Source organism: Lepidochelys kempii, chromosome 5 (genome assembly GCF_965140265.1).
Source record: "Lepidochelys kempii isolate rLepKem1 chromosome 5, rLepKem1.hap2, whole genome shotgun sequence".
In the NCBI taxonomy this organism is placed as follows: Eukaryota; Metazoa; Chordata; order Testudines; family Cheloniidae; genus Lepidochelys; species Lepidochelys kempii.
The window spans coordinates 16,573,461-16,682,761 of NC_133260.1; the positions used below are offsets into that span (position 1 = coordinate 16,573,461).

General features: G+C 43.3%; 2 protein-coding genes across 4 annotated transcripts; both read left to right on the forward strand.

The window, feature by feature from the left end:
• Positions 1-15,453: 15,453 nt before the first annotated feature.
• Positions 15,454-52,925, forward strand: LOC140911138 (tetraspanin-36-like). The gene is made up of 7 exons (XM_073343531.1): positions 15,454-15,687; positions 36,556-36,747; positions 40,034-40,108; positions 41,684-41,779; positions 42,694-42,846; positions 49,452-49,535; positions 51,402-52,925. The coding sequence occupies exons 1-7, from the start codon at positions 15,628-15,630 to the stop codon at positions 51,486-51,488; spliced, it is 747 nt and encodes a 248-aa protein (XP_073199632.1). The 5' UTR covers positions 15,454-15,627; the 3' UTR covers positions 51,489-52,925.
• A 5,525-nt stretch (positions 52,926-58,450) lies between these two features.
• On the forward strand, positions 58,451-103,696 carry SKA1 (spindle and kinetochore associated complex subunit 1). 3 transcript variants are annotated; one of them, XM_073343532.1, is made up of 7 exons: positions 58,451-58,539; positions 74,530-74,631; positions 78,319-78,443; positions 80,307-80,398; positions 83,319-83,456; positions 96,178-96,347; positions 102,303-103,696. In XM_073343532.1, the coding sequence occupies exons 2-7, from the start codon at positions 74,544-74,546 to the stop codon at positions 102,449-102,451; spliced, it is 762 nt and encodes a 253-aa protein (XP_073199633.1). In that variant the 5' UTR covers positions 58,451-58,539; positions 74,530-74,543; the 3' UTR covers positions 102,452-103,696. The 3 variants fall into 3 exon arrangements, with proteins under 3 accessions (XP_073199633.1, XP_073199635.1, XP_073199634.1); XM_073343534.1 differs by having other exon boundaries at positions 58,456-58,539; positions 74,535-74,631; XM_073343533.1 differs by lacking the exon at positions 58,451-58,539 and adding an exon at positions 72,620-73,014.
• Positions 103,697-109,301: the final 5,605 nt, after the last annotated feature.

The window sequence follows — 109,301 nt, forward strand, 5'->3', positions numbered from 1 at the left end:
AGCTACTATTCTCATCTCTCTCGCTCAAGCATGGAGGGGCACAGGGTAACTAGAGAAAAGGGAATGAAAAGGAAAGGCGGGAGGAATGAATAATCCCAGCAATGTCAAGATGATATGTATTAAATCATAAAGACAATATGATGTGTCCTAATATACATTAGAGCCAAATGTGTTTGGAAGGTATTGTAACACAGTATGGTTTAGCTGGTAGTAATCTCGCCGCTGGGCTAGTGATGTTCAAGTTTCACATTAAGACGTGAGCTCCTATCCAATGCTTTTATTTCAGTGCAGTACTGTGGGGATGCTGTAAATTAGAAATGTCTCGTCAATGAGACATTAACCTGGGTCCTCCTTGCTCACCATCTCTGTGGAGATTACAGATGTCACTTTTAGGAACAAGTAAGGTTTGTGCTTTGGCCAAAATTCCCTCTTACAACGAATCAGAGTTGAATGGCCAAAGTTGTGTGTGAGCTGTTGCAGAAAGTATCACTATGGTTGCTGTCGGGTTTGTCTGCACAGTGTATTAATAGTGTCTGGTGGCTCTGTACAAATACTTTGGATATTTGGTTGTGAAAGATGCTACAGGAAACGAAATTCTATTTTTAGTGAAGTGATGCCCTTTGAAATGCAAGCAAACATACATGAATGCACTGATGAATGCAAATGCTGTGATGTTACAGTTTAGTGTTTTATAAAGACTTCATACTTGTCACTACGCAGAGTCCTTGGGTTATTAGCTAAATACATTATTGCAATAATTTGTCTATTTTAGAAATGAGAATAAAGAAAAATTGCTGAGAAAACACTTATATTTTTACTACTGGGACATAAGTTGATGAATCTGTGAAACCAGACGGGAAACTTAAACTGAAAGAAAAGGAGTACTTGTGGCACCTTAGAGACTAACAAATTTATTTGAGCATAAGCTTTCGTGACCTACAGCTCACTTTATCGGATGCACTGAATGATAGCTGAGGATTTGGCACAGGGAATAGAGGAAAAGTACTTTTTAAAAATTGCTTTTCCCCTTTGCTGAACTATTTAGTTCCTAATAGGCAGCCCTTACTGAGTCATGTCTTCCCTTTCCCTAAACAGGGAAACAATTTATTCCAGTTCCATTTGCTGGACAGCACATAGGTTTTCTGAGTCACCAAACAGTTTTCCTTTTTAGCCCTGAATTTTGAGAAAACCTGACCGTGAAGCTTCCACAGAGCATCCCTGGCTTGATCCTGAGCTCAGATATTCAGACATAAAGTACCAAGAAGCTTGCAAAGGGAGTGTATTTTTATTTTATTTTACAAACAAAATAGTCCAAAGCATCAATTAATACTAGGAATTGAAGGCAAGATTTTTTATTTATTTATTTTAAATATAAGAAACCTTCTCTGAGCTAGCAGAGTATAATATAATTTGACTTTTATTAATATTAAGATTCCCCCCCCTTATACTTCATTATGATAGCTGTTACTGTCAGATCAATTAGCCTCTGTCTACTTTTAGCTCCTTCCTTGGCACCTCTCTAATGTAAAGATCACAGTTTTCTATATGACAGCAAGTACATGGGCTGTCATTTACAACCATGTTTTCTGCCTTTTTGTAGAGCGTTGAAATTTTATATATAAAGAACAAAGACTTTCAGTCTGAATGACTTTCAGTTTAGGTTAAGATAAAAAAAACCCAAAAGTAAAGTCTCTGGGAGAGAGCACTGTGTGGGTCTCATTTGTATGATTTGAACATAACATGAAGTGAGCTGTAGCTCACGAAAGCTCATGCTCAAATAAATTGGTTAGTCTCTAAGGTGCCACAAGTACTCCTTTTCTTTTTGCAAAGACAGACTAACATGGCTGTTACTCTGAAACATGGCTGACAGTGTCGTAGACAAACCTTTTGGAGAATTCAAGGTGCAGTTAACACAGTACCTTAACAATGACATAGCTATGTCCATGTCTAGAATTTGATCTTCAAATATTTCACAAAAGTAAACTTTAGTCTAAAATGTCATTTACCCTGCTCCCTTCCAAACTGGGTTACTAGGTGCCAAAAAAGCCATTATCAAGAAAGAAGGCTATGCTGGTTAAAAAAACCAGCCTGTTTTAGAGGGGAAGTGAAAGCAGTTGTAAAAAATAAAATATAACCAGTAGAAGAAAGGGGAAGTTGATATTAATGAATATAAATCAGATGTTGAAAACTGACAAGGAAAGCGACTCAAGGAGAAATTTGTGGCTATCAGAATTAAGGACAAGAAGGAGTTATTAAAATATATTAGGAACAAAAATAATCCAGACAATAATATTGGTCTGCTACTAGATGGATATGATAGAATTGTCATTAATAGTGCAGGAAAGATAGAAGTGTTCAATAAATATTTCTGTTCGTATTTGGGGAAAAAACAGATGGTACAGTCTCATCATATTGTGATAACATTCTTTCCATTCCACTAGTATCTCTGGAGGATATTAAACAGTAGCTACTAAAATTAGACATTTTAAATCCTCAGATCCAGATAAGTTTTGTCCAAGAGTTTTAAAAGAGCTGGCTGAAGATCTTGATGGACCAATTAATGTTAATTTTCAATAATACTAGGGAGGTTCCAGAAGACTGGAAGAAAACTAATGTGTCAGTGTTTAAAAAAGTAAACTGGATCACATGGGTAATTATAGGCCTGTCAGCCTGAGATGGATCCTGGGTAAGATAATGGAGCAACAGGCATGAGATTTGATTTATAAAGAACTAAAGAAGGGTAGTATAATTAATTCAAATCAACATGTGTTTATGGAAAATAGATTCTGTCAAACTAACTTGATATTTTTATGAGCTTACAAATTTGGTTAATAAAGGTTATACGGTTGCTGTAATAGACTTTTTAAAAGTGTTTGACTTGGTACCACATGACATTGTGACTAAAAAACCTAGAATTATGTAAAATTAACATGACATCTTAAATGGATTAAAAACTGACTAACTAATAGGTCTCTAAATGCAAATGTAAACCAGGAATCGTCATGGAGATGGTCAGTTTCCAGTGGAGCCCTGCAGGGATTGGCTCTTGGCTCTATGCTATTTAACATTTTTGTCAATAACCTGGAAGAAAACCTAAAATCATCACTGATAAAATTTGTAGATTACACACAAATCAGAGGAGTGGTAAATAACACAGAAGACAGGTCACTGATTCAGAGCAATTTGCATTGCTTGGTAAACTGCGCACAAGCAAACAATATGCATTTTAATACATCAAAATATAAATGTATTCATCTGGGAATAAAGAAGGTAGGCCATACTTACAGGATAAGAAACTCTATCCTGGGAAGCAGTGACTCTGAAAAAGATTTGGGGGTTATAGTAGCTAATCACCTGAACATAAGCTCCCAATGTGATGCTATGCCACAAGAACTAATGTGATCCTGGGATGCATAAAAATCTTGAGTAGGCATAGAGAGGTTATTTTACCTCTGTCTTTGGTATTGATGCAACTGCTGCTGGAATACTATGTCCAGTTCTGGTGCCCACAATCCAAGAAGGAGGTTGTTGGGGACACTGGGGCATGGCCACTAGGTAACTCGAGGGGATGGAAGACCACGAGTGTCGATGAAGCCCCCTCACACTAGGCCCAAGTGTCCTTGGCCCCCCCTCCTGCCTGGAGGCACTCGCAGCAGCTCTGCGTACTAGGCCCAAGTGTCCTTGGCCCCCCACGCCTGGAGGCACTCACAGCAGTTATGCTGAAGATCTGCAACAATATGTTGCAGAGTCAGACTGCCTGAAACTAAACAAGGCCAAACAGGGCAGATATGGAAGAAAAATGCTGAATAAAGCAGCTTTATGTGTAAGCAGAGAGAGGGTGGGCTCCACCCTGACATCTGGTGGTGAGGTGTGGCAAGTTGTGGAAAAGAACTTCAGGGGCTGATCTCATTTGCATAGGCACACCCACCCCGCCTAGAATGAGGCCATAACTGCCCAAATCGTCACTTTGGATGCTGTGGGATCCCCAGTGTCTCTGTTATTGGGGCGGGAAGAATAAATTGTTAGTACCCTGATTATGGGAACTGTGCTTGGAACTGTACTTGGCCTTTTTGTTATGATGGAGGACTCACCATCAACTGAGTAGCACTCACTAGGCAAGGGACATGGGTTCCAAAACTCTGTGAATTGAGAGAGACTTGAGACAGGTATTAGTGCCTGGTGGTGTAGGCCCCTTTGTGAGGGCCTGAAGCACCAATTGCACCTCTGTCTCTCTCCACTGTGGAATGTCAGAGCTAATTTTGGGTCTATTAAGAGTTTTGTTACAGGTACTGTGCTGAATTCACTTCAGCCTTATAGTGCACCAGCACTAAGGCTACCACTACTATGAGCTGAAATCACTGAGAGCTGAAATCACTGAGCACTGTGTCAAGTAGTGGGGAGCCGGAAGATCTAGTGTGCAGTGGAGCCGGTCGTGAGACAGCGGTGTGTTCGTGAGACGGCGAGCTGAGCGGAGCCGGTCGTGAGACAGCGGTGTGTTCGTGAGACGGCGAGCTGAGCGGAGCCGGTCGTGAGACAGCGGTGTGTTCGTGAGACGGCGAGCTGAGCGGAGCCGGTCGTGAGACAGCGGTGTGTTCGTGAGACGGCGAGCGGAGCCGGTCGTGAGACGGTGAGCTGTGCAGAGCGGAGCCGGTCGTGGTGGAGCGGAGCAGAGCCCTGTGGGGCAGTCAGCTTCAGGACACGTAAGGTGCCCCTTACCTCTTTCCCCCACACCCAGGCACATTTTAGCCAGATTGGGGAGTAACACTCTGCAGGTGAACTTCTGAACTCCGGGGCTGGACTTTTTTTGGACTTTGGGTGATTTGTGGATTACTGGACTCAAGAGACGTTTGGGTTCTGGGACTCAAGAGCCTGAGGGAAAGGATGTGGCCCAATTTTCTGGGGTGGGTCAGTGTTCATGGTTTGGTTAATGAACACTAGTTGTGGTGTTTCCCCAATTTAATGCTGATGTTGTTTGCCTCATGTTATTAAAGATTCTCTACTACACCAAGACTCTGTGCTTGCGAGAGGGGAAGTATTGCCCCCTTGAGGCGCCCAGGGGGTGTGTAAGATTTTCCCAGGTCACTGGGTGGGGGCTCGAGCCAGTTTTGCATTTGCTTTAATGAGAGGGAACCCCTGTGTACTGAACCCGGCCCTTGCTGCTATCAACTTGGCCTGGCAGAAGGGTTACATATGTATAGTTTAACAAATGATACAAAAAACAAGAGAACTAGCTGGTAACTGGATTGGCTGGCTATATGGATACTTAAGGCAGCTTGCTATTGGATAAGTATGCTGAAGAAAGGATGTATAAAAGTCTGTGTAACTTCCTGCTCTGTGTGCAGGATTTGAGATTCTAATCTCCCTGTACCTTTTTGAAGCTTCAAATAAACTTTTCTGCTTCTCCACCCCGTTGTGATTATTGGGTGAAGCACACCGGGTAGCGAACCAACCCCTGCTGTTGTTTTACCTCTCGGCACTGGGTGCTGGCAACAAGGTTGATAAATTGCAATGGGTTCAGAGAAGAGCCCCAAGAATGATTAAAAGATCAGAAAACATGCCTTATAGTAACAGACTCAAGGAACTCAATTTATTTAGTTTAACAAAGAGAAGTTTAAGGGGTGAAATTATTGCAGTTTATAATTACCTATGTGGGGAACAAATATTTGGTTCTCCAATCTAGCAGAGAAAGCTATAACATGATCCAATGGCTAGAAGTTGAAGCTAGACAAATTCAGACTGGAAATAAGGCATAATTTTTAAATGCTGAGAGTAATTCACCACTGGAATGGTTTACCAAGGGTCGTGGTGGATTCTCCATCACTGACAATTTTTAATATCCAAATGAGATGTTTTTTCTAAAAGATATGGTCTAGGAATTATTTTGAGGAAGTTCTATGGCCTGTGGTGTATAAGAAGTCAGACTAGATGATCACAATGGTACCTTCTGGCTTTAGAATCTATGAATCTGTGGAACAATCCTGTTTACATATTTTCAGTTAACTCTTCTTTTGTACAGCTATACAAATCCATGTAGCACTTTCCTAGATAAAGTTCCAGTAATGTACAACTGAAAAGCTCACACTAGATGCGTCATTTGTGCAATGAAGAGTGTGGTTCTTGGTTTAACAAATAGTAGCAATCCTAGGTACAGCTAATCCAAGTTAGACTTTATTTATAACACGCCAATAGCTCAGAGATGGGCTATTCAGTTTACTGCACTGAATGCAGCACATATGATTACCTGCCATGTGAGCAGGTGGCATATGTGTGCATTCTGCGCAAAGAGGTCATAGTCCTCAGAGACTCAGTATAGGCTCTTGAGACCAGAGTGGCTGAACTGGAAGAGCTAAGGGAGACAGAGAGGTACATAGATGAGATTTTCTGGGATGCAGTAGAGCAGTCCCACCCGCAGCCTGACAGCCGCTGTGCTTTCGGGGAGGATGAAAATCTTGGGGAAGGAGAACATTAAACTAGAGCAGAGGGAAACAATCCTATAGTTGGGACCCTCCTTCCAGATGATATCATGGTATCCTTTCACACTGAGGATATCTCTCCAGGGGAGGGAATCCCAGTTATTAGAAAGAGACAGGTAATAGTAATGGGGAATCTGATCATTAGAAATATAGATAGCTGGGTTTGTGATGACCAGGAGAACAACATGGTGAATTGCCTGCCAAGTGTGAAGGTTGCAAATCTCTTGAAACATCTAGACAGACTTATGTGCAGTGCTGGGGAGGAGACAGTGGTTGTGGTACACTTAGGTACCAGTGACATAGGGAAAGGTAGGTGAGAGGTCCTGGAGACCAAATTTAGGCTGCTAGGTAAGAGATTAAAGTTCAGGACTTCCATGGCAGCATTTTCTGAAATGGTTCCAATGCATGCACAGGGTCCGTAAGACAGGCAGAACTACAGGGTCCCAATGCATGGATGAGATGATGGTGTAGGGAGGAGGAATTTAGGTTATTAGGAACTGGGGAACCTTTTGGAAAAGGAGGAGCCTATACAGGAAGTATGGGCTCCACCTAACCAAAAGGGAACCAGATTGCTGACATGTAAAATTAAAAAGGTCATAGAGGATTTTTTAAACTAAGGACTGGGGGGGAGGGGGGGAAATATGACAGGTGTGGAGGAGCACATGGTTTGGAAAGAGACATTCATTAGGGGTAGATCTATTAACGGGGATTTTCTATATCCTAGTAAAGATGGGGTGATAGAAGTAGACAAAATACAGGTACGAACTGAATACAAACAGTCAAATGAAAAAGAATTCCATCCAATTACATCAAATCAAAGCAGACAACTAAAAAGTGACAAATTGTATAAGTGCTTCTATACAAATGATAGAAGTCTAAATATGAAGATGGGTGAACTACAATACCTAGTATTAAGTGAGGATATTGATATAATCGGCATCACAGAAACTTGTTGGAATGATAATAATCAATGGGACATGGTAATATCAGGGTACAAAATATATAGGAATGACAGAGTAGGTTGTGCTGTTGCGGGAGTGGCACTATATGTGAAAGAAAGCATAGAGTCAAATATACTAAAAATCTTAAATGAATCAAACTGTACCATAGAATCTCTATGGATAGAAATTCCATGCTTGAATAATAAGAGTATAGCAGTAGGAATATGCTACTGACCACCTGACCAGGATGGTGATGTTGATTGTGAAGTGCTCAGGGAAATTAGAAAGGCTATTAAAACAGAAAACTCAACATTAGTGGGGGACTTCAACTATCCCCACATGGACTGGGTACATGTCACCTCAGGATGGGATGTAGAGATAAAGTGTCTAGACACAATTAATGACTGCTTCTTGGAGCAGCTAGTCCTGGAACCCACAAGGAGAACTGGTTGCCAGAGGATGTTGTGAAGGCCAAAAGTATAACTGAGTTCAAAAAAGAATTAAATAAGTTCCTGGACGATAGGTCTATCAATTGCTATTAGTCAGGTCATGTCCCTAAACATTTTGCTGCCAGATGCTGGGACTGGACAACAAGGAATGGGGGGGTCTTGCTGGTAGCCCTGTTCTCTTCTTTCCCTCCGAAGCATCAGGCATTGACTACTGTCAGAAGACAGGAAACTGGGCTAGATGGACTATTGGTCTGGCCCAGTATGGCCATTCTTATGTTCTAAATTACAGGTTGTTTTTTCAAAGTTTCCACCACAGAAAGGATATGGGGTGGCCAACCTGAGCCTGAGAAGGAGTCAGAATTTACCAATGTACTTTGCCAAAGAGCCACAGTAATAGGTCAGCAGCCCCCCATAAGCTCCCCTGGCCCCCAGCACCTCCCACCCACTGGCAGCCCCGCGGATCAGTGCCTTCCCCTCCCTCCCCGGACCTCCCAATCACCTGTTTCGTGGCATCCAGGAGGCTCTGGGGGGGAGGGATAGGAGTGAGGGCACGGCAGGCTTAGGGGAGGGGGGTGGGAAGGGGTGGAGTGGGGGCAGGGCCTCTGGCAGAGCCAGGGGCTGAGCCGTGAGCATCCCCCCAACACATTGGAAAGTTGGCGCCTGTAGCTCCAGCCCTGGAGTCGGTGCCTTTACAAGGAGCCGCAGATTAACTTCTGACGAGCCGCATGTGGCTCCGGAGCCATAGGTTGGCCACCCCTGATATAGGGCATTATTTACTTCAGCGAAATTACACCAGGAATACATTTGGCCCAGTACATTTGGGCTGTGGCTTGTATGTTAAGTTTCAGCCTGAGAATGAATTATAAATCTCTGTTGTATTAATGTCCCTCCCAATTTTCAAATTTGTGTCCAAAACTCTTGACTCACTAGAGCTATTAAAATAAAAGCTTGGAAACTTTTTTTTTTTTTTTAAATAATGGCAAAAGTGTATCTCCCCTCCCCCCTTTTCCTACTCAAATCAGCTGAACTCTTCAAACTTAAAACAGAAGCACACTTTAAGGCAGAGAGCAGACCTGAAAAATTTCAGCCTGAAAGGTGACTAACCAAGTTACAAGCAACTGCAAAAGGGTGTTCAGAATGGAAATGTTTACTGTGCCTCAACAAGAGCTGCCCAATGCACTCCAGATATAATGCAGCTGCAAAAAAAAAAAAAAAATCCCACAAAACTTACATGAGAAAGAAAGCTTTCTAATTTAGAATCCTCAGCACCTGCATAATAGTGAGCCCCCATCCATCCAGCAGGGATTCAATTTGCCCTGGTAGAGAGGGTCTCATGGTGGGCTGCAGAGGGGTAATCACATGTGAAACAGACATGGGGAAGGAAGAATCATGTAAGGGAGGGCTGGAAAGAAGGTAGGCCTTGGGATTAATGTTAAGAATCAATTCAGTAGCCCTAGCACTCCATGTAAACGGTGCAGGGGTGCTGTGGCTGGTTGCTATTTCAGCCATAGACCTTTAGATGAATGACTTGAATATCACCTGCTCTGAATTAAATATAGGGTTGCCAACTTTCTAATTGCACAAGACCAAACACCCTTGCCCTGCCCCCTGTCCCACCCCTTCTCCAAGCCCTTTACCCCCACTCACTCCATCTCCCCTCCCTCCGTCGCTTGCTCTCCCCCACCCTCATTCACTTTCTCATTTTCACCAGGCTGGGGCAGGGGGTTGGGAGGCAGGAGGGGGTGAGGGCTCCAGCTGGGGAGTGCCGGCTCCAGGGTGGGATCAGAAGTGAGGGGTTCAGGGTGCGGGAGGGGGCTCTGGGCTGGGGCAGGAGGTGGGGGTGTGGGAGGAGGTGAGGGCTCTGGGGTGGGGGTTGGGATGAGGGATTTGGGTTGCAGGAGGGGGCTCCAGGCTGGGGACTGGGGCCAAAGGGTTTGTTGTGTGGGAGAGGGCTCCAGGCTGGGGCAGGGGGTGGGGGTGAGGGCTATGGGAATGAGGAGTTTGGGGTGCAGGAGGGGGCTCTGGGCTGGGGCCGAGAGGTTTGGAGTGCAGGGTGGGGGGTGAGGGCTCCGGCCTGGGAAGCAGGCTCTGGGGTGGGGCCAGGGGTGGGGGGTTCGGAGTGTGGGAGGGGGCTTAGGGCTGGGGCAGAGATGCGGGAGGGAGTGAGGGGTGCAGGCTCCAGGTGATGCTTACCTGAGGCAGCTACTGGGAAGCTGCGACATGTCTCTGCCACTCCTAGTTGTATGGGTGGCCAGGGGTCTCTGTGCACTGCTGCTGCCCCCACTGCAGGCACTGCCCCTGCAGCTCCCATTGTCCACAATTGCCAGCCAATAGGAGCTGCAGAGCCGGCATTCGGGGTGGGGGCAGTGCGTGGAGTCCCCATGGTTGCCTCTATGCCTAGGACTCGGAGGGAGCTGCCGGCTGCTTCCTGGGAGCCGGGAAGGGAGCCTACCAGCCCCGCACCAACCGGACTTCTAATGGCCCAGTCAGCTGTGCTGACTGGAGCTGCCAGGGTCCCTTTTTGACCCTTTTTGAAGAGGACACCTGGCAACCCTATTTAAATATGATCTTTGCCTTGTAAAACTACCTTTAGGTTACAGTGATTATATTATTGTAACTTGTATTTTGGCTTGTATTCATGTGTTGACCTGGTGGAAAATTTTCAACTGGAATGTTTTTCCTTTGGAAAATATTGATTCATTGAAACTGAAATGTTCCACAGGAACATGTCAATTTTGATTAAATGTCTTTTAGAAATGTATTTTCTCTTTTATTTTATATTTACATATTTTATAAAATAAAATAAAGATAATGCAAATTAAAATTTAAAAATATAAAATAAAACACAAATGAAACAAAAAATCAAAATTTAAACATTTCAATGGACCTACAATGAATTTTTTTTTTTTCAAAAAAATGTCACAGGAATTTTTGAAATTTGACATTTTTTTTCCAGTTTGGTACACTTCCTTTGGTACACTTCCCCCTTGCAAAAATTATGGAATTTCCCATGAAAGAGAAATTCTGGTTCCCAAACAGCTGTATGAATTTCCTTTCTTTTCCAATATTTCAACCTGCTTCATTTCAAGGAAAAGTGAAATTGTTGCAATGTTTTTTCTTATTAATAAAGTAATCATGACTATATAAATTATGAATAATAATCACTTCAATTGCTATGGCTTCCAGACAGCGACTGGCCTGAGCCAAAACCCAGAATCTGAACAACAATGAACTTTGGAGATATTGGTATCCAGGTCTGAGTTTGGTTGCTTGGGTTTACCCCTACCTGCAGCAAAGAGTTTCTTTTCTGGAATCAGCCTTATTCCTGACCTCATTTCTAGGGTTATTCATGTCTCTTTAATTCTTCTGGAAAAGCTGATTTGCCTAACATGAGAAAGCAGTCAAGTGTAAACTTGGAGGGATCTCTGTGCCTGAAGGGAGCCTGGGATAGGAGTGCTAGGTACCCAGAGGCACATGTCACATTGTTATGGTCAGATTTCGTTATGGACAACATTCAATTCGAAGTAAAATATCCAGGCTTCATTTCTTCAGAAGTTAATTTAAAAGCCATATAGAGAAGAGGTGCCCAATCCAGAGTGTGTATTACATCCAGTGTCATGATGACTGGTGTCGTGGTTGCAGGGCTAGCTGTATCTCTGCCCTTTTCTGGTTTCTCTGAGTGCACCCCCACAGGTGTCGGGCATCATGCCTTTACCTATCTTGGGGTGGAATTTTGCAATCCTCCCACTGTTAGACCAGCCTCTGGGCTACAGTACTCTGTGTATCAACCATGTTTACCCTAACCCAGCAGATCCATGTGAGTTTGAGCATCTGTGATTCTTCCTTTCTTGAATCTGTGACCAGTGATGAACAGAGTGACCAGATGGCTTTCCTAAACCCAGGCACTGTTAATTTTAACAGTAGGACCAAAGCATTTAGAGGAAAAGGATTTAAAAACAACCAACAGTCTGCACACAATGTCTGTCTTACCTAAAGTCTGAGCATCTCCTGATGGTAACCTAGGCAGGCCTAACTTCTTCAGATGTCACAGGAGGTCCCTGTGTCTCAGCCTGGATCGGTCCAGTAACTAGTATCCTCTCTTGAGAGTGTGTGTTATAAACCTGATCGAGTTCTTGTGATCTCCTGTGCTCGCAGGTCTTTTTCTGTTTTGGTATTGTCTCTTAAGTCTCATGTGTTTGCTGAGAAGTGGCTAATCTTGAGCCATTCTTTCCATTCCTGCTTGTTTTTTCTGACAACCCGTATTGAACTAAACGAATATATTTATACAGTAAACATCCCAGTAGCCAGGTTAACATACAGTATTCATACATTTATTACAGAGCAGTGCCAAATCTGTCACAACTGGATGTAACTGATTCTCCATCGCAGTTCACACCGTTGTAGTCCAGCTTCCTGACACCTTGGAGATGTCTGCAACTATACACAAAAAGTTACTGGGTGGACACTGGGTAATCAGCATGATGAGGTAATTTCACCTAGTTACAGTGATGATTAGTGATTCATAATTAACAGATTATAAAGCCACACCACTTTCTGATCATCTACTCTAACCGCCTGAGTAACACAGGCCATTTAAATAATTCCTGTTTGAACTAGACCATATCTTTTAGAAAAAGATCCAGTCTTGATTTAAAAATTGCTATTGATGGAGGATCCACCACAATGTAGTGCAGTGAAAATGTCCTAACAGAAGGCGCTGGATATGGTGAAATATATGCTCTCAAGCAAAGCAATGCTGAAGTCAACTGATATGACAAGGGGAGGCAATCTTAAATTGGAACAGTCCTGGGTGGGGACATCCAAGTCTTTTGTCATGGAAGGGGGCTTCTTAGATGGCGCTGCCTGCAGAAGAGGGCTTCTTTGCTTGACAGTGGCTCCAGCTCAGATTTCTTCACTCTGATCCTAGATAAAATTAATCCTAGGGTACTTAAGGAACTAGCTGAAGCAATCTCAGAACTGTTCGCAATTATCTTCGAGAACTCATGGAGGATGGGGTGAGGTCCCAGAGGACTGGAATAGGGCAAGCATAGTGCCTATCTTTAAAAAAGAACAAAGAGGAACAGGGGAATTACAGACCAGTTATACAACTTCAAATACCTGGAAATATACTGGAACAAATGATTAAACAATCAGTTTGCAAGCACTTAGAGGATAATAAGGTTATTATGAGGAAGAGCCAACAAGGATTTGTGAAGAACAAATCACGCAAAACTAACCTAATTTCCTTTTTTGGCAGGGTTACTGGCCTAGAGGATAGGATGGAGGCAGTAGATGTGCTAAATCTTGATTTCAGAAAGCCTTTTCACAGAGTCCCACGTGACATTCTCATCAGCAAACTAGGGAAATGTGGGCTAAATAAAATTACTATAAGGTGGGCGCACAACTTGTTGAAAGACCATACTCAAAGAGTAGTTATGAATGGTTCACTGTCCAACTGGGAGGGTGGGTGTATCTAGTGGTGTCTTGCAGGAGTCAGTCCTGGGTCTGATTTTTCTTCTTCCTCCTTGTAACAACCTTTTACCTGCTTGAAAACTGTTATCATGTCCCCTCTCAGTCTTCTCTTTTCCAGACTAAACAAACCCAGTTTTTTCAATCTTCCCTCCTGGGTCATGTTTTCTAGACCTTTAATCATTTTTGTCACGCTTCTCTGAACTCTCTCCAAGTTGTCCACATCTTTCCTGAAATGTGGTGCCCAGAACTGGACACAAGACTCCAGAGGAGGCCTAATCAGTGTAGAGTAGAGCAGAAGAATTACTTCTCGTGTCTTGCTTACAAAAGTCCTGCTAATACATCCCAGAATGATGTTTGCTTTTTTTGCAACAGCATTACGCTGTTGACTCATATTTAGCTTGTGGTCCACTATGACCCCTAGATCCCTTTCCGCAGTACTCCTTCCTAGGCAGTCATTGTCATTCTGGGATGTCCAGGCCACCTGGCCAGTGGCTTGGCATGAGCAACTCTAAGGTTGGTAACTATGATAACAACCTTGCAGAACCTGTGTGTGTGTGTGTGTATGAATGAATGTGTGAATAAATATGAAATTGAATGGAATGTTATAGCTATAACTAACTGCTTACTCAAAAAGAAAAGGAGTACTTGTGGCACCTTAGAGACTAACCAATTTATTTGAGCATGAGCTTTCATGAGCTACAGCTCACTTCATAGGATGCATCATCGGATGTTGTAGCTCACGAAAGCTCATGCTCAAATAAATTGGTTAGTCTCTAAGGTGCCACAAGTACTCCATTTCTTTTTGCGAAGACAGACTAACACGGCTGTTACTCTGAAATCTGATAACTGCTTACTATGATTCTTTCTGTATTCACAATAAATGTGGTATCTTGCCTTTTCCCCTTTAAAAAGATCCTGCTGGTTTTTATTTTATTGGTATAACAGTGTGGGGAATCTGATAACAACCTCCAAATATGTTTAAGGGCTCTTATAAAGAGGATTGTGCTCAAGTGTTCTCCATGCCCACTGAAGGTAGAACAAGAAGTAATGGGCTTAATCTGCAGCAAGGGAGATTTAGGTTAGGTGTTAGGAAAAAATTTCTAACGATAAAGGTAGTTAAATTCTGGAATAGGCTTCTGGAGGTTTTTATGAACCGGGTGGACAAACACCTGTCAGGGATGGTCGAGGTTTATGTGGTCGTGCCTCAGTTCAGAGGGCTGAAGACTTTCTTGAAGTCTCTTCCAGCTCTGTGTTTCTGTGGTTCTGTATGGAGAGGGGTTTTTGACTCTATCAAGACTTTGATTGAGGTATCGGAGTGGAATGGGGAGAGGAATGGATGGAGAAGGAAGAAGTGCTATAAAATGAGGCGAGAGAGAATGTGGGGGGGAAAGATGGAAAGAGAAAATGAAGGAGGATAAATTAAGCAAGAACTGAGAGAGAGTGAAAAAAACCTAACAAAGGTGTGAGAAATAAACACAGGGAGGGATGCATAGAGGGAAAAGGCTAAAAGAGGTGGTGTGTCTTTTGCGCTTTACACAACAGAAATAATATTGCTCCCAAATATATCTGGATCCCAAAGAACTGTGGCTGCTACACACAAGCATGCAAGCCCTACTTAATAGATACTGCTACTTTGACTGGTTTCTGGCAACTTGTAAAACATAAAATGCAGTGAGCATCACTCCAGGGATCACAAACTATTTAAAGGGTTATTACCTGTGACAGGGTGACTGGCCCCTTTAAGAGTGCCTCACTCAGGAAGATCACAGACTCAAGAGTGGGTGAAGGACAAGAATCCATATGGCTAGCTGTATGTAAGCAGAGACTTGGCTCAGAGGGAGAGGCTTTCAGGATGGCCTTAAAAGTTCTGTTAGATATGAGCCTTACTTAGTCTTGATCTACTCCTTCAAGTGTGGCAATGCTGGCGAGGATTATGTTGTGGTGGCACTGCTATTAGTGTCTATATGGTAAGCTACTTAGTTGTAGTTGCAGAGCTAGTTTAGCAAGTTTACGGTAATCTGTTTTAGACTGTCAGACTACATACAGTAATAAAGAGGAATAGGGTCCTGATAGGACACTACTGTAAGATGTTGTTTTGCTCTGTACGCTGAGGAGCATGTGACTGGTCCAGCGAGTTGCAAACCATGTGATAGCTGAGCAGGCTCAGACAAGAAGCTGAGAGGTGTGGGAGACAAGCTTACAGAAATCTGACACACACAGACTCTGCTGAATAGGCAGCAGAAGCCACCAGATCTTTCTGCACGCAGCTCGATTGCAAAGCCAGCAGGAAACATGGACTGTGGCGTGATCACCTCCAAGACAGTGCTGCTGCTACTCAGCCTCATCTTTTGGGTAATTTGATAGAAGAACCTCTAGTTTGATAACTTTCCCAGACTGTCCTCTGGCTGGTGCCTCTACTCGCTTCCCGTGACAGTCCTCACCCCTTTCTCTCTTCACTGACCTGATTTAACTGCAGATGTTTTCAGATATTCAGGGACTGATCCTGCAGTTCTTACTCAGGCAAAATTCCCCACTGAAGCTGATGGGGAGATTTGTCTGAGTAGGAACTGTAGGCTTGGGGTCAGTATCTGTACTTCTTTTACTGTAAAGAACTTAGTATGCTACATGCTCTAGAAACAACGTTAATTGTTACGCATTATTACTTCTTATTACTGCCTTGAGAGTGTTAACACTAATATGATCAACTGTCCGTTTTTATTGGGCAAATTAAAGAAAGATCAGAGAGCAATGAGTGACTGTCAGTACAAAGCAGATGTGCCTTAAAGAGGAACTGAAGGGGGATTTGGTATAGAAATGCACATTTAAGTCCATTGATCTACTTTTGTCTCACAGCAAGGAAGCAAACTTGCTAATGTAATTTTGTACACATAACTGTTTTTTTTTCCCAACTAAACTTTTAAAAGTAGTTTTATTAGCGAAACCAAGCGCAAGAGGCTATGTAAGACAATGAAAAATGTTAACTAAAGGCAGGTGGTTTCTGCCTCTGCCCAGAACTGGTCACTTCAGGGTAGTATGCTAGAGATTCCATATCAGAGTTTTCAGTAATGAAGTGAGATTTTATGAAAGACAGAACGTGAGGACACCAGAGAGTTAGGGGGGCAGATCCCCATCTGGTGTAAAGCAGCATAGCTCCAGCTGAATATTGTGTGATATCAGAGACTGGAGGTGAACTGCTAGGTGGGAAGCAGACTTTCCTCCCTGGGATGTTTGCCATAGATAGGGCTTTCTCCAATTAATGCTTGTTGTACTATGGTGTAACTCCATTAGTGTTAGCTACACTCTATTTATTTCAGTGTAGGGGAGATCAGAACTGGGCACAAAGTTTCTTATTCTCTTAAAATCTTTAAATAAGTAATGGGCTTCAGTCTCTGAAAAATGATGTTTGTGGTTCATGACTTTATCTGAACTGTAGCTAACAGTTATTAATCTCTTGCTTTAAATGCTATCACAAAGTTTTTCTTTAAAATTAACTTTTAATTCATGAGAATTTGTAAAATAATTGTTTTTAATAGAAAACAAAATCCTGTGCTCATTTATGAAATTCAGATCAATATAACTGAGTTTTAATTCATTCTAAACTCAAAGAAGAAAGATTTTGATTGATTAGTTTTAAAGAAGAAACATTTAAACGGTGAGGATATTATAATGTTGTACACATTATTTTATCCATTACTTTTGCAAATATATTGGTATCCATGCATGCTAGCCATTTCATTATGCTCTTCTCTGCTGGCTGGAACAAGAACTGATTTCCTGTGCCATAGACGGTATAACGCTAAAAGTTAATGGAGATTACTAGGAGAATTAGACCCAAAGTATACACAGTTCTCAAACCCTGGTCGATGAACTCCTTTCTGGTGATCAGGGAGCCAAGCAATAAACAGAATGGGATGATAGAAGGGAAAGCAGGTCCATGAGAGGATTTCATTCTTATAAAATGGTGAATGGAATGAAATGGCTGGAGAACCCCTGCACCATACTCTACAACCTAGGAAAAGCAGAGAAAAATCTTCATATGCTACTTTATGGTTCCGGCTGCTGCACTTCATTTCTGCTCCAGCAGTGAAGCAGTTCAGATGTGTTAGTGCTGGAAGCACTTTCAAGTAAAAAATGCAAGTTTCACTGTTCATTAGGCATTGATTTTTGGACTCTGCTGAGCCTGGAGTGTGTCTAGCACCCATAGCTGACACAGCTTCTTGTATACATTGATTTTGGGCTTTCTTAATTTACTTTCAATATGAAACTTAGAAGTTTGAGTGTAGCACACTTGATCATTTCATACGAATGAAATTAATTGAATGGTTATTTTCTGGAGACAGGCAGTCCTGAACCAAAAGCCCAGATCTGGACACTCAGTTCAGATCTAGATCCAAATGTTACATCCCAGGCATATTACCAGGTGTTTTTTTGACTTTGTATGGAGAACATTTAGTTCCGGAACCCAAGACAAATGCATGATATTAAGAGGATCCAATTAAGTGTTTAAGTTTCTGAAGTGTGTGAACATGCTCAAATAGAAACAGTGCATTTGGCAGCTTCCTTAGTCTTGCAGCTCCTAAAAGGTTAGTGGACACATATAAATGAACTGTGCAGGTTGCAACATCAAAACCGTTTGACTAAATGGGGGGTTGGCTGAATGAGGGAGCAATGAATCATGCACATTGTGTTAGGGGACATGACCACGTTTTGGTTAACCAGGACTTTCAGCCAACCAGTTAAAGAAACATTTGGTTAACTAGGGTGTGGTTAAATATGCTGTACTTGTGTACAAAGTCCTTGCTGAAGTGGTTTCATAGAGTATTATGATTTAGTTGTATATCTGCTAAGTTTGTGAGTAAAAAATTACTTTGACTTTTAGAACCGTATAGTAGTTTGTCTTTAGCGTTTCTGAAGGTAAAATTGCTGTTAAAAACTGAGAAGTAAAAGTATAGCTGGATTATACAGTTGGTCTCATGGCAGCTGGAGTACTGGACTCCTCTGTGGGTTTATCAGTTTCCAGGGGCACTTCAGACCTCATTTTCCATAAGAATTTTCAGGCTTATAATTTTCTCATCATGTAGAAAGATCTTTGAATAGCTAGAGTACAGATGCCAATGTTTGCCTCACAAACAGTACATGACATCTTTTTGAAAGTATTAGTCAGGAAAATAACAGGTCGGGGAGGGAAATGGTTCAGGTTGTATGAATGTAAGTCAAGAAGACCTTGGTGTAAAATTTGTGACCAGTACCCTCCACACCCTTTTCAGATCCCTTCACTGTTAACAGTGACCAACAAGTCCACATAAAAGCTACAGCTTTCAGTCATGATTCTCTGTTATTTTTAGGGATAAAACTCATGTGAGTGTGACTGCAGTAATATAATTTAATGGCAATAAAGATTCCAGTCAGTATTTTGGGACTTTCCTGCCAAGTGGGAAAGTTTGAGTAATTCAGTAATAGACTGAAAGAAATGAACCGGATAGATCACTTCATTCACAGAAGTGAGCTTTTCAGAAATAAACCCCTTTGTGGTGAGCTGTGCTCAGGGCTTGAAATGTAGCAAAATCAGAAGGAACTCAAGTCCCTTTGTTAAAGTGAAATAATCTGTTGATGAATGTACATTAGGGGAGGACAGAAGAGATGGAGAATTCCCCTTTTTGAATTAACATTCATACCTTCATCGTGATCATCAATGGAAACCAAAGCTTGGATTTCACAGGCCAAAGTGTCCCGCCCCCCAGAGACATGCATGAAACTCCTATTGACTGACTTCAAGTCATCAGCATTTCTAATGTGAAGCACTTTTCTTCCTCTTGGATCCTTCTATGGATATTTCTGTATTGTCAGTAGTGGGATTGGTGTGCAAATATTAGAGAGAGGGCAGCGTTAAGCATGATGTGTGAAAATGGGACTGACACTTTTGAAATATCAAATGTTTACTAAAGTTTTCAGCATGTGCAAGAGAAAGTATCCAGATTGAGACTGTGATCCAACAAGCAGTTCAGCACTTGAAAGAAAGGAGGTCAAGAGCCCCGAAACCTGGTGTCTGGTTTTACAGTCCTGTTTTCATACAGTGCATAAAGTAGGAACCATTGAAGTATGTTAGTTTGCTGTGCAGTTAATTATAATTGCTGTGTGCTGTTTCCTGTTTGAAGCATAGGGAAATGCTGCAGTACTTCATTGTAAGCAGATGGAAATTACCCCTGCTTTGAGAGGAACTACACAATATACGTAGCTCAGATTTTCTCCTTTACTGTGTTTGTCTTTATTGGAACTCAAATAACCACCAGCAGCATAAACTTCAGTCTAATTTTGGCTGTTCTTAGGGTTTCCTTGCAGGTTTCTAGCATGTGAGCTTACAGTGCCGCAGAGAAGCTCTCCATTCCTAGGCACAGTCTTAGAACATGACAACCTGTTGTATTTGGGTAAGAGAGTGGGGTAACTTGGTTAACATGCTAACTTGTTCATGATTACCATTGTATGTATTAGTGACTTCAGCTCCTGCAGGGGAAATGCAGAACCTTGAATTCAGGTTTTGGCAGATAGGTGAAGGAGGAACTGATTTTTCAGCTTTTAGAATATGTTAATTTGCGATAGCTTGGTCTTTACATGTAGCTCTGATAATCATCTAAGAACTCCTACAGGATTTACAAACAGCATTTCAATTTGCCTGTAAGCAATACCTCTCTTGCCCAAGCACTGAAAAACTGCACATCTTACCCAGATTGAAAATGATTGTGGGAAATAATTCAACTTACGCCTACATAATAGAAGCTGCAGCTACAATGCCTTGGTAGGAATTACTGTGTAGAGGTGAACTGAAATGCTGTCTAAAAAATGCAGTAAGCCTTGTATGAGATCCCAGATCATTATCGTAATGCCTGTCTACATGTGACTATTACAAATAAAGAGATCACAGATTAGTTTCTCTTTTACTTACTTACCAAAAATACAGCATTAAGTGACTCCCCTAAAGGAGATGCTGATGTCAAAACACATACTGGTATTGCTACTGTGAAGGGGGAGTTTATTGGGAGTTGTGTGTGCTCAGCACCTCTGAAAAGCAGGTCACTTAGTTAAGGGCCCAACCATAGACTGAAATGTCTAACTTTAGTAGCTTAACATAGTCAGGGGTACTGGAACAATTTGTATAGTGGGGATGCTGAAAGCCATTGAACCAAACTGTAAACTCTGTATATGATGGAAACCACTGCAAGCCAGGGGATGTAGCAGCACCCCTAGAACCGCTAGTTCCAGCACCTATGAACATAGTTTCAAATTTTAAAATGTTTAATCTTAATTCTCTCTGCCTCAGATGCACATTTGTGAACAGAAATGATAATGTTGATCTACTTCACATGGGGTCTGGAGAGGTTCAATGTCTTTAAAACACTTGAGATCTTCTCATGAAAGGTGCTGTAGGAGGGCAAGGTAAATTACTATGACTACATCGGACCTTTGCTCAGCTCTAATTAGGAGTCACTTTATTTAACACAGCACCAGCACATCAGGGGTGAATTATTCTCAATTTTATTCCTAGAGGGTTGCACACTTGACCCTCAAGCTTCTTCTCGGACCACCTGCCTTTTCAACCCATCCCCACAGCCAGACCTCACTCCAACCTGTTCCCACAAAACAGGTGGGCCCCTTGGCTTCCCACTCCGACAAGTTCTCCTCCTCCCACTCTCCCTGCCTTTCTTTGCAGTAGAAATGTTGGACAACATACAGGACTTCCAGTGAAGTGGCCCGTGGCACTCTGTGGGCCTGGTTTTAGTGGAAATCAGGCTTTTCTGGTTTTCTGACTTTTTTCACCAGAACCAATATTGTTACACAGAATATTTGCTGAAATATTCTGGAATTAACTTTTGAAAATCACAGCTGGCCATCCTGTTACAGTGCCCTATGAAAGGCTATGAGAGCATACACTGAGTCACAGATAGTTTTTAGTAATGGTAGGGTGGGGGAGCTTCATTTGTGAACACCTTCCCTGCCCACATGACTAGTTCTGGGAAATGTTAAAATGCCTCAAAACCCTTCTGGCATCTTGACATTACTGAATTTCAAACCAGAGCTGAGAAAGTGCTTTGCATTTTACACTAGATGAATCCAATATATTTCTGCATAGAGGAGCTGAGCTATTTTTGTTAAGAGGATTTGTGTCCGGCATCCCTTTAGGGTCTGACCCTGCATTCTTTGTATACCCCAAAACATCCACCAAAATCCAGAACAGGTTTGGATGTGTGCAGGCTCGACTAAAACTTACTCGAACGCCTCACTCCAAGACACCAGAGAGATTCTGAAAAAAATCCTCCAGAAGAGCTTCAGATTAAAAATTGAGTGAACAGTAAGGACCATGCAGGAGACTTTTGATAATGGCAATTGTATTTGCTTTTGTTAAGTGAGACAGTGTGGTCTGGGGGATGGGTCAAGATATCAGGAGAATGGGTTATTCCCAGTTTAGCCTTGGCTGACTTAGTGTCTGTCTTTCAGCAAATCCTTATTTCTTCATGCCTCTCTTTCTTTCTGTAAGAATGGGGATAAGTGATTTTCCTACATTATTAAAGCCTTTTTGAGATCCTTGGCTGAAAAGCACACTATGTCAAGGTTCCTTCCCCACTCTGAACTCTAGGGTACAGATGTGGGGACCTGCATGAAAGACCCCCTGAGCTTATTCTTATCAGTTTAGGTTAAAAACTTCCCCAAGGTACAAACTTTGCCTTGTCCTTGAACTGTATGCTGCCACCACCGAGCGTTTAAACAAAGAACAGGGAAAGAGACCACTTGGAGACATCTTCCCCCAAAATATCCCCCCAAGCCCTACACCCCCTTTCCTGGGGAGGGCTTGATAAGAATCCTCACCAATTTGTACAGGTGAACACAGACCCAAACCCTTGGATCTTAAGAACAAAGAAAAATCAATCAGGTTCTTAAAAGAAGAATTTTAATTAAAGAAAAGGTAAAAGAATCACCTCTGTAAAATCAGGATGGTAAATACCTTACAGGGTAATCAGATTCAAAACACAGAGAATCCCTCTAGGCAAAACCTTAAGTTACAAAAAGACACAAAAACAGGAATATACATTCCATCCAGCACAGCTTATTTTACCAGCCATTAAACAAAAGGAAATCTAACTCATTTCTAGCTAGATTACTTACTAACTTAACAGGAGTTGTGAGGCTGCATTCCTGATCTGTTCCCGGCAAAGCATCACACAGACAGACCAAACCCTTTGTTCCCCCCCCCCTCCAGATTTGAAAGAATCTTGTCCCCGCATTGGCCATTTGGGGTCAGGTTCCAGTGGGGTTACCTTAGTTTCTTAACCCTTTACAGGAGAAAGGATTTTGCCTCTGGCCAGGAGGGATTTTATAGCCCTGTCTACAGAAAGGTGGTCATCTTTCCCTTTATATTTATGACAGATGTGTAAACTAGTACTAAATGTCGTGATACAAAAAGTACACTTGGTCTCATAGAAATAATCCTAACCAATTACAAGTCCTGCCCTATTCCTGTTGAAGTCAATAGCAGAGGAAACACTACATGCTTAATAAGGGATGCAGTTCTTAAACATAAACATAGAACTATAGAAACTGAAGAGACCTCAAGAAGTCATCTAGTCCAGTGCCCTGCGCTCGGGCAGGACCAAGGAAACATAGACTATCCCTAACAGTTGTTTCTCTAACACATTTTTTAAAACCTTCAGAGATGGGGATTCCACAACTTCCCTTGGAAGCCTATTCCAGTGCATAACTACTCTTATAGTTTTAGAAAGTTTTTCCTAATATCTAACCTAAATCTCCCTTGCTGCAGATTAAGCCCATTACTTCTTGTTCCATTTTCAGAGGACATGGAAAACAATTGATTACTGTCCTCTTTATAACAGCCCTTAACATATTGGAAGACTGTGATCAAGCCCCCCCCCGCAGTCTTCTTTTCTCAAGACTAAACATGCCCAGGTGTTTGGGGGGGTTTTATACCTTTCCCTATAGGTCAGGTTTTCCAAATACTTTCTCATTTTTTTTGTTCTTCTCTGGTCTCTCTCCAGTTTATCCACATTTCTCTTAAAGTGTGGTGCCCAGCATTGGACACAGTACTCGAGCTAAGACCTCCCCAGCTCTGAATAGAGCGGGACAATTAGTTCCCTTGTCTTATATACAACAGTCCTGTTAATATACCCCTGATTGAAATTAGCCTTTTTCACAATTGCATCACATTGTTGACTCATTCAATTTCTGATCTACTATAACCCCCCCAGATCCTTTTCAGAAGTATTACCACCTAGCCAATTATTCCTCATTTTATAGCTGTGCATTTGGTTTTTCCTTCCTGAGTGTAGTACTTTGTACTTGTCTTTATTCAGTTTCATCATATCTATTTCAAACCAGTTCTCCAAGTTGTCAAAGTCATTTTAAATTATTGAAGCCCCTCCCAGTCTAGTGTCATATGGAAATTTTATAAGCATACTTTCCACTCCATTATCTAAGTCATTAATGAAAATATTGAATGGTATCGGACCCAGGACTGACTCCTGTGGGACCCTAGTAGATACGCCCTCCTAGCTGGACAGTGAACCATTGATAACTACTCTTTGAGTATAGTCTTGTGTACCCACCTTATAGTAATTTCATCTAGAACACATTTCCCGAGTTGGTTTATGAGACTGTCATGTGAGACTATGTCAAAAGCCTTCCTAAAATGAAGATATATCACATCTGTTGCTTCCCTTCTATCCACTAGGCCAGTAACACTCTCAAAGAAGGAAATTAGGTTGGTTTGGCATGATTTGTTCTTGACAAATCCATCATGGCTCTCCCTTATAATCCTGTTATCCTCTAGGTGCTTACAAATTGATAGTTTATATTTTATTCCTGTATCTTTCCAGGTATTGACGTTAGGCTGATTAAGTCTATAATTCCCTGGGTCCTCTTTGTTCCTCTTTTAAAAGATAGGTACTATGTTTGCCCTTCTCCAGTCCTTACACATACCAGTAGATCAAAAGAGTAAGAAGAAAATTTGGAGCAGACTGTGGATGGGAATGTGACAAGCTACTTGTGACAGTTGGAGTGATGTTAATTCTTTGCAGTCCTAATTTCAACACTTGCTAATAGAGTTGTCTCCATTAAATAGCCCATTTACCTTTTCAGGGTTAGTACATGAAACACGTGAGAACTTTATCTAAAAATACTATGAATAAAACAGTGATAAAGTTTTTTCCCCCTTTCAGTTGCGCGGTAGCAATGTTCCTTTCATTCATGTCTGCCTGAGATCAAAAAGTGTTTTGTGTACTTTAGGAGCAGGCGAGGTTGGGTAAATGTTCTGTAGGGATATGTAAACTGTTCCTGTGAAACATCTTAAAATCTTGACTAGGAGTGGCCATCTTTAACGAAGGGTGCAATCTTTAACCGCACAAGTGCGGTTGATTGTACTCCATTTTACACATCATTTGAATGTAGAACTCCAGGGTCTGCTCTGTGGCTTAGCAAAGAGGCTGCTAAAGCTAGTGAGGAAATGGTCTGGTGGATAGTTCGCTCTAGTGTAAAGGGCATTGGACTAGGAGTCTAAAGACCTGGATTTTATTGTCGGCTCTGCCATAGATTCACTGTATGGCTCTCAGCAAATCACTTAAACTCAGGGTGAATTTGAGTGCCACTTGCTTTGTTTCAATGCCAGACTTGAGACACCTGGTGGCCTTATTTCTGAAATGGTGAGAATTTACAGCTCCATCTGAAGTAAAAGTTGATGCAGGAGTTCAGTATTTATGAAAATGAGACCTCAGATACCTCAAGTTGGCCATCCAAGAAATGGAAGCTCCCAAAAATCAGTGGGCATTTTCGCACAGTTTGCTCCAGGCTTCTCTGTGCTTTATTTCCTCTATCAATAAAATGAAGTTGATGATACCTTTGTAAAGTTCCACTTGAATCAGGGGCTAGCCTGTCAGTGCTAGGACCAGTCCTGTAGTTCATTGTCTCCTAAGAGGTGTAACAAGACCTCTGAAGCTCTAGCTGCTTCACTTTTAACTTTTGAAAATAGTTAATGGCTTTTAGTGAATTTAGAGCCTAGTGTTTCTAGTCTCAAAACAGGTTTCCAGTGATATGTTCAGGTAAATATCTCTGACACAGAAGTTAGAAAATAATGAAAACACCTGGGTTTGTTCCTGAAAATCAGCCTGGATTTCCCACAACCCTGTGGCCATGACTTGTTGCTTTGGAGGCAGGCAAGGGAAAAGAAAACCAGTCACCTACTGTGCCTGGCCAGTTGTAGAGGGGCATATTTTCCAGGCCAATTGAAACCTGTGCCTTGTTTGCACAGGTCTGAAGAGTCCTTCATGCTTTTGTACAAATAAGCTCAATACGTTTTTTTTTTTTTCAGTTACCTTCCTATTGTACATTTTAAATGAGGGGACCGAGGTTTAATGAAGGTTTCAGCAGTGTTTGATCTTGGTTGGTTATTTGCATGATGTCAAAGGTAAATCTCTGCTGAAACTGCCAGTTGAAAGTCAGGAGTGCTGATTAGGATCCTATAACCCCAAACCAACCATTGCTAAATGTCTGAGCTTAATATCACTCATTCTACACACCCTAATTTCTTTTTTCCCCCATTCAGAAAATTGTGGGGAAACTAAATTTAATTCTTAGCCCTGATGATCCCATCCTGTGGAAAAACAATAGGAAAAGTTAATGAAAAAAGCTGGAGCCATGTGCTTCTGATAGGATTCACAAGGTTTGCAGGCTACGGATCTGCAGAGAAAGCAGAACAAAGCCATGTGCCTCCTGGGCAAACCCCTGGGATGGCCTTCCCCATGCTACTCTCTGAAGCTCCCCTTGCCTTGAAGGTTGCGCTGTCATTAGCTACTCCCTCCACCCTGCAGCTATGCATCACCTGTCTCTCCAAGGGGGTCCAAAGCCATGGCGGGGAGTTAAATCTGCTGTGCTCTAAATGGCCGTAACCCTGCATGTCTGTCTGATTGGCACACTGAAGGCACACAAGCTTGTACTTCCAGCAGGTCAGAACTCAAATTATTTGCAGGGAGTACAGTGGGTCACACCCCATCCTGGAGAACTCTGAGTTCAGCGTTTGGGAAGGAATGCCCAAACGTGTCAAGGACAAGCACTTTATGGCACCATGCCCATTCCAGATGGCAGAATTCAAATTCAAGACAGGAAAAGGGAAAGCAATCTACTGTGTACAAGGAGGATGTACAGCCAAGAATGTGATGGTCCCACAATAGCTATTGGAGGGGGTAACACTGACTCACACAAAGCTACATGATGTGCGGGGAGCTTGTAGCTATCAGGACTGGCATACCTTGGAAGAGGAAAACAGAGAGGTTTATGAAGATATGCCTGCAGACTCTCGGGGAATATGCATAGATGAAAACAATGCCCCAAAAGTGGTGCTACTAAGAAGGAATTGGCAGCTGAAAATTAAGAAACCGGAAGGCATTGTGACACAATAGAATCAGTACTTCGGGCAGCCACAGACTGCAAAGGAAGTGCTTAAGGAAAAAGCTCAAGAAGGTACAGGAAAAAATGGATGGATTTTTAAACATGAGTAAAAAGATGTTAAGGCAGGCAGAAAATCAGAGGAGATTTTTCAAAAGTTCAGAATGTTGGCCTAGCTCTGCTTCCATTGACTCCCGTGGTACAGCTCCCATTGACTTCTATGGGAGCAGAGTTAGGCCATCACTGAAGTTCTGCGAATCCAGTCCTGGGAGTGCAAGCAAAAATCTGGTGGGAAACAGACTAAGGAACAATAAAATGTAGCTGGAGCATGTGTATATTGACAGTACAGCAGCGCACAGACAGAACCAGGCAGACCAGTGCATCCTGCCTTCCGCTGTGGGTCACTGACAGGTGACAAAAAGGAAAACAAGTTGTTTTTGGAGGAAAATGTTGCATGAAACTGCCAACAGCCCAGAAGGCTGTGAGACGTTACGCCCCATATTCTTTATGGAAATATGATTACGATATGAGTATGGTATAACTAAGATATACTTTATGAAATATGGGTCTTGTAAGATATCACTGGAAAGGGGACAGGCTGCATTGCTACAGGCTGGGGACCAACTGGCTAAGTGACAGTTCTGCAGAAAAGGACCTGGGGATTACAGTGGATGAGAAGCTGGATATGAGTCAACAATGTGCGCTTGTTGCCAAGAAGGCTAATGGCATATTGGGCTGCATTAGTAGGAGCATTGTAGGAGCAATTTAGATTGGATATTAGGAAAAACTTTTTCACTAAGAGGGTGGTGAAACACTGGAATGCGTTACCTAGGGTGGTGGTAGAATCTCCTTCCTTAGAGGTTTTTAAGGTCAGGCTTGACAAAGCCCTGGCTGGGATGATTTAACTGGGAATTGGTCCTGCTTCGAGCAGGGGGTTGGACTAGATGACCTTCTGGGGTCCCTTCCAACCCTGATATTCTATGATTCTATGATTGCCAGCAAATCGAGGGACGTGATTATTCCCCTCTATTCAATACTGGTGAGGCCATATCTGGAGTATTGTGTCCAGTCCTGAGGCCTCTTTCAACCCTAGTCTTCTATGATTCTACTGTGTGTATTATGGGTTAGAGAGGGACTCTGGTCATACTGTTTTGGAGGGAGCAGGTAATGGTTCCAATTCATTATTACCCTGCACCTTGTGTGGTCATTTATGCCATATCAGAATGGCAGCGTTTTACCCCCACTTTACAAATGACTGTCTGACTACACCAGGTGTAGGGCACTGGAGAATCAGCCCCAATGAATCAGATTGCACCCTGCCTCACTGATGATCAGTTTAGGAGGATTAGATTACCGTTGCTTCACCCTCTCTTAGCTCCATGTTCTCCACTCCAAGTAGGGGTTTTTTGGTTCTCAAATCATTTACAATCTCTCCTTTCAATCAGACTGATGCAGGTACGGGGTAAGAAAAACAAATCCTTCTGGCTTTAGCTGTGTGAACAATCCAAGCCATTATGGCTGGGGAAGCAGCAATAATCACAGCTTTGTTGTCTCTCAGATCAGCTGTGAAAGAAGTCTTCTGACATAGAGATTTCATTCATCCATCTCTGTAGCTTCTTTTGTGGGAATGCTCATTCAGGGATTTGCTCTTCAAGTTTGAAAGAAGTATGAAGTAATTAGCTGAAGAAATTTTGGAGCCACTGGCAACAATATTTCCAAGCTCATGAATGACAGGAGAGGTCCTGGAAGACTAGAGAAGGGCTAACGTAGTGCCCATCTTTAAAAAGGGGGGAAAAGGAGGAGCCGGGCAACTATAGACCAGTCAGCCTGACTTCAGTATCTGGGAAGCTACTTGAGCAATGTATAAAACATTCAATTTGAAAATACCTGGAGGATGAAGGGGTGATCACTAGCATCCAGCATGGATTTACCAAGAACAAATCATGCCAAACCAGCTTGATTTCCTCCTTCGACAGGGAAACTGATTTGGTGGATGTGGGAATGTGATGGACATAATATTCCTGAACTTCAGCAAGGCTTCTGACACAGTCCCATATGACATTCTGATAAGTAAGCTGGAGGACTCGGTGGAACTACCATTAAGTGGATACATAAATGGTTAAACAACCACAAACAAAGTGTAACTATTAATGGAATGATGTGGACTGGAGGGAGGTCTCAGGTGGGGTTCCACAGAGCTCTGTTCTGGTTCCAGTTTTTTTTAACATCTTTATTAATGACCTGGATGTAGGAGTAGAGAGCGTACTGATAAAATTTTCAGATGACACGAAGCTGGGAAGGGTTTGCAAACATTTTGGAGGATACAGCTAAAATTCAAAGGGATCTTGATAAATTGGAGAACTGGGCTACAGACAACAAAATGAAATTCAGCAAAGACAAATGTAAAGCGTTACACTTAAGGAAGAAAAACTAAATATCTAATACAAATTGGGGGATAACTGGTGTGACAACAGCACTACTGAGAAGGATCTGGGAATTGTGGTGGCTCACAACCTCAACATGAGTCAGCAATGCAACATTATTGCAAAAAAAGCAAATGCAATTTTGGGTTGCATTAACAGAGGCATTGCATGCAAGTCACAGGAGGTGATAGTACCTCTCTAACTTGGCATTGGTTAGACCTCAGCTGGAGTACTCTGTCCAGTTTTGGTCACCAATGTATAGAAAGGATGTAGAGAAACTTGAAAGGATCCAGAGGTGAGCAACAAAGGTGATCAAAGGGATGGAATGCAAGCCATATGAGAAAAGGCGGAAGGAACTGGATATGTTTAGTTTGGAAAAGAGGAGATTAAGGGGGAACATGATAGCGGTCTTCAGACACTTGAAAGGCTGCCATAAGAAAGATGGAGAAAAGTAGTTCTCTCTTGCAACAGAGGGCAGGACAAAAGACAAGGGTTCTAACTGCAGCATAGAAGATTTAGATTAAATCTCAGGAAAAACTGTAAGAACAGTAGGACAATGAAACAGACTGCCTAGGGAGGTTGTGGAAGTTCCTTCACTAGAAGTTTTCAAAGGAGGCTGGATAGCCATCTGGCTTGCATGGTTTAGACACAACAAATCCTGCTTCTTGGCGGGAGGCTAGACTAGATGACCCTTGTGGTTCCTTATGACTCTATGATTCTATGATTCTGTGTTTCACTGGGGAGCCCTAGCAGGCAATCAAGGGAATACAAATCAGACTAGGGAGTTTTTGTGGGGGAGTGTCAGGTTGTCATGTCTTCCAAAATGCAGTCAGCCAGTAATGCCTCTTCAAATAGCTACAATAGCTTTATGTAGATCAGAACAACAATAATAAAAATGAAGTAACAAAATAATCAGTTTGCTCAGTGAGAAGTTCTCTTTTACCAACTACACCCAGCCTCACTTCATTCCTAAGTCTTGTCTAGGCTTGGGATTTCAGCCATCAGTGGTTAGTTGCTGGTGTAACTGCACCACAGTGTGGACAGACGAAGCTGGTATAATTGGAATTTGGACCATTGTGGTTTAACTTTGCTTTCAACCTAGTCACCCTTTTCTCTGGGGCTTCAAAATATTCACTTAATGACTTTAAAACCATGTATTTACCCATTCTTTCATTTTCAAGTGTCACTACACTTCCCATTTTTGCTTGGAAGCAGAACTGCAGAAATTCCATGAGAACAACCCAGCTCCCTGTATTTCCAGCATGACCAGAAGCAAGACGTAGAAGTTCCAGTGTGTGTTTTGAATAGTGGTTTACTTAATGCTACTCACAATAGGATTCATTTTTAGCGCCTCGGGTGGAACAAGTATCTCAAGTACCACTTGCACTGGCCAGACTGTACCTAGAAGATTTCCCTCTTCAGGGCTATCAACTAAGCACCTTTTTTCAATTGACATATACTGATAAATCACAACATACCTCCTTGGACTTTCCCAGAAATACTTAAACACACAATCTCAAGGAGTTTTAGAGAGCAAACAAGCCTCTTTTACCAGTTCCCAGACAAATCAGAAGCCAGCATCCTGTTGCTCTGCAGGCACACCCAGATTTAATTACAGTAAGCTGCAGAGCACAATTTCCCATAGCATTGCACCTTCAGCTTGTTCTGAGTCACTTCTGACTAATAGCAATACACAGCAAGTAAAAAGGAGAGGTACAAGTTACCAGTAACTATGCCAATATCTGTGTTATGCCTCTGACTATGCTCTGCATGAACTGGGATTGGGTGTGTGAGAAGATTTTCAAGAGTGCTCTGCACTGGCCTAGCTTTGCTCCTGTGGAAGTGGATGGGTGGGAGCAGAGAGAGGCCAATTCTGAGCGTGTTTGAAAATCCCAACCTCCATATTTAGAGTCAGACTGAGACAAGTGATTGTGTAGTTAACAAAATGTGCTGCACCTTCTCGCCTGACTCCTGCCTATTGATTAAGGCAGTTCAGAATTAATTAAGTATAATATTAAATTCTGGATTATAATATTGTACGAGAACTATAAAACAGCAAGCACCAAATTCACACACAGTTGTTGTGGTTTTGTATTTTTTAAAGAGAAATTAGGCAGAGGATGAATTAAAATCTTCCATGGGCCACTTTGCTCTGGCCCCCCCAAAATACCCCAGGCCTTTTTGCCCTAATTCACCTTAGCGAGGCTGTCTCAGTATGCTGCTGTTACCAGTGTGGTTTTAGTTTGTCATATCTATTGCTGCAAAACTTATAAGGAAGACAGTGGAAAAGTACAATTTCCCTGAAGGATTTTCAGTTTCTGAATCTTCAATTTTCTTTGCATCCTTTACTTACCTGAAAGTGAATTAGAAAAGCAGAAACTTTGCTAAATCCGACATGTTCAAGAACACACAATGCTGGATACTCTTAAAGGAATTATTTCACTTGAATGACCTACTGCCCGGGTGGCTTTTAACTTTCCTGCACAGTGAGCTCTTGACATCCTTCTCCAATGAAGTCTAGTTCTAGTATAACAATCGGAGAGTGAAGTTTTTCTCTCTCCCTGACTAGGAAAATTGAAATGTAAAATCTGAATTTTTTTAAATAAACCTGAAATTGGATTTTTAAAAAACAACTGGCTAATATACAAGTTTTACATTCAACCTTGACCAGATGTACTGCCAGTGTTTAGGGCCTGATCCAAAGCCTCTTGAAGTCAATGAGAGTATTTACATTGATGTCAGTGGATTTGGGACCAAGCCTTCACTACTTACCCCTCAAAGCCATAAATGTGTAGCACTGGCTTTTTAGACCTTGTGTGTTACCTGATAGTCCTAGAAAACATTAGTCATAAAAATGTATGCTAAAGACTCAAAGCAAACACCAGCCATCAAATTCTGACTCTCTTCACTTCCTCTCTGCAAAATGAGTGCTCTGCTCAGCCTATATTTTATATTAGCCCAAGTGAACCTGCACAATTCCCTTCATGGCTTCCTGTGCAAGTTTCTCACGCCAGGACCACAACTATTCCAAGAAGGGAGAGTAGGTAATTGCCACAAATAGAGCTGGAAGCATGTGCTAGAATTGCAGACATCCTCAATTGACCCTTGATCCTCAAATACTCCCTTGTGGCTTAGCGCACGGAGGGGCTGCAGATCTCAACTCATAGGATTCTGGAGGAACCAGGATGGAACCTGTGGTTCCTCTCCCAGTTCCTTCACCATCATACTATGCGAAGGAACTACCAGAATTCAGCCCCAGTGGAGCAGGGGTCTTGGAATGACATGGGAGCAATGTCTTTAATACACATAAAGAAAAGGAGTACTTGTGGCACCTTAGAGACTAACCAATTCATTTGAGCATAAGCTTTCGTGAGCTACAGCATCCGATGAAGCGAGCTGTAGCTCACGAAAGCTTATGCTCAAATGAATTGGTTAGTCTCTAAGGTGCCACAAGTACTCCTTTTCTTTTTGCGAATACAGACTAACACGGCTGCTACTCTGAAACCTTTAATACACATAAGGTTTAGTTCAACCCCAGTTTAATGACTCAGTGTATCTGATCTCAGTAATGTGTAGGTATGAGCAATGAACTATATAACACCTGAGTTGTGTGGGATGAAAGGAGCTTTAGGTCTAAAATGAATGATGTGCCTTGCACTTGAAAATAAAGGCAGGACATGCAGCAGATATGGGGAAAGGAGGTTAACACATGGTGGAAACTATCAACATGTTTTAATACTAAATATAAAGGACATTACTTTAAATTAATGTCAACTGGCAAACGTAATGGACCATAGGTTGCACAGTCAAATCCAGGTGTTGCCTACATGACATGAACATGGTGGCTTTGATCCAGTGTCCATGCACAGGTGCCAGCAACACAGAAATCATTGGCACCCTATTAGTGGTCTCAGCAGGGAGGCCAATGATTGAATGGAGGCATGAAGAATGAACTCTCACCTTAACCGGAGAGATGGTTTCTCCACATCAATTCTGAGACGTTGACAGGACACTGTGGGGAAGCTTTTGTGTTATGCCCCATGCTATTGCAATCCTTTAGCTAAAGGAGTTCAATCTCCAAGACTGATAATCTGGTATCTTTCATCAGTAATAATATCACATACATTTATTTCATTTATTCTTTACAAACACAACTGTATGTGGACAGATGCACTAATCTGCTTCCTCGTGAAAAGCAAATACCATATTTCACTGGGCTGAGAGTCCGTTGTTCATGTTTGCGAGTGAGGCTTTTAAAGATAGCTGAGCTGTTCTGATGAATGGTTCTTATGTTTACTTTGATGCAGATTTCCTAGGTGGGGATTACTCTCCAGAAGGATTTCTTCAGATGTTTGAAAACTTGCGTGAGCATTGGCTTTTCCCTTTTCAGAAAAAGAATGAAATGATCTGTGAAGCTCCTAGAGATTAAATAATAGAGCAATTCTAGAAGAAAATCATCTTTAAAAACAATGCAGAACTCCATAGTGGCGGTTAAACACCCCCACAGGCTTTCAGAACTCTCCCACAGCGAAGTGCAATATTGGTGGGGGCGTGGAAGGGATCAGATTGTTGTTTCTTAGACAACAGCATCCCTGCGATCGTGATTGTCTCCTTTAAAAGTGAATTCCTCTGAGTGCAATTAAAATGAATGTGTGTCATCAGGAGTAGGGAGTGCGTGGTAACAGCTGAGCTGCTGGTGCACTGTTCAACTTATATGTCACCCCAGCAGAGGCTGCCTTTGACTGGGAGGTTTCAGAGAAGCAGCCGTGTTAGTCTGTATCCGTAAAAAGAAAAGGAGTACTTGTGGCACCTTAGAGACTAACAAATTTATTGCTGTATGCATCCAGTGAAGTGAGCTGTAGCTCATGAAAGCTTATGCTCTAATAAATTTGTTAGCCTCTAAGGTGCCACAAGTCCTCCTTTTCTTTTGACTAGGAGGTGAGTGATCCCTGGGTTTAGGTTGACTATAAGCTCACTACAGGCCCAGGGTTGCTCCCAGTGAAATTAGTAGCAAAGCTCTTGCTGGGACTTCAGTGAGAGCAGCATTAGGCCAAAGGACCCAGTTCTGTGAGGTGATGAGTACTTTGTACAAGGCGCTGAGCACCATCCACTCCCATTGAACTCCGTGGGCCCCGTCCTGTTCCCATTGAGATCCATGGTAAAACTCTCATTGACTTTTATGTGGGCAGCATCATGTCCATTTGAAGTTGTGGGCGCTCAGCACGGTCATGAACAGGCCCAGCCTCTGTGAAGGGCTTTGGAATAATCTGTGATGGTAATGGAATAATGGATGAGCTGTGGTTAAGAATCAGGAAACATTTTTTATTTATTCTAGTTCTTGAGCTCCTCAAGGTATCTACTATTGACTTGAAAGTCACCCTGTCGACATAGGACCCCATCATGCTGAGTATCCACAACCCCCATTGGTATTAATGGATCATACGCCTACAGCATTTCCATGTACATATGGAGGATTGATCTATTCAAAGCAATGGAAGCTGAGAAAGCACAGCACCCTGCGTGACTGGGTCCTAGGTCGATATAGGAGTTCTCAAGAAAATAATAAGTGCCTCGGGGAACTTAAGGTCTAGATTAAATCAGACACATGACAAAGACGACACATGCAATTCTCACGGTGCTTTTTCATAGATAAAAATACAAGAAACCAGCTTGAGAATGGGAGGTGTCCTCTTGGTCATGTTTTTCATTTAATCTAGACCTGAGGCTCCTTGAGGCGCTTGTTAATTACCTGAAAATTGTTCTGTCTGTGTATGCTGTAGTGTTGGGTTTTTCTTTATTTAATATGATAGCTAAACCTCTGGAATGCCTTGAACTCTGATACAACTGAACAATAATGCTGTACCATGAAAATGCTATGACACAGGAGTCATGGACTCACAGGCCCCAGGCTCCCTCGCCTCATCTCACCTTGAGAGGAACCCCCTTCAGTGTGACAGCCCTTCTTGGGAGTCACACTCTCTCTGGGGTTAAGCCCTGTGCTCCAGCAGCTCCTGGAATCGTACCTCTCTGAGCCTTCAGCATGCCTGTCTCTCACCGTGGGTGAGAACCACGTGCTCTGGACTCCCCGGGGCCTCCACACCCAGAGGGAACAATGCAACCCTGATCTCTAGACGGCAGTGACTCTCAGCCAGCATAAAACAGAAGAGTTTGTTGAAGGTCCGAACTCAGCACAGAAAGTTCTCAGGTCCCTCAAGCCTGGCAAGTCTCAGTACAGCCCAACTGGTCCTGACCCAGTCCTGATGGGCTCTGGCTGTTCTTTGTCCCCAGTCCAGAAGCCCTCTCCTTCCAGCCAACTACCCTTTATCACTTCCCCCCTGAACTCCTCCTCTGTCCTTTGTCTTCTTTCCTGGCCTTAACAGATCACTTGGGCCCTCTCTCTTCCGTCCTTTCTGCCCCACTGGTCAGAACAATTTGTATAGTGGGGATGCTGAGAGCCATTGAACCAAACTGTAAACCCTGTGTCTGATGGAAACCACTTCAAGCCAGGAGGTGCTGCAGCACCCCTTGCACCCCTAGTTCCAGCACCTATGGCTGTGGCTGCCTTTCAGCTCACTGGGGCCCTCTCTCCTCAGCTCCTTTGTCCTCCCACTGGCCAGAACTGGTTGGTTGCCAAAATGGGGCAGCCTCTGGATCACTGTGTCCAGGCTGTTGTTCAGGGTCCAGCCTGCTAGGCGAGGTCACACCTGGTCCTCTGCAACAGCAAACACCCTCTTCCACCACCTTGTTAAACCAGCAACACACAGGGAAATCGAGTCACCCACACTCTTCATGCAAACCATTAAGAAAATAAGAAAATCCCCCTCTCCATCACAAGACCACAAACATAGTTAATAAACAAAAACTTTTAGAAATTCTTACATATTTCCGAGATTTAGCAGTTCTACATATCCCAACTAATTTTGCAGGTCCAAGAGAGCTCAGCTGAGGCAAGAAGTTATTATTTATTATTTTATAAATTAGGTTTTTTTAAAATAATACAGACAATTGAAATAGGCGAGTCCCTATGAAAGATACCCTGGACTTTTTGTACTTGTTTATTGTGCTACTCTTCAACAGTCCTCCTGAAAATTAGATCTAATGACTCCAGGGCAAATTCAGCACTGATACAAGCAGGAACAGCTCCCACTAATGATACTAGCTGTTGCATCTGCTGACACCAGAACTGAATTTAATCTATGTGTGAGAGTTTGGTTTAGTTGCTACTTTCAGACCCCTATGTTTTTCCAGGTCTTTTCATTGCATAGTGACTGCAATGAAAAGGCCAATATTTTCTGCATTTATTATCCCAGGAAGACATTTAACAAATAACCCTGGGTATTTTATTTTTGCATTTCAGGGCGCAGCAGCTGGTCTTGGCTACGTTGGGGGATATGTTATTAACACCTACAAGAATTATGACAGCTTTGTGCAGGACAAGTATGCCATGCTGCCAGCAGTGATCATCATTTGTGTTGCTGTAGTGATGTTTATCATTGGGCTGATCGGCTGCTGTGCCACTATCCGGGAGTCACGTGTTGGGCTAGGACTTGTAAGTATTGCGCATTCAGCCATGATCCGTTTCATACAGTGTCCCGAAAGCTGGCTAAATGAGGTGCGGGGCAGAGTCAAGCTCCACTGCAATATATTGGTTCTACTGCAGATGACGCAGCACTTCATTAAGCAGCCTTAGATTGATACTACAATGATGGAACTGTGTAAAACCTAAATAGACTGATAGCCACTTTTCAGGCACAGAAAGAAAACTTGGAACATTATAAGTTGGGGGTGCCCAGAGCAGTGCTGTGTGGAATATAGCTCTTCTATTTCACAAATATTTGGTTTCAGTCCATTTGTTTTGCTTCAGCAAAGCAGCTTTAAAGAACCTAATTTTTGGCCAGGTCTACCCTTAAAACTTACGTTGGTTTATGATATTGGTCAGGGGTGTAATTTTTAGTGACATTTTTACATCAGCAAAATCTTAGCATAGACATTGTTATACCAGCAAGAGTTTGTTTGCCAGTATCACTTATTTTGATTGAAGAACTACTCTGAGCTATACTGACAAAAGCACTCTTTGGGTAGGGTAGGGTAGTAATAGTTTGTCGGGATAACTATACCAGCAAACCTTTCCAGGTGTAGTCTAGATCTTTGTGTTGAGCTTGTAATCAAACCTGTAACCAGGCACGTTTTAGGTGGTTTGCAGTTTCTGTGTAAACAGTTTCCACAAATCTAGTGCAAATTTCTGAAGCTGAGGACCAGTCTGAAGTCATAAATACCTGCTGCATCACTAAAGACCCTTCTGGGATAGAGGGCCCTGCACAATATCAGGGATGAGAGATTGGTTAATTTTGGCCAAAGGCACAAGGAGCAAACCCCCATTCTTGTAAAAAGTGCAATGGGATCCTCATTGTCCATGCAGCACAGAGGAAGACCTTGTGTTTTTTTAAAGGCATCATCAGAGAGATCCTCAGAGTAAATTATGTGGAATTCGGTTCTACTTCAGAAAAAATGAAGGGTTGAAAGAACCCTACTAGGATCTGAACCTCTGGTCTGCATGAGCTTCGAGTATTTAAGTCCTAAGGTATAGGCCACTAACCCAGATGGGTAGCTCAATCTCTGTGACATCACAGTGCAGTGAAACGTCTGTGTCATCCTGCAATATTAATGCATCACAAAGGATTGATATTGTGTATAATATAACAAATCTCAGGCTCATTAAGCCCTCAATAAACTTGGTATGGAAGACATGGGACAGACTCACAGAATTTGGGGATGATAGGCAATTCTGTTATTAGCTTTCAAAACTGGGTCAGCACACAAACTGGTGGCCGTGGTTCTTGGCTGCAGGGAGGGCCCAGGGGTAACCTGTTTCTTGAAGGTGGTCTCTCCTCATTCTTTAGGAGTAGGAATAAATTGAGCCTCATCTTATGACTGACAGTTGTGGTAAAATGGATTGCTTTAGTTCACAATCTTTCCAGATCCCAAAGCACTTTGCAAAGGTGTGTACGTATTGTTGTCCCCATTTTGCAAAGGGGAGCTGGAAATCCAAAGCATTGAAGTGACTTTCCCAAAGTGACACAGCAAATCATTAGCAGAGCCAGGCATAAATGTACGTCTTTTGACCCCCTCAACCCTCAGTTCAATGCCCCGAGTCACGTCGCAAGGGAGGGGATCTGATCATCAAGAAGTGCCAGGTTTCTTTTTTGCACCATGGTTTCTTTATTGAAAAGCTTTTCCTGTATTAGGGAAAAGAAAACTGTCTCAATTTAGGCACATGGGCAGTTCTCGCAGTGAGGTTAGGGAAAATGAGCCATGGTGTAGGATTAGCTTGAAAGGTACACAGAACTGTCTGTACATTTAATGAGGAAATAGTAATGGTTACTTAGCTTTCAGTTCCTCAATAACAAGTACAGCGTTCTTGCAAAACTGACAAGTCTTATATACTAGCATCAGAGGATTTGGCACATTGGATTTAATGAAGCACTCGTCTGATCTTGTGTCTTACCTCTGGCAGTGACCAATGCTTGTTTATTGAGAGGAAGGTAAACTTGTCAGTAGCTACGGGTAGACCAGCCATCCTAACCTGGTCTGTAGCCTTGCTCCTCCTCAGGCCATTGCAAATGGCTCTTTGCATCAGGCTACAGCTGCCTGTGAATAACAAAAAGGTAGTTTCCTGACCCACACTTTATCAGTCAGATCTGCTGTTCTATGGTACAAAACAAACAGCAGCAACACAACTGCTGTGTTTTCTCAGGCAGCTCCGTCTTGTACCTGATAATTGGAAAGGTAGCAGCAGGTCAGCCATTTTCAATTAACTTTACCGCTCTTCTGTCTAAAAGGAGCTTTGCACAGTCAGGACCAGCTCCCCAGCTGGTGTAAATAATCACAGCTCCATTCATTTCAATGGAACAATACCAGTGTTCGCCAGCTGAGGATCTAGCCCTTAGTTTTGAAAATCAAGAACAGTTTGGCACCATCTGCAGGAGGAGCGTGACCTGTGTTGTCAACAGATGTTAACCACAGGCCCCTCCTGGTCCCCTCAAAGGGGGAAAAGTTTTCTTGCATAGTATAACCAGGAATGAATCCTTTGCAGAAAGTATGCCAGACTCCTCTCTCCAAAGTCTTGGGCGGTCAGAGACCAGAATCTTCCCACTAGGGGTGGAGCATGCTTTTTTGAATGAGTACTGAAGACAGTTTAGTTCTGTCTACCCTGTTGGCCAAACTGTTTTCAACTCCAGGAAGAGCCAAGGGCACTGTCACCATCCTCGAGGACCCCCTTGTGCTGTGCATGACGCAACATTTCAGCAACTCTGCCTCTCTCGGCTCTCGTAGCTTTTCTCACAGTTCTCCCTCTGCATGGTTCTTATCAGGCACTTTCCACAGAGGGGGGCTCCAGACCACCTCTCTCCTAGATCTCCCTCTCCCAGCTGCACTGGGCTCCTTCCTTTTATTCCTCCCCGAGCTTAACACATCCTCCAACAGGCTGGGGCTAAGAGAGATGTGAGACACTAGTTAACTCCTTACTGGCCACTGTGAAATTGATGCATCCTTTCACAGTAACCCATGGTTGATAAATGTTCCTAGTGTAAATATACTTTTTGTGGTGTAGTTATTCTTTGAAATAAGTCTTTGAGATCCCATGAAGCCCTGATTATTAACCCATTCAGGTGTTATATTCTGATGCTGTTTCACAGAAATTTCTGGAGCTCTTTCTGTTTGGAGAGACAACACTGGATAATAACACCATGCTTTGCCTGGCTTGTTTAGCACTAAATTTGCATTTTGATTCAAACACTCTGGCCATCCTCCTTACCGTACCTCTCTTCTGATTTCAGTTCCTGGTCATTATCCTGATTATCTTTATTGCAGAAGTGGCAGCTTTTGTTATGGGATTCATTTACAGAGAAAAGGTAAGCTAAAAATTAGTACGTCTATTCTAATACCGAAGAAAAAGAAGGGGTCTCTGGGACAATCAGGGTCCAGACACTTCAGGGTGAGAAATGAGGTTCTGGACCCCAAAGAAAAAGCAGTTGAATCAACTGATTGTATATAACTTTATTGTTCTATAAAAATGTATTAAGTAAGGTATCATATAAAAGCTGGGGACACACTGGTCATGAATATCATTGTGTGATATATGTATGGATGACGTGTAAAGAGTTATGTATGTGTGCTGGAAATATGTTCTTAAAATGTGTTTGGGAGTCATACATTGAGCCTGTCCTAGACAAAGGAATGTGGATTTCCCTGCCTGATTAACATGGTTACAGGCAGAGGACAATGAAAGTACATTTACATATGAGGTAAACAAAGCAAACAAACTAACAAGCAATGGCGGAAGGAGCTTAGTGAACTCACCGGTTGTCAGAGTCTGCATCTTCAGAAGCCCTCCTGGCTCTTGAGGCAGAGACAATGGACTTTGGGTAATATAATGGGAGCAAAAAGAGATTTTGTTTATCCATCACTTACGGGACATGGGATACAGTACCCTCTGGTCCTGTGGAAGGTGGATCCCCTAGCCTGGAGGGCTAGAGATGCTGCTAGCTTGATGTAAGTAAGAAAACTGCTAGGCAAAGATTGTAACTTGCTAAAATTAAGTTTTAGACACTAGAAAGTGTGTTGCGTTTTGTTTTGTTTGTAACCTGTCTCTTTTTCTCTTGCTAATAAACTTATTCTTAGTTTTACTGTAGACCATCTCAGTGCTGTTGTAGTGAAGCAAGTGTGAGTCCTCAACTAAACTGACAGGCTGGTGTGTACCCTGTCCCTTTGGAGGCAGCAAACTTAATTTCTATGAGTGTCACAGTGACAGGGACTAGACACTGCAGAGAGATGTCTCTGGGAGAACTCAGGAACTGGGGTTCACTCATTGTTACCTGCAAAGCAAGGTTTAGATTGGAAGAGTCTTGAGGAATTTGCTGCTGAGGTAAATAGACTGGTGTAGCAGGGAGCTGAGGCAGTTTAAATTCCAGTAAAGCCTCACTCTTGCTGAGGCAGAGAGGTAACACAGTGGCTTACAGCTCTAAGTGTCCTGAGCAGAACGTCACAGTCTCCTTCTGTGAATTTGTTTTCTCCCACCCATCTTCTCACCTCTGATCCTTTATTCTCAATTCTTCAGGATAGAAGGGTGGAGAGTGAGTACAGAATAGGCCAGACACGTGCTGTGTAGAATGAAACCCTAAATAATGTGTGGATTTTTCTGAAAGAAGATGGAGACGGGTAGTACTTAGCTTAGGTATCAGAGCAACCTTCTAATCAGCTTGCTGTCATGAATGTTCACAGAAGAGGGTTCTGAAAGTCAATAAGAGAATTATTTATGTCCAAGAATGCCAGCAGGGTTAAGTGGCACCAGTATTTTACCAAAAGCATTACTTCACTTTTCATTGCACTCAATTTTGCTGGGTCTAGGAATCTTCTAAAATTTCCATTTTAGAAGCTTCTGAGCTGCTGTCCTGATACAGAATATGCACTGTGTTTTCTCATTTCAGGTAAAAACAGATGTGCAAGGCACAATGAACACAGTCTTCCAGAAATATGACGGGACAAGTCCAGAGTCTGGTGTTGTGGATTACTTGCAAGAACAGGTAGGAAAACTTCTGATCTGCTGCTGAGAATGATTTAAAGATATCCCGTAGACATTAAACTATGCATGCAGCCTTTAGGGGGAAATCAGCCTGCTACTTTCTAAAACCTGTTCTGCAAAATGCTCAGCACTGTCGGTCCTTATTCACTTCAGTGGCAATTGAGAGTACTCAGCTCCTTGCAGGTTTGAACCATAGGGCCCTGATCCAAAGTCCATTTAAGTGAACGGACTTAAGAAAGACTACTATTGACTTAAATGGGCTATAGATCAGGCCCTAAATGAGTGTGCTTAAATGGTCGTCCACAGAAATTTCTTCTGCCTTAGGTCCTATGCTGCTACGTTTCACCATAGTATCTGAACTTTCCCTAATGAATAAATATTAGGAATTTTTATTGTACTGTGGAAATTTGGTCTGTTTTATCTACTGGTAGCTTCTTGATGTACTGAGATTTTTGTATAAATCCATCCTCCCTGGTGATTGTAGCCACACAAATAATATTACTAACAAAAGAAAAGGATGTACTTCTGATCTTGTTTGTGTTCTGTCTGTAGTTCATATGCTGATGAAGCAACTTCCCTTTTCCTCCTTCCATTATTTTCAGACTATGTACAGTAGCAGCAGAAGAAAAGTGCTGTAGGGGCCAAAACCTGTGCAGGGCTGAGAGCTCTGTACTCTGATTTCAATGGGACTGGAGGGCACTTGCCTTTAAAAAACAAACAAACAAACCCCACTACTGTAGTGGTCTAATTCACTACACCTTACAACAGTGTGACTGTGCTGTTTTGATGGATTACTTTAGAGTACTGTAATTTTTTTATTAGTCAGCATCTTGCAGAGACTTACCTGCATGACATTCCTAAGAATGGTAGAACTTAGCTCGGTTTGCATTCATTTAGTTACTTGTTGTTTCACAGCTTCGATGTTGTGGAGTAACTAACTACACCGACTGGACAACCACCCAGTGGTTTAATACCACTGGCAATAACAGTGTTCCTCTGAGCTGCTGCAAACAAGATATTAAGAACTGCACAGGACAACTGAATGAGCCACAGGATCTCAATACACAGGTGAGGATAAATTACCCTGAAACTGGAAACTGCCACCATGGGCTGTGATCTCATTAGATTCCTCTGAGCCAGCCAGAGGCTGAAGCTAGCAGAGCAGCTGCAAAAAGCAGTCCAAGCAGGGACTCACAGACATTGAGGATCTCATCAGACTATTTTCTATGGTTTTTAGTCTAAACATTCTTTTTCCTGAGCTGATTGGCTCTTTGCTCCAACCTGTTCTGCCCCCTCCTTTCCTTTGTCTTTCCATTTAGCTAATCCCCTCCTTAGGCCTGGTCTGCACTGCAAAGTTAGGTTGCATTGCCTTGCATTGACCTAGCTGGGCATGTGTCTACACTTAAATTTGTCTCCCACTGATGTAAGCGCCTTGTAACAGCAACTCACTAACACCGCCTCGATGTATTGCGCTCGAAGCAGCACCTATGTTGACCCTAACAGTCTCTAATGGCTGTCCCACAATGTCTAGCACTGACCACTCTGGGCAAAGCTGTGAACTCCACTGCCCAGGGGTCACAGAGACTGGAAGGCCCGTCCTCCTTTAAAGCCCTGCAAATTTTGAAATACCTTTTTCTGATTGTCCAGCTTGGTGAGCACACCTAGCAGCTCTCCACTGCTGTGTGTAACCGTGCTGCTGACCATAGTAGCTACATGCTCTGGCTTGGGGTAGACAGGACGTACTGGGTCTGCTGGGCCTGTGGGGAGAAGAGACTGTGCTTCGGCCCAGCCCTAGAAACGTGGACATCCATGAGCAGATTGCACAGGGGATGCAGGAGAAGGGCTACGACAGGGACCAGCAGCCGAGCTGTGTGAAAGCGAAGGAACTGCATCAGGCATATCAGAAGGCCAAGGAGGCCAACAGCTGAGCTGGTGCTGAGCCGCAGTCCTGCCGCTTTTACAAAGAGCTGCAGGCCATACTTGGTGGAGACACCCCCTCCCTCACCCATGAAGACCACTGTGGATACCTCCGAGGAGCCCAACCACAGACCCCTGCCATGAACAGCGAGGATGAGGAGGATGGGGGGACATATGAGTGAGGGTGTACAGCTAGGCCGCGAGCCAGGACCTCTTTGAAGCCTCACTGCAGTCTACTCAGTCCCAGCAGTCGAGGATGGGCGAGCCCAGTGCGGGAATGGAACCTCGGGTAAGTGTGTAATTGCATTTTCCATTACAATGATGTGATGATGGCACCCCCAACTTAACAGGACACAGCTATTGACTTTAATTAATTTACTCATCCTAGAAGAGGTAGCAGTACGAGACATACCCAGGGTACAATCTAGACTAATGAACAGCTGTGTCGCCCCAGCCCTCTAATGTGGAGTGCCTTTGCTGTTATTGCCTCCACTCCTGGACTGCTCACAAACAGCCTCTTGTAAATTACTCCCAGCTATGTCTGTGTGCGACTTGCAACCTGCTGGCCATACTTGGGCTTTTACCTGCTTGAGTTATACTGCAGGGTGACGCCAGCACGCTCCCAGTGCAGACTTTTCCCCAGAAATGTACGTCTTGTACTGCCCAGTCCTCTCCTGGACAATACAAGCTCATATAAAATCCGTGCATTTTATATGCACAAATCCTGTTATCCCAAATGGAGTTTCCCAAACACTTCAGTTCAAACACACTGCCTTACATAAAACAATAAATCAAGTTTATTAACCACAGAGAGAGAGAGTTTAAGTGAATACAAGTAAGGAGGCAAAAAAGCTAGAAATGGTTACAAGAGAAATAAAGATAAAATGCAACTCATGACTAACATAACAAACTATGTTAAATTCAAAGCAAAGTTTCTCTCATCACATGGTCTCAACAGTTTTACTGTCCGAACTTCTAGGCCAGTACCCCTTTTTCTGTGTAATGGTTGCGTCCTTTGTTCCTTCTGGTGCAGTGAATCAATGGACAGAGAGTGAGAGGAAAAGGAGGAGAGGTGTCTTGGGGGGGTTAGTCCCTCATTTTCACAGTGTTAGTTCTCTCTTCCAGTTGAGTTTCAGGAGACAAAAAGTCTACAATGGAGGATATCTTCTGCTGGTTTTCCCACCTTGTGCTTGATGACTCTCTTTGCTGCTTAAATGAAAATTAAGCACAGCACACATTCTTTCGTTTGAGACAGTCTTGTTTGTCAGCTTCTGTCTGGGCAGCACTGTGGTTTGGAACGTGTGCTAACAACACCATACAGTGGAATCTTATAACTTTGCATACCATGTCGCCACACGTTCTTTATCTGAATATATTGACCAACAAATTGAGTTTTCAAACGATACCTCACAAGGCATACCTTTATACAAAGATTATTACGGTAGTGTGCAAGGGGTGTGTTGGGGATACACACTGTCACAACACAGAGGTAGCATTGTTATCTGCTTTTCATTCCCCTCTAGAGTTAGGCAGTCAGGGCTTGGGGTGCAGTTTGTTTATGTATACAAGGATGTCCCTTGAATCTTCCAGAGATCTCAATGAAACTTACATGGAGATACTCTGCAATCTTCTCCTGAAGGATTCAAGGGATGACAGCCTTGTTTTTTCCTCTGTGGTAGGACACTTTCCCATGCCTGTCAGCAGTACACAGGCTAGCAGCATATGGGCCCAGGTGGCTTTGGGGCAACAGCAGCAACTGTGCTCTTGTCACCCTCAGGAGTGAGATATCAGTTAAAATCTCTACTTCCTGTGGAAAATGGTGCCAGTATTCAGTGTCATATATTCATTTTCATGCAACCAAGCAATTCCTTCCTCATTTCCCTCACCCTCTGGGCCGTTCTCACCATGGCTGGAGCTGTGAGTTGTACCATGAACAAGCACGCCAAAGCAGAAGTGTCAATAAGCCTGTATTGTTTAAAACTTGAAGGAAGCAAGGGAAGGGAGTTTTGAATCTTTACTTTTGCTTTCCCATTGTGACTATACTGACAATGGTTCCTCTGTGTATTTTGTCTGTAGCTGTTGCCGTTGCAGCCTTGAAGAGTTCCCCTTCCACACCTGTGCAATGCCCGAGCAAGATAAGGAGGATAAAGAAGAGGACTCAGGATGACATATTCAATGAGATCCTGCAAGCCTGTGCTGCATCGGACTGTGAGCAGGGGGCCTAGAGGGTGAATGTTGCAGACAGTGTGGAGAAGGAAAGAGCTGACAGTAGAAAGGCCCAGGAGCACCATCAGGAAAAGGAGTGGGAAATGCATGAGGACATAACGGGGCTTCTCCATCAGCAAATACAGATACTTCAGACTCTTGTGAATCTACAGTCGCTCGCCTCCCTTTGCAGTCTGTGGAAAATTCCATTAAACACCTCGATACACCTCCTCGGTACCTCAGCATTCCATGTTGCATCAGGGGCTCCCTCCCCTACCACTCTGCCCCAGGGGACAGTAAGGACAACCACAGCTTCACAGACGCTGACCTGTGAAAGCCACGGTTCCTGTATGTGCAGCTAAAATGGACCTGAATGTTCTTTCCCCTTGTTAAAATTCTGTTCCATTAATTTATTAATTTATTAAGTTTTTAATGTGTTTGTGTTTAAATCACACAGATTTTTCTTTGCCCTGGTTTTGTTTCTCAAAAAATTCTATTCTTTGGAAAGTAATTAATCTTTATTAATTCACAGCATGTCACAAAATCATAGAAATGTAGGGCTGGAAGGGGCCTCGAGAAGTCAAGTCCAGTCTATTGCTCTGTGGCAGGACCAAGTATCACTACTAGACGATCTCTCACAGGTGCTTGTGCAACTTCTTTTTAAATGCTGCAGAGTACCTAATGGTACTGAAACCACCCACTTATGTGTTATTGTACACGTTGACACAACTTATAGAACCAGTGACAAACACAGTGTAATAATCTTAAATGGACAGCAAGCACCTCAAAATTAATAGCTGCATTGACAGTGTTCTATTCATAGATATATGCCAAGCATCACACAATTCCTGACTGGCCCCAAAACAGCAGGGCCAGATAGAGCACAGTACATCACAACGACCTACTGTGGCTTGCTTTTAAAGTGCTCTTTCAAAACCTCCCTGAACCGTATAGCTCCATGTTAAGCTCTTCTAATAGCCCTTGTGTCTGGCTGTTCAAACCCAGCAGACAGCTGCTCCACCTCCATCCCGGCAGCAACATTCCCCACTTTGTTTCACAGATATTATGCAGGACACAGCAGGCAGCTGTAACCATTGGGGTGTTTTTTCACTGAGATCCAATCTTGCAAACAAACCAGCATCCAGCATCCCTTCAATCTACCAAAAGCACATTCAGCAGTCATTCTGCACCTGCTCAGCCAGTATTTGAATCTTTCCTTGGTGCTGTCAAGAAGGCTGGTGTACATCTTCTTGAGCCAAGGAAGCATGGGGTAGGCTGGGCCCCTTAGGATCACTACTGGCATTTCAACATTGCCAATGGTAATCTGCCAGTCAGGAAGGAAAGTTTCTGAACAGTCCTGGGCTCTTAAACATGCAAGCGTCATACACCTTCCCTGACCAGCCAGCAGTGATGTTGATGAAACATCCCTGGTGATCCAGCAACGCTGCATAACCACAGAAAAGTAGCCCTTTCTGTTGATGTACTCTATGGCAAGGTGGGCTGGCGCCAAAATAGGGACATACATGCCGTCTATCGCTCCACCACAGTTTTGGGAACCCCACTGCCGCAAATCCATCCAATGTGTCCTGAACATTGCCTTGAGTCACAGTCCTGTGTAGCAGATGATGAATGGTCCTGCACATTTGCATTACAATGCCTCCCCCCCGCCCCCCCCAGTGGATTTTCCAACTACAAAATTATTTCCCATTGACTGGTAGCAATCCGGTGTTGAAAGTTTCCACAGTGCGATCTCCACTCCACTTCTCTGCTTCTCCACTGTCAGTGCAGCTCTCATTCTAGTGTCTTTGTGCTGGACGGCTGAAGTGAGCTTGGCACACAGATGCAGGAATGTGGTCTTGTGCATCCAAAAGTTCTGCAGCCACTGTTCATCACCGCAAGTCTGCATTATGATGTGATCCCACCAGTCAGTGCTCATGTCTCAGGCCCAGCAGCGGCGCTCCACTGTCGGCAGCTGCTCAGTGAACGCCACCAACAACCTTGAATTGGTTTTTGCTGTGTCTCACAGCAAACTGACCTTGACAAAACCGCTGATTCAGTTCTTCTTGTGGCTCTGAAAATACCGGAGGATCATGCATCCTGTGCTTGCAACACTTACGACAAGAGTCCAGAGCTGTGTGGAGAGTGAGGAAGGCCACGAGGGTTCATGGGATTTTTTAAAAAGGCCTGAAAATTATGGGATATAGATGACTTTTATGGGATGGAGACAGTTAGCTGCTGGGAAGCTGACCCCTTGCTCCTACTCATCCCTGCACAACTCATTTCTGCCCCACTGTGCAATGCCAACATTTCCTAAAAGACTGGATAGTGGTGGGTTGCACACTGGGATACCTGTCCATGGTGCATTGCACTATGAATCTGTATAAGCACTCCTGGTGAGTATGCACAGCGCCAACGAAAGGAACCAAGTATGCATGCGCACAAGCAGTCTACTAACTGCAGCGACTGTATGCTGACGTAACTTGTGTCAACAAAAGCTTGTAGTGTAGACTTGGCCTTACATAACCCCACTGAAAGGATTTCAATAATAAAAGCACTAAAAATCACACAGGGCGACATTTGTAGCCATCACATTGTTCTCACATTTGAACCTCCAAGGCAACTTGTCAGAAGCTCGGACTGGATGACAGGGGATGGATCACTCAGAATTGCCCTGTTCTGTTCACTCCCTCTGAAGCATTCTGGCAGTGGCCACTATTGGAAGACAGGATACTGAGCTAGATGGACCATTGGTCTGACGCAGTATGGCTGTCCTTATGTTCACTCTGTATGTTATATCCCTTTCCCCTACCCTTTATCTGTCTTGACTGTTAAGATTGTAAGCTTTTAGGGGCAGGGACTGTCTCTCATTATGTTTTTACTCTGTCTAGCACAATGGGGCCTCATTCTTGGTTGGCCCTTAGGCACCATCATGATATGAGTAATAATATTTTCATAATCTGTGCCTGATCAGTACTGGATAGGAGACAATCTAGGAAAACCCAGCTGCTGTGGGAAGTGTGTTGGGGATTTGGTAGATGACCCTGCTACCTCACTAGTAAATCAATCCTTCAGCTTGGGAGCATTATCCTACCTACCCTAGATTTTACATCAAATTCTGGAATAAATTATGACATTCATTCAGTATTCATAGGGTTTAATTCAGAAAAAAATTGCACCCATCTTCTCCACTTTGGGACCCCACAAACCGTCATTTTACGTTGTGGACACCACCACAGGCCTCATAGCTCTGTATGTGGCAACTTCCTTTATAGAGTAACTGAATGGAGCCATATAAGACTCATAGAAAGTACAGATGACAGAGTTATTAGCTTGTCGAGTGCATCTCCCGAGCAGTGCAAGAGCAGTAGCTTGTTTCAAGTCCATCAAGACTGCTGCCATTGGCCGCATGGGTCATAGCAGGGCCACACAAGGTCTTGCCCCTGCGAGATTGTGTGCAAAACCTGCCCCATTGTATTGGATTTGATGGTTTGTTCTCAGTTTAATAGTGTAATCAAATGGCAGCTAAATCTTCCTTTTCTACATCTCCACAGGGCTGTGCAGAGAAAGTGGAATATGGGCTACAGGCTGTATTGAGCTATGCTATGCTCGTAATCCTAGGATTTGCCATCATAAAGGTATTTAATTGTAAAGACATACATTTCTTCCCCCACAGAAAATAGTGCCATTTTCCTCTCCTTGGGGCTCTCACTCCCACAATCCCTTAAGTCACTTTGCTGCAGTTGGTTGCTCTTTCCATGGCATTGCATGACATCCCTTTCCAGGGGAGCAAAAGCTGGGTAGATAGGAGGGGAGAGGGATAATACTGCTTCTAATAGCAATTTTCCCAGGGATTTCTGCTTGGAAATTGTTTGGGTCAGAAAGGAGGCTGCAAGAACACACTAACCAAATCCACTGAATTCCCGCTGTATGGTCTTTGAATGGAGGGGCTTTGACAGGCTGAGGGAGATGAAGAGGGAGCATGCCAAGGAGCTGCTGTATCCCTACTTCTAACTTCGTGCCTTGGTTTTGCACCAATTTTCTCTTTTCTGCCTGCATGAACGGATGGGAGGATCCTGCCCAAAACTAGAAAAAGACTTGATGGGACTAAGTGGAAGGCTGAACCGTATTGGTCATTTGCTAAGAGATGCATTATTTATTTATTTATTTTTACTTTTTTTTTTTTTAATGGATGCTATGGCCCAGATGTAGCTTTTTTAAATACAAGATTTTCCATAACTTAAGACCAAATGTCTCCATGGAATTTTTTTTTTAAAGCTAAGGTTTTGTTTTAAAAAACACATAAATAGTCCTTTGTGTGGGAATCTGAGAATGAAATTGACTTTAAATTAAATACAAGCACGAAACTGACTAGCTTGTTTTTATTATTCAAACTGAGAGAAATGGGAAAAAAGAATCAAATTGCATAGAGTAAAAATTAGATTTTTTTAAACCTTTGCATTAAACTTTCCATACTTTTGAAGATTTGATCCCTGAGTTTTAATCTGATAATTTCTCTTCCCCATTGACTAGGGAGGACATGTCAAAATCAATGGCAGCAAAATGTTCTCTTAAAGTATATACATGCTATAAAAGAGTTGTAACAGTTGTTACTATTTAATGCCTGAGTTCTACACTTGGATTAATGTTGGAGCAAGGATCCATCAATGCAGATCTGAATGTAGGAGGAGGGCCTGATTTGGTGATAAAGTTTCCTTTTCCTAGTCCACTGTCAGGGCAAGACTGGCATCCGGAGTATACTTTCTAGCATTTTTTTCTAGTCTCAAATTACTTCAGTGAAGGGGCTTCCACCACTTCCTTCTGATTACTCCACAGTCTGATAAATTTTACCTTCTCATCACTATTATTTATTTGTAATTGACTGTGGTCAGTTCTTCCATCAATCACCACTTCTGCTCTCTTCTAATTGTCGTAGCATATATGGTTTTGTCTTTTATTGGATACCTGTACATGCTTAAACGTATTGCAAATCTACATTCCAAACCCAGTATAGCCATAGTCACAGTAGATGCTGCCTAGGAATTAATGTTTCTGGAGTAAATTTATGGGGAAAACAGTGGGAGAAAATCCAGAGTCCATATCACTATTTAAAAGTGACCTTTAAAGACACCTTTAAACATCAATACATTTATTTTCTCAGTATTATGTTGTTAATAGGGGGGAACGATAGCTCAGTGGTTTGAGCTTTGGCCTGCTAAACCCAGGGTTGTGAGTTCAATCCTTGAGGGGGCCATTTAGGGATCTGGGGCAAAAATTGGGGATTGGTCCTGCTTTGAGCAGGGGTTGGACTAGATGACCTCCAGAGGTCCCTTCCAACCCTGATATTCTATGATTCTATAATATACAATGCACTTGACAAATATGTAGAAGGCAACATCCCCGCCACAGAGAGGTTAAATTTAATTCAAGCATAGATAAAACATACAATAAATTCAACCTCCAAAAGAAACAGTAAAGCTAAAGATCCCTTTTTTCCTTTTCAGTTCTTTGGAATGCTGAGTGTCTGTGTGCTCACATGCAAGAAGGAAGACAATGGCTACCAACCCCTGTACTCAGGGGTATTTGCTTGATAAGAAGATGGAAAGGTCATTTTTCATCGCTTCTTGATGATCAAATGGATTTGTATAGATGCCCCAAATGGACAATGTATTACCCTTTTGTTAAATACTGTATTTTATTTACGTGAGCAGAAAGAACACTGTTAAGATTTGGAAAGGTTTTAAGTGTACCATGTGAAATGACAGCTTCAGTGTGCAGTGTCCCTTGGTAACAACCTGATTTCATGTACCTCGACTTTCTTTAGGGTTGTTTCACACTTGCATGTGTGACATTCCCTAAAACGACAGCAGATGGTGTGATAGACTCCAAAAAGAAACCCTACTTCTTGCAAGTTTTACATTTGTCAGACCTATTTGTAACCTGAAACTTATAGAAGAAATTGTTTTAAACCGTTAAACTGATAATGCAGACATGGTGCATTCTAGACTCTTTTCAATATTTCCAACAAGAAATCACTCCCATGACAAATGTTCAAGCAGCAAAAGAAATCTGTAAACAGAAGGTTTGAATATTCCTGTTTATAAGCATTATTATTCAAGGGTACATTTCACTGTGGCTGGCATGTTTTTTTCTCTCCAATTTGTAACTGGTGTAATTCAGTTTGCTTTAAAGATGAGCATTAATCATATCCTCAGACCAAGACATCCCTGAACTTTGGGCAAATTTAAAATCCAGATCTGAGGTTTGCAACTGTCTCTTTTGTCTACCAATGGGCAGAATCAACCCCTTGGATCTGAGTATCTCCACACTCTGGGGAAGTCTGAATTAGAAGTTTATCACTTAGGCCAAGAAGTTATCACTCTGGTTCTTTTAATTTGAGATCAAGAATTTCTGAGGCAAGGCACTTAATATTTCCCATTTTGATACTAAGTTCTAAAATGCTATCTGTACTGATGTTTTTCTATTTGTCTCTCTGATAATTAATTTTGAAGTCAGTGGGACTATTTACATGAATTGCTGCAGGATTGGTCCCACTGAAAATATGAGTCTTGGGGATATGTTAGAGTTGTCATTTAAAGTGGTGGCCTAATGGAAGTGGCTGCACAGAGGATTTCTTACTGTTAGATTACACATTTTCTTCATGCTTCTCTGGGTGACCAAACAATTTCAAGAACCTATTACATTATGGCAAACAATTCTGTATAGTACTCTTTTTGAGTCATTAGGATTTTTTGTTGTTCTTGTTTTTTTTTGAAGGTCTGCTGAATGTGATCACCTTTTGGGTCACATACAGCAACAAAAATCCCTCTTAACAGTTTTAAATGTCAACCTTGAAATTATTCTGTTCCTTGTGTTTCTTTCCTTTTTAAACCAGGGTGAGGGATTAGTCTGGATGATACAGACTGTTAGAAAAAAAACAGCAGAAATCCTCTTGAGAGAGGCAAGCATTTGCTATAGAAATAGAATAGAGTGTGTTTCTCTAAAGCTATGTCAAAAAGGAGTATGGGCTGAATGTGAGCTTTTAGTCTGTTATCTTTTACTCATGAGATGGAAAGAGGAACTGCTGACTTAAGTATATTCCTGTGTAGATGTGTGTGTTAGGAATGGTGGGGTTTTTTTTGTTTTTTTTTTATTTAAACATTTGGGTATTGTGGGCTTTGTCTTCTGTTAATGCCAAAACAAAAAACCCTTCTGGAATACATTTTAACCAATTAAGAAATGCCACTCATTACTACATTTCATTCCTTCTTAAAAATTATTTAGGCGAAAGATGTAAGCCAGGCCATTCTCAATGAGAGAAAACATTTCCTTTCCAGAAGTACCTGGGCTTGGGCAATGAAAGAGGCAGTCCTGTCTTATGCTCTGCTCAGTGAAAGAAGCCTACTAGTGCCTTGCAAAGCAGTGTTTGTGACTGGCTGGTGTGCGTGTGGATGTGAGAGACTGTGAGTGTGAGACAGGCTGGGGGGGAGAGGATAACAGGCTGTGATGGGGGGTAGTCTGAGGGTAAGAGTGGCAGGATACATGTATTGTGTGCAGGGGCACCTGGCTGGGGCTGCAAGTGTGCTTGGCTGGAGTGTGTGTGTGGGGTGCAGCTGTGTCTGGCTGCGATAGATATAATGTGTGGGTATGAATGGTGGTGTATCTGGCTGGCGGTACAGATGTGCCGGGCTGAGGGAGTAGGGAGTAGTGTGCACTGGTGTGTCTGGCTGAGAGCGGGCTGGGGTTCCTGACAGTGGTGGGAAGGGAATGCTAGGTTCAACCCAGGGGTGGGGGCCCTGCCATGGGGCATCACCTAGGCTCAGCACTCAGGTCCCTGGCCTTATTGGAAATCCTGGAGGTGTGGGCGCAAGCCCAGCCACGTCTAAAGGCCCCTCCCCCAGCCTTGCAGGAGGGACCACCAGACCCAGGAATCAACTGAAAACAGGGGACAACCAATGACTAACAGGGTCAGGAGTGAAGGTCACTTGGGTCCCTGGCAGCAGGCGAGGGGATGCTAGGCTGGCTCAGATACCAGGGCTCAGGCCCAGAGGGCAGTCCTGGACTGGAGTGTGGACAGAACATGGGAGCAACCAGACAGGTTGAGAAGAAAGCCAAGGCTGGTCCAGCGCACACTAACAAAGGGTGGAAGAGCTCCGCAATGCTCTCTCCGGGGAGGGGTGATGGGTGGTGAATGCAGCCCCGAGTGCCAGTGCCAGAAGCCAATGGGAGCTCCGCGGGCTGCACTGTGAACAAGCTGTAAAGGGACTACAGCTGAGGAGGTGGGATAGGGCCAGGCCTCGGGAGCCAATCCGAGAAATAAACTAGCTGAATGGGGTGGTGTCAGAATGACATGGGCCAGTCCAGAAAGGCACCTTAAGGGGGAAGTGAGACCATTTGGGAGCACAAGGGATAGATAAGAGGGTGGGGCCTTAGTAGCAGAAGGAGTTTGCAGGGAACCCTCAGAGACAGCAAGAGGGGTCTTATCCCTGCCAGGCCAGGGACCCTGAGCACAAGTAGTGCCCCCCTCTCTCCCAGGTGTGATGGAGGCAGCCCCATTCTGCCTACACAGAAATCCCCCCCACCAACAGTGAGGGTCTGAGAGGGAATACCTTTAAGGAATTTTTAAAAACTTTAGCATCAGGCTGCTGAAGTGCTTGACAAAACTCCTGGATTATTTCAGGAGCTACCTGCAGTGAAGGCAGGATATCCTTGCTGAAGGTAGTGAATGCATTCAGAACCCCTTTTGAGATTAATTGTTTTTAACGTCACTGTACATTCTGATAAAGCCAATACTGCCTGTGCATCTGCCAGGTCAAAAGAGGGTACATACACAGAGTGTTTCTTGGCATGTGTCCCCCAACATAAGGGGAACTTTAGGTAGCACCCAGCAGCATTGCTAAGCTGAGGCATTTGAAAATCATGGATCAGGCTGCCTCCAGAGTCAGGGACTGGCTTTAAAAACAAAATTGTTTAAAATAAATAAAAATTGGGTGCTTAATTCACCCTTTTTGGGCACCAGCAGTATAATGCCATCTTTAATTGCATGACCCTGTGATATTCCCCCCCTCCCCCACCCCACCCACATCACCCACCTCATTCCAAGCATAGGATAGCTCGTGCTTCCCGAATGAACTGTTAGTCACCATCTTATTATTATGCAATGTGTCCCCCCCGGGCCTTATTTATACTGCACACTGTTCAAACCCTGCTCTGAAGACAGAATAATTCATTTCTTCATGGGCTGATTTATGGTGCTCATGGCTGTAGTATCTAAGGCCATGAGATCGGTGGGAGTTAGGTGCCTATACATTTTTGAGGATCTGGTCCTGAGTGCTTCACAAACATCAGAAAATAAATTTATTAAAGTGAGGGAGCGCTATTATCCACCTTTTACAAATAGGGAGCTCAGGCACAGTGGAATTAAGTTTTTAAAGTATCCCCTTATTTTGGGTACCCTCTTTGAAATGTGCAGAACCTGATTTTCTCAGAATATTGGGCATTCTGTAGCACTTTATGTGCTCCAGGAATATCTTTCAGTGATTCCAGTTGCTACTGTGAATGCTCAGCACTCAAGCAAATCAGGCTTCTGTCTCAAGTTGGGTGCCCAGAAAATGAAGGACACATTTAGTAACTATTTCTGAAAAGTCTGGTTTAAGCTAATTGACTGGCGTCACATAGGAACACTGCAGGTTAGAGCAAACAGAGAACTGTGCATGATGCCTACTGCTCTGAGGTGTCTAAGAATTTGGCGAATGCCAGACACCACCCAGAGGTACTTTGCCTAGATGTGTGCTCACACAAGGGACTGGAAAAAGGCCCCACCTTTGCAAAGAACCATTCCGTCCAGCTTCTGCCTCCTGAACTGATGTATGGCCAACTGGGCCAGTGCTAGGACTTTAGGTGGAGGCTGATGAGGAAGTCTGAGAGAAACCACTCCTCTGCATATGGATCCAGGACTTGGAGCCCCTCTGCTCTCTCCACAGGCCCCTCCTCCCCTAAGCCCAGCCTCAGGGCTTTTGCTCTTGCCCCAGGGTCCTTCTCCTCCGCCTCAACCAATCCAGCTCTCGGGACCCTTCCTCTTCCTCCCCCCCCAAACCCAGCTCCATTAACAGCTCCTGCACCTTCCCCCACTCCAAACCCAGCTCCAGGGATCCCTCCTATTCCTCCCTCCTGCCCCCGCTCGGGAGAGCCTTCCTCTTCCCTCCCCTGGCCCACCAAACCCAGATCCGGGGACCCTTCCAGCTCCTACCCCTCGACCCCACAACCCAGATCCGGGGAGCCTTCCGGCTCCTACCCCTCGACCCCACAACCCAGATCCGGGGAGCCTTCCGGCTCCTACCCCTCGACCCCACAACCCGGATCCGGGGAGCCTTCCGGCTCCTACCCCTCGACCCCACAACCCGGATCCGGGGAGCCTTCCGGCTCCTACCCCTCGACCCCACAACCCGGATCCGGGGAGCCTTCCGGCTCCTACCCCTCGACCCCACAACCCGGATCCGGGGAGCCTGCCGGCTCCTACCCCTCGACCCCACAACCCGGATCCGGGGAGCCTGCCGGCTCCTACCCCTCGACCCCACAACCCGGATCCGGGGAGCCTGCCGGCTCCTACCCCTCGACCCCACAACCCGGATCCGGGGAGCCTGCCGGCTCCTACCCCTCGACCCCACAACCCGGATCCGGGGAGCCTGCCGGCTCCTACCCCTCGACCCCACAACCCGGATCCGGGGAGCCTGCCGGCTCCTACCCCTCGACCCCACAACCCGGATCCGGGGAGCCTGCCGGCTCCTACCCCTCGACCCCACAACCCGGATCCGGGGAGCCTGCCGGCTCCTACCCCTCGACCCCACAACCCGGATCCGGGGAGCCTGCCGGCTCCTACCCCTCGACCCCACAACCCGGATCCGGGGAGCCTGCCGGCTCCTACCCCTCGACCCCACAACCCGGATCCGGGGAGCCTTCCGGCTCCTACCCCTCGACCCCACAACCCGGATCCGGGGAGCCTTCCGGCTCCTACCCCTCGACCCCACAACCCGGATCCGGGGAGCCTTCCGGCTCCTACCCCTCGACCCCACAACCCGGATCCGGGGAGCCTTCCGGCTCCTACCCCTCGACCCCGGATCCGGGGAGCCTTCCGGCTCCTACCCCTCGACCCCACAACCCAGATCCGGGGAGCCTTCCGGCTCCTACCCCTCGACCCCACAACCCAGATCCGGGGAGCCTTCCGGCTCCTACCCCTCGACCCCACAACCCGGATCCGGGGAGCCTTCCGGCTCCTACCCCTCGACCCCACAACCCGGATCCGGGGAGCCTTCCGGCTCCTACCCCTCGACCCCACAACCCGGATCCGGGGAGCCTGCCGGCTCCTACCCCTCGACCCCACAACCCGGATCCGGGGAGCCTTCCGGCTCCTACCCCTCGACCCCACAACCCGGATCCGGGGAGCCTGCCGGCTCCTACCCCTCGACCCCACAACCCGGATCCGGGGAGCCTGCCGGCTCCTACCCCTCGACCCCACAACCCGGATCCGGGGAGCCTTCCGGCTCCTACCCCTCGACCCCACAACCCGGATCCGGGGAGCCTTCCGGCTCCTACCCCTCGACCCCACAACCCGGATCCGGGGAGCCTTCCGGCTCCTACCCCTCGACCCCACAACCCGGATCCGGGGAGCCTTCCGGCTCCTACCCCTCGACCCCACAACCCGGATCCGGGGAGCCTTCCGGCTCCTACCCCTCGACCCCGGAACCCAGATCCGGGGAGCCTTCCCGTTCCTACCCCTCGACCCCACAACCCGGATCCGGGGAGCCTTCCGGCTCCTACCCCTCGACCCCACAACCCGGATCCGGGGAGCCTTCCGGCTCCTACCCCTCGACCCCACAACCCGGATCCGGGGAGCCTTCCGGCTCCTACCCCTCGACCCCACAACCCGGATCCGGGGAGCCTTCCGGCTCCTACCCCTCGACCCCACAACCCGGATCCGGGGAGCCTTCCGGCTCCTACCCCTCGACCCCACAACCCGGATCCGGGGAGCCTGCCGGCTCCTACCCCTCGACCCCACAACCCGGATCCGGGGAGCCTGCCGGCTCCTACCCCTCGACCCCACAACCCAGATCCGGGGAGCCTGCCGGCTCCTACCCCTCGACCCCACAACCCGGATCCGGGGAGCCTTCCGGCTCCTACCCCTCGACCCCACAACCCAGATCCGGGGAGCCTGCCGGCTCCTACCCCTCGACCCCACAACCCAGATCCGGGGACCCTTCCGGCTCCTACCCCTCGACCCCACAACCCAGATCCGGGGAGCCTGCCGGTTCTTGCCCCGCCCCATACCCAGCTTAGGCGACCCTCCCTCTCCCCTAACGGGCTCCTCCTGCCCTTACGACCCACTGGGCACCGACCCGCTTCCCCCGAACTGAAGTCCCCAGACCCGCGGCTCCAGCCCAGCGGATCCCGGCTCTGGGGCAGCTGCCGGGGCGGGCGCAGGCGAGAGCTGCGCATGCTCAGAGTTCCCGCGCATGCCCCTGGAGCCGCTCCTGAAAGGACCGCGGCGGGTCTCTGGACTTCTCGCGCGACCTGCCGCGGCCGAACGCGGGCGGTTTGAACGGCTGCAGCGCGCGGGCGCGCCCCTCTCTCCTGCCGGTTCCCGCGGTGAGTCTGAGGGGACGGGACGGGGTCTTGGGGCACTGTGAGGGGAGAGGCCTTTGGAGATGCGTGGGGCGGGGCGGGGCCTGGTGAGGAGGCAGGGGAAATGGCTGGTCCCCAGCGTGGCTATGGGGAGTGCCTTGGGAGGGGTGAGAGGGGCTGGCGGGGAAGGAGGTGGTCCCCTGCATGGCTGTGGGGGGTGTGAGAGGGGTCTGGTGAGGAGGCGGGGAATGAGGGTGGTCCCCAGTATGGCTGTGGGGGGGAGAAGGAGGGGTGAGGGGCCTGGTGAGGAGGCAGGGGAAGTGGCTGGTTTCCAGTATGGCTATGGGGAATGCCTTGGGGGGGAGGGGTAAAAGAGGCCGGGTGAGGAGGCAGGGAGTGGGGGTGGTGGTCCCCAGCATGGCTATGGGGAGTGCCTTGGGAGGGGTGAGAGGGGCCTGGGGAAGTTGGGGGTTGGACTAGATGACCTTCTGGGGTCCCTTCCAACCCTGATATTCTATGATTCTAAGAGGGTGGGCCCCAGGAGCCTGGCTCTGGGTGGAGGAGCCTGTCTCTACTCTCCGCCTACCTAGGCAAGGGGCACAATACAACGGATCTCTCCCCTCTGCTAGGCACCCACTGTGGTAGCTTGGTACATCCCACCCCTTCTCCTTGTCCTGTTGCACATTCCTGCAGACTCAGGGAGGGTCCTTCCCGTGGGCTCTGTGCCAGCCTGTCTTGTAAGCCATCTCTGGACAGGTTGAGGAGGAGGGGGTGGGCCTGGCTAGCAGCAGCTGTGATACAGGACCCAATTCAGAAGTCTTATGTCACACACAGATGTCTGCATTGGTGTACATCACGTGCCAAGGGGTTGGAGAAGGTGTAATGTAAAGAAGGAGAAGAGGCTGCTCATAGTTTTACACTGCCCTCCCCTCATCGTCCTTGTTGCTTTCCCTGCCATTCAAGCTGCACTTCTAGCCCCTCTGTTTTAATCCCTTCTGTCTTCCACTCACTGAGCTGTAATTTGCACATCAGACAGATATAAGATGGTAATATGCTTGTCAGGAGCTGCATCTTATGTACGTGGAATACCATATACCCATATGATGTATATTATAGTAGGAGCTTGGCAGTGTTGTAGTTGAAGTTAGACATAAGAATGGCCATACTGGGTCAGACCAATGGTCCATCTGGCCCAGTATCCTGTCTTCCAACAGTGGCCAGTGCCAAGTGCTTCAGAGGGAATGAACAGAACAGGTAATCATCAAGTGATCCTTTCCCTGTCGCTCATTCCCAACTTCTGGCAAACAGGCCTGGGACACCATCCCTGTCCATCCTGCCTAATAGCCATTGATGGACCTATCCTCCATGAATTTATCTAGTTCTTTTTGAATGTTGTTAGTGTCTTGGCCTTCACAACATCCTCTGGCAAGGAGTTCCACAGGTTGACTGTGCGTTGTGTGAAGAAATACTTCACCAGGACTACTGTTATATTCTTCTATTTCCATATGTCCATAGCTTTCTGGAAAATGGTCTCTTTTGAGAATGAAGTTATCCATGCTGGGTATCAATCAGAGGGATGTTTTTTTTCTCCCCAACTTGGAGCTGTGAAAGTTTGAGCAAAAGCCTTTCAGCCATTCATGAGTTAATCAGAGATGAATTGCTAGTGTGAACTCCTGTTAGTTAGTAAAGTTTGCAGGGGGGCACTGAACATTATAGTATCACTAATCCCTTAGCCTACTGGCCCCCTAGGTGCTGAGTTTTGTCCAGCTCCAAAATATCCTTCCTCTCCCACCTCCCCCACCCTTTATATTCCCTCCACAAGACTCCACCGCTAAGCCTGTGTATGCCCCCAATCTCTGGTCCTCTGTAGCTCCTCTCACCCCAAGTCCAATCAGCTGGATGAGGAGTGGGAAGTGCTGAGCCCTGCTGCACTAAGCAGCCTCAAACTGTTTCCTCCTCCTGCATGCTGCCTCCTTCCTTCCAGGTGAGGGCTGAAAACTGGTGTGGGAACAGTGTCGTCCCCCCATCTCTCTCAGGATAGAAGCTGTGACAGTGATGACTTTCCCTTTCAAATTTTGCTCATGATATCTGTGGTCCTGCAGTGTCATTTACATCCCTCGGCCCAGGCTGCTTCCTGCAGCCCCCATTGTCCTGCAGCGGTGAACCGCAGCCAGTGGGAGCCGCGATCGGCCAAAGCTGCAGCCATGGCAGGTAAACAAACGGGCCCGGCCTGCCAAACGTTGCCGATAGAGGTCTATAAAATCATGAGTGGTGTGGAGAAAGTGAATAAGGAAGAGTTATTTACTTGTTCCCATAATATAAGAACTAGGGGCCACCAAATGAAATTAATGGGCAGCAGGTTTAAAACAAATAAAAGGAAGAAGTTCTTCATACAGCTCACAGTCAACCTGTGGAACTCCTTGCCTGAGGAGGTTTTGAAGGCTAGTACTATAACAGGGTTTAAAAGAGAACTGGATAAATTCATGGAGGTTAAGTCCATTAATGGCTATTAGCCAGGATGGGTAAGGAATGGTGTCCCTAGCCTCTGTTTGTCAGAGGGTGGAGATGGATGGCAGGAGAGAGATCACTTGATCGTTACCTGTTAGGTTCACTCCCTCTGAGGCACCTGGCATTGGCCACTGTTGGTAGACAGGATACTGGGCTGGATGGACCTTTGGTCTGACCTAGTATGGCCCTTCTTTATGTTCTCCAAGTTCTACTAGCAAAAAACTCAGGGGACCTTGTAAACTATACAACCCCAGTAGGTGAGGTTCAAAGAGCATCTAAACTCCTCTAGTAAAGCTGGTAAAGCTTGAAAACTCCTTTATACTTAAAGCAAGCCCGTCAATTTATATTTCAGATGCAAATGTGACTCTCCCCTCCTTCCCCCCGCTGTTAAAAATAACATAAAGCCCTGTTCCTCCAAACACTATGCAGCTGAATAGTCCCACTGAACCTGGTGAGGCTTCCTTAGATGTATAAGTGCTTGCAGGATCAAAGCCTAAGGCTTGGTATACTCTGCAAAGTTAAGTCAATATAAATTGCCTTGTGTCAACCTATTTGTACATGTCTGTCTACTTAAATTTGTCTCTGCCTAACATAAATGACTTGTTACGGCAATGCAGTAAAACCATCTCTCCAAGTGGCATGGAGCTGAAGTCAACCTACTAAGGTTGACGTAGTACAAGTGTGTAGACACTGTATAACCTGTGTCAACCTGAACAGTCCTCCAGTGCCTTTCCTACAATGCCCCATTCCCTGCAACAGTGACCTCTCTGCTCGCAATTGTGAACTCTACTGCCAGGTGGTCCCCGAGACCGAAAGGCACCCCACCACACATGTTTGAAATGCTTTTTTCTGATTGCCCAGCTTGGCAAGCACATCTAGCAGTGTTCCCTTGTTGTGTGCAACTGACTCTGCCAGCTCCATGTACTAGAGACACTCCTGGCTGGAGCAGGCAAGAAGTATTGGATCTCATGGACCTATGTGGAGAAGAAGCTGTGCAAGCACAGCTATGCATCAGCAGTAGAAATGTGAATATCTACTAACAGATTGCACAGGAAATGCAGGAAAAGGGTATACCAAGTATCAGCAGCACTGCAGCATGAAAGTGAAGGAACTATGCCAGGCATACCACAAAGCCAATGAGTGCAAAATGGATCTGGGGCTGAGCCACAGACTTGCCGCTTTTACAGTGACTTGCCTGTCATACTTGGTGGAGACCCAACCAGCACATTGCAGACCACCATGGATGAGACAAGAGACTCGCTGCTGTGAACAGCAAGGAGGAAGAGGATGAGGGGGCAAGACATGGAAGGGAGCTCGAACCATGCCACAAGTCAGGACCTGTTTGAGACTTTGCCATGGTCTACCCAGTTTCCCTAGCCAAGCATGGATTACCCCGATGTAGGGAAAGGGACCATAGGTAAGTGTATGCATGCATTTTTTCTTACAATATTTAAATTTAAAGATGGTGCCCATCCCATCCCAAATTTAACCAGACACAGGTATGGGCTTTTTACTGTCTTACTCCTACAAGAGGAGGTAGTGGTATAACAAATGGAGGTAGGGTTGGCATCTGCTTTTCATGACCCTGTTGGGTTAAGTGGGGGTTAGGGGTTCAGAGCAGTTTGTTTATGAATATAGAGATGTCTCTTGACTCCTCCTGGGCTATCTTGATGAAACTTCCATGGTGGTGCGCTGCAGTTCATTCTCTAAGGTTTCTAGCGAAGGCTATCTTATTTCTTCCTTTGTGGTATGATGCTTTCCCATGCCACTCCGTGATGAGTTCACCTGGCACCATTGCAGTAAACAGGCTAGCAGCATATGGCTCTGGGCAGGTTTGGGACCCCAGCAGCAGCTGTGTTATGTATACCTTTGTTACCCTCAGGAGTTACATATCAGCTAAAAACACCACAGCCTGTGGAAAATGGTACCAGTATTCAGTGTCACTGCCCTATACTAGTGCCCATGGAAAAGGGACCAAACTTTTATTGTTTCATGTAACTGAAATTCCTTGCCCTTGGCCAGCCATACTCACTATGGCTGGGGCTGGAGAGCACTGCTGTGCAGAGGTGCTCCAAAGCTGAAGTGTCGACACGCCTTATTAAAAGTTTTTGTGGGGGAATAAGATAAGGGAGTTTTGAAACTTCCCTTTCCATTGTGACTGTAAATCCAATGATACTTCTGTCTGCTTTTTATCTGCAGCTGCTGCTATTGCAGCCTTGAGAGATGCTCTCTCCACACCTGCAGAATACCTGACTCTGATGAGGAGAAGAAAGAAGAGTAGGGAGGACATGTTCAGTGAGAGCCTGCAAGCAAGTGCTGCATCAGACCATGAACAAAGGGACTATAGTGCCAAAATGGTAGACATGGAGAGGTAAAAAACAGACAGGAAGAAGGCGTAGAAAAATGAGACTATGCACCAGGGCATAATGGATTTTCTCAGGCAGAGAACACAAATGTTGCAGACTCTAGTTGACCTATAGGTCCAAACATCCCAGACTCCCCACTCTTTGCAGTCTTTGGAGAACTCCATGGTTGTTGCTCCCTACCCATACACCCGCCCCCCCATCTCATGACATCATGGGGTGCATCACTACCCCATCAGTTCACCCTGTGGGACAGCAAGGAAAATCACAGCTTCCCATACTCTCACCTATAAGAACTACGGAGGCTGTATGCATAGCCACAATGAATTACATTTTTTGCACTGAAATGGACAGAAATGTTTGCTTCCTCTCCTATTTCATAGTCTCATTCTGTTAATTTAAGTTTGTATTGCATTGTTTGTTGTTTTTTGCACATTTCTTTTGCACTATTTTTGCCACTCAATACATATCTATTTTTGGAGAATAAAACTGTTTAGTTCACAATGGACATTGCAGAATGCATAGCAGTGATGACAGCACACAGTACTTGTAAATGCACAGAAAGCACCCCATAACTCATAGGTTCAGGAGCACATCCAGTTGCATTTTATAAATTCAGCAAATGCTAAACAATTCCTAGCAACACCCAAAGCTCCAGGCCCAGAGATCAGTCCAGCACAGAACACTACTGTGCCTGACCATTCAATTGCTCTTTCAAAGCTTCTGTCAATCATGTAATGCCATGGTGAGCTCCTTTAATGACTGTTGTGTCTGGCTGTTCACAGTCAGCAGGCAGCTGCTCCACCTCTACCTTGAGGGCAGCTTTTCCCCCCCCTTTTCCTCACACATGTTATGCATTACACAACAGGCAGCTACAGCAATTGGGATATTTTTCTCATTGAGATCCAAATCTTTTCAATTTACCCAAAGCACATTCAACAGTCATTCTGCACCTGCTGAGCAGGTAGCTGAATCTTTCCTTGGTGTGTTAAGGTGGCTGGCGTATGGTTCTATGAGCCAGGAGAGCCAGGGTTAGGCTAGGTCCCCCAGAATCACTGAGTGAATTTCCATATCGCTAGTGATGATCTGCCAATGGGGAAAGAACATTATGCTGGCAGCTTTCTAAGCAATTTTTGTTACCTTAAAGATAACTGGTTTCAGAGTAACAGCCGTGTTAGTCTGTATTCGCAAAAAGAAAAGGAGTACTTGTGGCACCTTAGAGACTAACCAATTTATTTGAGCATGAGCTTTCGTGAGCTACAGCTCACTTCATCAGATGTGAAAAAATATCAAAATATATCAAATATCAAAAATATCAAAAAATATCAAAGATAACTGTGACTAGCCCACGCTGATGTCAGTGAAGTGTTCCGGGTGATCCACCAGTATTTGTATGACCATAGAAAAGTAGTCCTTTGTTGATGTACCCTGGGGCAAGGTACCCAGAGATGGCAGATGCTGAAAAATGCCACATGGGTTTGTGGAATTTTTGAAAAAGGCATGAAAATTATGGGATATGGATGGGATTATGGGATGGAGAAAGGTACATGCTTGGAACTTGACTCCTAGCTTCTCTATAGATCTTTAAGTGAATCATTTCTATCCCAAAACATATTGTGAACATTTTCCAAAAGGCATCACCCTGGATGGCACACTGGAATACTTACCCATTGTGCACCACACTTTGCACTGGCATAAGTACTCCTGGAGGGTATGCGCAGTGCCGATGCAAGCAGCCAAGTACGCATAAGCAATAAACAAAGTTTGGGGGCTGTATGTATGTATCTATAATGGGAATGGAGCGCAGATCAACAATATCAAATACTATGATGGATTTAAGGGATAGAGAGTCGGAGCCATCAGCTGGCTGGCTTTCCATCCTCGTTGGCCTCACCTGGCAGTTGGAAGCAAAGACTATTACATCTCAATGTACTCGGTGGAAAAGCGGATCAGAACAGCAGCCTCATCGGAGAAAGGGAGAGTCCCAGCGGGCAGGGCCACGTCTTACCTGTAATGTATATAGAGAAATGATCGACTTGAATGTTTCGTGTTGGCTGCAACCCATAACTTGAACATTTTTTTTTCTTCTGACTCAGCTACTGATGATATGGAGAGGTGGAAAGAGAGACAATCTCCTATTTTCTTTTCAGCCATAAGCTCTAAAAACTATAGAAAAGGAACATTTTTTTGTTTTCAATGGTTGCTTCTGTTACAAACATGGTTCCAAGGCTCCGAAGGACTGGATGAGACAATACCTTTGTGAGGGGCTTTTTATTTCAGTCTTTGTTCCTTTGTTTCATGGGGGGTCTAGGTAACTTAAGAAATGAAGTCAGGACTCACCTACAGCTCCATGCTTTCTCATCCTACCAAGTGACCCCTCTGTTACGTTTCCTTTGCCAAAGAGCAGCCTCTCTGGCAGGCAACAGGATCCCAGCTGGCCGCCTGGAGAATATCACACCTGGTCTTGAACAATCTGTGTGTAACAGAGAGAAGGGAGACAGGAAATCATCTGCTGTGCTTGCTGGCTTCCCTCTCTCGTTTTCCTTCTCCAGTGGAAGTACGGACAGAGCAAGCGTGCAAGGCAGCGAGGAGGAAGAGGGAAGGGGGTCGCAGGTGAGGAGAACAGTAGCAGCTTGGAACACTGACAGGCCATAAAGCTCTGCAGCCAGATGGAGGAGAAACAAGAAAATGAGCAACGTCCTCAGTGCCCTAAGGAAATTGGATAGTCACTGATGTCACTACTTTCTGTTCATGGGCACTTGTGTGAACCAAAGTTCGAAGTTTAGACCTGGCCTACGATTGCTATAAACTGAAAGACAAACATCTGTCAGAGATGGTCTAGGTCTGCTTAATCCTGCCTCCTCGGCACAGGGGACTGGACTAAATGACCACTTGAAGTCTCTTCCAGCCCTACATTTCTACAATCCTGTGAAAGAAGTTAGAGGAAAAAAAATATTGTACTAACTTAGGAAAGCATTTAGCTATTTAAGTACGAAGGTCCACTTAAGAGTTACTTGACTGTCTAAAACTGGGAGCTTTGGGGTAGGTTGAGAACATAGCATATAGCCCTAACTGTCTTGACTACAGTAGACATTAAAATGACAACTTTAAAAAAAAAAAAAAAAAAAGACTTGACACAGTGTGATGTCAATGGGCTCAATGCTGCTAGAACCGGGAACAAGTATGGGACACTGACAGAGGAGCCAGGTGCATTCTGAATCTTATTAGGATCATCATCCTAATAAGTCTAGGTGTGGAAAATAAACCTTGGATCACTTCCAAAGGTAATTTTTATTTAGGGCCCCCGTGTGTCTTCAGCGGAAGTTTAATCTGAAGAAATACAGTGTGATTTGGCCCTAATCTTAATTCACAAACACCACTCATCGCTTTAATATGTGAAAAGTTGGCCGTTTTGACTGTGGCATTCAAAAGGCTAAGAGGAGCATATGGGATTTGAGGCAGAATAAATAGGCATTCATTAAGAATATATATTCTAGGAATGATTGCATATTCAGTGTCAGCAAGAATGAATATATAGTAAAAGGTTTTGTAAGGAAACAGGAAGCAAGGCCAATAGAAATAACTAGGTGTAATTAGCAGTACATCCCAGATACTCATGGGGAGAGATTTAGTTGCATAGGAGTAACTATACTATTGTACACCTTGCATTGTGTCTGTATCTGTAATATATCAGTTGCTCTTCTAATTTTATTCTAAATATATTTTCAGAGTTTTAATCCTTTCAGCAGTCTATGTAAATGCCAGTTTGAGACATCCCAGTCTTAAGCACACCACTCCCTAGCTAAAAACCCGAGGGAGACAGTGAGCATAGTGGTGTGCCATGAAGATTGACAGAATTGGGATCCTCTGGATCAAGGGGAGATGTGAATTCCAAAGTTCAGGGCCCCTCATTGTAAATACTCTGGCAGTTGCTTCCTCTCTTTTAAATAGGGTTTTGGTGTGTCAGAATAGATCACTGCGTTTGAACAGACTGACCATAAGACTGAGTCAGTAAATCCAAAGGCCACGTCTACACTATAGATTTTTCTGCCACTTTCACCAATTCCCTTTGTTTCTTTGGCTTAATCATAACCAATCTACCTGAAATTTCACGTTTGATTTTTATGGCAGGATAGATTTTTCCCCTCTCCCCTCCCACCCCCAGGAAAGTTCGAGATAAATTGGGCAATGCGTTTGAGAGATGTGGGTTTAAAAAGATGAACAAGTTTGGAGAAATAATTTTTGACTTGTAATATACAAAATAGTTTAGCCTAGAAACTCAAAATTTGTGTATGTGTGTTGTCATCCTTGGTGAGGAGTAGTGCCTTTGGCTACTTGAAGGATAAGCAGGGGAATTTTGTAGTTATTAAAAGTGGTTGATATATACATTTTTAAAACTGCAGAGTTCCAACATGTGCATGCTATCCATTATGCTGTAGGAAGCCCCCCCACGCACACACAATGAATCCTGGCTTTCAAGCATTTGTGTTTCTTAAACCCCAAGTGATTTTATTGAAAATTTTTTTTCCCCTTATACATATTTACAAGTTTAACTCCTCTAAGTTTTTTGACTGGGAATCTAGGGTCTAAGATTTTCCCATCTGAATTTTCTTAAATAAGCTGTCTCTTATATGAGTGTGACATTTTACCAATTCTGTGGCAATATGTGAAAGACTTTTCAAATGTGTGAGCATAATATGAGTAGCTCTGCCAAGTATCATGCATGTTTGGCCAACCTATGCACTAGTGCAGTGGTTCTTAAACTTTTGTACTGGTGATCCTGTACACATAGCAAGCCTCTGAGTGCGATCCCCCTAAATATATTAAGTGTTTTTAATTTATTAACACCATTATAAATGCTGGAGGCAAAGGATTTGGGGTGGAGGCTGACAGCTTGCGACCCCCCATGTAATAACCTCACGACCCCCTGAGGGGTCCCAACCCCCAGTTTGAGAACCCCTGCACTAGTGTGTGTGTTATAAAACCAACCACACCAAACCCGTAATTTGCAGTTCTAGTTAACCACTAGAGGGAGCCAATACAGTTCCATAAATCTAAGGACTAATACTAGTATTTTATCTTTAGAGTTCAAGCACACAGATTTCTCTAGTTTACCATCTACCTCAGTATACTCCCTGCCCTGCTTTCAGTTTGCTCAGCTAAATAGTGTTTACTATGTCTGCTGCTTCAGGAAAAACTAGGTGAAATTCCCTTTCACTTTTTGTCTAAGCAGTGTACATTTTAAATTCTATTTGCATAACTAGTACTTGTGTTGGAGTTCATGTTGATGTTAACATATGAGGATTCAGCAAATGCCATTGGTGAATATGTATATGTGAGGTCAGACCAATGTGAGAACTGGAAACACGGTTATATGTGGGACAGACAAGACTGTCCATGACCATTGCAGTCTGTAGCATACTTGTTTTGTGCTGTTCACGTTTTTTCACATAGTGTTAATGTGCCTTGCTTCAGAGCAGTTAGTGGTGACATGACACATCTTCTGCCACCTTGCCCTGTCATGGGCTGTTGCCTCCCAGTTGCTGGGGTGAGCCAGACATGCTTTCAAGTTTGACTTCAGTGTGTTTTTATATTGTTTGGGCATAAGCTTTTGTGGGTAAAACACCACTTCTTCAGATGCATGGAGTGAAAATTACAGATGGAGGCATTATATAATGACACATGAAGGGAAGGGAGTTACCTTACAAGTGGAGAACCAGTGAAACACCATTTCTTCAGATGCATGGAGTGAAAATTACAGAAGTTACACAAGTTCACTGGTTCTCCACTTGTGAGGTAACTCCCTTCCCTTCATGTGTCATTATATAATGCCTCCATCTGTAATTTTCACTCCATGCATCTGAAGAAGTGGTGTTTTACCCACGAAAGCTTATGCGCAAATAAATCTGTTAGTCTTTAAGGTGCCACTGGACTCCTTGTTGTTTTTGTGGATACAGACTAACACTGCTACCCCCTGATACTTTATATTGTTTGTACTGGCCACTATGAAAATGGGTGCCTGGCTTTAGCGGACCATAAATATGGCTTTGTGTGTGCTCGAATTGACCACATGAACAAGATGCCCGGACCAACGCAGCTGAACTTTTATGAGCATGCTTTGAATGCTAGATATCCAACAACATTAAGAATTTTGGTACTGGAAATCTTGTCCCACCATTTGACCTTGCAAACAGACCAAAGACAGCACATATGAACCTGTGATATGTTGTCCACATCTCACAACCATATAGAAGAGTTGGAAAAAGAATAGAAATTTAGCTTCGTGCTTATTTTGATACCCCTATCATTCCATTGGTGGTGTGACAGCATTCCAGACATGGAGCTGGCCTTGGATGTGTGTGTGACTGATTAAATATGACCATGTAGATCATTGTTGCTATTACTGTTATATAATTGCAACAAATCTTGTACAAATCATGTCAAGCAAGGTGTTTATGGAAAGGTTATGATTTGCTGAAGATGATTATGCTATTTGTATGCATGTATCATGTTTGTATTTGAAGTTATGGGCATTGGCTCTATACCTGTATTTCAAATATGTTTGCTCCTGGGGTAACACCCACCAGGTATTTAGCCTGCACATCTTGAAGGGACTATTCAAATTAAGTGGCTCATCAAGGAACACTTAACTCACAATAGATCATGGGAGACCCCAATATACACTTCATGGACTTTCCTGCTGTGACTAAGCAAAATCAGGCATGGACATGTGACTTGTCCATGTGACTCCAAACACCATCTTGCTACCTGTAATTTTCCACTAACTGTGCTGAGGGCATTGTTTGAAACAATGGATTTCCCTCTACATGGCAGAAGCTATAAAAGACGCTGGAAACATCTCAATTTTTCCTCTTTCCTGGTCAAACCTCTGGGCTATGAACTTACGCTAATGGGAGCATTCTAACCAAGGGGTTGAGGACTTTCCAATGATTTGGAAGCAATGAGAGACTTGACTTAAACCAACAGTTTATTCCGTCACTGCTACAAGCCTGAACCAAGAACTTTGCAGTTATTATATGTATTTGATTCTTTTAACCAATTTTAATTCTTTTCTATCAGTAAACCTTTAGATTTTTAGATACTAAAGGATTGGCAACAGCATGATTACTGGGTCAGATCTGAGTTATATATTGACCTGGGTGTGTGACTGGTCCTTTTGACTCAGAAGAACCTTTCATTTGATGAAATTGGTTTTAAAGAACCCTTCATCTTTAAGTCTAGTGGTTTTGGTGGTGATAAAAGGACTGGAATATCTAAGAAAACTGCTTTTCTGACTTCTTGTTAGTCAGTGTGGAGAAACAGAAGTTTACTTTTGTTGCTGGTTTGGTATATTTTATAGGAGAATATACATCAGTTTTGGAGTAGCTGCCCTTTCTCTCAGCAGTTTGTCCTGAATTTGGTATTCTCAGTTGTGACACACAAAGGCACGGTTACAATGGGATAGGTAATCTCCTCATCAATTGTGGCATTCTGTGACAGCATATTACCTTGGTAGCAAAACTTCTCCATGAACTTGAGAGGAGTTTTGTTGATCTTAAGGTAGGTATGAGCATCCCCTTGGCACAGGTTGGTACAGTACTTCAGTTTCTTTTTAGGCTGATTGTGAAACTGAAATGATCGATTACACAAGCAAAGTGATCGGTTATAACTTGAATGTCATCAGTTTAGTGAGCAAGCAATGCACAGTCATCAGCAAATAAAAGCTCCTTAATTAGTAAATATTCCATTGTCGTGCGAGCACAGAAGCGTTGCAGATTTGAATAGCTTCCCATCAGTGTGGAACTGGATAAATACTGTCAATGTGATGAAATACATCTATAGGCATTGTGAAAAAAAGGATTGGAAAGGGGTGTGGAACTCGCATGCAACCTTGTTTGAGGTCATTGGGCACTAAGAAGGGGTTTGATATCTCACCATTTTCCATATCTCCAGCCATCATCTCATCATGGAAGGACTGAATGAGAGAAATAAACTTTGCAAGACCTCCAAAGATGAACAGAAGTTTTCAGAGTCTCTCAAAACTTAGAGTCAAAAGCTTTAGTTTAGTCAATGAACACCATATAAAGGCCACGGTTCTGCTCCCAGCATTTTTCCTGAAGCCGAGGGGCTGTGAAGATCATGTCTATGGTGCTCCTTCCAGACTGAAATCCACATTGAGAATGTGGGAGGACGGTTTCCACAAGATAGGTGTTAAGGCTATCCAAAATGACCTGTGCAAGAATTTTCCCAGCAACAGAGAGTTGTCCTAGCGTCTTATCTTTTATAGAGCAGTGGTTCTCAGCCCACGGGCCACTTGTGGCCCAATCAGCACACAGCTGTGGCCCATGTGACATCCTCAGGGCCATACAGGTAGTATATATATTGTGTGGATGAGGTCCATACAACACAGAGAGCTGCATATGCGGCCTACAATGGTAAATAGATTGAGAACCAAAATGGATAAAAATCAATGATTTTTTTTAATTTTTTTAAAAAAAATTTAAATTGCTTTTTTCCCCTCAAAGCATTTTATCAAAAAAAATCCGATTAAAGATAGATATACATTATAGCTCAAAGATATCTCCTCATGGAATAGGGGTTATAAATTCTAATTCTATAGTATGAGACAATATATTCATGTAGTGTTTTAAGTTTTGTAAATGAGTTCCAATAGTTCATGGATTAGGGACCCAATCTTATGGGATTCCAGGGACTTCTGTATAGATTTATGTTAATCTTTCTATCAGTGCTCAGTCTAGAACAGGGGTGGGCAAACATTTTGGCCCGAGGTTCACATCTGGGTATGGAAATTGTATGGTGGGCCATGAACCCTCATGAAATTAGGGGTTGGGGTGCAGGATGGGGTGAGGGCTATGGCTGGGGGTGCAGGCTTTAGGGGGGGCTGGGGATGAGGCGTTGGGGGTGAAGGAGGGTGCTCTGGGCTGGGATGGAGGGGTTGGGGCACGGGAGGCGGTCAGGGGTGTAGGCTCCATGAGGTGCTTACCTCAAGCAGCTCCCAGAAGCCGCAACATGTCCCTTCTCCAGCTCCTATGCGGAGGCGTGGCCAGGCAGCTCTGCACACTTCCCCATCCACAGGCACCACCCTGTAGCTCCCATTGGGAGAACATGGAGAAGTCTTCCTGGCTAATGGAAGCTTTAGGGGCAGCGCCTGGGGCGGGGGCAGCATGCAGAGCCCCCTGGCTGCCCCTACGTGTAGGAGCCAGAGGGGGGACATGCTGCTGCTGCTGCTTCTAGGAGTCACACGGAGTGGGGCAAGCCCCAGACCCCACTCCCTGGCGGGAGCTCAAGGGCCAGATTAAAACATCTGGAGGGACAGATGCGACCCCTAGGCCATAGTTTGCTCACCCCTGGTCTAGAAAATATCAGTGATGCGGTCATAAACATACAGCTACAGGTAGCATAAAATTCCTCCTTTACCTGTAAAGGGTTAAGAAGATCAGATAACCTGGTTGGCACCTGACCAAAAGGACCAATAAGGGGAGAAGATACTTTTAAATCTGTGGGGAAAGGTTTTTGTTTTGGACTTTGGGGTGCTCTTTGGAGACAGAGAGAGACGAAGCAAGTAATCCAGCTCCTACTGAATGATATATCTAAACCTACAGAAATAGTAAGTAATAGCAATGAAATGCATTAGAGTATCTCTTGTTTTAGCTTGTGAATTTTCTCTGTACTAAGAGGGAGCTTTATCCCTGTTTTTTGTAGCTTTGAAGTTTTGCCTAGAGGGGAATCCTCTGTGTTTTAAATATTACCCTGTAAAATTACCTTCCATCCTGATTTTACAGAGGTGCTTCTTTACTTTTTTTTCTTTATTATAAAGTTCTGTTTTTTTTAAGAATCGGATTGTTTTTTAGGACACTAAAAACCAAGGGTGTGGTTTACCTATTTGGTTGGTAGATTACTCTCAAGCCTCCCCAGGAAAGGGGGTGAAGGGGCTTGGGAGGATATTTTAGGGGAACAGGAACTCCAAGTGGTCCTTTTCCTGAATCTTTGTCTAACTCACTTGGTGGTGGCAGCAGTACCCATCTAAGGACAAGGAAGGATTTGTGCCTTGGGGAAATTTTTAACCTAAGCTGGTAGAAATAAGCTTAGGGGGTCTTTCATGCCTAAACTGGTAGAAATAAGCTTAGGGGGTCATTCTCCCCACATCTGTACCCCAGAGTTCAGAATGAACCCTGACAGATGCTTAGTTTTACAGATCTCAAACTGGATTTGTGTCCCCAGAGATAACATGCTTGTTAACAGCAAAAATGTTTTAAAATTAATAAATATATAGAGATGAGAAATGTTAAACTATTTAAATGTTTGTCTGGTGATCTCCTCCTCCTAATACAGCATAGCAAGAAAATCCTCCAAATATTAATGATAGTTCACAATGACTTCATAAATATCTGCTTCAATTACCTTTGGTAAATGAAATAACCAAACAATCATTCATTTCTGATATAGCTGTAAAACTAATCTGAAAAGTTTTCAAAATAAGTCACTTTAAAAATGTATAGTGTGTACTTTCTAAAAATGAAACCTACATTTGAGTTGTGAAGAATATGTATTAAGGTTATACCAACCAACAAGAATGCACTTTTATGTAGAAGTCCATGATTAAATAGTCTTCCTGACTAGTGATTTAAATCAAATCCACCCTGTTGAGAACTAGTGTTATAGAGGTAGACAACGTTGGCATCCTTGAAACCGTCTGGCACTGACTTCTGCTCCCAGGTAATGCAGAAGAGCAATGTGAGGTGCCTTGTAGTATGGTAGCTACCCTGCTTATAGATCTCTGCTGGAATGCCATCCATTCCAGGTGTTTTTCCTTGTGACATCTGCTTGATTGCTGTTATGGTCTTATACAAGATAGTGGCTAATGCAAATTCTTTTAGTCAGTGTTCTTGAAGAGCATTAATTGCTTCCTCAGAAATATGGAAGGGTGATTAGGAAGCGAATTGAAATGTTCTGACCACCGGTTAAGTATATCCCTTTTGTCGATTGCTGTCCATTGTCATTGTGCATGGAGGGGTCAGCCGGTTGCACTTGGGGCCATACACAGCACAAAGTCCATCAAAAAACCTTGTACTTATAATGTGGATATCTTAAGTGTACCAATGGGGTTTTTTTTGGTTTGTAGAGCAGTAGTGTAATATGGCCTCTTCAGATTTGGAAGATTTATGCTCTCACATCAACACGAAGATTTCAACTATCAAAAAGACTCTTCAGTTAAGAAACATGGGTAAGAGAGCTCAGTACGTGTTTTTATATTCCGGGGAGTGTATCTGGGTATGTGAATTATATTTAGTAAAGGATTTTCCATCAAGAATTGAAGATCTAAATGCTCATCTCAAGATGATATTTTACTATTATGTACAACTGTGGAATAATTTTTGTTGATGCAACGGGGTCACGACTCACCACCGCTGGCACCTCCTGCTGGTTGCTCTGGTAATTAGCTAGTCAGCTGTGCAGCGCCCTCTGTGCGTGGTGTCTCGCCCGTTGTCTGCTCTGCTGGTTTGGGACCCACGTTGCTTCCTGCTCAGCAGCATTCCCTTTAGGACACTGTCCTCCGGCAGTGCCCCGTACTCTGTTCTCACCCCCTTCTTGGGGGAAGATAACGATAGTCCTTTGTCTTGCACCTGCCTCAGTTGCCAACCACAACCCCAAAGTCTAGCCCCTCACCTCAGGGGCAAGTTGCAATCTGTCTCAGCCACACTCCTCTGTGGCCAGGTGCAATGCAAGGAGGGGAAGGGGGGAACCCAGGCCCACCCGCTACTCTGGGTCCCGACCCAGGGACCCTCTAGCAGCAGCCTCTCTCTGCCCTCCTTTGCTCCCCTCTTGTCCGCCTATCTTCCCTGGGCCACTTCCCCGTTGGCCCTATGCACCTTCTCAACCCTCTTTAGCAGGGGTCGCAGCCTGGCAGGTAACTGGGCTGGAGCTCTCCTCCACTCCACCCGAGCCTGCCCAGCAGTGCTCTGTCCAAGGTGCTACCTCCTTACCTCAGAGGCCAGTCCTCCTCCCTTGCTAGTCAGGGAGAGATTGCCCTCTCCTTTGCCAGACAGCCTTTATATAGGACCCAGCCTGGCCCTGATTGGCTGCCTCTCCCTTTGGCCTGATTGGCTCTCCACAGGCCCTAGCTGATTGGCTGCTGGTCTGTGCAGCCTCTCTGGCTTGTTCTAGCCCTTTTTCTCATGGAGTGGGGCAACCACCCCACTACACTGATCTTCTTGCCAAAGCTGTGTTCTCTTTTGGAAATGTACTGTGTAAATCTGAGGAAACCAACCAAGCTCCTACATGAGACCAAATTGCATGTTTCTCTGTGAAAAATGCAAGAATTTAGTGTTTGTGTAACATGCCAGTCTCCTTTACCTACCTGAAGGGGCTGGGGCTCTCTGAGTAGATGAGAGGAGCTTAATAGACACAGAAGACGACAAAATATGGAGGGCAACCAGAAAAAGGCAGGGCAAGAGTGTGGAATCAAAGGAACAATAACAGGGAACTACAGGGGATACCAAACAGAACCTGGGCAAGTGAATGGATCTAGTCTGACAGCCTTTTAGACTGATGGTTTATCCACAGAACAGATACAGCATGGCCAGTGGCACAGTAAGCTTTCCCATACTGCCCCACCTAAAATGCATCTACTCTAACCCCCAGGAGATCACCTGTAGGCATAAAAAAGTAAGTAATTGTCTGTGCATGATAAGTCCTTGGCTTCTCTGTCAAACTTCGAACAGAAGGGGCAGTTCTATTGCTGTGGGTTTTTTTTTAAATGTTAGTACTGTATATGGTTACAGAAAGCAAAAATAACCCCCAGCATCCTTAAACAGTACAGGTATATGGATAGAAATCTGACCTCTCTCTGTCAAACTAGTTTTTCCACCATCCTAGATGTTGGAGGTGAGGTGAAATGTGGCCATGAAGTGATCGTTAGAAACTTTAGTGAAAGCAGTTTCAGTGGAGTGGAGACATCAGAAGCCAGAGGGGCGTGGATGGAGTTGGAGGAGAGGAATTCAAGGCAGTGGTTGTAGACAGTGCATTCACTGAGTTCAGAGATGAAGAGTAGAAGATAGTCTGAGCAACATCTGTAGAGGTATGAAGGATCCAGGATCCATTATCTTTTAGGAGGGGAAGACCTTAGCTTTCCTATAGTGTGAGGAGAAGGAACCTGTGGGGAGTCAGAGGTTGAGAAAGGTCAGGGAGGGCTGGAGAGAGGGAAAAAGGGAAGTCTCACATAGAACTTTATTTTCTTTAGTGTGAGAAAGTGCAGTACTTTAATTCTTTAGTATCATAGAATTGGCCGTGAGTCAAAGTTAAGCAGAATTCTTTCTGACTCCAAGCTGGAACAGAGAGGCCTTGAATATGTTCTTAAATAGGAGATGATAATGATTCTAGCCCTTTTCCTTTTATCTAGGGAAAATCTACCAAAATAAGTAGTTATATTTAGGAATATCAGCCATTTATTAATTGATAAATTTGTATCTCACTGTTTGGCTTTTTTCTTTATGTAAATAGTTACATTATAGATTGGGCTGGTAGTACTGCCTATTATTAAGTTTGCCCATCACTTCCCATAGTAAAACCCTGTTTTCAGTTGCTTATAACTCTGAGAAGCTTTAACTGTTTGGGCTGAAATTTTTCCTGTGGGGCGTCTGCCTCAAGCTGATATTTTTAGGACAATTTTCAGAGCAAAATATTTCAACTATATCTGAGAACAAGGCTAGGGGAAAATACATTGTTTTCCTCATGTTCAAACACTCTTTAGACCGACTTTTCTTTGAATAGCTCTAGTGCCCCCCTGTTCTGGAGCAGGAGGACAGCCTTTGTGGCAAGGATGTGTCTTTTGCCATCCCCATGAAAATATGCTCAAATTTGGACAAATTCTAAGCCTTCGATAAATTGCAGTTTGCCAGTAGTGGAAAGCAGAGAGGCAGATTGGATGAGGAGTCAGGAGAACTGACTGGGGACAGGATTCCTGTACTACACAATCTGGATTCGTCCCCAGCGCGGGTTCGTCCTGTGTGCTGAATGAGGCAGGGGTCCTGTGGAAAAAATGGTACTGTAGAACCTCAGAGTTACGAACACCAGAATTACGAATTGTCAGCCACAAACCTCATTTGGAACTGGAAGCACGCAATCAGGCAGCAGCAGGGACAAAAGCAAAAAACAAATACAATATTGTATTGTGTTAAATGTAAACTACTAAAAAAAAAAGACTTGACAAGGTAAGGAAACTTTCTGTGCTTGTTTCATTTAAATTAAGATGGTTAAAAGCAGCATTTTTTCTCTGCATAGTAAAGTTTCAAAACTGTATTAAGTCAATGTTCAGTTGTAAACTTTTGAAAGAACAACTATAATGTGTTGTTTTTTTTAGATTTACGAACATTTCAGAATTACAAACAACCTCCATTCCCAAGGTCTTCGTAACTCTGAGATTCTACTGTCTGTGGTCATCTGATTATAGACTGGACCATAATGGATATGCCAAGGGGGCCAAATTCAGGTTGCTCAGGCAACCTTAATTCTGGCATTTCATAACTTTTGAGTGCTTGACTTTGCAACTTTAGTAGTGTTCTTTTAACACGGGTTTATGTGTGTGTGTGATATTGATTGATTGATTTTGCAGTGCGTTTTAATGTTTTGCTGAGATCTAACTCATTCTATTTCCAACTCTCATCCCCCTTGCTAGGATGGCACTGAGCACTTTAGGCCACAGAATAATAACCCCTGTTCAAAGAGAACAGTGCTTTCCATTTTCTGCCAGAAGGTTGGGAACTATGATATGGAATTTCAGGGAGTAGGGAAGGAATGCAGAAAATTTTTGGAGATAGAGATGGGAGATGTGTATAGTGCGAACCAGACACTTGTGGGTTTTTTTTTTTTTTTTAAGTTTTACGTGCATGCTCTCTCTCTCTCTATCTGACAGGTCAGGAGCCATCCTTGAAATCTGTGCTCTGTAAAATAGGGCATGAGATGTTTCTCCTCAGTGGTCTCCTGAATAAAATGGAAATAGAAGTTGAGCATCAAGAAAAACTAAAGAATTCACTCAAGGTAATCTTATTTTGTTCTGCTTGTAGCATCCCAATATATAAATGGGAAGCTTTAAAGGAATCTTTCAGACCTGTCCAGAATGGTTCCTTTCTGGGTCGTTAGGTGGTATGTCTTTGAGTTATGAGAATGTTATAGCAAGTGAGTTGAGCAGAGAAGTATAATGCATTCATTGCAACAACAAAATATTGATCACTGTTGTTTTTGCATTTTGGGACTGAGCCAATGGGCTTAGGCTCAGGCCTTTCTTCCCTCATCAGACTGGAAATATTGCCTATGAAATAGACTCTTCTTTCTTCCTGGCACAGCTAGCCACATGCAGTCTTATTCTCCTGCAGAAGAAATCTGCACCTGAACTGAAATGTGTGTCCATAATTGTCCATGTTATCTGCTCAAACCGTTATTGAAGCCAGGATTTCTGAAGCCAACGGGGCAAGTTGTGTGTTCATTTCTATGTCATTGCCCAGAATATTCTTTCATTTTACAACTATTTGCTAGCACTGTTATCTGGGCTCTGACAATGAAATGATTTGTATACACTTTGCCCTCAATTCATACATCAGTATTCACTTGTTTGTGACTCCTCCTGTGACCTTTTTAATGTGTTGCTCTTATTACATATCTCCTCTAATGAGCATAGTTCTAGTATGAAAATACTGTCACATTGTTTTTCTTAAATTTCAGTGATAGTCAAACTTAATTACAGGAGAATTACAAGGAAATGGTGAAAAAAGAAAAGGAGTACTTGTGGCACCTTAGAGACTAACAAATTTATTTGAGCATAAGCTTTTGTGAGCTACAGCTCACTTCATCGGATGCATCTGATTTCATGAGCTACAGCTCACGAAAGCTTATGCTCAAATAAATTTTTTAGTCTCTAAGGTGCCACAAGTACTCCTTTTCTTTTTGCGGATACAGACTAACAAGGCTGCTACTCTGAAACCTGTCTTTATAAAAGGAAATGGTGAAATCATGTAAGGAAAAAAACTTTAGGATGTGAAGAGACAATGGCAGCCTGACACCAAATCAGAGCCAGATAGTAATGTAAAATATATCCATTGTGTAAAACTTCTGTACCTTTCTGTCATACTTCCCCATGCCCTGAGATTGGTTTAGTAAGTCTGGCAACCCTTGGGTATCCTGTCATGTCAATCAAGTGATTGAAACTGAAATCTTATTTACAAGAGAGTTGCTGGCAGTGTTGGTAGGAATATGATTCTCTAAACGCAATTAGTTGCTGTGGAAATAATCATGTCACACAAAATTATAACTTCAGGTTGAGGGATAAAGAGCAGGAAAAGACAAAGCTTCAGAAACAAATCTCCTGTTTGCATAAAACTGTCCTTTGTAATAAAAAGTCAGGAACAACAATGAAATTATGACAAACAAGCAGAATTGATTCTAAATGTTCAGAGCTGTCTTTGGGTGTGACCTCACTAGTGCCCTCACCTCAGAAGTTTGGCTTCTTTTGCATGCTAATGAGATGTCCTTGGAACTCCTTCCTTGACTCTTAATTGCAGCCAGCTTTATTCTTCCTGTCTTCTCTCTCTGGCTAGTGGCAACTAGAGTTTTATTCGCTACAGCGGCCACCTTCTTTTTAGGTTTTTCCCCCCCACTAGATCACTCTCAGCTTCTCTGGCTCAAGTTATTTAGAATGAAAAGCAGTTAAATTTCTAGGCTCCACTGATTGCTTCTGGGGAGTTAGAGTGTGGGTCTATAGTGGAGAAACAGCAAAGTTCATTAATCACATTAAGGCATATTTGTAAGGGTCATTCTCGCATCATCTAGGTAGTAAACAGAACCATTTCCATTGCCCCATTTTTGGTAACTAAAAATACTGAAAGAGTCCAATATTCTTCTTTTCAGGAAATGCAGGAGTCTATTGAGAGGGACTATAATGAAGCACAGCACCTCCGTGAAAATATTCCTCCCCATCTGCCCAAAGCAATCCCAAAGTGGTGCGTATTACTCAAATAGGCAGATTTCCTGATGACACTGGCAGTGTAAAAATCTGTATATCTCTGCTCCTAGTACTAGATATTAACTACAAATCTTTGGGATTCAGTCAAGTTCTATATATTAGTAGCATTCCTGTTAGATCTAGAGTGCTAATGCTTCTTACCACATACTGTATTTGTGCAGTGCTCAGAGCACCAGAGTTATGGGAGTGGTCAAAGCAAAGGGCATGATGGAGGGAATGTTGCAAGAGGTGGAACAGTGTCCAAACAGTGGTGGGGAAGTCAGAGCAGTTGGGAATGGGGAATGTAGGGGATTGTTGTCGCAGTGCAAGGAAAAGTGGAGTTGTAAGGAAGGGGTCAGAGACCTTCCCTTCTAAAAATGTATGCACTGACTTGATTTAGGTTTTACCACTGTTCCTGCACCCTCTCCCCAATTCCTCAGCCCATGGTCCTATGCTGACATCTGTCTCTCCATGGAGAGGAAGTCTGAGAAGGGAGAACTGGGCTGTGAGGGGCAGGCATAGACACAGGAGACAGGATGATACAGGAAAAGTGGAGGTATTCACATTCTGTTGAAAGGGTAATCATTAACAAGGAGCCGGAGGCAGTGGTGGGGAAGAGCTGGGCTATGGTACATGGAGATGCTGATAAATTTTTTTTTTTTAAACCAGGGAAATGAAATACCCCCAAAACTTTGTTACTGCAGAATTAAGGTTGCCCAGTACTGCCTCATGCCCTTTCAGAAAATGGAGAGTGGCTAAATTTAAACCTCTGAAAACCAGGAAATGAAGAGTTTAAGGTGTGCATCACCCCCATAATGCAACCTTAACTCTGTCCTTTTTAAGAGATGCCCCAAGACACCAGTAGCACAAATACTAGCACTCTACCCTAACAGATGCTACAGAACATTTTGGGGCAAGAGCGTATGAGCAGTGCCCTGCAAATCTGCGGATATCCACGGACCCCGTTTGTGGATAGCAGAGCAGATGTGGATACAAATTTTTTATCCGCACAAGGCTCTGCATATGAGCACTGTAGGACAAAGTCTAACATCTTCTCTTTGCTCAGGCAAAACTCAGGTTTAGGTCAGATGTAGTGAACAGGAGCTACCTACATACAACCCTTGAACCTGCTCCACATAAACTACCCCAGACTTGTTAAATGTTTCTACTCCTTCAGCCTTGCCCACCAGATTCCGTCTGAGACATTGCCTTCACTTACCTCTCATTAAGCTTCAAAGACTGCTATTATGTATGCCACCAGACTGCTGACAATCCCCATGACAAGAACATACTCAGTGTCAGTTGAAGTGCACAAATCTACAAAATCCAGCACTGAAATGGGGCATACTTGATTCCGTAAGTTGCACTTGCATATCTCATCATATCACGGTCACAGCTCTGCAAAGCTGCTCCAGTCAATCACTCCACCACTCAATGAAGTTACACCCAATGAAGCTGGAGTCCATGCAGACAAATGTTGCAGTTCAAATCTGATGAACACAGTGCAAACATTGGCATGTTCTTTTAGTCCATCATGTCTACTTATTAAGTTGTTATAGATTTTTATGGCCAGAAGGCACCATTAGATCACCTGTCTGACCTTTGATATAACACAGTCCATAGAATTTCATCCAATTACTCCTGTATTGAGTCTGTGTTTGATTAAAGCATATCTTCCAGAAAAGCATCCAGACTTGATTTGAAGACCTCAAGAGGTGGTGAATCCATCAGTTCACTTGGTAGTTTAACCTTTGCACCATCCTTAGTGAACCATTCCCAGTGGCTATTGCCAGCTTCATGAGATTGTGTTGCCTTAACTTTGTGTTTCCTGGTTTCCAGAGGTTTAAGTTTAGCCGTTGTCTAAATTCTGGAAGGGCAAAAGGTAGAACTGGGCAAACTTAACCCTGTGTAAACAAAGTTTTTGAGAATTTAATTGCTAATTCAGCAGGTGACACTAATCCTCTTCAGTCAATCTGAACTAATACTCCAGCAGGTTATCTTCATGGTGGGGCACTGCACTGATGGAGGTGCCTTCTTTTAAATGAGACATCAAACCCAGATCATCAGCTGCATTGATATTACACTCCTTTGCTACCGTCAGGATATAATTATAGAGTGCTGTGGCTTGCCCACTGTCTCATACTGTTAGCCACTGGGACCAAAATTGCAAGTCAGTCTTTCATTATGTAACACTTCAACTTTATTTTAATGATTTTTTTTTACGTTTACGTGGCAACTTTCATTCCACAGAATACCATAGCACGTAGCAAACAATACATAAATCGTATTCTCTTCATATTGCTGCCCGGAATGTGTAGAACAGAGGCAGCCAAGTGACTGGCATGCAGTACAACACTGGGGAGAAGGGAAACAGATTTTACCTAAGGATATTGATCTGAGGAGCTTGGTGGGGCAGATTTTTTAAAAGGTACCATGGGTTTGGAAAAGTTCACCCAGAGAAACTGTGGCTTTTCCGATCCCATCCAGGAGAACTACGCAGTACGCTGCATGAGGTTCAGTTTATTTGCATCACAGGATAAACGGGTGAGTCAGTCTTACCAAGTTTTGAACCTGTGTTTCAAAGGGGTCTGATGACGAGACCAATAAGTGCATAACCTGGCTCGTGTTTTTGAGCCACAAGCAAATGGTGAAAAGTAAGGCCTCTCATGTTCTGTGGAATACAGTGGTATGTTGAACTTGTAACTGAGCCTGGTAACAGCCTCTCTCTAACTGAAAAATGAAGAGGTATAATGAACAGTCAAAGTACATATTATTGCAAACGCAGTAATTTTGTCCTGTCAATCAGTGGGAGAAAAGGAATTGTAGATTTGTGTGAGTAGAGATCTTTTAACTTGTTGGTATGTTCATAACTACTGATTATCAGCTATTTTTATACTTAATTTTCATTCATTTTACAGCACTGTGGGACTAACTGTGAAGTCGGAAGAACAAAGTAAAGTTGCAGAACCTGAATGTGTAAAGAAACCTGCGAAAGAGCCAAAATTTATTAAAGAAGCCCCTTTAATAACGGCACAGGAATTTGAAGGTGTTCCTGCGTAAGTAAGCAAGAGTTTTCCTAGATGATGCCAGATACAAATGGGAGCCAAATTTAGGTTTTGGAAAAATTAGCTTTTACAAAACCAATGAGTGACCGGAATGCTTTATGAAATGTTTAAGATTCCAGTGGAAATGGTGTTTACCCCAATCAGCACAATGCTGCAGTATTTGAGAATCATAAATGATATTGATTAGTAAGTAGAATTGGTCAAAACTTTTCATAGTTTCTTTGCTTAAAAAGGCTTTTTTCCAAAAAATTAGATTTACAGTAATGTCAACACTATTTCATAAAAAATTCTATTTTTATGAAATATTCTGTCATACTTTTACTCTAAAATTGTATCAAAATTGTGTTTAAATTCATTATAGAAACTTTTTGGGCTTGTTTAGTCAGGCAGTTAGTGCACGGCAAGCTGGGATGTAAATCTATAGTGCATTAGCATGCCACGTATAAGCTGTCCATGTGAACCCGCTACCATGCCCTAAAAGTTTCTTAGTGTGCTTTGATCCGCTCTGCTTTGAAACGGGAGTAGGTCAATGAGCACTAGGGAACTGTTAGTGCACAGTAGCAGGGTCCACTTGGACAGCTAGTATATGGCATGGTAATGCACTGTAGATTTACAACCCAGCTTGCTGTGCACTAACTGTTTGACTAGACAAGCCCCTTTGTTTCTTAAAAACCACTGTTTCAGTAAGAAAACTCAGTTCATATTTGAGTGTCTTCTGCATACTCCTACTTGTGGTTTCAAGGAGCTTGCACTGTGAGCTTTCAAAATCTTCTGGTGAGCAGCATCAATTGGGGCCACTCACTCCTCCTTACTCATCCTTTACAGATCGTTCCAAAGGTATAAAATGGGGAGTAGCTCCAAATGCCTTTCAGTTTCTTCTAGGCATTAACGGTGCAGTGAGTGTAGATCACACTAGGTATCCTCAGCTCTTACATGGTGGTTTTTTCTTCAGTCCATTCGAGGCTATTTTTGTTTTACCATTAGATTGTCAATTAATAAACTTTTCTAAATACAGAGAAAGATGCCCATACAGCATGGGAATAATCTGATGCTGTGAAAGCAGAAAGGTCACTTCACACCCCTGCTCTCCAGGGAAGCTCTTTAGACCTAGTCAAGTGAGTCTAGCGCTGTAAATTCAGATTCTGCTTGGCATAAGTGGCAATGAAGTCCGTGCATCTGTCTTGGTTGAGTGTTCGGTTTGTGCCAGAAGGGCACTTCTTGACTCCAGAGAATCACTGGCCAAAGTGGTACTAGTGACCAGATCCATTTGGGTTGATGGGAGTCGAATACTGAGTCCTAGCACCAAGGACTCTGGAGAACAGCATGCTCACAGTGATTCTGTGTCGACCTTGTGCTGTGCAGAGGTCCCTGGATCCATCTGGGTCAACTGAATTTGGTAGCAAAGATGCAGCACTGTCATCTCTGGAGAACCAACTTTGTTTTGTGAGCAACATGAGCAGATGAAAGTTCCTGGATCTGCCAATTCAACCAAGACAAGTGCTGAGGTTCAGATCAGTCAAAGTGGCATTGAGGTCTCCAGATCCATCTGAGCTGACCAAGTCCAATGCTGAGGACTTGGCATCACTGACTGTGCTTAATATAAGCATCACTGCAGTTCCTGGATTCCTCTGTGTCAGGTAGGGTTCTGTACAGTCACCTTTTAAGAACCACCTGCTAAAGTGGTTCTATGGCACTGATATAAGTAGCACCAAATGTTTTTGGTAAATAATGATTAAGAAAATGAAAAATTTCAATTTAAAAGCTCCATGACAGTTTGGCAGAAAAGGGTCCATTTCAAACCATGCAAAACGGAAACAACTCTGAAATTTTTTGTGAAACAGTTTTTCTGATTTTCAATCCTTTTCCACTGGTAATTTATTATAAAATAAAAGGGCAACTGACTATTTGGGTTTTGTTGTCCCAGAGAAAAGAAGTAAAAAACCCCCCAGATAGAGAAATTAATTTGATGAAAATTCAGTTATGATAACCTATAGTGTTTTAATACGCATGTAGAAGCTTTTCTGTAGTAGTACGATTTTTTTTTTAACATGACTCTCACTATTAATCCTTTCGTTGGCAAACTAAAATTGCTTTTGGTCATGAGGCTTGGTTCCAGTAACTGCAAAGCTTTCCTGAGGCCACATGATTTTGCTAAAGTATTTTTCAAAATAACAACTATGCATGGTGCTTTACTGTCATGGAGGGATACTGCTGGGGAGCTGCAGGGTTATTTTCACATCTGAACTCTGGAAGGTAGCCCAGACCAAATACTGAACAGTCTGTGGAAGGCTTTTTCCAGTCATCTGCATCCAAAAGACCTAGTGTCCTGAACTTGGAACCACTGTTCTTCTGTTAAGTGCAAGAAAGGCTATTCATACAGTGTTGTTGCTGAGATTTCCCCCCATTAACTGGCTGTGCAATAGCACCCTCTGGTGTTCTGAGAACCTGCTGCTGTTTTTCTTCAGATATTACTCTTGATTACCCATGTAGCTTCTGCTTAAGATGCATTGTTCTCTTGTTTCTGGTTTTTGGTCTTGGTAATGAAATACCTGGTTACTAGACATGTGGCCTGAGCATAGGAATGGGAATCAGAACCTCCTAAGTTACAAGCCTATCTCTGACACACACACGCGCGCGCACACACACTCTCTTTTGGTGGCTGAGGACAAAAGATCTAAAAGTAATGAGTCTGCAGAGAGGGAAAATACTGTGTTTGTGCCTTTTTCCCTCCCACTACATTGATGCATAAAGAAAGCCAGAAAGTTTATTCATTTGTTCGTATGTTTAAATTTCAGGTATGTTAAGTCTGGTGTTTCTGTCTTTTGCTGCAAGATTTTTGGGCAGCCTCAGATTTATGAGTTGTCTCAACCCTAAATTGAAGAAGCGGGGGTGCTAAATTATTCAGAAAGGTCTTTTTCTAGACATTTACAAAAAAAGGCACAGACCCAATAATTTTCCTTGGCAGGTCACCACTAACCTTTGAAGTGGTGGTTTCCCTCCCCTATAAAATGGGGTTAATAAATCTGCATCTCATTGGGCAGGGTGAAGATGATTATAAAGTGTTTTGAAGATGGAAAGAGCTGAATAAATGCAGTTTCCATTCACCATTGGTCAGGGCAGAGTGTGTTTATGTATGTTTCTAAAGTACTGTATGCATTTACAGTCCAATACAAATGTTGGATAAAATAGAAATATTTTTATTGATAGGCTTGGTAGAATTCAATTTTTATCATCAATTTGATGGAAAATATCAATGTTTATTTTTAAACTTTTTTTTCTATTTTTATCAATTAAAATTTTCAGTTGTGCAAAATTATGGGTTGTAAGCATTTTTTAATTTTTTTTGTTGTTGATTTCAGTTATGGAGTGGGGCAGATAATTATTTAATGACTAGACACTGAGATTCAAAAACTTAAAGCTTATAACAATTAACAGAATTTCAACATCACATCAAAATATATAAAGTAAATATCTTTAAATCAAACTGTAGTAAAGTTCTCAAGCAGCATTTTTCTTTCTTTGCTTGTCTGTAAATTTCGATTATTATTGATGGAAATATGTTTAAGTCAGTTTGTGTGTGTGTGGTGAAATCGATTTTTACTGACATTTACCAATACAAATCTAAACCTTCCAAGCTTATTTATATAGCACAACAGATGACAGTTCATGGGGCGGGGGTGATTTGGGTCACTGTGAACAATTTCTATTAATACAAAAACATTCTTCTCTGTTTGATAGTTTTATAATGTGTAGCTGGGGAAACCATCAAACTCACTATTTCACTTGGTACCTAATAATTGGGACTGGAATCTCAGATGAGAGCTATATACACTGAGCACTCTGCTTCCCGCATGACTTTAAAAACACATGATCACCTTTGAATTGGAGGTTCCTAGTTTGTCTTAACACTTTGCAATATCAACGTGCATATCAGGCTTTCCTGTGTCCAGCCCTATTGTGCTCAAAGAGTACTTCAAAGGGTCATAGACCAAATTAAATGTCTGGGATGAATTTAAGTAGTTACGTCTGCCATTGTGGTGGTGATAAGAAATTTATAGAAGCTAATCTGATACTGCAGCTTTAAAGAATTTTAATGAATAACTTCTCTGTTAAACAGTAGTAGATATCACAGTGATTCAGGGTTCAAAGTCACATCACGTCTTTCACTTGGGAAAAAGTGTCCATCATCTCTATAGAAAATTAGTGATCTGGAAAGAATACAATGGTGTTATGGTAATGATACAGTAGTTATGGCTGAGATGGTATTTTCATTTCAAATGTGTATTTGATTGTAACTTTCTCAGACTATTAAACTCTTGGTCTGAAATGTATTCTGCTTGGCCTCAGCTCAGAGGGGTGCATATGTGGATATGTGTTTATTGGTGGTAGATGTGTTAGGATGAGACACTTAAATGTAGGTATGTGTTTCATTTCCAGATAAAAGTACACAGTGACCTCTCTATAAAGAATACTTTTGGGTGGGGGGGAGTTGAGAGGGGGCAGGGACTGGACAGAGAGGAGGCATGACTTTAATGCTGTATAACCCAGTGTCAATATCTATTATAGCTAAACCAGACCATTCATTTATCAGTGAGAGGACATGTTTCTGACTGTTGTGTAGTGGCCAGGAATGACCACATGACACACATAACAATACCAACCCCTTGAATAAGGAATCTTTAACTGTGCCAGAGGTTTGTGAGCACCAGGACTCCAAGAGACCAGCTCTGTAGAATTGTACAGTTGTCATGGAGTTTAGTATGACTGTTGCCATACTTATAAAATAAATTTTGTTGAACAAAATATTTATTGAATCCTGCTGACAACAGCATACTTGCTATCACTTTACACTGCCCTGAAGCCCTATAGTCTCCTCTTCGTCTCCTTAGAGGAAGATAGGATGTTTCAAGGGTTATTTCATTCCTTCATTTATGGTCATGTGAGGTCAGGGGGCACTGAGTGCTCAGTACATTTGAAATTAGGCCACTTATTTGGGTGCTCAATGCGGATGTAGGCTTAGCCCTTAGCATACAACATTGTTGTCAATTTACTTTAATATATATATATATATATATACACACACACACACACACACACGATTCAGGATATTCAAATGTAAGGGAGGCTTAACCAGCCTTTGCTCTTCTTCTCTGTGTGGGCATTACAGCATGCATTCATTACAAGACCACACAACATGGGAAGTAAATAATAAAATACTGTGAAACCTGTCTGAAACAACTACTCAGATGATTGCCTGTTGTAGACGGGCCTTGGTACAAGTTTTGTAATGGAAAGAAGCTGACCTTTTACTTCTCCAGCAAGACAGCATAACTAAATAGAATGTTTGTACTGTTGTGTTGAAATTGCACATTTTCTGTACAGCCTTAAACAAACAAGCAAAATTCTGCATATGTTGTGGGATCATGGAATGAAAGATCCAGTTGCACCTACAGGGGGCAGACTTCAGGTTTGATTCCTCTGCCATTAAAATTTCAACCTTTATATTGCAATTAATGTAAAACAAATACATGTCTGTATACTGCTTTCCTCTAAAGCTGTTTGACTGTTTTTAATTTAGTCCTCTGCCTCTCAGAAGAAAACCATCATTATTAAAAAACATGTGACAGACACCTTGGCCAGAATGACATTTAAACTGAACTCTCAAATTGTTACAGTGAAATTCTGTGAATTAATTTTGGGACACTGTATATCCCAACTATAGGTTTTGAAATATATTCTAATACGTAAATTAAAGTCCAAATGCTTTCTTGCACTGAGATACCCTCAGCAGAGAAGTGAGGGTGTTGCGGTTCGTTACCCGGTGTGCTGCACCCAATAATCACAACAGGGTGGAGAAGCAGAAAAGTTTATTTGAAGCTTCAAAAAGGTACAGGGAGATTTGAATCTCAAATCCTGTACAACAGAGCAGGAAGTTACACAGGCTTTTATACATCCTTTTTCCCAGCATACTTATCCAATAGCAAGCTGCTCCAAGTATCCATATAGCCAGCCAATCCAGTTCCCAGCTAGTTCCCTGATTCTCTGTATCATTTGTTAAACTATACATAAAGCTGCTTTATTCAGCATTGTTCTTCCATATCTCCCCTGTTTGGCCTTGCTTAGTTTCAGGCAGTCTGACTCTGCAACATACTGTTGCAGATTCTCAGCATAACTGCTGTGTGTGCCTCCAGGCGGGGGGGCCAAGGACACTTGGGCCTAGCACGCAGAGCTGCTGCGCGTGCCTCCAGGCAGGGGGGGGCAAGGACACTGGGGCCTAGTGCGAGGGGGCTTCATCGACACTCGTAGTCTTCCATCCCCTCGAGTTACCTAGTGGCCATGCCCCAGTGTTCCCAACAAGGGGATGTGGCATATTTACACAAACACTTAGTTTGGAGCAAGCTGGGGTGAAAATCTACCTTGCATTAGTGTGCCGTGCTCCATGTGTCTGTGTGGGCCCTGCTGCTGCACACTAAAAGTTCCCTAGTGTGCTCTGATCTACTTTCATTTCAAAGCAGGGTAGATCAAACCACACTAGCAAACTTTCGATGCACATTAGCAGGGCCCATACAGACACTTCAGGCTTGTCTATACTGCCCTGAAGTTCAGACTATGGGGCTGTGAATAAATAGTTAGCACTAAAGTGCTGAGCTGTAGCTCCGCTCTGTGCACACTGCAGATGCAAACTAAAAGTTCCTAGTTCATGTTAACATAGTTCTTGTCAAACTGGTCTACATTAATGTGAACTAGAAACCCTTTAGTTTGCTCCCACAGCATCCACATAGGGGAGTTATAGTGGAGCACTGTTCACATTGCTATTCCTATCCTCTTGGTCCGAACTGAGGGCCAGTGTGGACATAGCCCTAGTGTTTCTGTAGTGCAAGGTAGGTTTACACCTACGGTTGCCGCAAACTAAGTGTTCCTATAGACTAGCAATCAGAGGGCTAGTTAGAGGCCCCTGATTCTCTGAGCCAATCTGCCCCAGTTCCATTGTACAATAGAGTAGCTTAGTATCTGCTCTAATATACACCAACTGGAATGGACCCCAGAGAGCCAGTAGAGGATTGCTGGTTCTGTGACAGCTGAGAGCTCCCGCAGGCTGTGGGAATTATCAGCTGACAAGTCAGCAGTGTGCCCTGAGTGAGCAGTGTGCCCTTGTTGCCAAGAAGGCCAATGGCATTTTGGGATGTATAAGTAGGGGCATAGCGAGCAGATCGAGGGACGTGATCGTTCCCCTCTATTTGACATTGGTGAGGCCTCATCTGGAGTACTGTGTCCAGTTTTGGGCCCCACACTTCAAGAAGGATGTGGATAAATTGGAGAGAGTCCAGCGAAGGGCAACAAAAATGATTAGGGGACTGGAACACATGACTTATGAGGAGAGGCTGAGGGAGCTGGGATTGTTTAGCCTGCAGAAGAGAAGAATGAGGGGGGATTTGATAGCTGCTTTCAACTACCTGAAAGGGGGTTCCAAAGAGGATGGCTCTAGACTGTTCTCAATGGTAGCAGATGACAGAACGAGGAGTAATGGTCTCAAGTTGCAGTGGGGAAGGTTTAGATTGGATATTAGGAAAAACTTTTTCACTAAGAGGGTGGTGAAACACTGGAATGCGTTACCTAGGGAGGTGGTAGAATCTCCTTCCTTAGAGGTTTTTAAGGTCAGGCTTGACAAAGCCCTGGCTGGGATGATTTAACTGGGAATTGGTCCTGCTTCGAGCAGGGGGTTGGACTAGATGACCTTCTGGGCTCCCTTCCAACCCTGATATTCTATGATCCAGCTGCTTTTCCAGCTCTGTTATGTGTTGTTATGCAGGAGATATTTTTAGGGCACTAATTGTCATAGTATAATCTGCACCGCCTTGATATTTTAAAGCAGCAGATATCGAAGATATGGGATGTATTTGGGCACAGATTTAAAAGTATCTGGATCATTTAGAATATCTTACTTCAATGAGAAATGTACATGTAAAGTTAAAACTTCTGGAATAAACTTCAAAGCTAGGTCAGTGAAAGTGAAATGTAAAATGTTTTTCAGTGAAAGTAAAATGTCTCAGTGTACTTTAAATTCAAGACAGATTTAAGTGGTTCCTTGACTTTTCTCAAGCTTCTTAGGGGTTGTGACATTTTTAGGCTCTTGGTATACATTATAAGTCCCCATTTTCAGAGCTTGGTAACTGAAGAAAAAATATTTTCTGCTCTCAAACTTTGTTTTTGGTGACTTGCTGTTGGAAGAATTTGTTCCTCTGATATAAATGGTAGATTAATTGCTTTCTTTGAGGAAAGTAGTGTTGTGGGGTTTTTTTACTGTTCATGATAAATTGTGGATTAAAAGAAAAATGCAATTGTAATAAATAAATGGCTTTTTTTGTTTTTAAATTAGACTGTTATGCCTGATGCTTGTCTGATGTTAAAAGAGAACTAATTAGGCATAATATAATACTGTATACATAACCACTTTTGTTGGATTCTCGTAGCTTTGAGGTTTAACTTTATTAAAGTCAATGGAAGAATTTCAATTAATCTGATCTTAAAAATATAATAGTTACCTTGATTCAGTTAGGTTTCTGCTGTGTCTGGATTTTAGCAATGGTCAGATGGGAACATAAGAGGATTAGGGGATAGCTTGTTCCTACCTACAGTTGGAAGGATCAGGCAGAGAAAAACTCTGCAGAGTTACTCTTGTAATTTGAGAAATTCTCCCTCACAGGTAAAGAAAAAAGCAAATAGGATGTATAGTAATAAAGATACAGTCAATGAACATAAACAAGGTATTGTTCACAATCACAAAATAGAAAAAGTCCATCTAAATATAGAGTACATAATCCTCCTACAACTGTGCTCTCTGTTATTTGCACACGTCCACACCAAATGTGGCTGAACTATATATACATACACACCAGTGAAATGCAAAGTGTTGTGGTATGTTTTTCAATGAAAAATAATTGTATGAATGTAAAATAAGTAGTTTTAGTTATACAACTTGTGTATGATTTTTATAGAGCACAATTTATCTTTACTTACGTATTTCCTTATTTATTTGCATAGTATCTCCTCACCATAGGCTTGTGGTTTGCTTCTGGTTTTTGTTTTTGTATAAACACAATGCCATTGATTGATACATAACTGGCTACAAGTAATTTAGGGACAAGTTAATTTGGAATCAGAATATCTGTCCTGATTCTGGAAACCTGGCACCTAATATAGATCAATCCCATGAACAAAATAATTCTGACTTGTTTTCTGCTGTCTTTAATGTTGGCTGTCACTTACTTTTCAGGTGTGACATATAGTAATACTGTTTCACACTTTTGTGCCATTAATTTCAAAATGCTGATTGATTTGCCTTCACTCTGTTTTCAGAATGTTCTACTTTTTTAATCTTCTAAAGATTTAATTTCTGTAGTCAGATTAAATTGATGGAGTACTGCTTCTTTTCCAGCATTTGTTTCATATTTAATCTGCTTGTCCTACAGCCTTCACTGTGCTGAAGCACTAATAGTAATAAAAGCTCTTCAAAACTAGATTGTAACTCAGACACTTCTCACAAATATATATTTTTCTACATCCTCCTAAAACTGGTACTGAACAGAATTAAAAGTTAAATCCAGTCAAGTTTCAGGGTTCTCTGTGGGGAACACATTGTGGAAGGAAATATGACTCATAATGACATAGTAATTAATGAAATGGAATTAATGTTGGCTACTGCTAAAACAGCATGTCTGTAGCTTCCCATCTCATTTTTTATTTAGCTGTGCATGCCTTACTACCTTCTGATTAGTCTAGAGTGTTCTGCAGCCAAAAATCTTGGCTATTATAGTGTTTAAAATAGTAAGCTTGTCAATGTTTCAACTGCCTAAAACAGAAGGGGTAGGGACACATTCTATATTTCTCTTTTTTTTTTTTTTTCCTTCATGCTTTTGGCCTTCAGGGCCTTGGATGTTACCTACTGGTAGTTCTGCTTGAAAGTTCATTTAATGCAGATGAAAAGAACATGCTCATTCAGTACTCTTCATCTGCATGGAAAACTGGATGAGAATCTCACTCCCACTTCAGCCCCTTTTACACAGGGTAAAGGGGCCAGAGCAGCATAAAGAAACTCTCTAAAAGCTGCAGACCTGGCCTGGGAAGAATTCCTTGGTTCAGAAATTGAAGCAGACAACCACACACTGTTCTCTGGAGACTCCTTTTGCAAGGACAGGCACTGAGGGTGCAACTGAGGGTTGGAAGGGTGTGTTGGAGTTAGGATCACAGCAGATAGTTCTGTAGAGATCTTGGGGAGGCTGCCATAACTTAGACACTCTAAATCATGGGTTCTCAGGGGGGTCGTGAGGCTATTACGTGGGAGGTGCTGAGCCGTCAGCCTCCACCCTCAAGCCCCGCTTCTCCTCCAACATTTATAATAGAGTTAAACATAAAAAAATGTGTTTTTAATTTATAAGATGGGGGGTCGCATTCAGAAGCTTGCTGTGTGAAGGGTCACCAATGCAAAAGTTTGAGAACCACTGCGCTAAATGATGCTGGGGGATGCGCCACAGCTGCTCTGGATAGCCCCAAACCAGTAGGGTGTAAGACTGGTTTAAAGCCACCGTAACCTCAACCTCCCTCTGGGTTGTAAGTTCTGTGTTGTGCCTCTAAGATGCATAGTTCAGAATCTCACTTCTTTTCTTTAATGGCTGTCTAGACCATAAGGCAATCAAGATGCTAAGAACAAGTTTCACTTGGCCTTGTGCATGGATATGTAAAACTTTGCTATTTCAGTAACAATTTTAGAACTTTTCTTTTGGTACTAGCTTTGAATCATCCGTTAGCATCTTAATAATATGTTGAAGTCAAGCATTTTAAATTATAAACATATATTTACATCACCCATTAGTGAAAATTATAACTTCGGGTTGTGAGACTTTTGTATTCAGTGTCCATGAATCTATTGGCAGGGAACATATGCACAGTAGTTTAAATAGTGTTTGGGAGGGTTGGGGGTGGGAATGCAGGTATTGCATAGTTGTGTTATGACATTTCAACTTGTGTGATTGATTACTCAGCATTTTACAACTTCTGAATGGTTTATGGTAAATCATACTTGTTTGGTAAAATATAGCATATATATATCATGCTGTCCACTACAAAGGATAGTGAATGTGGAGTAATGTGTTGCCAGCTTTTAAAATGTAAAACAAGTGGGACACAATACTTAGTGTTTGGGCTGTGTTGATAGAGTGAAAATGGAATCTCACTTTTTGTTTTTATGGTTAATGGGTTAAAACAGTGTTTGTAGGTTATGTGGGAAGGAATTATCTTTAAGATATGAGTTTTGAAAAGATTTCCACTTCAGCTGATGGATGGCATAGTGGAACCACATACCCAATAGCAGAAAAGTAAAGGGCTCAATCCTCCTTTTGTTGAAGTTAATAGTAACAGGATTGGACCTTTAGTGCACAGTTTAGGTCTGGTTCAACAGGGCTGAATCAATTTGCAAAGTTTTGGAGAATTAATTTGTAATTACAGAGAGGGCAGAGATGATTGTTGCTGTTAAATAGTAGCTTTATGTTTTTGAACTTGCAAAACAGCAGGTAAATATGAAAGTATTTAATGCTTCAGCGGTAAGTTACATTGATGGCCACCATTCTTCTGGGCTTGTGCTTTATTTTCACAATTCATTTATTCATAACTGTAATTTAGATATGAAGGAGAGTGAATGACAGTTTTCCAAAATAGCCTTATGTGAAAAAGTTATGGCAGGGCAGTTTCACAACACACATCATTTCAAAATATGCAATAACAGCTGAAAAATCACCCACATAAATTCTCTATATTTTTTTTTCTGAGTTTAGCATTGGCTTTTATTGCAAGAGCTTTCCAGTTTACCTTGTATTAAGTTGGCTGTCAGTCAGCCCAGATCTGTCTTGGATTCGCTGTTTTTTATATAAATGTCTCCCAATTTGTATCAGTACTGTTTATTTCCTCTCCCTGAATATATGACTTTATGAATACTGAATAGCCCCTAGTTGCAAGCAATTCATTGTTCTAATATCTCAATATTATTTTGTTTCTGTCTTCCTGTATTACCTATACCTCTAGCCTGTTGTCAGCAAATCTGATCATAGTTGATAGAAGTTTTACAAAGTATTTTAAAAGCTTGTAAGGGAGAACTCTATATCCAGCTCTAAAGTTAGGTGGCCAGCACGATTAAAAACAACCATAACTTACAAGTAAAGTAACTACCCCTAGAAAATTAGAGAAGGAGACCATTTGGTCTCCAAATTGCAAACCATTATCTTTTAAAGTAAATTAAATATTCTAGTTGAATTATTGCTTGCCTTGTTCTTAAGAAGATATGCTTGATTTAGCTTCTGTAGTTGCATGAGCTGGGTATTCAATAATCACAATCTTTTCTTTTTATTTTAAAAATGTTTCTGGCAATATTTGGGCGCTGGATATTTTTCACTCCTTAATGTAACAATTTTTTCATCTTGTTTAGATTTTCTCTTTTGAGTTATGCTAAGTTTTTTTTCAACATAGCTATTAAAGGGATCAAAGAAATTGATCAAAATGAACTGTCTACTTTTGTATTTATAAGTACATGAGGAAATTCTTAATTGGGTGTGACTTTTAGGAATTAGGGCTCATTGGAGAGAAAGAAAGGGAAATAGACTCAAAAGGCGCTCCAAGTCTGTGATTTCCTTCTTACCAGTTTTTAATTATTATTTTTTTTCAGGTACATGCGGGGTCGTTTAACATATGATCAAATTAATGGAGTTGTTCAAGATTTGAATAAAGCAGTGGTCAGCAAGTATAAGATCTTACATCAGCCAATGAAATCTATGAGCTCTGCTGTCAGAAATCTCTACCACAGATTCCTGGAAGAAGAAACCAAGGATACTAAAGGTATTCTTTTTTAATTTATGTATGTATGTATTTATAAAACTTTTGTTCTTGTTCGAGTGCTTGCTCATATCCATTGCATGCTTGATATGTGCATGCCACATGCACAATTGCCAGAGATTTTTCCCTTAGTGGTATCTGTAATACTGGCTCTAGCGGTATAAGGGGTGCTGCCAGCTCCACACCCTCTCAGTTCCTTAGCGATCACCTCAGCCAGAAGGGTCTCTGAGATCAAAGTCCTGACATCAGAACCCCCGTATATGGTGTTCTTGAAGGACCAGGTCCAGCTGCGCCCTCATCTGGCCTTCCTACCAAAGGTGGTGTTGCAATTCCACAATAATCAGGACATTTTTCTGCCTCTATTCTTTCCAAAACCTCACAAGACCGCTGAGGAACGTCAGCTCATACATTAGATGTTAGGTGGGTCCTGGCCTTCTAGATCAAAAGGACTACGCCCTTCAGCAAGTCTATGCAACTCTTTGTGGCAGTAGTGGAAAGGATAAGAGGGCTGCCAGTGTCATCCCAAAGAATCTTGTCTTGGAAAACCACATGTATCCGGGTTTGCTATGAGCAGGCGAAGGTTCTTCCAGCCATTGTGAGTGCTCATTCCACGAGAGCTCAGACTTCGTCAGCAGCATTCCTTGCGCAAATACCAATCCAGGACATCTGCAGAGCCGCAACATGGTCATAGGTTCATATCTTTGCATCCCACTATGCCATCACCCAGCAAGCCCATGACGATGCCAGTTTCAGAAGAGCGGTGTTGCAGTCAGCACGTCCATAAACTCTAAGCTTGCCTTCGATGGTACCGCTTGTGAGTCACCTAGCATGGAATGGACATGAGCAAGGACTTGAAGGAGAAAAACCGGTTACTAACTTTTTGTAACTTTTGTTCTTTGAGATGTGTTGCTCCTGCCCATTCCATGACTCACCCTCCTATTCCTTTATTGGAGTTATCGGCAAGAAGGAACTGAGAGGGTGCAGAGCTGGCAGCACCCCTTATACCAGCGCATACGCGTATAACTCCAGAGGTGCTAGAGCGGTCCTATGGACACCACTAAGAGAAAAATATCCAGCAACTGTGCGTGCAGTGCACACACACCTAACATAGAGTGGACATGAGCAACACATCTCAAAGAAAAACTATTACGAAAGATTAGTAACTGTTTTTTATCAGAGCCATCTAGATGCTGTAGCAGAAATGTACAGGAAAGGGGAAAGGTTTTCTGAAGAGACTAGTGATTTTTGGGTGCCTTCATTTTTTGGTTGTCCAACTTCAAACACCTTAAAAGGGCCTTATTTTCAGAAGGTAGATGCTCATTGGTTTCAGATAATTAGGCCCTTCTAAGAATTTTCAATTTGGGTGCCCAAAAATTGAAGCATTCAAAATCTCTAGTCACTTTTGAGACTCTTAGACATGTTATAAAGCAGTCTCAGATGGTGAGTGTCTAAATTTATAAATTGCAGATATGTCAAGATGGTTAATAATCTGTGCACAGTTACCATACTTGGGCTTAGGGAAACTCCACTGACAACGCCCTGCTGGCACCCTCAGGCACTATCCACAGCAGAAGACCAGCAAATCTTACCTGCCACAATGGGACATGGGTAGAAAGGGGATTTCTCAAATAACTGCGTCCCAGACCATTAAGGACTCTCAATTTGTAATCAGTATACATTACACCCTCCTTATGAGAAGAGACTCCAAGAGCTTGGCTTGTTTAGCCTAATTAAAAGAAGGCTGAGAGGAGATACGATTGCTTTCTATAAATACATCAGAGGGATAAATAGCAGGGTGGGAGATGAGTTATTTAAGTTAAGTGCCAATGTGGACACAATAAGAAATGGATATAAACTGGCCATCAACAAGTTTAGGCTCAAAATTAGGCAAAGGTTTCTAACCATCAGAGGAGTGAAATTCTGGAACAGCCTTCTAGGCTGGGGGAGCAATGGGGACAAAAACTTAACTGGCTTCAAGACTGAGCTTGATAAGTTTATGGAGGGGATGGTATGGTGGGACGGCCTACAGTGGGATGAGATCCATCAGCGACTGCCAGTAACAAAAATCCTCAACAGCCAGAGATGGGATACTAGATGGGGTGTGCTCTGAGTTACCACAGAGAATTCTTTCCCAGGTATCTGCCTGATGGGTCTTGCCCATATGCTTGGGGTTTAACTGATCGCCATATTTGGGGTTGGGAAAGAATTTTCCCCTCAGGTTGGATTGGCAGAGGCATGGGTCACTTGCAGGTTTAAGCTAGTGTAAATGGTGAATTCTTTGTAACTTGAAGTCTTTAAACCATGATTTGAGGACTTAAGTAACTCAGCCAGAGGTTAGGGGTCTATTACAGGAGTGGGAGGTTGAGATTCTGTGTGCTGCAATGTGCAGGAAGTCAGACTAGATGATCACAATGGTCCCTTCTGACCTTAAAGTCCAGGAGCCTATGAGAATAGGCAGCCAGCATAGAACCAAGTTATCATGATGTGACCGAGGGACCCCTAGATGTCAATGGGCTGAGGGCACAGTGGGTGCATAGAGTTTTATAGGGATCCCCTGTGTTGGATATATGCATAATAGTTTACTGAAGGGTGCCATGTGAAGTCCCTACTGAGAACCTGTATTCACAAGTTGTCATCATCGTTGTAAAGTGTATGTACAGATAATTTAGTATCGCTACATAACTCCTTAATATTATGTTCTTAAGCTCTTGGAGTTAAGGCAGGTCACCAGGAGGTGACATACCTTGGAAATGTTCCTTTCAGGCCGGAGGTAACAGATACAATACACAATACTCAAATGGCCAGACAGAGAGAGAGGTATGACTCTCACTGTATGCCTATCTCCATACTAAGGCACAGGCAAAATAAGAGATTGTGAAAGCTACAAGAAATGAAATGTGCAAGATTAAACAAATAGCAGTTGTGTCCAGTTTATGAGTAAAGACAAAGGGTGGGACTAGTATATGTTTGGGGGGAAAGAAACATACTGAATTGTTCATCTAGGAGACAAGCTGACAACATGTCTGTCTCATGAAAGGAGAGTCACAGTGAACCGGACTATAAAGCGCTGCAAGGATTTTGGATGAGCGTTACTCTACAAGACATGAGCATATCTAGTTCAGTGATACTCAGACTGAGGCTCACATGCTGCAAGTGGCTCTTTAGTGTATCTCCTGCGGCTCTTTGCAGCACATGATATTAAAACAGTGTGTGATTTAATTATTAACCAATCTAAGTTATTAACCAGTCAGGATGCTTTTACTATGTTATTAACCATTTAAGTTACTAACTTGCACTAAGTTATTCATTTATTTGCTGTGAGAATAATATATATTCACACTACTGTGGCTCTTTTGGGTAATGTTGATTGCTGATTTGGCTGCTGTACCAGTGAGGTCTGAGTATCACTGATTTAGTTAATAAAGTCTGGGCTGTAGAATGCGTATTATGATTTTATTTTATATGTAAACAAATGGTTGTTTCCAATACTTCTGCTTGCTGCTGGAATAATAAAAATGTAGGACTGGAAGGGATCTTGATAGGTCCTCTAGGCCAGTCCACTGCACTGAGACAGGACTAAGTATTATCTAGACCAGGGTCTCAAAGTCCTGGCCCACATGCCATCTGAAGCCTGAGAACCTCCCCACTGCGGCCCGCGGAGGAGAGACGCATGCAGACACGCTGCTAACAATGTCTGCTGCAGACGCTGCCACCCGCAGCTTCCATTGACTCGAGGAAAGGTACAGAGATACCATCATTAGTTGCAGGGCAGAGTGAGCCATGGAGGCAGCATTACTTTTTTTCCCCACAATGACTATAAACAAGTCAAAATACTGAACACAGCTTTCTGATGCACACCTTGCTGCAATCCTGAAGGTTTCAACTGCTCAGTCACTGAGGCCAAACATCAATAAACTGAGAGAACTGAACTGGCAGGTGAAGAATTGTATAAAGTTGTATGACAGTTTTATTATTTCTAAGAAATTCGAAATAAAAAATACAATATAAACGTTTTCTTTTCTGAACACCATCTTCAGTGATGTTATTGGCCATCTGGGAGGATTTGAGGACTGGCACTGGCCCTAAGGTAAATTGAGTTTGAGAACCCTGATCTAGACCATCGCTGACAGGTGTTTTGTCAAAATCTCCAATGACGGAGATTCCACAGCCCCCCTAGGCAGTTAGTTCCAGTGCTCATATATCCTTACAGTTAGGAAGTTTTTTTCCTAATGTCTAATCTAAATCTTCTTTGCTGCAATTTAAGCCCATTGCTTCGTGTTCTGTCCTCTACTTATACCCGATTTCACTATAAACCTATCTACATTCTGTGGGTTAAGTGAAGTGGTGATCTGAGGTGGAACTGGTAAACTAGGGTCTTTGGAAGCAGCAAATCTGTGTCGAGAGACCAGGGGCTGGATGCTCCATAGAGATGCTCGGAGGGTTTGGTGGTTGGAATGTGCATATCACTAACCTGTAGAGTGACAGCAGGTCCTGCTAGGCCTAGAGGGGATTGCTTGTGTTGTCTGTAGCCAGTGGAGTTGAGGAGCTGATCTTTGGCAGTCACAGAAAAGGGCTTTCTCCCACTAAGGGTAGGTGATAGTGAGGTGCGTCGCAGCCCTGGGTACTCCTGGGAAGTGTCACACATTGTCCTCTCAGCCCCTCCAGTCTTTACCAGCAAAATCTCCAGAGTCCTTAACAATCTACCTGGAGGTGACAAAGGTATAGATGGCAGTGGTGAGGTCTGTTTCTGAGGAGACCAGGACATCATTCACTGGATAACCTTAAATGAAAACAGGCCCTACTAGTCACTGCAGATAAAATGGACAAGGATCAAATGTTTGCTGCAATACGTATCAGCAGATACTCAGACATGTATTATTTGGTTGTTTTGTTTTTTAAAAATACCTAATCAAACAATAGGCCTTCAGTCCCAGCATGCTGTGCAGTAGACTTTGCTGAGTAACCATGTAATCTTATTGCTTTAACCCTCGACCTGTCTTACTCCTTTGTTGCATCATGACATAAATTTAGCCCAATCTGGCAAATACATTCAGCGCCCATGTGGATGTAGTTGCAGAACTGGGGCCTTAGACTGTAAACTCTTCTGGATTGGGGCCACATAATCCTATTTGTATTTGCACTGCCTGGTGGACTTCTTTATCCAGCATCTAGAAGTATTATTTAGGATAAAGGATTTGTGGTCTGGCTGGATAGTTTCACGTTTCAATTTCCCCATAACCGGGCTTCCAGTGCAAACAAGTATAGCAACAGCTATTCTTCATCTTCATGTTGTGCTAAAGAAATAAACTATCTTGCTAGATACTGCAGTTTAATTTAGAATTTGATGTATAAACTGAATTTGAATTTGTGACTATAAATAGCTTTTATGACTAAAGTAACATTATTTAAATTCTGTCCTCAATCTATAAAAAAAGCTGATTTAAGACAGAAATGAGCTTGAACCACAAAACAGATCTGGGTCTGCAGTTGTGGAAAGTCAGTGGCTAGAATGCAATGGCTTTATGGAAGCGGTTGGGCTGTCATTTGAACCTTATAAAATACACCCTTCTGTTCTATTGAGTTCAGTATAGGACTAAAATGAAACAATGTCTGCATGGTTTACAATATGGTCTTAATTGTAGCCACAGATTTTTTAAGATCTATGGCACTATGCATCTCTAGTTCAGTGTCTGACAAATCATTTCAAACAGCAGCAGCTGTAGAGTTTCAGTGGCAGAAAATCATGTTTACCTCCAGCATTTAATTTTAGAAAATGGTCAGGACCAGAACTCTTGTGACAAAGCGTGATGCCAGTGCACCACTTGGGAGCTTCCTGAACGTATATTTCATTACCAAGGTGAAGTGATGGTGGAAAGAGATTGGGGTGTTACATTTTGAAATGTTAAATTAATCCTATAAAATATGTTTCCATCTCAATGTGGTATGTTTGTTCTCCAGGTGAATTTTTTATCGTGGAGGCTGATATAAAAGACTTCACACAACTGAAGGTGGATAAACGCTTTCACACCATTCTTAACATCCTCCGGCATTGCCAGAGAGTGCGGGAAGTCCGTGGTGCACGACTCGTCCGTTACGTTATCTGCTAATATGGTTTTGGACTTGATTTTGCCCAGGTTGAAGGGCATAAATATTTGTTTGCCTTCAGAAAGTCAGAAGACACTATACATAGAAATTCCCTACTCAGCTAATTTACTTTCTAAATGACAGAAATGATGAACAAATATCTAACTCATTGATCAGGCATCCACATTGAATTACACGTCTGCTTTCATGTGCATTCATTCTCCAGGATTGGAAACATCTGAAGGTCCTGAAATGTTTAAAGTTTTTTTATTTGAATTGTTGAGTTAGGCTGTCGTTTGATTCTGGTGTCTTGTACTGGCCTTTACTCCCATTTATAAATAACCAATCCAATGTAGAAATGAATGTAATCGACACCCCGGTGGTTGCAGTGGTTTCATGAGGTTGTCAGGTAAAGATGTCTTAGCCACCCTACAAGTGATGGCCTGAAAAGCTGCATTCTCAGCAGTGTAATACTGCTTTTGTGTTTATAAAATGGAGATTGTCTTTAACAATGGGTAATTGTTTGGGGATATGCATTTCATTTTGTTAATGCATCAAACTGATTTTCACTCTTCCACTTTGTATAATCTTTTTCTTCTAATCCTAAAATTGTAGTTGGGGTTTCCAAAATGAGCCAGGCATGCAGTTCTGAGGTGGATAAATGCTTCCAAACGTGATAATGATGGTTCTATAATCTACTGGTTTTTCACATTTCATCAGTCAGATATCTTCAGTCCAACCCATTTAATCAAAACAAATACTAGAACCATGATAATATAACTGAATTTTTTGCTTCCATTTTGAAAATATTTAACACTGACAGCTTTTATTCTAGAACATTGCTTACCCACTAGCTTCCATATAACCAATCTTAGAATAGATTTGTTTTTGCAATAAATTCCAATGTTGCAGGCAGTTAAAGATGTTTTTGTTTGAAAAAGTTTTGACAAAGGTTATTTTCCTTCCTTGAGCCTGCACCTGTTGTTATACTAACCAAGTAGTCTAAAATAGCTTTTTTTGTATGTTGCCATAATAATGATATAGTTTGAAGAGCAGAAGACCCTGACTGAACCTTTAACTATTGAAAGGTCAATAAAGAAGGCTGGGTAAGCGCTCAGTAGGGCTGGATTTGTTTTAGTCTGGGCTGGATTTGTTCACCACTGGTTCAGCTGCACCTGCTGCTGCTAACGATGTCATTTTTCTTGTCTAGACCAGATCTGTTGGTCTCACAAAGAAAGTCTTTTGAGGGGAGGGGGAGGAGATCTAATGGAGACAGTATACAAAATAAAGTTGCATTATCTTTGCCTATTCACATTTCTTAACCTCTTAATATTCCTGCCAAAGTTTGTTCTGAGAGACAAGGTAGGGTGAGATAATGTTTTATTGGACCAGCTTCTGTTGGTGATCGAGAGAAGTTTCAAGCTTGCACAGAGCTCCTCTGGTCAGAAAGCTTGAAATCCTGTCTCTCTCACCAGCAGAAGTTGGTCCAATAAAAGATATTACTTCACGCATCTGGTCACTAATATCCTGACCAACACCACATACAAAGTTTGTTCTGTTCAATCATTATCACTTTGGCTGCATTACATTTTTATTGTATTTGTTTTGAACTGTGTAAGCTTGGTTACCTTGCCATACTAGCTTTTTTTCCTATCTCTAATGCTTTTAACACTTGTTCTGGGGAATGCACACCTTCTGTAATTAACAGGATATTAGTGAGCAGCCTTCATTCTGTTACTCTGGGTTTTTAATTTCCTGAATTATTTTCCCTGAGGCTGATTCTAAAAAATTTCCTCATTATTTTAAAATCCCTTTTCCTGAAGTTGAGTGCTTCAGTGCTACCTCTTGTGACAAAGCTCTGTCCTTGCCTCCGTGGGTCCCGCGTTTCCTGGTGGATTTCGCTAGCCTCAGAGGCTCACTGTGACCATCCACATAACCCTTCTCTCTCTAGAGACAAGGGTCACAGTCTACTGACCCATTTTCATCATAAGCCAGCAAGGGAGGTGAGGAGAAGTTTCCCTTCCTTGCACAGTCTCTGTTGTCTCCCAGTCTCAGTGATTAATCAGGGGACAAGGGGAGGAGCCCGGGTCCACCCTCTACTCCGGGCTCCAGCCCATGGACCCTAATAGTATCAACTATGGTAGCTGACCTTTTAGAAACATGACATGTACAATTCCCTGGGCTACTTCCCCCCACAGCAGCCCTCAATTCCTCAAGCTCCACTTCACCCTTACCTCAGGGCCTCCTTCATTGTGCCTGATATGGTGTGTACTACTCAGTCTCTCCAACAGCACAACTTCCTCCCACAGCTCCTGACATGCACGCTCACCTGACTGACTGGGAGGCTTTTAACTAGTTTCAGCCAGCCCCTGATTGGCTTCAGGTGTCCCAATCAACCTAGCATTCTCCCTGCCTTCTGGAAAGTTCTTAATTGGCCCCAGGTGTCTTAATTGACCTGGAGCAGCTGCCATTTCACTTATCCTGGTACCAGGGATTTGTTTAGCCTGGAGCTAATATATCTATCTCCCACTACTTTTCTGTAGCCATCTGGCCTTGCCCCATCACACTCTTTAGATTACTTTTCTGTTACTCTCTTGAGGAAATATAACTGCTATTTCATAGTCACTTTACTCAATGGCAAAACCATAGTAATATTCTTCTGTAGGCAGTTCACATGGAATTGTAGGCTGGATCAGGGACACCAATGCATTACACCAATCTTGTCTCTTAACCTTCTCACGATTTCTTGTTTCTACACTCAAATCACTCTTTTTTACTGTGTTACAGGGGTAAGTTATCTGAAGTCATTCTTGAAGTACAAACACCCAGCTTTTCCCAGTTTACATGTATTTACCCCTTTCTTGATTGGTCAGCACTCACCATATCTTTCCTCTTATTTCCATCCATTTGGCAGCAACATTAAATGTTACAGTGAGAATCTTTGTATAGCAATCCTAGCAGATGGGTGAGATGGCATAGTATAATTCGTTGCCCAAAAACTTCATTAATGCAGAGTTAAGGTTGCCTGGTGCTAACTTGTGCTTTTCCAGAATGTCAAGTTCACTGACATTTAGACATCTGAAAATCAGGAAATAACACAATTGAGGTAACACAAACTTAAACCCCTGTACTTGGAAACAGAGTTACAATACACACCAGCCTAACCCCACAACCTTACCTCTGTCCTTTTTGAGAGACATCCAACCCACCCTGACTTACTTAATAGCACTTTACCCTTTCATAGGACATGGAGCACTGTGGGGAGAGAACAAAGATTAAAACACCCTATACTCCTATACTCTGTCTGTTAGAGGAATGTTGCTTTCTTGTGGCTGACCCATACAGAATAAGGTACCTAATTAATGTTTGAGGGTCTCAGATACTGCAATCAATACCTTTTGAAAAGCCTATAAATAAACTATTCCTGCTGTTAAGAAAGGATTCTTTCAGAAAGCAAAAGACCTAATCCCTAAAAGCAAAAGACCTAATCCCACTGCCTGTGTGAGATTTATGATTGTCTGCCTCAGATGGTTTCTTTACAGTAGGATTTCATAAATGGGCATCAAGACAAATTCAGGTTTCAGAGTAGCAGCCGTGTTAATCTGTATCTGCAAAAAGAAAACGAGTACTTGTGGCACCTTAGAGACTAACAAATTTATTTGAGCATAAGCTTTCGTGGGCTACAGCTCACTTCATCAGATGCATTCAGTGGAAAATATAGTGGGGAGATTTTATATACACAGAGAACATGAAACAATGGGTGTTACCATACACACTGTAACAAGAGTGATCAGGTAAGGTGAGCTATTACCAGCAGGGGAGAAAAAAACCCTTTTGTAGTGATGATCAAGGTGGGCCATTTCCAGCAGTTGACAAGAACGTCTGAGCAACGGTGGCGGCGGTGTGGGGGGGGGGAATAAACATGGGGAAATAGTTTTACTTTGTGTAATGACACATCCACTCCCAGTCTTTATTCAAGCCTAATTTAATGGTGTCCAGTTTGCAAATTAATTCCAATTCAGCAGTCTCTCATGGAGTCTGTTTTTGAAGTTTTTTTTGTTGAAGAATTGTGGCTTTTAGGTCTGTAATCAAGTGACCGGAGAGATTGATGTGTTCTCCGACTGGTTTTTGAATGCTATAATTCTTGAGGTCTGATTTGTGTCCATTTAGTCTTTTACGTAGAGACTGTCCGGTTTGGCCAATGTATGTGGCAGAGGGGCATTGCTGGCACATGATGGCATATATCACATTGGTAGATGTGCAGGTGAACGAGCCTCTGATAGTGTGGCTGATGTGATTAGGCCCTTTGATGGTGTCCCCTGAATAGATATGTAGACACAGTTGGCAATGGGCTTTGTTGCAAGGATAGGTTCCTGGGTTAGAGTTTTTGTTGTGTGGTTGCTGGTGAGTATTTGCTTCAGGTTGGGGGACGGTCTGTAAGCAAGGACTGGCCTGTCTCCCAAGATCTGTGAGAGTGATGGGTCATCCTTCAAGATAGGTTGTAGATCCTTGATGTGCTGGAGAGGTTTGGAAAAGCTGAAGAGTGACTTCTCCCAAACGCGGTGCATAAATGGCTCTCCCATGATCTACCCAGCTTCTTGCTACTATTGGTTTAAAAGAGCATAGACACCCACACTCATGTTTCTGGTGGGCTTTAGTTTTTGTTTTGTTGTTAACACAAGCAAATGTCTTAGAACTTGAGAGACAAAGTGAACCAGTCAAACAAGAGAAGAAAAATCCCATTCAGTTTGCCATTCTGTTGTGGTAAAAATGCCTTTGCTTAAACAGAAGGCTTTGATGGCAGGTGAATGTTGAAAGTTTTCATGTAAGTATTTCATTCAATATGCAACCTCCTGTTACTTTGGGAGCTTGTGGGGATGTAGCAACTTGAGCACCTATTTCTTTTTGTGTGGACAGGGGGAGGGAATAAAGCGAGTATTTAATTTGCATTAACACTGGGTGTCATAAACCCCATATCATTAATACTAATAAATAAATACAGAAACCTGTGATAGACTGTATGTGAGGGACCTTGAGAAATTAAAATCCCCACCTTTTCAGGGTTAGGGGTAAAGATCTTGGCTCTTACTTTTAACAAGCAAGTGAATGCTGGAAGTAGAGTCTTTAAGGATGCAGAGGGCTTCATGCTATGCAGCTGACTGCAGGATTGGCCCTGAGATAACTCCTCCCATGGGACTACTCACACTGGGTAGTAGGTGTAAGTGTTTGCAGGATCAAGCCTTCAGTTAGCTGGATAAAGGGGCAAAGTTACAAGTTTCTATAAAGTTTTTTCCTTTTATCCCCTCTCCCAGAAGAGGTGTGCATACTTTCATTTATTTCTTAACCAAATTACAAAACTGTTCAGCCACATAAAGATAAATCCTGCCTTGAGAGCCACTTCCAGTTGGCAACACTCACCCTAACTTTCAAGAATCCCCAGGTTTCCCCAACTATTGATCTTTTTGCTCAGTTTACACTAGACTTTCTTTCTTAAATTCCCATCACCTATGTAACTTCACAGGGGATAGCAACGCTGGAAGCTGTGGATTATTCATCAGGCTCTTACTTTTTAGAAATACATTGCTCCATCAGTAGGGGATAGCATGGCTCTTGGACTGGTAATGGTATGTAGAGCCTTTTAACTCCAGTTCACCAGTTCAAATCCAGCTCAGGTCAATGGTGACAAAAATTTGTTACTGTTGGTGGATTATGTGAAACAAGTTCGATAATCTCAGCTCAGCACCCAGAGGACAAGCATCCACAGCACAAAATGTGCCTCTAAAATTGACACTGTCTGACAATCTTGCTGATGTTCTTGCGAGACTGAGTGTCAGGAATTGGCCTGCAGCAAAGCCAGTCTGGAAGCAGAGCCTGCACCAGAGCCAGTCTCTGGGCTACCTAATGAACATAGCTGGCCTGTAGTAGTCTGCTTGATTGGATACACCACCTGATTGGCTAGAAGAATCAACGGCTACGTTCCCTCTAAGCTGCACGGACCTGCCACGGTGGGGAGAGGCGCCCCGCCCCGCCAACCCCAGCCCGGACCTGCACCCTCCCCCAGCCCCAACACGGACCTACCCTAGACTTGTCGCATCCAAGGGTGAGGAACCCCTCCCTCGGCCCTGAGCTGCTGCAGCGAGAGAGGGCTGTGGGGAGTCATCTGTCCCCACTGCAGCCCAAACCTCTCATCCCTGGCCCCACCCCAGAGCCCGCACCCCAACCTGCTGCCCCATCCCTGAGCCCCCTCCTGCATCCCTCATCCCTGGCCGCACCCCTAGCCAGAGTCCTCCCCCTGCACCCCAACCCTTTGCCCCAGCCCTGAACCCCTTGGCCCCACCCGCACCACCTGAATATTATGTGCACCAATATGAAGGTAATGTGTGTGATGAATTGGGAATGTTCTTAATGTATTCTCTGAATACTGTGTGGGTGTCTCAGTTTCCCCTATGCAGTTCTTAAGTATCCAGGCGGTGGGATAAGGGTGTGTGATTGTGGCAGAGCCCTAGGGGGCCAATGTGATGGTGTCTGCACAAAGAATGGCTCACACCCTGTCTCCTGGCAACTGATGGCCTGGGCGCCTCCTCTGCAAAGGTGCCAACTGAAGGTGTTGGAGAACAAAGTGATCAGGTGGCCTCCTGGCACGGGAAAGAGACAAAGAGGAGGAGGGGCCAGAGAGTTTCAGTTTGGAGCTGGCTGGGGAAACTGGGAGAGGCTAAGATGGAGCTCTGGCCTCCTTGCCCCCCAGATGGACCTGACTGAGGGGTCCTGTTCTCTGAACCTATAAACTCTGTTTTAGACCGTGTTCCTGTCAGCTAATAAACCTGTTTTACTGGCTGGCTGAGAGTCACATCTGACTGCAGAATTGGGGTGCAG

What these genes read in the sequence shown, in the direction of transcription:
- LOC140911138 (XM_073343531.1), top strand. Translation starts at nt 15,628, where the DNA reads ATGGACTGTGGCGTGATCACCTCCAAGACAGTGCTGCTGCTACTCAGC. An exon ending in GATTCATTTACAGAGAAAAG is followed by an intron (nt 40,109 to 41,683) that starts GTAAGCTAAAAA and finishes TTCTCATTTCAG; the next exon opens with GTAAAAACAGATGTGCAAGG. An exon ending in CACAGGATCTCAATACACAG is followed by an intron (nt 42,847 to 49,451) that starts GTGAGGATAAAT and finishes ACATCTCCACAG; the next exon opens with GGCTGTGCAGAGAAAGTGGA.
- SKA1 (XM_073343532.1), top strand. Translation starts at nt 74,544, where the DNA reads ATGGCCTCTTCAGATTTGGAAGATTTATGCTCTCACATCAACACGAAG. An exon ending in AACTAAAGAATTCACTCAAG is followed by an intron (nt 78,444 to 80,306) that starts GTAATCTTATTT and finishes TCTTCTTTTCAG; the next exon opens with GAAATGCAGGAGTCTATTGA. An exon ending in AGAAACCAAGGATACTAAAG is followed by an intron (nt 96,348 to 102,302) that starts GTATTCTTTTTT and finishes TTTGTTCTCCAG; the next exon opens with GTGAATTTTTTATCGTGGAG.